Below are 144179 nucleotides of genomic sequence, written 5' to 3' on the forward strand. Positions count from 1 at the left end.
TAGCCGCCATAAGTGTGGCAGGGTATGCTCAGACGTGAGTCCCTTGCTCACTTTGCCACTGGATTCAAGCAAGCCGGGCTGAAGACGTCTGGAATGCCAGAAACCGGTCCTCGGAAGCTTGTTTCCGGTCCAGGGAAGACATGGCTTGGCAGTTCGGGCTGGACTGTTCCCATGAGGCACAGGGTCAGACTGATTTGCATATAGCCATGTCTGAACTGGGGTGGCAGAGTGGGCTAAAGAACGATGATGGATTAAACCCAGATCTTTTGACTGGGTGTGAGTGTTTGATTGATTCAGATGCTCCGTCCATCACCACCCCCTTTTGTACCGCTTTTGGCTGCCATAAGTGTGGCAGGGTATGCTCAGACGTGAGTCCCTTGCTCACTTTGCCTCTGGATTCAAGCAAGCCGGGCTGAAGGCGGCTGGAATGCCAGAAACCGGTCCTCGGAAGCTTGTTTCCGGTCCAGGGAAGACATGGCTTGGCAGTTCAGGCTGGACTGTTCTCATGAGGCACAGGGTCAGACTGATTTGCATATAGCCATGTCTGAACTGGGGTGGAAGAGTGGGCTAAAGAACGGTGATGGATTAAACCCAGATCTTTTGACTGGTGTGAGTGTTTGATTGATTCAGATGCTCCGTCCATCACCACCCCCTTTTGTACCGCTTTTGGCCGCCATAAGTGTGGCAGGGTATGCTCAGACGTGAGTCCCTTGCTCACTTTGCCACTGGATTCAAGCAAGCCGGGCTGAAGACGTCTGGAATGCCAGAAACCGGTCCACGGAAGCTTGTTTCCGGTCCAGGGAAGACATGGCTTGGCAGTTCGGGCTGGACTGTTCCCATGAGGCACAGGGTCAGACTAATTTGCATATAGCCATGTCTGAACTGGGGTGGCAGAGTGGGCTAAGGAACGGTGATGGATTAAACCCAAATCTTTTGACTGGATGTGAGTGTTTGATTGATTCAGATGCTCTGTCCATCACCACCCCCTTTTGTAATGCTTTTGGCCGCCATAAGTGTGGCAGGGTATGCTCAGACGTGAGTCCCTTGCTCACTTTGCCACTGGATTCAAGCAAGCCGGGCTGAATACAGCTGGAATGCCAGAAACCGGTCCTCGGAAGCTTGTTTCCGGTCCAGGGAAGACATGGCTTGGCAGTTCGGGCTGGACTGTTTCCATGAGGCACAGGGTCAGACTGATTTGCATATAGCCATGTCTGAACTGGGGTGGCAGAGTGGGCTAAAGAACGGTGATGGATTAAACCCAGATCTTTTGACTGGGTGTGAGTGTTTGATTGATTCAGATGCTCCGTCCATCACCACCGCCTTTTGTACCGCTTTTGGCCGCCATAAGTGTGGCAGGGTATGCTCAGACGTGAATCCCTTGCTCACTTTGCCACTGGATTCAAGCAAGCCGGGCTGAAGACGGCTGGAATGCCAGAAACAGGTACTCGGAAGCTTGTTTCCGGTCCAGGGAAGACATGGCTTGGCAGTTCGGGCTGGACTGTTCCCATGAGGCACAGGGTCAGACTGATTTGCATATAGCCATGTCTGAACTGGGGTGGCAGAGTGGGCTAAAGAACGGTGATGGATTAAACCCAGATCTTTTGACTGGGTGTGAGTGTTTGATTGATTCAGATGCTCCGTCCATCACCACCCCCTATTGTACCGCTTTTGCCGCCATAAGTGTGGCAGGGTATGCTCAGACGTGAGTCCCTTGCTCACTTTGCCACTGGATTCAAGCAAGCCGGGCTGAAGACGGTTGGAATGCCAGAAACCGGTCCCCGGAAGCTTGTTTCCGGTCCAGGGAAGACATGGCTGGGCAGTTCGGGCTGGACTGTTCCCATGAGGCACAGGGTCAGACTGATTTGCATATAGCCATATCTGAACTGCGGTGGCAGAGTGGGCTAAAGAACGGTGATGGATTAAACCCATATCTTTTGACTGGGTGTGAGTGTTTGATTGATTCAGATGCTCCGTCCATCACCACCCCCTTTTGTACCGCGAGAGGGCTGGTTGAAGCATATCTAACAGTGTGGCGTGCTAGAAATGTCTGCACGGTGAATACTTACAAACGATGTTTGTCACAGTAGGCAAGGCTACATTTTCAATGAGCACACAGTTATGATTAAAAAACATGTTATTGTTTCTTGGTCTGGGAACAGAATAGAAAAGTGAAAGCTATTTTTCTACTTGTTATTAATAACGAATTTATTGGTGAAAGTAGTTTTTTTTAAATATTTCTTTTTATTATCAAATAAACATATACAAACATGGCAATAAAAGTCAGTACAGCTGGATAAGCGCTCAGCGAGGAAGGAAGTGCATTACAATTTGATACAAATCATCAGTGCAAGACGGGGGGAGCAGGGGGGAAATTCAGAGTCATAAAACTTTAAAGCTAAAACATCATTAGGAATGTCAGGTCAGGGGGAAGACGAAACATCCGGAGGATCCGCGAGGGGAGGTGTGCATATATCATCCCGGTAGGAGTTCCAATGGCCCCAGATTTTACCCCACTTTTTAGGTCTGCCGCGCGCCACATACACCGTCTTCTCTCTAAACATACACCAGTCCATATTCTCCTTCCATGCCAGGACCGAGGGCGGTCTCTGGGAGCCCCACAACTGCGCAATATCTCTCTTGGCAATCATATTCCCAAGGGTCCCCCACTGAGTCTGCGCCACATCATAATCAGTCGGCTCCCAAACATTCAGCAAACAACGCCTTGCTTCAGGCAACAGTGCGATACCCGTGACCTCTTCCATCACAGCATGGAATGTAGATTTTTAATAACCAATATGTATACCTGGAGCCAGCGTTTAAAAGGGGGACTTCTTATACTACCCTCAAATCTGATTCTGGAAAGTTCTTCACTTCCCCTGTCAAAGCTCCAAGAAGTCTGGGGTGACGAAGGACCAGTGTTAGGTTCCTTTTTTTCTTTGATTTGATTTTACAATTTGTATAGCGCACGAATGCCTGAGGGCGTCTAGGCGCTAGTGCCAGCGGGACCCAGCAAGGTTGCAAATGAGAAAGTAGTAAACATGACTCTAGTTGGCAAAGAGCCAGGTTTTTAGAGATTTTCTGAAAGATAGCAGCGTTTTGCTGTCTTTTTTTATATCACCTGGGAGCAGGTTCCATGTTCTAACTGTTCCCAAGATGAGACTTCTTCAACCCCAGCGTGCTTTCTTGAATATAGGGATCTGTAGAAGTTTGCTCTGTGATGATCTTAAATTTTTAGAGGGTACATACCAGAACAGATGCTGCTACAGGTATTGAGGACCAACTCCGTGTAAGTGCCTGAAATGCTAAGCATTGGAATTAAAATCCCTTTTTTCGACTGGGAGCCAATGCAGCATTCTTAGTCCATGGGAGACTGTCTGAAATCTAGGAATATCCAGCAGCAATCTGGCTGCCACATTTTGATGATCCTGCAGCTTAGGTAAATGCTGCTTTTGGATGCACATATAAAGGGCATTGCCATAATCCAGCAGTAAGAGTGCTGATCTGATGTTCGAAGGTCAGATTGTCATCAAATATAAAACCTAGGTTCTTCACCTTCTTGACTGGGACTGGAAGATCTCCCAGATTAGAGGGCAACCATCCAGGTGACCAATAGGAGGTATTGGTACCCAGCAGGTGGACCTCTGTCTTTCCGCCGTTCAATTTTAGGTAGTTGGAACTCATCCACCGGTTCATACAGCGGTTGAATTGATCTGCAGTCTCTTCCATGTCACTTGAGATTGACACCACTAACTGGGTATCATCCGTGTCATCCGTTTAAGAGACAACTGAGAAACCAAACTGCCTGATAATTTTCGCCAGGGGGGTAACATAAAGGTTGAACAGTGTAGGGGTTAAAGAAGAGCCCTGTGGCACCCCACAAGGAGGCATGAATTACCTGGATGAAAAAGCTCTAGTCTGTAATGATTGCACCCTATTGGACCGAAATGATTCAAACAGTTTGAGGGCGGTGCCTCTTAACCCTAATCTGATACTCTCTTGATCAGTATGTCGAAAGCCACAGATAATTCTAATAGAATCAGGGCGGCCTTATCACCAGTGTCCATGATTGATCTAAGTTCTTTGGCCGCCATGACCCAGGCTGTCTCAGTGCTATGCTCCTCCCGGAATCCATACTGAGATGGATTTAAAAGTTCAGTGGATAGCGCCATGAAACCGCGTGGTAAAAGCGCGCTATATAAATGTTTTTAAATTCAAATTCAAATTCAAAATAAATGCCTAAAGTTGAATATTTAGCCATTTTTCCAATACCTTTGCCGGGAAGTGTAATCTAGAGATGGGTCTGTAGCTACTGTGATCGGCAGGATCCAAATTGAGTTTCTTCAAACGTGGGAGGATCGAGGTTATTTTCCAAGCATCAGGGAAAGTACCTGAGCTGATAATCTCTTTGAATACAACCCCCAGTTGTTCACTGATAATTTCAGGAGCAAGATGCAGTATTTATGGGGGGCATGGATCAGATGGAGCCCCAGATTTTGATATCCTAACCCCCTGGGAGATCTGTTCCACATTTGCTGGAGAAAATGACATAGCCAGGTTTCATGGGGAAGGAGTTGTGACTGCTGAGATGAAGAATTCGACAAAGCTGTCATAACTTGGGGGGGCTCCAGTAATTTAGCTAGGCTTTTGACTGTCCTGAAGAGTTCTTTACTTGAATTTTTCGCCTGCAAAATTTTTGTTGCAAAATACTTGGGGCCCCATTTATGAGAAATGACGCATCGCTGCGTGAAAGCTGCGATGCGTTACTTCTCAGTGCGCACTCCTTGCGACATTCCTGATGCGCCATATTTATTGTATGACGCATCATGTCAGTATTTCTGATGTATCTGTAAGCGCAAAAGTGCCGCATTGCTGGAGTGTGACACAAAAGTGACGCAACTCCAGCAATGCGTCCTTTCACATGGGGCAAGCCCCATGTGAAAGGGCATGCGTCAGTCTTACGCCTGCTGTGAGGCCGGCGCAAGATTTTGACGCAACGGCGTCCTAAAAGTGATGCAGTGAAATCTCATAGATTTCACTGCGTCACTTCTACAACCCTTCCTTGCGTCAATACGCCCCCCTTTAATACATTATACCTGGCGCAGGTATAATGTGGCGCAGGGGTTTACAAAGTGACGCGTCACTTTGTAAATATGGCGCAATAAGGCACATTTTTTACGCCACTGGTGCGTCACAAAAAGTGACGCACCGGCGGCGTAAAAGTGACGCACAGCCTCATAAATGAGGCCCTTGCTTTTCTCTTCCCATCTCAGTTTCGCATAGTCAGACATCGCTTGTGCATATTTTGTTTTTCCCAATAGGCCGTAGTTTACTCTCCACTGCCTCTCCAACTTTCTGCAAGTGTTTTTCTGGGTTCTCAGTTTATCATAGAACCAGGGTTCTGATGTTTTTTTCCACGTAGTGTAAAAAGTTTTTTCCGGAGCTAGAGGGTTAAATGGGCTTTAATCCAGGTAGAGAACCTGAGGGCTGCAGTATTTGCATTAGTAGTCAGGTCGGGCATTGAACTGGTAAGGGACACTTGTAGTGCAAGGGGGTCAATGTTCCTCAAGTCACGGCCTTTAGAAACTGTGCTGGGGTTATGAAGTTGCTGCAAAGTACTCACTGAGAACAGTATTGCTTTATGGTCTGGCCATAAAATATCAAAACAAGAAGGTATGCAATTCCTAAAGTTGATTCCGGCAGCGAGTGGGTAGGTATGATGGCGCACTTGCCGCTGAGCAACCAACACTAGGTAATTCCAAGTGTCCTTCCTGCAATGAGTTGTTGACGACTGACACCAACCCCAATGTGGTCGGTCATTGAATTTCAGGTACCACACTTTGGGTTTTAGGTTTGGTTTATCAGGGTCACTTTACCAGCCAAATCAACCACGGTGTAGACAGCTTTTTACTTCGGTCCTGATGAATTGCCACTAGATCTGAGGACTATTCCGTCAAGAAACATGTGGACCACTTGATAGTGCGCCATCCCTGAAACATTATTTCAGTACTGCACCATCCTGTTTTTAATCAGGTTGGAAGACTTGCTGATTAGAATATTTCTCTGCAGTACTTCCATATCCTGTTTTATTACTCACTCTAAACACTCACCTGCACTACATTCATCTACACACCTAAGCCCCTCACCCCCATGGCAGCCAACATCACTTTGGAATAAAAGAGCTCGGGCAAAGAGCCCCTCATAGGAAGCCCGTCAAGTATTGCAGCACCGACCTGACGAGTAGAATGCCCTATGATAAAGTACGACACCCTGCCGGGTATGTGAGACTCTAATTCCAACAGGAGGAATCCCTCATCCTTCCTGTAACTCTTGCGACTATACAACCACCTAGTTCAGCTGTCCTCTCTCTCTCGTTCGACTATAGGAACTGCATACCTTCTTGTATTGATAATTATTGGGACGCATATGCTGGACCTTAAAATAGCCCCTAGTCCCTCCTTTTTGAGTTATTTCTGGCCATAAAATAGGCAGAACCTCTGAGACCTTCATTGATGGATTTGATGTAAAAATGCCATCTAAGGTATGGTCTGATGCGAGTGGTCAGTGCTAAACTATCTGTCTTAAAGAAAAGCTGGTCATGGTATCCACTAGAGAGGTTGTATCGTGGTCCTCCAGGTTTTCTAATTAACAGTTGAAATCCCCCAAGACTGAAAAGTCAGCTGCGTCAATGCTGGATTCAATGAAGGGGCTATTAGAGTTCACAAAAGTCTTTCTTGTACCAGGGGGCCCATATACCAGAAGGCCTTTAAAAGTATAGTATTTACTTAGTGCAATCCTAAATGATAAGACTTTGCAGTATGGGCTGCTTCTCGTTGTGGAGCCAGTGATTGACAAGTTGGCTCTGTAGATAATGGCTTGACCCCCACCCCTCTTGTCAGCACGATCTGCTCTGACAATTAAGTAGGTGGCCGGTACGGCTAGTGCCAAATCCGGGTCAGATGATTCATCTGCCCAAGGTTTGGTAACAAACGTCATGTCACGCTTATGTGTGTTAAGCATTTCTGCAAATGCAATTTTGTGTTTTATTAGGGACTGTGCGTTGATGAGCATCCAATAAAACACCTCAAGTGCTCCTGGTTGAGGAAATCCCTCCAGGGGTGCGGAGTAGCAAGCCCTGATTTTTGCAAAGCTCAGGTGCATCTTGCACTGGTTACATTGCTTAGGCTCCCTATGCAAGCCTAGTAAGGAGCAATTGGGATTTTTGGATGCCATGTTTAGACTCAGAAGTTTTTCCCTGGAGTATTTAATAATGGACCTACCACCTGGGATTAAATGGACAGAGGTTCTGGCTCTGGGCGCGGTCCAGGTGCGGACAGGCACAGACAGGCTAGCCTTTGGCGTGACAGCAGTGCACCCGCTGTGCACGTCTGCTGCGTGTCTGCTCGGGCATCTGGTTAGGTGGTTGTGACGGAAGACTAGACCACAACTACCCAGAACTGCCTTTGTTACCCTGAAGGTAAGCACAGGTTTATCTGGTGTATAACACCCCCACACAAATGGCACCCAAGCCGCGACGGAACAGGGCTGAGACCGAGGCACAAGAAGCAGGTACGTAAGTTTTAAAATAAATGCAACGTGCATTTTATATCCCGTCTATAGTGCAGAGACTATCTAACGTGCAAAAGTGTCAAAGTAAGTCTGGCACCTTCGTTCTGAGGTCGAAATAAACGTGATGAATTTGTCAGGAAGGTAAAAAAGTTAAAAGGTTATATTATCGACGTTAAAAATTAGCTCAGGGGGTGCAACTTAGCATAGAAGCGAGGCTCAGACGCCGCAACCTTACCGTGTGTGTGCTGATGGCAGCCCTTTGGAGCAGGTGAGGAAGGTTTAAAAGTTAAAAGGTTAAAAACAGTATATTCTCAACGTAAAAAATTATCTCAGAGATGCAACTTATCATAAAAGCGGAGCGCAGATGCTGCACCCTTACCACCAGTCGCGGTGCGTCCGCTTGGGCAACTGGTATGTAGGTGGTTGCGGCGGAAGACTAAACCACAATGAACCGGAAGTGAGGCACGTGTGTATGCCGTCTATGACGCCCTCAGCACAAATGGCACCCAAGCCGCGACGGAACTGGGCGGAGACCGGAGCACAAGAAGCAGGTAAGTTTTAAAATAAATGCAAGGTGCGTTTAATATCCTGTCTATAGTGCAAAGTGCTGAGACTATTTAGCGTGCATAAGTGCCAAAGTAAGTCAGGCACCTTCGTACTGAGGTAGGAATAAACGTAATAAATTTGTTAGGAAGGTAAAAAAGTTAAAAGGTTATATCATCAACGTTAAAAATTAGCTCAGGAGGTGCAATTTAGCATAGTAGCGAGGCTCAGACGCCGCAACCTTACCGTGTGTGTGCTGATGGCAGCTCTTTGGGGCAGGGAAAAGCTCCGCCCCAACCATCCTGTCAACTCAAAGTGCCCCTTTGTCTCACTGTCTGTAAGGAATACACAAAGGCCAACTGCTAAGCTATTCACAGTCATTTGCACCCAGGACACAGGCAGCAGGCAGCAAATGGTTAGGACAAGAAAATGGCAACTTTCTAAAGGTAGAATTTTCAGAATTGTGACTTCCAATCTTTACTTTACGATTAAAGAGGAGTTTAAATGACAATTCATTTAAGTGTAAATATTTTTTTGTTATCTGCCTCAAAATTCAAGTTGTCACTCATTAATTGTAATAAGGTAACCCATGTTATCCTATTGGGAAGATAGGCCTTGCAATAATGAAAAATGAAATGAAAATGAAATGAAAAACATATTTATAAAGCGCTAGCAGTTGCCCTGAGGCGTCCAGGCGCTAAGAATTACCATCAGTGCTCAACAGAAAAGGGAGGGGAATCAGCGACTAATTAAACAGAAAAGTTTTAAGTTTCTTACGAAAACTCAGGAGGTTAGGTTCTGATCTGAGATAAAGTGGCAGAGTGTTCCAACAACTTTAGAAGCTTTTCACTACCAGGACATGTAAACATAAACAAACATGTACCAGTTTTTAAATATAATGCACCCTGCCCGATGAGCTTTTAAGGCCTACCTTAGGGTTGACTTATATGTATTAAAAAGGAAGTTTTAGGCCTGGCAAAAGGTTTCTTTTGCCAGGTTGAAAAGGCAGTTTAAAACTGCACAATAGGCTGCAGTGTCAGGCCTGAGACACATTTTAAAATGCTAATTAGTGGGTGGCACAATGAGTGCTGTAGGCCCATTAGTAGCATTTCATTTACAGGCCCTGTGTACATTGAGAATCATTTACTAGGGACTTACTAGTTAAATAAATATTTTTAGGTAATTAACTGTAGGCCAATTGTACCATGTTTTAGAGAGAGAGAGAGCGCACACGCACTTGAGCACTGGTTACCAGTCCTACAACCAACAATAATTAATTCAGCAAAACAGAAGAGGTGAAGGCAAAAAGTTTGAGGGAATGCTACCTAAGGGAATCAAATCTAACAGGGGCAAAAAAGGGAGAAAGGATTCATGACCCCAAGAAGTCACAGGTGACCACTGAAGACTTGTCCATTGAAGACTTGTCCCTGAAGAATTTCTAGCTAACGAGTGACCTGGTACCTAGATTGCCAGCCCTTATGACCTGGAGGAGTTAGTAGGAGTGCTTTTCCGAGAACTGAGAACTGTTTGGGACTTTTTTTCTGAGCTCCATTGATTGGGGTTCTGAGTCCTCCCCAGGGTGGGCTCACTGTTGCCAGGCAAGATATGCAGGTTCACCCGCCTGAAGCTTTTCGCTGTGGAGAAAAAGACCTCTAGAGAAAGTTTCTAGTGACCTCTGAGCTAGCTGGCACTCACAATTAAGTTTAATATATTCGGTAGAGACCTTGTCGACCTCAGTCCTACGTCTAAACTGCAGGATATATTATTTCAATGCGCAGAGCCTATTGGGAATATAGGAACTACACTTAATGGTGACCAAATGTTGGGCGCCATGTAGTGTAGTTCCTATATTCCCATCCTGCTCGAAGGACCACGCCATGTAGTGTAGTTCCTAGGTCTCTACCGAATATATGAAACTTAATTGGGAGTGCCAGCTAGCTCAGAGGTCACTAGAAACATTCTCGAATTAACAAGAAGGGATTAGTTTCTGACAACCGCATAAACATGACAACTTTGTTTCCCAAGAATAAAAAATCAATCTCTAGAGGCACGGAAACAATAGATAGCTATTTTACTCAGTCAATCGTGCATGCTTCATTTCACCAGAGGTGCTGAGAAATAGAGAGACGGGCATTTTTAATAAAAGGTATTTATTGAATAGTCTTCTTTCTCGAGCATAAGAAATGTACTGCTACAATTGTAATACTGGTTATAAAGTACAAGGCATATAATATGATGAGTATTATAAAGTAGTACTGTAACAGCATGATATGGTTTCTAAGCCATAAAATACATAAAATACATAAAAGCCATACAATGATAAAATAATGACTAAAAGTACTCAACTGGTGCTTCTAAAATACGCCTATCCCGGACCTAACCTAAGTCTAGTACAAGGGAAGAAGTAAGTGAGGAGTAACTTAAGTTTAGTATTCTTTGCCAAGAATCTATTCCAAGAATTCTCTTAAGGGTCTAATGAGCTACGTACCTTGGTTTTACAATGAAGGAGGTCTTGTATCTCTCTCTCGGGACTCGATTTCCCAGGAACCCGCAAGGGTAGCCTGGAAACACTGGAGCTGGATTTCTCGGCAGGAGAAAAGACAGCGTCTCTCAGTGCGTCAGCTGGAGGGTCGGCTTCTTTCGGCACTTGCTGCTGCAGGGCGTCGGGCAAGTAGTTAGTCGATCTGCTCCAAACCACCGTGTGTTTGTCTGGGCAAATGTAGGCATATTTATACCTTGAAGGTGCCGAGTTTGACGTATGATTGGACATAATAACGTCACTCAAAGACTCAGTTCTTTGAAAACTCCATGATTTCCTAGATAAATTAGTATTCAGGCGAGGGAAAGTCCCTAGCTGCTGAAGGCGGGTTTTTCAAAGAAATCGTTGTTGATTCTCAGAACTTAGTGGAAGTAGCCATGCTGTATTTGGGCTGCATAGGCTCAGTCTAAATATGGTAATGATTTATATGCCTACATAAGGATCGGGTAATTTATACCTATATATGGGCATGAATCGGGAAAATTATACTAGGGTCCTAGATTCCTACACAACACTCTTCTGAGTATTTATCTTTAGATGCAGGGATTTTATCTGCTGTGTCCTGCAGGTGCTTTCGATTTCCTTCATATTAAACTCCAGTTTATTAATGTCTGTGCTAATTTATTCAGCTGGATGCAGAATCTGAATGGTGTTTTTTTTCAATCTTTCAGATTATTTCTATGAATATATTTTCAGACTCAACAGTTGTTCTGGGGTAGAGTGAGTTGGAAACCCTCTCGCTTTGAGAGACCCTCCTTGGTTAGAAAAAAAACCTCCTATCTTCTGCCCTCAATTTTCTTTGAACAGAAGACATATTAAAAAAATCTGAGTTTCATATTCTGTGGTTCAAGATGACTAAGTCCATTCCAGTAGCTCCTTTTTAGGTCTCCTTCACACTACACAATGTGCTGTGAATTTCCTATTGACTTCTTGCTTTCAGTCATATTGATTCATACGGTCTGGTCTGACAGTTCTGCTGTCTGCATGACGTATTGTTGCTATTTATTTAAAATATTCATCGAGTGGCTTTTGGTGTTACCCAAAAGTATTACTTCACACCTTATGCTGTGGGCTAATTGGTGTATCATTCTGTCTTACAAGCAGTGTTTCCATTCGGAAAGCAAGCATGCCTATTCTAGATCTAAAAATTATGCTATTTGTCACATTAGTTTTTTATTTCTTATATACATACTGTACATTTTTGTTACTTTCTTTTTCCCAGCACTAGCAAAGCCAATAAGGAAGGCTTGAAAGTAATAAATAGCATTTGTGCATGCAATGCAGGTAAAGAGCATTTGTGAATGCATGAGTTTGTGTGCGCAACACTGACGTTTTGACTTGCCAGGGCTTCTTTATGGTAAGCCTCCTTACCAAAAATGGATGCACTGCCTATTTAAGAAATCCTGTCCTGCAGAAATATATGCACTGCCTCTGTAAGAAATCAGCGTTGTCTTTTGTCTGTGGCTGTGGCCAAACTGCATAATGTATTTCCTACTGCCTTAATTCAATAGGGCATCCCTACTCTTGGAGAGCTGTTCTCCCCACTCTTTGAGAGTGATGCTCCCAAAAAACACCATAGGCCCTAAGTTCCATTTATCATGATCTTGTGCCTCCTTGCTCTGAAAGAACTTGTGCCAATTGTCTTATCCCCATACCTTTCAGCAGTGACACCTGTCCTGAGAGTCTCACACTGCACTCACCTATGCTCCCAGCCTCCCTTCTTCACCCACCATTGTTGTTGGTAGCAGCTTTTAACAATCTGCCTATAATTATAATTTGTATGGTCTATATAACTTTATCTTATGATTTCCCAACTTACCGACCTTCTGGCGAACAGAAGGTGAGTGAGTATAGCCCGGAATTGAGTGCACGACCAATTAAGATTTCAACTTATTGAGATATTTTCTTCAGCAACGGATCATAGTCTCACAGCTGGGAGAAGAGTGAAGGATGACAGGCCAACTAATAAAATTAACATTATTTTGATAATGTTGGCAGCACTCATATTTCTCCAGAATATTTTAAACATAGGAATTCAAATGTGTGGATGACATATAAAAAAATTGTTACAGCAAACAAATGATGGACGGAATGCTGACAATGCAAACATTCTTCCCCAGCAAAAGATCTGGGTTAAATCCATTGTTCTTTTGCCCACTACGCCACCCCAGTTTGGACCCAGCCATATGCAAATCAGTCTTGACCCTGTGCCCCATGGGAATAGTCTAGACCGAACTACCAGGCCAGGTCCTCCCTGGACCAGAAACAAGCATTCTGGGACCAGTTTCATGGTATGTCACCCTTCTTCAACTAGGCTAGCTTGAATCCAGTGGCACAGTGAGCAAGGGACCCACGTCTGGGCATACCCATCTCACTGAGGGTGAAAAGTGTTACAGCAAACAAATGATGGACGGAATGCTGACAATGCAAACATTCTCCCCCAGTCAAAAGATCTGGGTTACATCCATTGTTCTCAGATAACACCTCACCCTTTCCTTTTCCCATAGAAGCTCCAGCAAGTAAGCTGCCCCAGATTGGCACTCTGGCCAACCAGTGGCCTCGAGGGGGTTGTTGACTTTTAACCTAAGTCAGCTATTCACTGAGAACGTGTGGGTACGGCCATGCAGGAGGGAGGGCGAAAGCCCCAAGCAGACATAAAAACTGTAGCTGAACTCACTGAGGCAGACATTTGCAATGTGTGAGAAATGAACGATGTACCAGAAATTCTGCCTACTACATGTCACAATAAATCTCACGTATTTTACCTGTGCCTCAACTAAGATGACAAGTAGACTGTTTTGCATGTAAAAAAGGTTTACCCTTGACTTGATGGATGAAGCTAGGTGCCAACTGGGTAGGATGCAAGGGTAGGCCTGAGGCCTTTCATGTGTTCAGCGCAGATCATACATCGGACCTTTATGATTTTGATTTTAAAATGTATATAGCGCACAAATGCCCAAGGGCGTCTAGGCACTGTGCGGAAAGCTTTGCTGGAAATAATCACTATGCCACTAGCTCATTTTGCTGTGCCATTATACTTAAACCTTATTTGAAATTTAGATATTTCAAGCCTAATCAGCCATTCAACAGTTTACCAGTGCCCATGGTCTAAATTACCAGCCAGCTTAGTGGGGGATTCTTACATACCTACATCTGAAATTATAGAACAGAAGAGGAAAAACATCAGGGTAGTCCTGGAGGTACATTTCACATTTCTGCATATGCTCAAAATCTTTTAAAGCCATAATATGCAGTTTATTGCATCTGTAGCAAAATACCAGACAGTCACCTTCAGGCTTTAGAAAAGTGACTATCTTCTGCTTTTCACTTTACCAGGTAACCAGATGATCCTTTAACAACCTAATGCATTCTGGAAGTTGTAGTTCTTGCTGCCCTTAATTGAATTAACATTTTAAATAGCATGTTTCTAGAAGGTAAATTGGTCTGAAATGTGGTGTATCTGATGGTGTAGAATCATCTGTGTGTGACTTCTCATACAAGAAAGCAATGGAACACAACATTCAGGTAGGAAGTGCACACTAGCATCTCAATCTTTGGAGCTTGTGTCTGATGGTTGCAGCAGCAATAAATAACCCCCGCTAAGTGCGATAGTCATTCCTAATGTATTGTCAACCCAGGCATGCTGATAGATTCCATACAGAAACCAGAGCAAAAGGTGGAATTCATGAGTAGACCCAGGGGTGAGGTGTAGACCATCTTCCTACCACGCCACATCTCTCAACCATTTCAGACTAAGGAATGAGGATTTTATCAATCCATCACAGACATTAAAAAACTAAGTCCTGTGGTGGGGAGCAACATGGCGCCCGTACAGGACCTTAGCCTTCATGTCGCTCCTCTGTCCTGAGTCTCCTGTATTAGGAGGAGCCCATGGAAGTATGCGGTCCTGTTGTTGTGTCAGTGGTTGGCGCAAATGTGTGTAGCAGACAAGGCTGGCTGCTTCAGGCTCGGGTGGCTGCAGCATTAAGGATGTTTTTCGTGCCCTCTGGGACTCGCCGCTGGCTGCTACGTCTTTGGGTCATCTTTGGAATGCCTGGCTGAGGGGTAAAGAAAACGGTATCTCCAGGGTCACTGCAGGACCCCCTGCCCCTTCCACTATTCTCCATGATCCCGTTAAGGCACTGAAGAAGGGGAGGAAACCAGAAGGAAGCTCTGGCAGGTGCAAACTAAAGCCTTGTGGAATGGATGGTGGACTAAAGGAAGGCAAACGACCAGGAAAGGCTGGCTTACCTGGAGATGTCTTGGTGATCCAACCATTAATCTCCGCATTATTTTCAGTTGGTAATAAATCCCCAGCAGTGGTTACCGGAGGGCTGGACCTTAAATCTGGATCTGGTAGTAAGGCGGGGGTCTGGCTGATTCACTGATGAATGGGGGTTATTCTGTATCACCTCCCCGTAAGCACACAAGCAAAGTTGATGGCCATAATAGTGATCCTTCCCAATCCTCAGAAATCTGACCCCAAAGCAGAAAATCCAGCAAAAGTCCAAAGCCTGGGGAGGACACATTATGCCAGATATTTGTATGCACGCTGACTTCAGTCATACCAAACAGTACAGACTTGGCAATGGGGGACAGAGATCTCATGTTGGATATCAGAGACCAGCTGAGACACACTTCCAGGTCGATTCCCAGACTGCGGGTCGAACTCCAACTGCTGGCAATATGGTAGCACAGGCAACCGGAATCACTGCGACAGGAGCTCTGAACTGGAATTCTGTGGGGAATGAGCCAATAGTAACAGCTAAATCCCTTGATATGGGAGAGAAATATTTATCCCTGACCAATGACTCTGATCTCCTTAATCTGGGGAACTACTCGTCTTCCGCTAGTGATGATTTGCCCTCCTATTCCTCTTCCAGTGATGCCCTCGATAATACTGCATGTATAACACAGACACAGTGTAAACTGACAGGCAGGGGTGAGAAGAAAAAAAGGAAATAAAGGAGTGATTGTGCTGAGGACTCCAATAGTAGTAGGAGGTGGCCTCCGCAGAGAACCTATGGTGGGATTACTCTGCAACCCAGTTGGTATTCTTGGCAGATGAATCTGGGGAAACACCTAAGGATGCTAACGAACCATTAGGGGTTACGTCTTCAGAGCCTTCCACAGTAGAAGCGCCGCTCGCCATAATCCTCCAAACTATAGAGCAGGAAGAAACACAGAGCTCGAGTCATTGTGCACGAATAACCACAAAACAATTGCACGGAACTATAAAGAAAATATATTAAACATGCTAAGACATTGCTGGAAGAATAGCGATGGTTGAGGAACGGACAGAGTCCCTCGAGTTTGAAGTTAATACACTCAAAACTCAGAAGTCCTCTCAGGAGACGATTATGGCAGACGTTTTCTGGAAGCTGGAAGATCAAGAAAACTGGCAGCAACAGAATACCTTGAGATTTTTGGGGATTTCTGAGGGGGTGGAGGGCATTGAAGCAAGATCTTGCATAGTTAAATTATTGAGAGACGCCTTTCCTGAAAGAAACAAGTGGGACTGGGATGTAAAAATCCAACTTGCGCATAGATTCCCGCTGATGGTGAAGAAATCTCGCACCAATGAACCAGAGAGACCCAGGGCTATAAGAGTGTACTTTGGGAACTTTCTGCTCCGTTAAGCAATATTCGATTTAGCCCGCCCCAATTAAAAAAGGGAGTTTTAGGTTGTCACATTTTCTGTTAGGCCCGATTTGGCACACCCCACAGTAGAGAGGCGATGGCGGCTGTGACAACTTTTTAACCCGTTTCAGAAAATTGGTGCAGAGGTATTCCTTCAAAACCTTGCTTTGCTGAAAGTGGTGTATAAGGGTCGCAGTTGTAGTTTTACCTCTGAAATTCTGGACCAGGAATACCTTAAAGAGATTAGCGGAGGCTGGGTCCTGCTCCTGGAGAGAAAAACAGTAAGATGTCTTCAGTGGGTGATGCCTGTGTGAAGTCGAGGTCTAACTAGTTTTGCTGATTAACTAGGTCGCTCTTTCCTAAGGGTTATGCCGCATTGTATATATTGGGCTCCTGTTCCGGGGGATTTAGGCAGTGGAGTGATGGGGCCTGCTGGCTCTCACGGGTGTCTTCACTCAGGCATGTCGCCTGTTTACTCGTATGGGGGTGGGGGAGGTTGGCTGCGTGGGGTGATGTTCGGAGAGGTCCTGGAGGGGGATTTGGGAGGCCACAGGAGGGGGCCTTGGGAGGCCGCAAGAGGGGTGGGTACTACACAGTTAATAAGAAATGTGAAGAGATTTGCCAAGAAGAGGGGACAGTGGAAGTCATTCGTTGACCAGTATTTTGAGAGAATGAGTGGTGATTCTAAGATGAATTTAAAAGCAGGGGGAGATGAGTAAACTGAGAATTGCAAATGTGAATATTTGTGGGCTCAATGCTAAAAAGTAGAGGGCCAGTGTAGCTTTTGAGTTACAAGCGCTAGAGGCTGATATTATCTGTCTACAGGAGACTCATATCAAAGGGTTTCAACTGTCATTGCTAGACACTCTGGGGTACAAAGTGGTTGGTGGTACTCTGCAAGGGACACGTACCTGTAGGGTCGCAATCTTAGAGCGATGTGCATTAGGGCCTTTCACACAAGTGCGCTCAGACTGGCGAGGGAGGTGGCTTATCACTTCCTTTTATTCTACTACAAGAAGATTCACCCTGTGCACTGCACAGGGGTTCATCTCAGATAAGCCTAATCTATTTGACTGGCTCGCCAACGAATTAGTACAGTGGCCGTTACCTATAATTCTCTGTGGGGACCTAAATATTAATTTGCCAACAAGCTGGTCTTGTAAGGAGCAGTGTGGAAGGAAACCAAATGTATTTTATTCCCTTAGTGGGCTCTATAAAGATCATGGGTTGACAGATGTTTGGCAGTTAAAGAGGCCAGGTTTACACCCTTTTCTGCTTGCCGCATCAGACACATGCATGACTAGATTTTTTCCTTGTCTCTCATTCTGTTGTACAGGAATGTGACAGTGAGCTTTACCCCCGGGACTTGTCTGACCATAACCCCCTTGTGTTGGAGTTCCAAGAAGGGAACTCAATGGACCTTTGAGCGGGTGTTATAAATTAATGATGATTATCTATCCCACTTGAGCGAAAGGATATCTACATTCCTTAGGGAACATCTGGGAAGTGCTCTGATCGAAATTGTCTGGGACACTTTGAAAGCAGGGATCCGGGTAGAGACTCTCCAATTTATGCTAAGTTGGAGGAAAAAAGAAAAGTAAAGAATCAAAGATCTTTATACCACTTTAGCTAAGGAAGAAAGGAAATTAATAATCGCCACACAACAGAAGAACAATATTCGAGAGGCGCAATTAGGGGTAGCTTTAGCGAAAGCTGCTATCAATGAGTAAACTACAACAAAAGTAGCGGGTAAGTACACAGTGTAGAGGGAGAAATCCTACGAATGTAGTGAGCAAATTGGACGTCACTTAGCCACTAGGGTGAGGCAGAAGGGTGGCTAAAGTGAAGTCCAAGAAATGAAGAATCCTGCATTGGGTTTGATCTCTGATACTGCAGGAATAAGGATGGCATTCAAAAGATACTACCAATCCTTGTATTTGGAAACCTTCAAGGATGAGGTCCCGCTTACCCGATTTAGTGAAGAAGTATAGGAGAGTTTAGAGGGGGCCCTGCATGGGAAGACATTTTAGCTGCTGTTTTCAATCTCGCTGCAGGTAAAGCGGCTGGCATCAGGGGTATCCCGGTGAAATTCTAAACGGTATTTGCACCAGAGCTAAAAGATGTTCTCACCAGCCTGTTTGTGCAAATTTTCCCTCCTGGTTGCATGCAAAGATTGTTATCTTCCCCAAGACAAATAAGCTGGCAGCGGAACTTGGGTCTTATAGACCAATCACTTTGATCAACGGGGACTCTAAAGTATATTCGAAGGTTCTGGCCTCTTGCTTATCTCCAATCATCAGCAGGGTAGTATCTGGACAGCAGCACAGTCTGTTCAAGAGATTAATGATGATTTTAGATATTAGTCAGAAAAGACTTCTTTAAGTACCTGCAGGTAAGGGTCTTCCCACCCATAAGGGAGGAGGGCGGCAGGGTTCCAAAGGTGTAACTTGGTGGAAATATTAGTAGATAGTTGTATACCCCCTACTGGCGTTATATACACCCTCCTCAATAAAATGATGAAAGACGGCCTTGTCAAATGCTCTCAGAGATGGCAGGAGAAATTGGCTATTTCTGAGAGTAGCTTTCTAGAATCCTATTCATTGGCTCAAACTATCTTACTATACTCAAAGCTGCAAGTACAGTAAAATAAAACGTGTTTTAACCTTTATTACACTCCCTGTAGAATTATCAAATGGGAGAGGGTAAGGGATCACGTTGTCCAGATGTTAACTCAGGGGAGTCGATAGTATTCATATTTTTGCCACCTGTCACGCATTAACAATGATTAAGGCAGAAATCACTGAATCTTTTAATGAGAAATTAAATATGAGGGTTCCCCTGACACCGGTAGTGATACCACTGGGAGTACCAGAGGGGGAGAGGTGTGACAGAGGTGGAGAGCTTTTATTTATAACTATGACTATTTTTCAACTATGTATTGTGTCGGCTTGGCTGGACATTAACACACCCGTTTTCAGGCAGTGGGTGCTTGCAGTATGTAATTTGGAAAATGCAATTATTTTGAGCACAGGGGCCCGGGGTAAAAATAAGGGACTGCGGAGGTGGGCGCTACTCCTGGACTGGATGGATTTGAGGTGATGAGATCACCCGAGGGTGATAGAGGGTGGTACACAAGATTATATTAGGAGGTATACAAGATTTGCACCTTGCACTTTAGTAATGTGATAGTACTCTATTTATGGATTCTGTGCTTGTTTTGTTATCCCCTTCTTCTGTAACCACTCATCTATTGACAATTTGTATTGATGTTATTTTTATGTGATACTGATTAATTGTGTAGGAGGGTGGGTTACGGCTTCTTGGGGGTCAAATGTTGTTTATTTCTGTATGGATCACTTTAATGAAATTGAAATTGATAAAATAAAAAAATAAAAAGACTGAGGGGCATATTACCAAGATTAAGCGATATTTATCGCTTAACACTGTTAGCGGCAATATTATTATCGCCGAGCTCCGCCGATTTTTATCGCAGATTAACCTCGCTATTATCAAGGTTTATCTCAAAAGCGATTAAAATCGGCCGTAATGCATGAATATCGCTGAAAAGTCCGCGATATTCATGCATTACCGAGCTAATGCTCTTAGCCATGTTATCCACCTCCCATTGGATAACATGGCTAAGAACTGCTCTGGGCAGGCGTTAGCTTTTGGAGATATTTGCGCTTAGCGCAAATATTTCCAAAAGTACGCCTTTGTAGGTAATAGGAGATAGCAATGTTAGCGACTGTTTCCAGTCGCTAACATCTTGGCACGCCCACTTTGCATATCATTAGCGATAAATATCGCTGACATGCAAAGTGGGCCCCAAGCTGATCGCCATCTCCTACTAGCTGTCGCTAACTGGTGTTAGCGACAGCTAGGTAATAGGGCGATAAAATTATCGCCGCATTAGCGGGAAAAAGTCCCGCTAAAGCGGCGATTATGGCCCTTGGTAATATGCCCCTGAGTCCAGTCTGGAGACACTAACTTGGGTGAGTCCTTTCTGGAGCGCAGGGACTAATGTTCTTCTCCTGGTTGTTTTCGCAGATGGAGTTCAATGAGATCTTGCACTGGCGCCGCGCGGTGTTGGCGGTGGTGCTGAATCTCCTGTCCTTGACCCTGTCTGCCATAGCCCTCCTCAGCAGCTACTGGTGTGAAGGAACACAGAAAGTCCCCAAGCCCTTGTGTGGGAAAGGCAAGACCACCAAGTGCATCGTGGTTCCAGTTACAGTCGAAAGCACCAACGCGTCAGGGCACGAGGTGGTGCATTACAGCTGGGAAACTGGCGACGACCGCTTCGCATTCCGATACTTCCACACTGGAATATGGTTTTCCTGTGAGGAGAACATTCTTGGTGCAGGTAATGGTGGTACCTTGACAAGTCATTCTGTAGCTGGTTTCTTCCTCCTGGTTCCCTGAGTGTGATCTCAGGCCCCATTCCCTGTGCTGTCATGAGGAATGTTATTCTGTAATTTACTTTGGGAAGGAGAGCCGAGCATCTTTGGATAATGTCAGTTGTTTATTGTGGCCCTGCAGGAGGACCTACTGCTAATGTCTTTCAACACCAGGTGGTCTATGTAGTGGATGCTTCAGAAAACCTTCTAAAACCTGATTTTCACTTTAACAGTGCGAAAGCTCAGGCTGTTATCAAGCACACTATGGTGCTAGACACTACTTTTTTCTTGCACAATGGGGCAATTTAGAACTTAGTGAAGCACACTATGGGGCAGATTAACTTATATTTAATGTAAAATAACACAGCAACCGGTGTAGCTGCACTGCGTTGCAGAAGGTTGGTAGAGCAGTTCAGAGCCATATGAACTAATACAAAGGGCCTGATGCGGCTGTCATCCCTTGCTCTGGGGCAAACAGCCTGCTTAGGGTGAAATAAACCTTTTGCGCCGGAAAGTAAATACCCTTTCAAAACTTTGTACAGCTTTGCACTGGCAGAAAATATTGATAAACGTGACCTATATCTCTAGAAACTTCTTTTCCCCTGAACAGTGCACAGTTTAGATTTTCATCTAGGAAAAGGTTTATGCTATGTAAGTATTGAGGTCAGAGCCCATTCCTCATTTAACCCCTAATATTCAGTGCAAATGTACACCATTTCTACTACTGGCCACAAAATATTCCTCTTGTGCAATGTTTACCAATCTCTGCTTTTTGGCAAAAAAGGATCCTCACCAGATGGCAGCTTTTATAAGTTGGAATCCATTTTTAGGTCTCGCATAGACAGCATATGCGCTGTCTCTTCAAAATATTTTGATTACAGTTAGTGGGCTGGAACCCTCCCACTGGCATACCATTGGTTAGCATAAGCACAGCTGACATTTGCTTCTCTTCTATTTGGCAGGCATTCATGCGTCACATTGTCTCTGAAGTTTGTACCTCATTTGGAGCATGGACTAAGTACTTGTGTCCTTCCACTGCTCCCTTTTTGGGGGCTTCTTTCTTTTACTTTTCAAGCACTTCACATGAGTACTTGTGTTTTCAGGCACTCCCTTATCTCCGTTCATATTGCTTCTTTTGCCACTCACATGCCGCTACCAAGTTATCTAACATATTTTTCACAAAACATCTGAAATGAAACACTATGTTTTGTAATCTGAATTACGGTTATTTACTTACTTTTGAAATTGACTCAAAGCTCATCCATTTGGTTTTTTAATTTTTCCAAATTTGCATTTTTTAAGACCTTATGTACATGAAAGAAAAATAAACACAATCACATTCCTATTTACAAAATCAATAATACATTCCAAATTTCCTCATTCGAACCCTCAATCATCACTCTTTCATACCATCACAAATGAAACAGACAGTGCACAAATATATGAATTAAGTGAATGTCGGAATAAAAGTATTCACAACAAAGCCATAGACATTTATTGTTCTCAACAGAACACCTATTCTAAAAAAATTCTGTGACTTTATCTCTATTTCAGGCTTTTTAGAAGCAGTCTACGCGTTTCGAACTCATGTCAGTTTTGAGTTCTCATCAGGACCATAGTCTGTAATAAAGGAAAAACAACCTAGATTTAGAGTATGAATTCCAGTTGAATATATGCTACCTCTACCATTACTGCTAGCCTCCTTATCTTACCTCTCGCTCATCAGAGATCAGAGGAAGGTGAATTATCCCCGTCGCCAACACAAATCTGATATGAAGAAAAATCATAGATACCAACCGCTTTACGCTTTATGTACACAACGTGTCAACCAGACCCCTTTCCTCACTTACTTATGATTGTCTGTTAGTGTCCCAATTTTCAATGTGAACTGCCTGGCTCTCGCACCCCTAGGAGAAGGGGGAGAGAGAGAGAGAGGAAGGGACCAGTAAATGCCCATTGTTTTTTTAGATGCAAAATTGACAAGAATGGAAGCCATGTTGATAGTGAAATTCAACACAGCAATATTGGGATTAAATGAGATGTCAGAACTGTTCAAGCTATAACACTGTGGTCTCATATAAAATCCAAAACAGTCAATGTCTCCATTAAAAAAAACCCTGCCAAAGACTTGAAAACAACACTTTATACCTTGGCATTTTTGGCCCAGAACCACAAAAGGCCATGGCCACATTAATGTAAATGACAAATAAATACAATCTTTTGCGACCAGTCGCAAAAACCCACTAACACACTTTTTAATACCATCATCGTCCCATGAATTTTTTTAACATAAGTTTCATGTATTTCAAGCGTCATCAAAGAATATTGATACAGTGGTAAAGAGTTCCACAAGAATTTCGGTAGTTTCTAACCACACGTTGAAACTACAGTTTCCAGGTGACTTGGAAAACACACAGCTTGGAGGCACCTACATTCTGGAAATGATTTAAATTGATAGACATAGAGATGTCTAATCGAAAGCCTGCCAAGAATCATAGCACTGGCAGAATACAGTATGGAGACTCCCCCCTAAAATCTAAAATGAGGATGTACATGAAACTTCATTTCACGAATGGCACCTCCGTAAATATCAGGAGTAGAATCATGGACATGCAAAGAATAACTCTGATACATTACTCAATTACGATTTAGACAATGTACGGGACCACGCTAAACTACATAAAAAGCGTGACGCCGATCAAACTACACTTCCCATGATCCTTTGCGGACCCGGAAGCGAACGCGACTGAGACGCGGCGTTTGCAAACACCGAAGAAGACCTTGTTGTACAGCACTGTGCCCCGTTTGTCGAAGGTAAGGGTACATAGAGACATATATATCCACCAAATCAAGCAGGCATCCTGCCGTTAGAACATTGAGGGTCGAACAAGCAAATTGACCTCGACTCGATGTTGTTGCAGGTTTTCCAGGCGGAGGCACAAGATTCGTGTTCCCAGCTGCCCGTGCCCCACCCCAAGGTAAGAACCTTGGTGCAGTTCCCACATATCAAATACACAGGTGCCCCCAAAAACTTTTTTTTTTTTTTTTTTTAAACAATGGGCATTTACTTGTCCCTTCCTCTATATCTCTCTCCCCCTTTTCCTAGGGGTGCGAGAGCCAGGCAGTTCACATTGAAAATTGGGACACTAACAGACATTCATAAGTAAGTGAAGAAAGGGGTCTGGTTGACACGTTGTGTACATAAAGTGTAAAGCGGTTGGTAACTATGATTTTTCTTCATATCAGATTTGTGTTGGCGACAGGGATAATTCACCTTCCTCCGATCTCTGATGAGCGAGAGGTAAGATAAGGAGGCTAGCAGTAATGGTAGAGGTAGCATATATTCAACTGGAATTCATACTCTAAATCTAGGTTGGTTTTCCTTTATTACAGACTATGGTCCTAATGAGAACTCAAAACTGACATGAGTTCGAAACGCGTAGACTGCTTCTAAAAAGCCTGAAATAGAGATAAAGTCACAGAATTCTTTTATAATAGGTGTTCTGTTGAGAACAAGAAATGTCTATGGTTTTGTTGTGAATACTTTTATTCCGACATTCACTTAATTCATATATTTGTGCACTGTCTGTTTCATTTGTAATGGTATGAAAGAGTGATGATTGAGGGTTCGAATGAGGAAATTTGGAATGTATTATTGATTTTGTAAATAGGAATGTGATTGTGTTTGGTTTTCTTTCATGTATATAAGGTCTTAAAAAATGCAAATTTGGAAAAATTAAAATACCAAATGGATGAGCTTTGAGTCAATTTCAAAAGTAAATAAATAACCGTAATTCAGATTACAAAACATAGTGTTTTATTTCAGATGTTTTGTGAAAAATATGTTAGATAACTTGGTAGTGGCACGTGCACTTCTTTTTGTTTATTACTAGCTTGTGGCAAGCTGTGCTGTTGGGAGCCCGGACCCAGTGGTGGTTTTTCTCTTTTGCCACTCAGCATTTGAGAACATTGCACACACTTGAGCACACTGCACGCTGGAGCAGACACCACACACTGCAAGCAGAGTTCACATGCTATGAGCAGCTCGAGCACACAGCATGTCAGAACATTGCAGACATTATGATCACACTACAAGCCGTAGCACACAACACACACAGCAAGCACACTTTATGTGCTCTGAGCAGCGCACATGCAGTGGGCACACTGGCAGCCAGGATCACCAGAGTCTTCTGAGTTGATTATTTAATGGTGTGGTTTTCATTTTGTGGCTTGTGAGGATGTTCTCGTCAATGACTTCTGAGCCTCGTGCGCAGGGCTTCTGTCCTTTCGTGTTAAGCTTAGAGAAAGGTCACACAGAGGGGCAAAGAGGGGCAGCATTAGGCACTTATTGCCACCAACATATGCAGGCCATGGCATCCCGCCTGGATGCACAGACCTGCTTTTTAGGTTTCACTTGCACAAAATCTATTGTATTAAATATATCTTAAAAGTAGCTAACATCCTGCCTTCAATTTTTCTTCACTACTTATTGGTCCTTGTGCTTGTCATTTTACTTTTGTTAGTTTCTATTGGTTGTAGGCATTCTATTTCCTGTTCTTCCGTGTGTGTTTCTCTTATCAGTTTCCCATCCGCAAAGTACTGTGTTCATCCGCTTTGGTGGAACTTTTATTAAGCGTCTCAAGCTACACCATTGCTTTAAAGTTATGTCACCAGTGTGTCCATGGAAAAATCTTTTGCAGTGGCTCAGACCGCTTCGTGCGCTAAATCTACACAAAGTGAAGATCATTAAGCAAAGGTTTTCCATCAAACCAAGCTCCTTAGCACACAATGTAAAAGCACCTTTTGAAACTACCTCTATACAATGTGTCTATTAAATTAATTGCTTTATAGGGTAAGTCTAGGAGTAAGTGATTTGTCACCCCTACTCCTGCACCTCATTGCCTCAACGTCCTCCTTCGCACTGCCTGCGTCCCCACCGGTGAACTTTGTCCCACGTAACACTCATTCCCCCTACTTAACTCACACCAACTCCACCTCACAACCCTCTGCCTCCCCTTCAGAGCTGCTCCTGGCCTCAGAGAGAAGCTCGCCTTCTCGACAGACGTACCCCACTCTGTGCCCAGAGCTGGAAAGCTCATGGAAGAGGCAGCGACTGCACCTTGGCACAGCACGGCTGGAAACAATCAGCTCACTGTCCCAGGACAACCCCCCAATAACCTGGTTTATATAGCGCTTTAACCACATCATTATAGTCTCTAAGCACTAAAAATAACATCACATCACAGCAGAGCGCTGCCTTCTTTTACTGCCCACACTTCCCACACACTAGAGCCCCTTGCTTGGATGCGAATTTCTGCGATTAATGCCCACAATTAGGGAGCTTGTTTGATGGCTAGAAGGTAACCTTAGGGCTGGAGCTTGGAGTCTTATGACACCAGAAGCAAATATAGGTGTTGCCACCCCTCTACAACCATACAGAGTACTACCCCATTTAACTAATCTCCCCACCTTATAATACCACCATTAACAGCACAATATATTCCCTTTCTTAAAAATGAAGTCATAACATTTGTACGGAGTTTCTGTAACCTATATTGCACAACAATCCACCAAGCTACAACTTTCAACAATAAACTGCTTATTTCTACTTACCCCATTCCTGGGGGCTACCTCTGTTTTGGTAGATAGTCTTTTCAGCCACCATACACCAGTCCATGCCTCTCTTCCAATCGTTTAGGGACTGTGTTTGTATCAGATCCACAAGTACGTGCAATGTTTCTTTTTGCAATCACCAGCACTAGAGTTACCCCGATCTGTGCCCCCTCCCCAGGTCCGTCACCTCCCACAAATTAAGCAGGCACGACGTTGCTGACACTTGGAGATCAACCCCATATACCTCGCACAAACACTGTGTTATTGAGACCTGGTAGGATTGGATTTTGAGGCAGGCCCATAGTATATGAAAGAATGTACCTCTTATCCGCAAACAGGGCCGGACTGGGAACCAAAACCGGCCCTGGCAAAGTGCTCGACCGCCCCTCCCCTACCCCCTTCGGGGGTTGGAGGTGCCGCCGAGCTCTTTGCCAGGGCCGGTTTTCAGCCGATTTTGTTACAGGGCCGATTTTGCAGCTATGCTGTAAACACGGCCCTGTAACAAAATCGTCCCTCAGGGGCCTAAAACCGGCCGCCACCCTTGCGGCGCACTGGGGAATTGCCCGGTGCCCGCTACGGCCAGTCCGGGCCTGTCCGCAACCTCTATGACATAGTGCGTCGGGTCGCCTACCCATCTTTACCAATATGGTGCATGAGATATAAGCTCTGTGAAGTATTTTGAGTTGTATCAGGCGAAATCGGGACCTATTATCAACCTCCCTAGGGGAAGCGAGTGCCTGCACCCAGTCGTCTTCCTGTATGTCTGTAATGTCTTTCTCCCAGTTCTCACGCAGTTGAATTAACATATCTAGCACATTATTCATGAGCTTCTTATATGTTAGTGAGATTGCCTTTTGTGTGATATGTTCCTCCAGTAGTCTACTCTCAAGGAGCAAGGATTCTGGCAGGGTTTCCCCCATCGGTATTACCGCTGGCAGGGTGTGCTGAATTTCTAGGTAACGAAACGCCTCGGTGGAGGCTAGGTTGTGTGATTTCTGTAGGTCTGCAAAAGGTATTCCCCTTGCCGAATATATGTCTCCCACTGTCGAGAAGCCCAATAGGTCTCATTTATCAAATCCCTGCCTTTTACCCATGTTACCTAGGAGGTCAGAATCCCACAAGGGTGTTTCCAAGGTGATCTTGTTTCTCCATCCCAACTTGTAGAGTGTAGAGTGCCAAATATGGACCGTCAGTGCAGTCGGTCCTGTCAGGGAGCTGTTTATCGGTGGGATATAAAGAGCGTACAGATATCCCCTTGGTTGTAGGAACAAGCTGTCCATACGATAAGCTGCTTCTGTTATAGGTTGGTGAGGCCATTGGTTGATCACTGTCAATTGTGCTGCATGGTAGTACGCCTGGATACCTGGGGTATGTTCCATTTTTATTTTTCCTAAATTTCTTACCAGTTGTCTGCATATGTGTTTGTCCTCTATTTCTTCAATAGTAAAACCTCTCCTTGGGAGTGGGGGAGAAGAAGAGGAATCTTCTTTATAATTTCTTTAGGTGGTCTTCTCATTCCCTGAAATGTTATAATTGCACTGGGTTTGGTTCTTGTGGGGTTCACTTTTTAATATACTATTTTCTAGATTATTCTTCATCTTATTTGTTTTTAATCCCTTTTAGGTCTTACATAAACAGCACATGTGCTGTCTCTTCGAGACATTTGGTTTGCAACATAGCTAAAAGACATTGGCAAAAGCAAATAGCTCTTGTATAGGCAAGTCCTATTGGCTTTGCCAGTGCTTGTTAATAGGAGGGTGCAGTGTGTTTCAGAATACAACGGCCTTTATTTTGTGTGATCTGCTAAATTAATACTATCTGCCAATGCAGTAAATATTTTAACCCACATATAAAAGGTTAAATCCATATGACTCCTTCATTTGATCAGTCATACTTGTCAACCTCTTGACTCAAAAATGAGCGTGAAGTATGTCTTTTAAGAGGGTGCTCCTATTAAGGTGGATCAAGAATTAACGCTTTTTTTGGAGTGCTATATAGATTTAAAAAACTGGTGACCCCAGGTCTATGGATGGATCTTGTTTATCAGGTGGGTGAGTAGAAATAAAAGAAGATACCCACAAAAGGAATGCAGCTTGCTCCCAGGCCATCTTGCTTCTCCTTCTGTGGCCTGGGCACCATATGGTTGGTGGTCAGCAAGGCCACTCAATCCCTTTTTTTGCATGTGTTCACAGTGGCTGGAGCTCCCTGTAGTGGAGTTTAAAGAGCGACCACATTGTTGCATGCTGGCTACCACACCCATTCTGATGATTTCCACATGCTCAGGGTGGGTGTGGAGAGGCTCGGGCGTTGTGGGGCCAGGTTGGCAAAGGGCAGACAATTCCTTTTTAGGTCTGGTTGGACAGCAGAGGTGTCTAGACTTTATGTGATTACCTGTTAGAGAGGAGAGGGACTTAGGCTCTACCCCACATGTTGATCTTCTCTTCAGGCTTTTGATTGGACAGTGGGGGGATGCACCTCAGCTTGTCAAAAAGTTCCACTGAAGTTTATGCACATTGAAATTCGCAAACTCCAATAAGGGTTGGATGTTATAAAAAATACTGATTTCAATTAAAAAATATATATCGCTGCTGGTTTCATGTTATGTGAGCCAGCAGCAATATAGCCGTCTAGATGCAGCATCATTTGCTAGAGAATTGCTCAATGAAACAAGGCTGTATGTGTAAGAGTTTACCTGTTTGAAAGATAATGGTGTTTCTCTCATCCAAGCTGGCTGCCGTCTGCAGTGTGATGACACTGCAGCCTGAGCCTGTGTGTTTTCATCTGAGCTGCCACCACAGCAGCAGTGTTGGAGATGTAGCCATCAATTCCACACCCCCTCTGAGGGTTCAGCCTACTCTTTCCTTCCACACCCTCAGCTGTATTCTCTCCCTTCATACAGCAGCAGCCTTGCAAAGGACCCTCACAATGACGACCAAGGGGGTCCTTGGTCCTGGGGTCTTGTTCCTGGTCCCTGCTTGTCCAGGGTGCCCCAGTATTTGCACGGCCTGACCTTGAGTGTCTTTTGAGTTCTGAGTCTTCTGACCCACTAAGCCAGCCTGCCAGCAGTGCTCAGACCACTCTCTGGACCTCTGTGTTCTGATCTGAGTGACCACCAGATTTTCTAGGACAGTCTGCTGCCATCCCGTGTAGTAGAGGCCGTGGGCGACTAGTGCGGGGCAGGCTCAGGAACCAACTGGATGAGGGAGGGCTACTGCCCACTATCCTCCAAGTCGAGACTTAGTCTGAGTTGGACTTTTCTCTCTCTTGGTGTGACACAGGGACCGCAGGCAAGCAGCGACTGCACTGCAGCCACTATTCAGGTAGTGAGGTGCATGCAACATCCTATCCCGGGCTTTGCCACTGGCAATGGAGGATTGCACAGAATTGGATGTAAATGAGCAGATCTGAAAGTATATTCCCTGTATGTGACGCTGTGATACTTTTGAGTTTTCACTAGACAGCCCATGCACTGTCTCTGCAAGGCATGTTTACACTCAGTGGGCTTACAGCCCACCCATAGCCTACAGTTTGTAAGCTACAGCATCATTTCCTTCTTCCCCATTTGTCAGGGCATGGGGGCGTCATGTACTCTTCTTGTTTGTGTCCTTGCCAAGGAGCATGGACCAAGTACTTGTGTCAGGCCACTGCTCCCGTTTTTGGAGCTACTTTATTCTTTGCTTTCAAGCGTTCCATGTGAGTGCTTGTGTTTTCAGTCTGTCTCCCTTATCCTGGTCCATGTAGATTCTATTCCCTCCCACCTGCTCCCCCTTCCATGTGGCTTCTTTTTCCTCCCATCCCCATCCCCCTACCTCGTACTCTACACTCCATACCACTGCACTCTAAGCCACTGCACTCTACACTACTGCACTTTTCTTTGCACCACTATACACCACTGACTCAACAGTCTGCCCTATTCTTCTCTATGCCACTGCACTTTACTCTGCACCACGCCACTGCACTCTACACTAATCTACTCCACACCACCCTACTCTATGCTACTGCCCTCTATGCGACTCTGAACTACCCCAGTATACACCACTGCACTCTTTGCCACTTGGCTCTTCTATGCACCAAGAGTCAGAGGGCCTAAGACAAAAAAGAGGTCCCTACTCCACCTCTGTAAATAACTATCTTGGGGTGTCCTCCTCCTTGAATAATTGTGGTTTTGTGAATTAGATCATTAAAATGTGGGATGAAATTCTCCAAATTGTTTAAGTGGTCATTTCTCATGGCACTATTAGCTACTTTTTAGGTGGAAGGTTACATGAAGCGACCTGTGGATTTTATTTTGGGTGATAAGGATCCACCATGTCTTTCCTTTCTTTTCCTTTGTACTAAACCCTTGGTTATGAAAATCACAAGGACCATCTAGAGAAGGTGATCACAGATCCTAGTAGAAATGCAGCTCATTTACTGGTGTTGCAGAACTCATTTTAAGAACTGGGGTGAGCTCTCAGGCGATTTCATTATGTGAACAATGCCGACCCCCTGCTTTTTTTGATGAGCAATCTTTGGGATAAAGTTTTCTCTCATGATTTTCTCATTGATATTATGGTTGGTGAAGAAGCTAAAATGAGGACACATTACACATTTTTGTAAGTTCCACTTCCAAATATCTTCCTCATCTGTATGAGATAACAACTCTGACATGCTGGAGGAGACATGGACTTCCAACACTTATCTGTCATTTGATTCCTTAATGTTCTTTATAGCTTCGCCACTCTAATAAACAAATATTATACAAACGTTCTATATTCCTGACTAAAGTGGGGCTCTCCTTGTTTGGGAAGAGAGGCTGTTGAACTTTTCTTTACCTTTCCGGTGAATTGATAAGGCCTATAACAGTTGCCCTTATAAATGGAACATTAATCAGAAAAACAGCGCTCTCTTGGTCTTTTTTTACAAACTTAAAACGCATCCCATGCATAAACGTGTTGGAACAGAATATTGCTAAAAAATAAAATGTATTTAATGAAACATAAAGTAATGGCGAAGAAAGGACATGGTATAGCAGCAAACGTTAAATCTGGCAGGTTAGATGCCGTTCCTAAAAAATGGGAGACTAAAGCAGTTTTTTTTCTCTGACTGTTGCAAATGAGATTGATCTCTTTTTGTTTGATATTTAAGACTATTCCATGTTAATGCGTTCATAAAGTGCTCCATCCACCAGCCATGGACATCCTGGCACTGAGGAAAGAAACTGCAGATGAGCCGAAAAAACAAAACAGAGGGGCTGAATCTAAAAAGCCATAATGAACAAACAGCGGCGGCCCCTCCATTAGGGCGGCGGAGTGCCCCCCTGCCACCACCCTCAAATAAAAGAATAATAAAACGTGTTTTAACCTGTTTTATTATCGTTTTATTTTAATCCACCTGGATCCGCCCCGAGGACTATGACGAGTCTTGTGAGCGGGTCGAGGGGATGACACTTCTGGTGGAAGAGTGGTAGGCACTGTTACAGAGCGGATGACAGTATGGTTGGCCGTCTCAGGCCGGGAAAACCGTCATGCGCCCTGAAGCTCTCTCCAGTTTCAGCTGCATTGCAGGGGCTGGAGAGAGCAAGCACAGGCTCCCAGTATGCCTGAGAGCGCAAGTTGACAGCGCTCAGACCACATGGTCTGGGACTACCGACCACGCCCCCCCCTTATCATGTCAAGAATTAACAATCAACGTAGTAATCAGTCATGCGAGAGAGTTCTTTGAAAGGCAGGGGGTCTCACGACCCCCCGGCCGTATTTATTAAAATATGAAAACAAATTAAAATGAGTAAAATAAACATTATTTACACAACTATAAAATGCAAAATTCAGACATTAGATTTACAGCAAGGTAGACAGGTATGAAGGGCTAACCTTAACAAATGTCAAATACAGCGTGTTTCCTAACCGAATCTAACATCCTACATATCAATTTTGCATTCTAATAATTTCTGGGCCTATGGCAAGGTCGTTAACCGGTGTCAGATCCTTTTCCAGCTACGCCCTCACGCCTGAGTGTGCATGCGCAACAAGGGCCCGGTTACCGGGAGAGTTCGTCCCTCTCCTGTTTACCCTCGTACGCTCCGTGAACTCCATTTAACCAAAAAGGAGGGCCCTTACACTCGCGCCATTTGCTGACGTCATAGTGTATGTGCGGGGTGGCTACCAGCCAAAGGAAAGCGTGACTCCCTCCCCCGCACCCTTCCAAGCAAGCGGATATCCTGGCCCTGAAGTTCAAGGAGCGATCAGTGGCCCCTCCCCCTGGGCAACCCATTCGATAATGGTGCCGCCCCCTAAGGACCTTAAATTGCTGCTCACCGATTATGACCTTACCGCCTGACCAATTCAATAAATACGACAACTAAGAAACCTATGAAGGGAAAAAGGCCTAAGGAGAAAACAAGTGAATAAGCATCACACGATAAGCACATTTAAAATAACATTGCCTGCACACGGGAAAAAGGCCTAAGGAAGAAAATCACATCCATAACTACGACGTTCCAAAGCATCACCGTTGATACCTACCAGCATCCCAATAGAATTCTGCTAACAGGGATGAAGGGTGGGGAAAATTAACAGCCCCACAGCGGTGCTAGGAGCGAGCCTGGGAAGCGCGGGCACAAAGAGGATGCTTCCCGCGCGCCCCAGGCTCTTAAACCCCCGTTTTTGGTCCCGCCCCTTGACCAGGAAGCACTTAGACCGCTTCCGGGTCAAGGGCGGGACCACCCAATCCAGAAGGGGCAAGGGGGGGCCGGGCCCAGCCATGCGTGCGTGGGGGCCGAGCAGCCCCCCTTTCCTCATGGTCTGGGACTACCGACCAACCCCCCTTATGTCAAGAATTAACAATCAACGTAGTAATCAGTCGTGCAAGAGAGTTCTTTGGAAGGCAGGGGGTCTCACGACCCCCCGGCCGTATTTATTAAAATATGAAAACAAATTAAAATGAGTAAAATAAACATTATTTACACAACTATAAAATGCAAAATTCAGACATTAGATTTACAGCAAGGCAGACAGGTATGAAGGGCTAACCCTAACAAATGTCTAATACAGTGTGTTTCCTAACCGAATCTAACATCCTACATATCAATTTTGCATTCTAATAATTTCTGGGCCTACGGCAAGGTCGTTAACCGGTGTCAGATCCTTTTCCAGCTACGCCCTCACGCCTGAGCGATAATTTTTACGCCGTTCCTTGATAATATGCCCCTCTATTCATCATACAATATTTACCGAGACCACAATAATGGACTCGTTTAGAGCATAACTTGCTCAAGAATGCTGATTGTGGCAGGGATCACCTAGACGTAAAACAGTGCCATAGGAGCAGTCTGCACAGCTTCAAAGAACAGATTGTTTGTTTATTTGAAAAGATTTATAGAGTGCGAACAAGACCCAGAAGGGTATTAGAGTGCTGTTCAAATGAAGCAAACTGGTTCATTTAGGAGAACATAATAGATAGCTAAGCTTATTCAGTAGAATCACAATGGAGACAAAGTAGACATGTAAACAGTTAACAAGATGAAGATTGCACAGTAGACAAGAGAAGGCAAGGTTGTAAGGTCAATACCATGAGTATTGTATTGTAAGGCTACAGTACTATTGTCACATGTAACTATTCAGAAGTAAACCATTGACTTCTTTTTTAAATGCATAGGTCGAGGGGTTCATTCTGATTTCTGGCGGGAGAGTGTTCCAAATTCTTGGAGCAAGTCCTGAGAAGACATGGCTGTAGGTTGTCTTCTTTTTGACCTTTGGTGGTTTCAGCAGTAGAGTGTATGAACTAGTGGGCTATTCCCACCCGATAGTTCAACTCTATTTGCCATGTATGTAAGCATGTTCTGATGGAACCCTTTGTGCGTCAAGCAATCTATCTTATTCCCGATACTTGTATCAATGGAAAGCCAGTTGAGTTGTATTAGGTCTGGTGTGATGTGGTCACGCTTTCTTGAGCTCGTGATGAGTCTGGCAGCAGAGTTAAGAGTGGCCCTTGAAGGGGTCAGTTTAGCCATGGGTAAACCTGCCGGAGTTGCAATTCCGTAGTTTAAACTAGAGATAGCTAGGAATTGGACTGCTTGTTTCAGGTCAGTAGGCGGCAGGAATGGTATGATTTTCCTTAATGTGCATACTTTGAGTTTGGCTCCTCCTGTTGTCATACTGATGTGATCTTGCATATTCAGGCATTTGTTCAGGATTGGTGATCTAGTGGAGCACACAACATGTGGGGTGCAATTGAGGGCTGCTAGTTGTTTGAGCCAGTCCTAACTGAGTGCAGTATGATTGTGTGGGATAAGCAGGAGGAATTCTGTTTTGAGTGTATTTAACATAAGGTGTTTGTGAGATAACCACAGTGGAGTTTTCAGAATAGCATGGTTGAGAGTAGTGAGGTCGTCCAGTTAAGAGATTTTCAAATACAGTTGAGTATCAGCCACTTACATGTGGTATTTTATGTCAGACCGTTTCAGAATTTCAGTAAGAGGTTCCAAGAAGAGGTTGAAGAGAGTGGGTGAGAGTGCGGATCCTTGCGGAACTCCAATAGGGACCGGCTTACTGTTAGAAAGGTCATCGTTGACTTTTATTCTATGCGATCTATTTTGAAGGAACTAGGCAAACCAATTTAGATTAGAGAAATAAAGGCAAATGTATTGGTATTAGGTATCAAATTTGAGCATTTCTCCTGTTATTGCAATGTTTTCAAAGAAAAGCCAACGTTTGCACTTGTGAGGTTAGTGAAAAAAAATCTGCAAAATTGAGTGAAATTATACACAATTATACAAAATGCAAATCTGCCATTCAGCTATATATTTTAGTACAAAATGCATTCTCACGCCAATTTTTTATATGAGGACACATTTCATGCTAACAAAGTAGAAAAATAAGAGCTCTGAGAACAACAGACGTTCTCATTTTGCTCTTCCTGTACAATTGTGGTACATTTTTATCACAAATGGTGCATTAGCTATACATTTTGTACCATGAATGGTTCTTAATTTCAGGTCTTTCGCATATCAAGCATAACATTAAATTCACAAATTTACATGAATTGCATCAGTTTAATTTACATTTTGCCCAGGCCTAATTAAGACTTATCTCCAAAAGATGGTCCCTGTAGATATTGAGATAGGGGCCAAAAGTAATGCAGTGAAATGCCCATCAGCATAATTGGTTGTATGTAAAATATCAGCTACAATAAAGCTGAGTTGAAATTGTCTAGACAGTATACAGTGTAAGCTTCCTATCACAACTCTAAAATTGTTGATTTTTAAAAGTTGTTTTTATTATATACATTTCTTAATGTATCGAACTGTAACGTAATAAGCTGTGAGGATTTGGGTGCATTATAGGGTATGGTAGAGCGACTTTCCCGTGTAATACACTTGCAAAAACTGTCATGGGTCCAGTCAGGCTCATTTGCAAAACCTTTCACTCAACCCTAGGTAGATGTGGCTGCATGCAGTATGGCTTAAATAAAGGAACTATTGTAAAACATTTAGAAGCACCAAACAACAAAATAAGAAAGTCTCACAACACAAAAGAAACCCAAAACCAATTTATAAAAGTAGATTATATTTTTATGAATCTTTGGAGACCAAGATGAGCAACTACAGATTTTTTATAAAAACGTAAATATCAGTTCAACTGCAAACAAGCATTGGTGACCGTAAAGTTTGTGAACTTTTGAAGGATTGTGAGAGTTGTGTTGAAATACTCTAGCCCAATTCGGGCAAACAAATCAGACAGGTAGTAGGTCAGGAGGGCTACTAAGTAGTATTTGGACAGTTACTTCGCCACCAAAGTGTTCTCCAGTTCTGAACTTTACTGCACTACCATCATTGACTTCACTGGAGTGGTCCTGATTTGTGGATGCAGAAGATGGAGGATGCTCAGGGATGCTGTGGGTGCTGTGCAGTCAAAGGGGATGTCCTTGTGGTTATTGCTCAGTCCACAGGTCAGGTTGGGTGATTTTGGCTGCAGAGGTCAGGATCCCTCAAAGTCCTTCCGAAGCCTGTAGAAGGCCAGCTGCTGCTGAGCTACTGGTTTCAGTCCACAGTGGCCTCAGTGGTATATTTTGGTTGAGGCTTGTATCCCTCTTGGGCGACCACACTGGACTCAGATGAATCTCCCGGGTCCTACAGGCTCAGGTGCAATTTTGAGCTTTGATGGCCCTGGTGCTGTTTCCAGGGTATCGCCTGACTGACCCTGAAGAATCTAACTTCTTCATTCTCAGGGGTACTTACTAATAGAAAGAAGAACTTGGCACAGAAGCTGAAATATGAAAAGACATCTTTATTAAACTTATGAGTGAGGCCACGTCACACAGAAGCCGTAGCAACTGAATGAGGCGGTCTGCAGAGTACAGAACACAGAGGCCTTTTATATGCTTAGGGTTACAAATTCAGCATAAAAGAAAGGGGCAGTCCTAGCTTTTGCAAGCATGCAAAATACCTAATATGGTCATACAAGATCTGCCAAATATTAGCGAATAGGCAAACGTTAAAAACAAGGCATCATGTAACCAGAACATCCCCCTTGAGTCGTGCTCTTGCCCAACCCGATAAGTCAATCTATGACAGCACCTATAGGTCAATCGGTAATGGCAGAACATGTTTGCATGCTTCAAAGGAAAAGGTTGTGGAATAGGAAAACACAGGGAGAGAATAGCGAAGGCTAAAGATAAGATACAGCACGAGAAGAATGCTAAAGGCTAACAGATAGTTGATACAGGGATTAGGTGGTCCAGACAAGAATTAGTTATGGCAGCTGGTGTCTGAGATGAGTTACAAAATAAGGACAGAGGGGGTTTTCAACACGTTGCAGTCCAAAAGGGCAGAGACACTTCGTGAATCATGCAGCCTGTGTAAAGGCAACACAAAATGGAGTTTGAATGTAAAATGGAATCAAAATTAAGGAACCTCAAACCTTGGAGTCATTTCTTTGTCTGGGGCTTGCGAATGACTTTTCCACAAGCCAGGAGCCACAGGCACAGTCCTTTGCTAGCGCAGGTTCAGCAGGTGCAGTCCAGCAGACGGCGCAGCCTCTCTTTGCTAAGTCCAGGGGTCAGCAGGGCAGTGCTTATTCGGTCCTTTTTCCAGTTCCATCCTTATCTGAGGTTCAGGGTGCCAGGGCTGCAATATATATGCCCAGAAAGCATCCTAGCGGGGAGGATGTGGTAACTAGCCAATGAATTACCAGAATCCCTCCCGCCCTCTGACAACTTCTGGCTATCTGTAGCATAGAAATCCCAGAGTACACTATTCTGCCTACTCTCAAGATGTCTGAACCCTTCCTCAGATGTTAGGAGCTTGGTAGGCCAACTTAGAGGTGTAGCTACCTCTGGGCTTCATGTCCTCTGGAAACCCAGTGTGTGCACTGGTCTCCCCTCTCGGTTTCTGCTGCCAGCCTGTCTCCCTGAACAAAGAGGCAACCCTTTAGGAGTGTGATCTTCATTTACCCACCACAGGCAGCTTCGCCTTTGAAGCTAGCCTTTTAAGCCAATACCCTGAAAGGTTTCCTGCAAGGGGGAGGTAACACCTCTCACCGTAGCAGGCTGCTGTTGTTCGTGATCCGGGAAGTCATTCACACTTCTCCACAGGAGCACAGAAAGCTGTCCGGTGGCCAGTGAATGTGTGAGTTAAAAGTGATGTTTCTATAAACGTGACATTAAATTCAACTTAGGCATCAGGTTGGCTTTAATGCTACAATTAATTTGATACCATGAAGTACCTATTTTAGTAATCCCATTCAGAAGTTAGCCAGGCTGCGTGGCCATCCGGTAACTCTCATTTAGCCAATTGAGCTAATAACTCTTCCACAACGAAAATGATAATTTGGAAGCTTTGCTGTAAGGACATATAAAAAAAATACATTCCCCACATAATAATATACCGCTTCCTGCCTTAGGGCTTCGGTAGGCCTTCCTTAGGGGAGACATATATATTTTTAAGGGCAGTGAGGGCTTTGCCATTTGGTTAAATGGCAAAGTTGAACTAGTAGCTTTAATACTGCCCTTCCAGTCTTTAGTGGCAGGCTCTGAACCATTTTGTACATTGTCACACACAGATTGGCACAATCAGTGCTGCAACCCTGCATAGACACTCTGCCTTACATGCCTTGGGTACCATATACTAGGGACTTACAAGTAAGTCAGTCTCTGCTAACTGGGGCAGCCATTTCAACATACACTTTGTACTGGGTTAGAACACTCAACCTGAGGTCTGTCCATTCGCTGCACACTCCTAACCTCTCACTACCCCTTTAAAATACTTGTAAGAATTGGGGTTTTCAGTGGTGCATCCTGTGCAAACAATAAGTCTACAAATGTCTTTTTACTGAAAACCAAGTACCCTATTATAGCACTTAACTCTTTCAGGGTATTGAAGCAAAGCAGTCCTAGGCCTACTGAGACAAACCCCTTGTGCATTGAACCCAGAGGTCTGGGCTCCACCTTTGCTCCAAAGGGCATGGGCTGTCCCAGCCCAGGTGCAGTCTGAGTAGCTAATTATCAGATGCAGATTTTTCCCACACCCCTTTCCGTTTCCAGGAACTGGGCCAATCACTACTAATTGCTCCTCTTGTGTGGGGAGGAGTTTGTTCCCACTGTTTGGTAGCTGAGTATATAACTTGGCGCTGTAGGCTGGTACAAAGGCCTGGAATCTCATTATGAGTTGAGCCATTTAAATATGACAACTCCTGAAGTCACATGAGATGTATAATGTAGTGTCTTCGGAACTGCAAAATCAAAGTTGGTGTGCATGTTTTACCCTGGTTTGACACCTTGCTGGACTATGTGGCCTAAGTGGCACAAAACTGCACTTTAGAGCAGATGTTGGCTACATGTATAATAAAGGGATGTACTACATTACAACGCATGCTTTTACCATGCATGCTTTTACCTCGCAAGTTTTACAACGCATGCCTTTACAACGCATAGCGCTTTGGGGTGCTGGATAGTGAATAGTTTAATTTACTATTCCAACTCCAGTCCCCGTGGATAGTAGGGAAGGTGTTGGATAGTAAATTAAATCTATTCCCTATCCTAGAGCGCCCCCCAGTGCAATACGTTGTAATGGTTTGCGTTGTAAAAGTTGCGATGTAAAAGCATTGCGTGGTAAAAGTTGCGTTGTAAGTGATGTTTCCCATAATAAAGAGAGAGCACTCAGATTTGCCAGTTAGCCCTACATGACCTATCTATGACTGCCTACCCCAGGTCAGCACCTATCTTCTATATTATCCCTTCTGCATCAGGGGACCTGTGCACATATACAGGGTTGTGCACAACTGTTGTCTCACATGTGTCCAGGTGAAACCAGCCCAGGTCCTCTTACTTTTGCTGTGCTGCAGAGGCCTTCTCTTAAAAGGCAGACACTGGCGGTAAACACACTCAATCCAATTACAGTGAAATTATTGTCGGTGAGACTCAGGCAGTGAGACTCACCCACAGTAAAGGTCCAAAAACCATGTAGTCAAAACCAAAAAATCCTGGTGGACTAGATGGTGGAATCAATTTGGTACATACCCCACCATCAGCTGAAAGTAGGAGAATAAGCTAGCCATTGCTCATGGATACTCTTTCCTGGTCAGCAGTAACAAGTGACAATAGGCTTACACCAGACAACATATTTGCCAGTTGTCCGTTACCACAGATCTCTTATGCTGGCCTTCCTTTACTAAGATCACACACCTAATTCAAGGGTTTACATCGCATGCGCTACAATAAATGCAATTACAATGCGGTCGTTGTAACGACCACATTGTTACAATGAAAACCATTTCATTGCAAGTCGTTTCTGCGACTTGCTATAGAGGATGTGCTAATCTAAGGAATAGTATAATTTACTATTCCAACACCTTCCCTACTGTTGCACACACTGGAGTTGGAATAGTAAATTATACTATTCCTAAGTCCAGACGCCCCCTACAGCAAGTTGTAGAAATGGCTTGCAATATAATGGTTATGCATTGTAACAATGCGGTCGTTGTAACGACCGCGTTAGAATCGCATGTGATATAATGCATGCAATGTAACATTGCATATTCCTAATTCAACCACTAGTTCACCTCTCCCCACAGGGAACCTAGACTGGCACTTCTATCCACAGGTAACCTAGAATCATATGTACGAAAAAAATCGTTGCAATTTCCAAATAGCAAATATTCATACAGGCCGGAGAGGGTCTTGGATCCAATGACTCCCGTGCTGGCCAGGAAGCTATTTCTCCAATGGAGATATGGCACACTGCCTCTGCGATCCTACACTAGCTCCTGGTCAACACCGCCCTCTACCAAGCAATGCCCGGCATGCACTTGTGCTGAGGAAAGCGACTTACATGTGGTCTTGTTTTGTCCAACTTACAAGGCCGCCAGGAAATATTGGCTCCTACCACTCATCAGAAACTTTGGTTGTAGGGAGTACCTCCCGATGTACAGAATTTTAAAAACTGATGTCTCGGGACCAACGGTGTTTGCACTAGCTAAATTTCTTACAAATGTCTGGCATACTCGCACCCGTATTCTAAAGTCGCAGTCCCCCACCTAATTTTAAGATTAATAATTTTAAATGTATAGTCTTTTATCTGGTTTCACTCTAGCAGTATTTATTTCCTAGGATCTTATATTGTACAAAATGTGTTTGCTGCCTATTCTCGATGGTTTTATAATGTTTTATATGTGTTTCTTTTTGCATATCTTTGATGGCCAAATCGGCCGAAATAAAGATTGAAATTGAAATAGCAAATTTGTAGAAATCGCTATTAGGGAATCACAAAATGAGATGCACATTTGCAATCGCTATGAGGAAATCACTGATTTGGAAATCACTGATTTGGAAATCACAAAATTGTGATTTCCAAATAAATCGCAATTTAAGAAAAGTCATACTCTGGATTTAGAATGATGATGTAAGAACCAGGAAGTTTAGATATACAGAGTGTGGCCACAAACCCAGAAGAAAGGTGCTGGGCGGAAGAAGTGCATTACTGACAGTGGAATCCTAATACCTGGAGAACACTGTGTCCTAATACTCGGAGAACACTGTGTCCAAGGAAAATGTGCACAAGGACTCTAGCAGCAGGAAGCACAAAGTAAACCATTCCGAAAAGGAGTTGGAGCTTCTAACTGAAAAATGTGTGGCGCACATGCACCAGCTTTGGGAAGGCATCATTTACTGTTCCTGAGGGTTATAAAAACAAAATATGGACCAGCATCCTGGAGAAAGTCAACTTCCTTGATGTCACCCAGAGGGCCACACCAGATAATGGGAAATTCTGATATAACTTAATATCCTGCACGAAAGAGAAGGCAGCCAGCAGGATGGCTGTAGCTCGTGGCACAGGTGGCCGACCCTCCAAACACACTCCCATGGAATTACTGATTGAGGGGACACTTGAACCTGAAAGTGTGGTGGGAGTGTCAGACATTGACACCTCCAATCCTGCAGGCTCCAGCCAGGGTAAGTCACTTAATGTTAATTACTTAACAAAACATAACAGATTGTTTGTAATTCCTCAAGTACAGCATATATAAGCTAATATAAATCAAGTCATATATTTGCTGTACTTTAGAAATGTATTATGGATTTTGTAGTACATCTTAGTTACATAGTGTTCCATGTGCTGATACAACCACTACACATATATGTACATTATATAAATGTCACAAACACATAAATCACAGTTTTCAACAATTTTGTAAAGAAACATTAACTATTTATTTACAATAACTTTATCCATACAATTCCACAGACCACACCCAGGACATGTCAGAAACACTTGAGCCTGATGAGATATTGACTCGCAGATGGAAATAGAAGACAGCACAATTGCAACTCCTATGCCTGTTACTCCAATTCCAAATACTAGGAGTGGAAACATGGCACCACTACCAGACTGTGAGGATGGTTGTGAGGAGCTATCCCAAAGCAGGAACACAACTGCATCTGTTTGCAGAACACACAAACCCTGTTGAGTCCAACACGCAATAATCCCCAATGATAATGTTTCTGATGACTTGGCAGATAGTACTCTTTTATTTGGTGGCCTGCAGAAATCCATCATCTCAGTACAGCGCCTGCAAGACAAATCAGATCAGAACTGTTAATAGGCATATGTAAAGCATGTCAAGGTCAATACTGCAATTGCAGAAAGTACAAGACTATTGGCTTGCAGCCATGGAAGAGTAATGTTTGCAAAGACGCAGGCACAGGCAGCACATGGCACGCTATGATGGCTTTACTCGGTCAATCAATTGAATGACAGTAGCCACGCCCACTCTTGTCTGTCAGTATACAAAATTACATGGGGCACTGCTGGCAAGCTGTTGTACGTGGGTTGCTGCAAGTGACCACAGCCCTTGAATTGAAAACAAACAGACACACAATCTTTCTGTCTTTAATATTTTGCCGCCCCCTGAGAGTTACAACAGCTCTAGCCTCAGTGCAGAAAAAAAGAGAGGGACCCCTTCGTCTGACCAAAGAAAATAGGGTACTCTTAACAAGTAAAAACTAAGTTTTTCCTTGGCTTTCTAAACACACAATTTCACAATCCTCAATCTCATTATCATATCAGTCACCCAACAGACATAGAAAGTAAACAATTATTAAAGCCCAAACAATAAGTCAAAAGACAATGTCCAAAGTAGAAATCAATACAACATGTATTTAAAAAAGATACAATTAAAGGTTTAAAATATGCTATCATAAAATCCAAATCATTGATGTATAATACATCTGATCAATATTATTTAAAAAAATCAAACAAAGAAAACAATTTCATACACTGGTGGTCTCCTATGTTTTTGATGGGGGACAATCAAGACTCTATTAACAGAACTAAAATCAAACCTCGAGAGAGAAATAACAGACAGTAAAATTTATCATAAGCTTCTAGTCTCATTGCCACATCTTAGTTATGATGCACAAGGCATCACACACAACCTCTACATTGTGCAAATGGGGGCCTTTTCTATTTCTAAAGATGAATTCATGTGCAGAGGGGGACATATGGCAATATGTGGGCCATCAACACAGCCAGTTACACTGGAAGACTGTGCTACCCTGTAAAACATTTAATTTGGTATGTTGAAAATTTGAGGAAGTATTTGGAAATATAATATTGGTTAACTTTGCTAACCATGATGTCCAGAAACCTATGACAAAACTTGGAAAGTGCACATTGTGACACTTCCCCTTCCACTGTTATGTCTCCCTGGTACCGGCCAGTAGCCAAAAGGTGTGGACAACACAATACCTGCACATGTGGTGGGATTGCATTGCTTCTGACTGTTGGGGGTGTAACTCAGCAATTAAATCAAGAATTACCTCAGTTCTTAGTCTGTGCTACTCCTATATCTCCTCCTGAGTCTGTTCAAAAAGAGTAATCCTCAGGGCCGGACTGGCAGTAGCGGGCTTTTTTAAATTTTTTTAAATTTTTTATTTTTATTTAATTTTATAGAGCGCGTAGTCACCCGTAGGTATCCCAGCGCTAGGATCAGTACGACTGGGGGGTCAGCGAGAGCAGGGAAGGGCAGTTTAAGGAAAGAGGTGGGTTTTCAATTGCTTCCTGAACCTTAAGTAGTTGGGTTCAGTTCTCAGGTAGCGAGGTAGGGCGTTCCAAAGGCATGCGGTATGGACCGAGAAGCGCCTACCTCCTGTTCGGGCCTTCTTGACTCTGGGAGTGATGATGAGATGTTCATGGTCGGAGCGGAGGGGTCTAGGGGCTTTGTATGGTTTGATACATTTTTTTAGGCTTGGGGGGCCATTGTTTTGGAGCAATCTGTGTGCCAGACAGAGGGCCTTGAACATCACCCGTTCTCTCACCGGAAGCCAATAAAGGCGCTTCAGAGCTGGTTTGGCCGAGGCTCTGGCAGGGGTATTAGTGAGGATCCGGGCAGCTGTGTTTTGAACCCTTTGTAATTTGTTCAAGGTTGCCTCTGGGGCTCCTAAGTAGATGGAATTACTAAAGTCAAGCCTAGAGAGAATCAGGCCTTGAATCAGCAGTTTTTGGGAGTTGTGGGGGAGCAGGGGCAGGATCTTTCGAATTGACCTGATTAGCCCAAAGCACATCCCGGCTACCTTATTTGCCTGTGTTGTAAATGATAGTTCCTTATCGAGCCACACGCCCAGGCTTTTTACCTCCGGTTTCGGATCTGGGAGCAAGCCTAAACAAGGAGGCCAGATGTTATGAAGTGAAGTGGGCCCCTTCTGACCAAGGAGGAGAATGTCAGTCTTTGACCCATTTAGTTTCAGAGACGATCTATTCATCCACCTATGTATCTGTGTCAGACAGTTGTAAAGGTCCGCAGGTTGTTGTTTAGGATGAGAGAGGGACACCACTAACTGTGTGTCGTCGGCATAGCTAACGATGCTCACTCCGAACGGGATAACAACCTCCTCCAATGGGGACATGTAGATGTTAAATAATGTGGGGCTCAGGGAGGAGCCCTGAGGCACGCCACATTGGAGGGGAGTGTCGGAGGAGCAGGTGTTATTCTCCCAGATTTGAAAGGAGCGTTGACTCAGAAAGGAAGATATCCAGGACAGAGCGGTTCCTCTAACACCGACACTCCTAAGTCGTTGGATGAGGAGCTGGTGGTTGACGGTGTCGAAGGCCGCACTGAGGTCGAGGAGGATCACTGCCACCGACCCTCCTTCATCTAAGAGTGCTCTGGCCTCCTCCACCGCCATGAGAAGGGCGATGTCGGTGCCTTGCCCGGGGCAGAATCCCGTCTGCGAGCTTTTTAGACGGTTGTTGTTCTCCAAGAATTGTGAAAGTTTTCTGTTCACAAGTTTTTCCGCGATTTTGCTGGTTCCCGGGAGGAGGGAGATAGGTCTATAGTTTGCCAGGTCGGCAGGGTCGAGGGAAGGTTTTTTTAGTAGTGCCTTGACAACTGCCGCCTTCCAACTGGGGGGGACGACTCCTTGTTGGAGAGAGGCGTTGATAAGGTGGGTGAGGAGGGGAGCGATCGTGGGTGCTACCCTTTTGAGAAAACGTAAAGGGGCAGGATCCCTAGGAGATCTGCTTTTAATAACTAGCAGCGTGTCTTCGACCTCTTCTGCCGTCACTTGTTCCCAGGAAGTGAGACATGGGGGGGTAGAAGAGTTGCTGGATTCTTTTTCCTCACTCGCACTCGTAGATGGGATGGAGTCGAGGATTTTTTGGATTTTCTCCTTGAAGAAATTGGCTAACTTGTAGCACTTTTCCTCAACAGCTTTGGGGTCTGGGGGTCTCTCGATCCCGGGTCAGGGATTTTGAGGAGTTCTTTTAAAATGCTGAAAGATTCCTTACTGGAACTAGTGGAGTGTTCTATTCTTTCTTGGAAGAATAGACTTTTGGTTTTGCGGAGGGCAGTTTTATAGTTATGTGATGCAGTATGATAGACTTCCTTGTTTTCGTTGGATTTGTCCCTCCTCCAAGAGCGTTCAGTTCTCTTGCATTCCTGACGCATAGATTTGAGCGCCGGAGTGTACCAGGGAGCAGGAGACACTCTTTTCGTATGTTTAAGAGTGGTGGTATTGGGGAGGAGTTTATCCAGTGAGGATGTGACCCAGGAGTTGAACTGTTCGTCGGCCGTGGCCGGGTCCGTGGAGAGGACAGGTGTGGAGTCTGAGAGCAAGCTGGCCCATTCAACCGGTTCAAGCTTGTGCCAACGTCGGCCCGTCACTCGGATTTTGGGGGGTTGGGGGAGTGCATGGCACGGTGCCAGGAGAAGGGAACCAGGAAGTGATCTGACCACGGGAGAGGAATGGGAGGATCTGAGGTAATATCCCCGATGTTGGTCAGGACAGGGTCCAGGAGGTGCCCCTTATCATGGGTGGGTTCGTTGTTGACCAGTCGGATGTTGAATGACCTTAGGTCCTGAAGGAGATCCGAAGCTGAGGAGTCTGTGGGGTCATTAAGGTGAAGGTTGAGATCACCCACGAGGAGAAAGTTCGAAGCGGAGGAGGCTAATTGTGACACCAAGTCAGTGAGGGCGTTGAGGAAATTCCCTGGTGTCCCCGGAGGGCGGTAAATCAACAGTCCTGAGATGGAGTGTGCCGGGGAGATTTGAAGGGTGAAATGACAGCTTTCGCAATCAGTGATGTTGGCATTGCTAGTCCGGCAGGCAAGGTGTTCTCTGTGGATGATTGCCAGCCCCCCTCCTCTCCCTTTAGGTCTATGTAAGGTTTGAATAAAATAGCCTGGGGGAAGGGCATTGACAATATCCGAGTCCGTGCTAGCAGAAAGCCAAGTTTCTGTAAGGAACAGAACGTCCAGGCCATGGTCCCGTATCAGCAAGTCGATTTCATGTGCATGTTTAGGGAGGGAGCGGCAGTTAAGGAGGCCAATCTGTAGTCCCAGCTTTCCCGAGCAGTGTTCGGCTGGGTTACAGCGAGCGCAGATGACAAAGGGTTTACCTACTGCGTGGACGTAGCGACAGTCCTGAATCCTTTTCTGGTAAAGGGCCCAAAGCATGTCACTTGTGTACACCACACGATCCTGCGGCAAATCCGGCAGAGTTCCTGGGCCTGGGTCCGGCTGGGCCCGGACGGGCTTGCCTTAGGCGCGCCTTCGGCGCGCTGACGGTGCGCCCGCTGCGCCCGTCCGCTGCGCGTCCGGGTGTTGCACATAGTTATATACGGGAAAAGGGCGTGGGGGGCGTGGCCTTGGAAGTGGGCGTGGCCTGTGAGCAGGCTCGCTCGCAGATGGCGGTGCTTGCGATTTCCTACCCCGTGGCAGCGTTCAGATCAGCTGCACGGGTAATTATTTACAGGGTGAATGCCCCAACCAGCCTAGCAGGTGAGGGAGAGGTGCGTAATTCTTAAAATCAATTCACACAAAGTTTTAAAAAATGGTACAATTTTGAGCGGAGCTCCCGGCTGTGCCTCAGGAGTACAGATTCCAGCTTCCAGCGTGGGGCCAGTTTTAGACCCCTGGGGGCCCGTTTTGGTTACCGGGGGCAGGTTTTGCAACACAGCTGCAATTTTGGCCCTTACAACAAAAGCCCCAACCCGGGGCCGGCCGAGTTCGTTGCCAGGGTCGGTTTTGGTTCCCAGTCCAGTAACCTTTACCCTAAATATCCTCTCCTGTGTCCTCCTCCTTCTCTGCCTACCAGCTAAAATCCTCATCCTCATCGCCAAAACCTACAGAGCCTCCATTCTGAAAGAGACAGATGCATTTTGGGTGCTTTTTATAGTTTGCACCTGGTAACCACCTCATTGATGGTATTTGCATTTCCTAAAAGGCCATTTCGCAATTAGAAAATCCTTCGAACATATTGTTAGCGATTCACTATTTGGAAATCCCAATTTGTGATTCCTTAATACGTGGATCCCAAAATGTGATTTCTACATGTTGGAAATCACATTTTGAACCACCGAAAATGCCTTCTGTACATACCGAAATGGTATTTTGCATTTCCTAATGGCCTGAAATGGTGTTTCGCACAGTGAGGAAATGCAAATTTACTTCGTGCAGCTGGCCCCTAGACTTCATTAAACCCCTCCTGGTTCTATGTTGGGTGCATCCAAGACCCTTAGAACCTACATGGCCTGATAAGGTATATGCCTACCATTGCACTGGGTCACACAACTCTGAGCTCAACACACTCTTCCTGGCAAAGGCTCAGCATCTCAGTACTAATGTCATCACAAAAGATAAGTCACAACCTGTCCCCTGGGTCACTGCCTATTCTCCCTTTGGAGAGTACACAACCCAGTAGCCTCACTCATCTGGGACACTCCAGCCTAAAGATGCAAAAGCAGGCCCCTCACAGGACCACTAACCCTCACTCACATCATTTATGCTGGGGTCTATAGCTGCCACCACGCTTGGAGGATTACTGACTTTCCTAAGGAAAGAATAGCCTACTCACAACAGAGTACTCCCATGACAGACAGTATCTCCATGCGCACTCAGGAACCACTGCTGGAATCCTGCCCCTACCCCCCCCCCCATCTTCCTTGAGAACAGGGTACATATCCCTGCTGTGGACTCTCAAGCCCCACTGGGCCACCTGAAAATGACACTGGACACTGGGCACTGGGCACTGTGCAAGCCATGCTTCACCCATGCCCACCTCAGACCACTCTCTGGCCTTCAAGTGGTCAAACCGGAGACTAAATAGGCCCCCCTGTGAAATTTGACAGCTCAGTCTGTAGGCACACACTGCCGCCTTCCACCACACTCAGCAGAAGGGCCGCCTACACCTACTGTCTCCATGCTTGGCAAACCAGGACTTCCGAGTTGCCTTTGGGCTATACCCCAAGGCTGGTACATCTAAAGTGCACCAGGCATGTGTCTGCTAAAGCAGAGCCTATCCTTTCCGAAAAAGCTTCAATCTCTAATAGACTGATGATCCAGGTCCTCTCCCTCTGGAGCAGGTCCCATGGGCCACATTGCTATGCCACTGCAGGCACACCGCCTTCAACACTACCTCCTTCTGATGGGAATCAGCCCCCCAAACCGGGCCAGTCACCTAAAGGGCAAACACCTAAACTGCAACCAGCAGAAATCTGTCTTGCAAAGTACTTGGCTGCCTGCCCTTCTGACAGGTCAGAGCAACAGTCCCAAATAGAAGTGCGTAGCACCAAATCAGCCTGATATACAAGATCCCCGCCCTTGAAGCAGGCATCATCTGGTCATCTGCTTTGGCCACTGAAGGTGCCCCCCTCCACTACACCTTGACACTGAGGGCCACCAGCCAAACCAATGCCTGGCAGTCAAAAACCTCAAGGGGCCTCAGGATTGCACCCCAAATGCTGGTATCCCTAAAGTGCACCTGGCAGAAACTTACCTAGGCAGTCACGATGGGCTCACCCACCTCCTGCACACTTTCCAACTACAGGGCATCTGCCCCTTGTCCTATGTCTAGTTCCATTAGAGCTATTTAATTGGACACCGGGGTGGGCATCGCCGCAGTCGCCTGCTCAGGTTCTGCGTAACCATCTCTAGGATGACATCATTCATTATACTGGAGCAGCTGCCTTCCGTACCTTTACATCTTAGTGTCCACCACTAACCCATCCTGGGCAATCTAGGGACCTCACCAACCCTCTCATATCTTCTCAGATTCAGTCACTAACTTGCCTGGAGAAACTAGGACACTCACTACTTATGCTCTATTTCTTCAGGGGCTAACACATCACCTCCTACCTCAGAAATCATCCCCTTACTGGGCCACCCACCACCCTTGGCCTGCCTTGGGAAACTTATGGGGTCCATGGAAACCCTAACTTTTTCTCTGCTCCTCCCTCTCCTACCATGGCAGAATTTCTCATGTACCACTCCACCATCCTGGCGAGAACCCCTAGAGATGCAGCTAACTTCTGGGTACTCTCCTGCCACACGCTTCCAGTGGTTTTTGGCTTGCGCCAATGACAGGAAAATCTCTGCATAAAGCAATGACTCAACGTGGACTTCCAGATGTGAAATCTGCCTTTACCATGATAAGAGCAAGAATTTCCTGAAATCCCATCCAATCACCTCTCACAATCTAAGAAGCAAGGCCCAACCCTTCCCCAAATCAATGGTGTGAGTACCTGTCGCAATCCCTAAACCCTGTAGCATGTTTTTTTTTCTTTCTAATATGGCATAAGGGAAAGGTGTGCTGTGCTGGGATGCCATTTTCCCTGCTGTTAAGTTTTCATGAAGAACTAGTATTAAATTAAAAAAACAATCTTTTTTTACCAACTTTTATGTCTTTTTCTAAGAGATGGTCCATGTTCCCTAATTTCTGTGGTTTCAGCCTACTTGCAGATTGTGCTGGAAACTGGTGTAGAATCCACTGGTGATCCGGGAAAAATATACATTTCTGAAAAATAGATACAATTCTGAATTCAGCAAGGGATCATATGTGCAGACACTAACTATTGTAATAAAAAAATAATGAAATAATGAAAATAAGTAGCAAAAAAAGTCATTTGCAACAAAGGTTTCATCTGTAACTTCTTGTCATGATGGATGATTTACAACAGCAATACATCATTATGGTCGACAAACCCGTCTTGTTACACAGATATATAGTGTTCGCAGGTTCTTGAAAAACACATGCTACCCAGAGTCAACAACTGAGCTGCACATTAGAATGATTTTTGATTGTGTGCCAACTATACAGCAATTCATTTGCTAAAATAAAAAGAATTGTATCAACAAAAGAAAATATGACACGCACTGCCAAAATATCCCAATGTTGTAATCAATGTTGCTTGCTCCTGAGGAATCACTACCCAATCCTTCAAGTGTTATTAATGAAAATCTCAAAGTAGCATCTCCTGATTAGGGGATGTTCCTCAGTGCACAGCTGTGTGGCCCTTCTGGGCCTGTATTTTTAGAACAATAAGTAAGATTGCCGAAGAATTCGGTTGTAGATTAACATTTGTTTCATGTTATTTTCACATAAATTGTATCGTCAAGAATCTTAAATTCAGATATTCCATCAGCATTTTTCAATCATGTACATCAATCCCGATACATTTTGGGCAACCTGGTGCCCTTCTTCAGGGGATCCATCTGTAAATGAAACCAAACATATGTGAGCCTTGGGGACTATGGAATAAATAAGTCAGTTGGGCCAGGGATATTGGGCCAGATGTAGGAAAAGCGTATTTACGATTCATAAATACCGAATTTTACCGATTCGGTATTTATGAATCGGTAAATATGAAGGAGTGAGATTTAGGAAGATTCGGTAATTGAATTACCGAATCTGTAAAAATCGGTATTTACCGAATCGGTAAATACCGATTCGGTATTGCCCATTAATTCCTATGGGCCTTGAAGCCCATAGGAATCAATGGGCAATACCGAATCGGTATTTACCGATTCGGTAAATACCGATTTTTGCAAGGGTGCAGGGGGTGTCACTTTGACACCCTCTAGCACACCGAATACAGGCATGTGTGCCATGTGGCATACAGACATGCCCTTAGGGCATGTCTGTAAAAGTGACACCCCCTGACACCCCCTGCACCCTTGCAGGGGATGTCTGTCACATGGCATAGGTGTGCATGCACACATGTGCATGCACACCTGGAATCGGTGTTTTACCACCCAATTGGATTGGGTGGTAAAATACCGATTCTGTAAGGCCTGTGGGACACAGAAGAGTCCCACCTACATCTTGCAGTTACCGAATCAGTAAAAATACCGATTCGGTATTTTACCAATTCGGTAAATTTACCGATTCGGTAAATTTACCGAATCTGTAAAATATGCCCCCTACATGCCAATTCTTAAATATCGGTCGGTAACGGCCGATTTCGGCCGTTACCGACCGGTATTTTGGCTCCTACATCTGGCCCTTAATGAAGGAGTAGAACCAGAGCTTGAATGAGAGACGGAGAAGGGAATTAATAAGCCAGAGGAATTGGGGATTTAATGAACGAGTAGAACCAGAGCTTGAATGAGTGGAGAGGATGCAGCCTTATGGTTAGAGCGGTCGACATTGAAGCTGGGGAACCGGGTTCGAGTCTCGGCAATGACGCTCAGCATCCTGTGATTCTGGGAAAATTACTTAATCTCCCCTGCCTAACAAAAACGAATGTGTTTTTCTGTAAAGAAACTAATGCTCATGTAAAGCGCTCTGATACCCGATGTCTCGGGTCTTGTTCACGCTATATAAAACTCTAAAAAAATAATAATAATGAACCCGTTTACCGCGGCGAAATATCAGGCGTTCGACGGAGTGGGCGGGGCTGCGTCGGTGGTTGGTCGTGCGCAGCACCATGGAGGTAGTGCTCACATCGGCCAACGGCCGACGACAGCACGGAAGTCAAGTCAAGTCAAGTCAAAAAGATTTGTATAGCGCGCTACATACCCATAGGGTCTCAAGGCGCTTGAGGAGGGGTGGGGAATTACTTGTCGAATATCCAGGTTTTAAGTTGCTTTCTGAATGCTAGGTGGTTCTGAGTGAGGCGAAGGTGAGTAGGAAGGGAGTTCCAAGTTTTAGCTGCCAGGTAGGAGAAGGATCTGCCTCCCATGGTGGTTTTGTTGATGCGAGGTACAGTGGCAAGAGCTTGATTGGAGGATCGTAGCTGACGGGGGGGGGGTGTAGAAGGACAGTCGTGTGTTGAGGCATTCAGGTCCAAGTTCGTTAAGTGCTTTGTGTGCATGGGTTAGGAGGCGGAAAGTAATCCTCTTATTTACGGGGAGCCAGTGGAGGGTTTTCAGATGATCAGAGATGTGTTCTTTACGCGGGATGTCTAGTATGAGCCTGGCTGAGGCGTTCTGGATGCGTTGAAGTTTTTTCTGGAGTTTTGCGGTGGTACCGGCGTAGAGGGTGTTTCCGTAGTCCAGGCGGCTAGTGACCAGTGCGTGGGTGACCGTTTTACGAGTTTCGGTGGGGATCCAGCGAAATGTTTTTTTGAGCATGCGAAGAATGTTGAAACAAGATGAGACGGCGTTGACTTGTCTGTTCATCGAGAGTGAGGAGTCCAGGATGATGCCCAGGTTCCGTGCGTGGTCTGTCGGGATGGGAGCTTTTCCAAGGGCCTCTGGCCACCAAGAGTCATCCCAGGCGGAGGGAGAGGTGCCTAAGATGAGGACTTCTGTTTTGTCGGAGTTCAGTTTCAGACGGCTGTGCTTCATCCACTCGGCTACTTCTTTCATTCCTTCGTGTAAGTTGGTTTTGGCGGTGTTAGGGTCTTTGGTGAGTGAGAGGATCAGTTGGGTGTCGTCGGCGTAGGAGATGATGTTGAGGTTGTGTTGGCGAGCGATGGTCGCAAGGGGGCTCATGTATACGTTGAAGAGGGTGGGGCTGAGTGAGGATCCCTGTGGTACGCCGCAGATGACTTCAGTGGCCTCTGACTTGAATGGTGGAAGGCGGACTCTCTGGGTTCTTCCGGTGAGGAACGAGGTGATCCATTCCAGTGCTTTTCCTTGGATTCCGACGTTTCTGAGGCGTTGTAGGCGGGTGCTATGACAGACTGTGTCGAAGGCTGCGGAGAGGTCGAGGAGGATGAGGGCAACTGTGTCTCCGTTGTCCAGTAGAGATCGAATGTCGTCAGTTGCAGCGATGAGCGCGGTCTCAGCGCTGTGTTTGGCTCGAAAGCCGGATTGTGAGGAGTCGAGGGATTTGTTGGTTTCGAGGAAGGCGGCGAGTTGATTGTTGACAGCTTTCTCGATGACTTTGGCAGGGAATGGAAGAAGTGGGATAGGGCGGTAGTTTTTGAGTTCGGTGGGGTCAGCTGTGGGTTTCTTCAGGAGGGCGCTGAGTTCGGCATGTTTCCAGCTTTCCGGGAAGGTTGCGGAGTTGAAGGAGCAGTTGATGACGTCTCGGAGGTGCGGTGCTATAATGGAGTCTGCTTTGTTAAAGATGTGGTGAGGGCATGGGTCTGTGGGGGATCCTGAGTGGATAGAGTTCATCAGACGGATGGTGTCCTCAGTGGAGATTGGCTTCCAGTCGTTGAGTATGTCCGGGGGGGTGGGGGTCCTGCAGGGGGTTGGGTGGGTTGGTCTTCGGGTCGGTTGTCGAAGCTGTTGTGAATGTTTGCAATTTTGTTGTGGAAGAATGAGGCTAGGGAGTCGCAGAGGGCTTGAGAGGGGGTGATGTCGTTGGAGTTGGCCGAGGGGTTGGTGAATTCCTTGACGATGTTGAATAATTCCTTGCTGTTTTGGGCGTTGTTATCTAGTCGGTCCTTGAAAGCGGCTTTTTTGGCGGTCCGGATCAGTTGGTGGTGTGTGAGGGTGGCGTTTTTGAAGGCGTCCTTGGTGCTGGTGGTTGGGTCTTTTTTCCAGGCCTTCTCAAGGGAGCGGCAGAGTTTCTTGGATTTCTTAAGATCATCGTTGAACCAGGAGGTCTTCTTGCTGCCTAGTTTGATTTGTCGTTTTTTCAGTGGTGCTAAGATGTCAGCGCTGTTGGATAACCATTGGGTGAGGTTGGTGGCTGCTTGGTCTGGGTTTGAGGAGTGGGCTGGGGGGTTTAGAAGAAGCGATGAGGAGATCTGGTCGATGGTGATTTTGTTCCAGTTTCTTTGCAGAGTGGGTAGGGGGTGGATGTTGGAAGTGGGCTTGTTGTAGGTGAAGTGAACGCAGCTGTGGTCAGTCCAAAAGAGAGCTGTGGTGTGGCTGAAGGAGACATGTTTGCTGGAGGTGAAGATAGGGTCGAGTGTGTGACCTGCGATGTGGGTGGAGGTGGTGACAAGTTGTTTAAGTCCGAGGTTGTCCAAAAGGGTGGTGGTGTTGCGGTCGTTGTTCTTTTCAAGGTGAAAGTTGAGGTCACCTAAAAGGATGTAATCCTCGGAGGGGAGCGCGTGTGGAGTGATGAAGTCCGTGATGTCTTCACTAAACTGTGTGCGGGGTCCTGGTGGCCTGTAAAGGAGGGTGCCTCTGAGTGTGGTTTTGGGGTCGATGTGGATCTGGAAGTGAAGGTGTTCAGAGTTGGCGAGATTGGCGTCTGAGCTGGTTGAGATGCGGATGGATTTCTTATGGACGATAGCGATGCCTCCTCCTGTGTTGCCGGTACGGTCCTTGCGAATGATCTTATAGCCTTCCGGGATGGCAATGGTGATGTCTGGGGCTGATGTGGCGTTCATCCATGTTTCTGTTAGGAAGGCGACGTCCGGAGAGATGGTGTCTAGTAGATTCCAGAGGTCAATGGCGTGCCTGTGGACCGATCGGGTGTTGAGCAGGATGCATTGTAGGTGGTTGGGGTCGGATGTCTGTTGTGTGATCGTAGATGATGAGTTGTTCTTGGTGCCGTCGAATTTGCAGGAGTTGCAAGAGAAGGGTCCGTGGGTGTGTCCAGGAGCGGCTTGGACGCAGTTGGGGGAACGGCCGGGGTTAAGGGCTAGGAGGGTGGTGGCATCATAATTAAAGCGGGGAGGGAGGGTAATACGAGGACCAGGGGGTCTGGCGCTGGGCGCGGTCCAGGCGCGGACGGGCGTAGACGGGCTTACCTTTGGCGCACCTTCGGCGCGGCCGAAGCGCGTGGACGCTGCGCGTTGGGACATTGGCCATAAATGGATAGTGGGGGGGGCGGAGCGTGGGAGGGGCAGCAGCTGGGAGGCGGTGACGGGAGGAGGGGCGGACCAGGGGAAACAAACAACAAAATGGAGGGTCAAAGGCTAATAGAGACAGGGGCAGCAAATTCGTAACAGCGCTGAGTGTGCAGGCTAATTGTAGGTAAACACACCAGCCTCAGTGTAGCAAAAAGAATTCAGCCGGCCTCAGTAAGGTCGCGCTAATAATTAATTAATTAAATTAAATTAAATCGTGCGGCGCTGCGCGAGCAACGCGCTTCTAGGCTGCGAGGGTCAGTAAAACACAGCTGAGAATGCTTATGGAGATAACGATACCGCCAGGAGACAGAGCGAGGCAGCAGCAGATCAGCAGGAGCGTGGGGGAGCGGCCGATCTGGATGAGGGTCCAGGCGGGGGTTAATGAAGGTATGGAGGCTCTTTCTTGATGCTGGAAGTGAAGGAGTTCCATGCAGTACTGGTTGCACCAGTAAAACATGTCTTCTGGAACAGTAATGATCTGAATCTGCTGGCCTCATCATGTCTGCTAGATAAGGGCAGAAATTCAGATACTGAAGGAGAGTTGTTTTGACAAAGATCGTTGTATGCGAGACAGCACAGTTTGAATTTCATCCTTAGGTTGAGAGACAGCTAGGGGAAATGGCATAGTATGGGCTTGTTGTGGTCACCTTTTTTTAAAGTTGTCATCAGTCTGACTGCTGAGTAGAGTATTGCTTTTAGTGGTGAGATTATGAGTTACCAGCTGAGATGAGTGCCTGAAGTCTGTTCTGGTGACGTCCCCTGGAGCCACATTGATATGAAAGAGCAGCGTCCTAGACTGATGGTGCTGGATCCAAGCAAGAGTCAGTGGTTCTTCTTATTCCTGCAGGTAGCATTTTTGGAAATAAGTCTTGATGTCCCATAGAACACAGCTACTCATGGACTCTGATGGCTGCCCGAACTGGCCAAAGGAAGCGTCTTGAACATTTGCATGGAGAGAAGCTAGTTTAGATTTTAAGGATCCAGAATAGAGCACAGTCACTTGCCCTTCTCATTTACATGAAACAGTGGGAGCAATAATCTACCCCCATTTCAGAGCCTCTTGGTGTCCTGCAGAAGTTTAGCATGGTTGTTAAGGAGCAGGTGTCTGGCATGAGGGCGCCTATTGAAGCTGTAAAACATGGATGCAAGAGTTGGTAAAGTGACATCTAACAGCCTTTTACCTTAACTTCTTCACAGGACCTTAACTGCTTTACAGGAAGTGACATCATATGACTTTTGATTTTGAAATTTCCAAGGATGCATGGTCTTATCCCTGATGACATCAGAATAAATTACATCTATGAAGTTTCATTTTAACTATATGGTTAATATAACAACACAGCACAGACACATCATGGGTAGTATCTATACTAGGATGCTGAGATTTCATCGTACCATTACTGCTTTCTGTTCGTAGTACATGAAAAATGTTGTGTTTGGAGAGAATATAGTGCAACAAAACACCGAACAGTACTAGGAATCTACATTATTTACAGACACCAAACAGTACTAGGAATCTACATTATTTACAGTACAAACTGTCAAGTTTAATAGTTCCCTGGGTGTCAACAGCAATCAGAAATGCACAGATAATTCATAGAGAGAGAAAATAAACTGAGATAAAAAAAAATAGTAATTATGTCAAGATGTTTTAATATAGACAGTATAATCAATATGAACTATATTACTGGCTTAAATTATACCTTATTGTTAACTTTTTGACTCATGGTCATTTCCAAGGCACTATTACTAGTGTGAAGCACACAGGTGAAGTTTATGTCCAAACACATACATTTTCACATGTACACAATAAGGAAATATGGCTACAACTTTTTTAAATGCAGTTCTTTTTAAAAAAAATTTCATGTAAGCAGAAGAGTGCACATTGCACTGCTGAAGTTATTAATTTTTCAAAACCAAAAGCATAATGTCCTGGTTCTCGTGGAAGCTGGAGAATGCAGCATCTCATCAAAAAACTGTCTACCTTCTGTTCTTACAGTGCCATTTGCTTGGGGTGGGGGGGTCGGGGGGGGAGATAGTGTCCATGAATCATAGCCAGCGAGGAAAATGATTAAGCACAACCTCTTTAGGGAGAATTTGTGGGGTGGATTCTCCCTCGAGAAAATGTTGAAAAAAAGGGTGTCACTCGGCTGAGGAGTTTTGGGTGGATTGGCGGCCTTGTAAGGTATGCGAGGCGCAGGGCCTGACATATTCATGCCCTGGAGATTTTGAGTGACTATCAGATCACGTCATTGGAATTGGAATTCTCAAATGCCCTGAAGAAGTTCTTCTTACAGAACGAAACACGTTGGCTGTTGTTTTTCAAAAAGAAAGAGAAAATAAAAATAATAAAAGAAGACATCCGTACCACCTCGTGAAAATGGACTGGTTGTGATTTAAGTTGGCTGTATATGGTTTGGAATCTGGTGCTATTGATGGAGCGAGATAGAAAACAGGATTTTGTTTAAACTCGTGAAGTCACATTTCCATAACATGAATAATAATATTAATGATTTGTGATTTGTCATGCTAATACAACTTAGATTAAACTTTACACATGGGGGGAATAACATGTGTGCTCATAAACGTGCATAATTGTTGCATCTTTTTGTTCGTGCAAAATAATGAAATAATTTATTGTTTTCGTTTTTGTCATTACTAACTGCTGCAAACTTAAAAGAAGCATGTGCTTGTTTTGCTTTTCCTTGTTTGTGTGATGTCATTTCTACTATTCTAGGTGCATATAAGTCTCATGGAATAACGGAGACTGGTAGATATAAACGCTGCTTTATTTGTTTGCAATGGCTAGATAACATTTTGATTAATCGGGTGGGTTAATTAATTAGTAAATCTTGGGGTGGATACAGAATCTACATTATTTCTCACATTAATACTTTTCTTGTGTTTGTTTTATATTAGAAAACTTAAGTTGTCTGCTTTTGGGCCTTGTCTGCCCGAACTACAAAATGCTGAATTTTACTTCTGCAAAAGTGCTGAGACGCCCATTCTGAAATAAATTATTCGTCAAAAGCTGCGTTCACAAAGCAAAAACTAACGTGCTATCGTCATTCTGTCGGACATGGCCAAGGTCGAAAAAGAACATTTTGTCAGTCCTTAACTTGGCATCCGCGGAAATCAATTGGAAGTCAATGGACGCTGCGAGAATGACTTTATACAATTGTTGCAATACAAGGAAGCTCCTGGTTGCACTCGGAAGGGACAATGGTCTCTAAGAAATGTGACTTAATGGAAGTTTTGAAAAGTGGGTGACATGTCACTTGTCACTCTCAGCCAATGGGACGTCGAAGATTTCTGAAAACTTTCCTTTGCGTAGTTTAGTTAGCGTAGAAAGGTATAAAAAGTCATGCCCCTAGGGATGGGCTGGCTGCTGTTTTCTGACTTTCCGATGAGGGTGAAGTGCTGACGGACTTTGCGTGGAGCACGTAAGAATCCTCAAAGAACTTTACTTTAAATTCTATCTATTTAGCTCAGTTAGGGAATTAGGTTTTAGAAATGTTAAACTTTATATATTTACTTTAAATTTGATTCACTTACTTAAATTGTATTTTCTCACATTTCTTTACAATCATGCTTGCTTTATTGCAAATAAAATTCATTTATAAAACTATCAACTTATATACCATAATTTAGTAAATAAAATCTTACTTTTGACAAACAAGCTGGTCTTGGTTATTCAGGAGTGTAGGTTACTATTAGCTAGATCACGTCGCCAATGGTGGTCATTTAAATAGTTAAGTTTTATTCTAATGACAATATTCCTTTCGCAGATGTATAAAAATGTATATAGTTTGTAGATAATGTGTATATAGATTTAATCTGACCACCTGATTCAGTAGGCCCAAAATATGTCAGGTTTATAAATGGGTCCATATTTAGTATAGAATTTTGTTTATAGGTTATGAAGTTGGGTAGCGTTGTTTATGTTATATTTTCTATAGGCCGCTGGATCACTATCTCGATACAAGTGACAGATACAATTGACCGTGAGGGATAAGGGTGGTGCCTTGGGGCAGAGGGCGCTTTCGAAGTCTGCACACAATACTATCTCTCTGTTAAAAATATTTGGTATACCTTCTGAGTTGGTGCATATGGTAGGCTAATTGTTCCATTGTCCGGCTTTTGTGACAAACACTGTTGTACCATAGATGATGCATTTTTGGTCTGCTTTTCCTCATTGCAAACTTTGCCTCCCTAATGATAGTCAGCTCATGCTATTGATATATTCGCTATCAGTATTGCCACCGGTTGCCATATTGATGCTCTTTTCTTGTGTTTGTTTTCAGACGAAAAATGCAGAAGTTTCTTGGAGCTCACTCCACCCACAGAACGAGGTAAGATCATCCTTGCACGTGACGTCACTCATAACAACTAACATCTCAAATGACATCATTGATGGATCACTGATGAGCTCACAAAGGGTGTCACCAATGATCAATGACACTGCTTGGAAAACACCTAATGTTAGAAGTGCACTTTTAAGAATTTCAGACAGGTTTCTTCTGGGATGTGAGTGCTGCAGTCAGGGCTGCCATGGCAGTTATGAAGTCATCATCTGAAGTCACTCTGGTGGGCAATCTGAATGAACTGCAGCTCGTTAGTACACTTTCTGCATCAATGCGCAGTGGCAATGCATAGTCAGCTATGACAGCTGGTTTTAGCCCTCCGAGTATCAGGTTTATGGGTCAGAGCACATTGTTGTGGGGGTGGGGGAGGGTGTAGTAGGCTTGTGCCCAGGTTTCAGAAATTATGTTAGAACCAGTCAAGCAGGAGAGGGTCACACAAAAAGATAAACCCACCCTCTTTGCAACCAACACCCGCAGCACACAGCCTTGCGCCATGCTCTGGTGTAATAAGGTAAGATGGTAATATAGGAATATATTGCATGTTACCCATTATTTGTTTGTTACAGTATATATATCTGTTTGTGCCAATAACATGAAAATAGTGCTTATTGGGAAATTAAGTGAAATACTGAAGTTGATTGAAAGACATGAAAATGATTTGATTATATCAGAAATATAGGGTTTTTATAAAAACAGGCTTTGCTTTGTTTAATAGCTCATTCTGTCTTTAGAGTTTTTTTTGCCTGCCTTCAGCAAGGTACAGCCAACTATGGGTCTTATTAGCAATTGGAATGCTCATGTTTAGCTTAGCTTTCATGACTAGACTGCTGATTAGCCACTAGTTGAGCTCAGGGATTTTTTTAGACTCCTCCTGTAATGTTCAGCTTATATTTGGGCTTGACTGCAAATAGGAGGTTTATGGCTTGCTTGGTTATCATGAAGTAGTTTATCATCAAACAATGGATGATGGCGAAGAGTGGCTTTGAGCAGAGATTTCTAAATCCACTCCTATGCCTAATTAGATAATAAGATTAATTAGTGAAGGCCTCTGTTTGGATGAAATCAAGATAATTGTATGTTCGAGGCATGTGGGCTGCTAAATTCATATCTAGTGCATAGATCGCCGCCTAGTGTTGGGTCCGGATGATTGCACATTGTTGTCCTGGAAGAGTTTTCGAAGTATTACGAGATAGGTGGCTCCTCCCCTGGACTACAGTGCGCATGGGCATCGACTCCATCCCCAGATTGTTTTTTTCCGCCATTGGGTTCGGATGTGGTTTTCGACGTCTCCGTGTCGGAACCGATAAACTTTGTTCTTAAGGCCAAAATGCCTTCGTTACCTGCGTCGGTATTTTTGCGCACGGTCTCGAGCGTCGTCCGACTCTCTGAGCCTGAAATCTACGGAGTCAAGTTACTCTTCGGACATCGAGGCCCTCTCGTCACAGCAAGACCCGACGAACTTAACATGGAGCGGAGCCCGTTTAAGTTCTGCCCCGTCTGTGGATCCAAATATCCACACATCGATGTGCATCCGGTCTGTAATAAATGCCTGTCACCGGACCACAACGAAGAAAACTGCATGGCCTGCTCTAAATTCAGGTCAAAGAAGACGCTCAAGCATCGGCGCGCGGCGCGCCTCGAGGCCCAGCGAGCGACACCGGCACCCGACAACATATTCGACGACCCCGCGGAGGACGGCGGTAGCCATCATCTCCAGATTTCACCCCCGTCGACGGAGGTCCAGGCCGATCCCGAGGAACACGTCGAAGGACAGGGCCAGGACATTGAATACGTCGAGGAGGTAGGGGACAACGAAGAAGTTTATGGGGCCGCGGAAGATAGCTCAGAGGAAGAGCTATGCCCCGAAGTCTATATTACTCAGGCTCAGGTCACGGGATCGCCACTCGGCCTTACCCACGACCCTGCACCGCTATCCCCGGCCCCGCCTTCTAGCCTGGCCATGGACACTCAAGCGGAGCCGCCATTGCACGTATCGAAACCGATACCGAAACCTTCGGGTCCTACAGCTCCCAAAATGGCCGACGTCCAGCCGAAATCGAAACCGAAACCTACGGATTCGACAACACCTAAGATGGCCGACGTCCAGGCAAAATCGAAACCAAAACTAACGGAATCGACAACGCCTAAAATATCAAAGCCTGCTCCTTCATCGACTCCGTCCACCTCCGGCCCACAGAAGTCGAAGAAGGCTGTCGAGTCAACAGCGCCGCAGAAGATGCACAAGGATCCGTCCTCCACGAAGGCCGTCCATCAAGAGTCGACCTCTGTTGCTCCGGCACGGACGTCGAAGTCTGTTCACACGCCTTCGGACGCTCCTACGGCGCCGTCAACTAAACGCCCAGTCGAGCAGAAATCGACTACAAGCCACGACCCGAAGGCCGCAGGCACTACGCATCGGCACAAAGATCCCGGATCTGCAGCATCGGCGTCGGCGCCAAAGCCTACAACGGCACCGCGCCACGTTGCAGCTGAAGATTCGTCGACGTAAATACCGTCGACACCGAGGGACTCCGACGCCACCGGACACCGGCCGTCGGCTACAACACCCTCCGCCTCCTTCACTAAGCAGGTCACCGACTCCCTGAAACGGATTCGGGAAAAGACTTTGTTGGCGACAGCTTCCACGCCATCGGCTCCAAAAGCGGTGGACACACCTCAGAAGTCATCAACCAAGCTTCTTTACACTCTTCCACCAAAGGTGGCACCAAAGGCATTTGCACCTAGATCGGTGCCAAACATTTCGGATCCTTCAGCGCATCAAGCCTCAGAAGAACAATCTGAGCATTACATCAATGCCCAAACGGGGAAACTGACCCTTTACAAAAGGAAGATCACTTCCCAACCACTGGAACCCTATGTTATTCCACTGAAGAAAAAAAGGCCAGCACAGGACATTCCTGTCCTTATTGAGCCTATTCTACCACCACCAAGAAGGAGTCCATCGCCTTCCCCCAACCAATCAGGGGGAGAGGATGATGAGGAAGACGACCAATACAATTTCCCAGTGGACAATGACCCTGATGTTCAGCAGGACACATATGACGACACTGGGGACCAAGGTGTACAGCAGGTGGTACAAGATCCACAAGGTTTTGGGGCACGTACATCTCCAACAGAGGATTCTGCAGCATTTAATGCTTTAATCGAACGGGCAGCAGCAAATCATGATGTGGACATGCATGCTGACCCGGTTGAGGAAGATTTTTTGTTTGACACTTTCTCTGTCTCAGACAGAACAGTTAAAATACTTCCTATGCTCAAAGGTGTCCTTAAACATGCCCCAGAGATCTTTAAAGAAACTACCAGGGCACGAGTGGTCAACCCACGTATCGAGAAGAAATACAGGACAGCTCCTGGAGATCCTGCATATATTCGAGGACAGTTGCCTCTAGACTCGTTGGTGGTCGCCAATGCCCGCAAGAGGGCAAACTCCCAAACTACGGGTGAAGCTCCTCCCCCTGACAAGGAGTCGAAAGTGCTTGAGGCATCCGGCAAGAGGGTGGCTGCGCAGGCTGCCAATGTATGGCGTATAGCAAACACACAGGCACTATTGGCGCGTTACGATAGGGCGCATTACGACACCCTAGAACAGCTCCTTCAACATCTACCTGATGAGTATAAGGAAGCAGCCGAAATGCTCATACAAGAGGGAAAGCTTATATCAAACGCTGCAATAAAGTGTGCACTTGATGTGGCAGACACAGCGGCTAGGGGAATTAACACTAGCGTCATGCTGAGACGACAAGCTTGGCTTCGTATATCTGGATTTCAGCCTGACATCCAAACTACAATCCTCAACCAGCCCGTCAATCCTGACAGACTGTTTGGCCCAGATGTAGACACCACACTTGAAAAGATTAAGAAGGACAACGAGACTGCTAAGTCCATGGGGGCACTTCAGTCACAACAATTCAGGGGAAACACTTTTCGTCGCTCAGGAGCGCGTGGTGTTACCAGAGGACACTTGGGTCACCAATCACAATTTACAAAGGGTGGTGCACAATCCTCCTACCCCAAGCAGGGTAGAGGGGGATACAGAGGTAACAGTGCCAAGGGCAGAGGCAGAGGGAACAACAACTCCCGTTCCTCTGCCGCCAATAAACAGTGACTCTCTGTCACTGCCCCCCGACCATCCAACACCTGTCGGGGGGAGACTCCAGCAGTTCCTGCCAGTCTGGACATCCATCACCACAGACAGGTGGGTGAGAAAACTTATCCAATACGGTTATTGTTTGGAGTTAACATCCACTCCTCCCAACATTCCCCCAAGACACCGTCCTATGTCGGCAGAGCACTTGCACTTATTGCAGCAGGAAGTCTTGGTAATGCTGCAAATAGGCGCAATAGAGCTCGTACCAGTAGAAGAGGAAGGCACAGGGGTCTATTCCCTGTACTTCCTCATCCCAAAAAAGGACGGATCCCTCAGACCTATTCTGGATCTACGCCCCCTCAACATGTATATACTGTCAGAACACTTTCACATGCTAACACTGCAACAAATTCTTCCCCTGCTAAACCAAGGGGACTTCCTAGCAACCTTAGACCTCAAGGATGCTTATTTCCACATCCCACTCCCCCCATCCCACAGAAAATACCTCAGGTTCACCATTCAGAACAGGCACTATCAGTTCAAAGTCCTACCCTTCGGGGTGACTACTACCCCCAGAGTGTTTACAAAGTGTCTGGCGACAGTAGCGGCGCACCTCAGAAGGCAGAACATACATGTCTACCCGTACCTAGACGACTGGCTTGTTCAAGCAAAGTCGGAACAACAGTGCGCCGCGGACATGTCCCACACTATTCAACTCCTTCACAGTCTGGGATTCTTGCTAAACTACCCAAAGTCGCACCTTCAACCAGCCCATATGCGGCAGTATCTAGGCGCGACAATAAACACCCTGACTGCTATGGCTCAGCCAAACCCAGCCAGGATCAACAGCATTCAGTCACTGATCCAAAGGTTCAGACCGCAACACTCCCTGCCAGCGAGAGTGTTCATGCAGTTGATTGGCATGATGGCCTCCTGCATTTTCATAGTCCCGCACGCGAGGTTGCACATGCGTCCTCTCCAAGAATGCTTGGCAAATCAGTGGACACAGGCTCGGGGACGACTGACGGACCTAGTGTTGGTGACCGGTCGGGCATACAACTCTCTGCATTGGTGGAATCCACACAACCTTTGCAAGGGACGACCGTTCCAAGAGCCTGTGCCACAGATTATCCTGACGACGGACGCATCTCTCCAAGGATGGGGAGCTCATGTGCTCCACTACACTGTGCAGGGACTGTGGTCCACTCAACAACAGAAGTTGCACATCAACTACCTGGAATTGATGGCAATCTTCATGGCGATGAAGTCCTTCAAGGTACATTTGTGCAACAAAGTCGTGTTGATCCGGACGGACAACATGACAGCCATGTACTACATCCAAAAGCAGGGAGGTACTCACTCACCACAGCTGTCTCATCTGGCTCAGAGCATGTGGAAGTGGGCCATTCAGAGGAACATTTTCCTCATGGCGGAACACCTCCCCGGCAAGGACAATCAGATGGCGGATCTGCTCAGCAGGTACAGCCATCAAATGCACGAGTGGGAGATACATCCATCAGTGCTCCACCCGTACTTCCAGCAGTGGGGTCATCCAGAGATAGACCTGTTTGCCACAAGGGGGGAAAACGCAAAATGCCAAAGCTTTGCCGCCAGGTTCCCTCATCCGGAATCGCAGGGGAATGCGATATGGATGAACTGGTCAGGCAAATTTGCGTACGCTTTTCCCCCAGCGCCTCTCATTCCGCTGGTGGCAAGAAAGCTAAAGCAACACTCGATGACTCTCATCCTGGTTGCTCCAACATGGGCACGCCAACCATGGTACACCACGTTTCTAGAACTTTCCGTGGTACCGCATCAAAGGCTGCATCTCACACCCAGCCTCTTGACGCAGAGCCATGGTGACATTCAGCATCCAGATCCGCAACAGCTCAATCTGGCGATCTGGCTCCTGAGGTCTTAGAATTTGGCTACCTCAACCTGCCTCCTGAATGCATGGACATCATCCGGGAGGCAAGGAAGCCCACGACCAGAGCTTGCTATGCTGCAAAATGGAAGCGGTTTGTCATTTACTGACCAGACAACAATATCAACCCGCTAGATGCATCCATTCCTAACATCATCTGCTATTTGTTACATCTTTACAAATGCAATCTAGCGTACGCTTCCATTCGGATACATTTATCCGCCATAGCGGCTTATCTCCAGAATAGGCAGCACCTCTCTGTTTTCAGCTTGCCTGCCATTAAAGCCTTCCTAGAGGGACTGAAACGAGTCATTCCTCCTAGAACTCCACCAGCTCCTGTGTGGAACCTTAATGTGGTCCTCACTAGGCTGATGGGCCCACCTTTCGAGCCACTGCACTCCTGCGAACTTCAGTTTCTAACGTGGAAAGTGGCTTTTCTCATTGCTATCACGTCGCTCAGACGTGTTAGTGAGCTGCAAGCACTCACAATCCAAGAGCCATTCATCCAAATACACTCTAACAGGGTAGTGCTCCGCACTAACCCCAAATTCCTTCCAAAGGTGGTGTCACAGTTTCATATCAACCAAACTATTGACCTGCCTGCATTTTTCCAAAACCCGCAAACGGTAGCAGAAAGAATGCTTCATACATTAGACGTTCGGAGGGCGCTAATGTACTACATTGACAGAACACAACCCTTTAGGAAGACACAACAACTTTTTGTTGCCTTCTCAGCACAACACAAAGGCAACCCCATTTCCAAAGCAGGAATAGCCAGATGGATTGTTAAATGCATTCAAATCTGTTATCAAAAGGCTAAACGCACTTCAACAATACCCCAAAGGGCGCACTTCACACGCAAATTGGGGGCCTCCATGGCTTTCCTGGGGAACATTTCTTTAGAAGACATTTGTAGAGCAGCCACATGGTCTACACCACACACATTTACCAAGCATTATTGCGTAGATGTGCATTCCAAACAGCAAGCAGCTGTAGGACAGGCTGTTCTCAAGACACTTTTTCAAGCTTCTGCAGCTGGCACGGGCAACCGCCCTTAATGGAGGGACTGCTGTGTATTCTATGCACTAGATATGAATTTAGCAGCCCACATGCCTCGAACTGAATATGCTACTTACCAGTATGCATCTGTTCTTGGCATGTAGGGCTGCTAACATTCATATCGCCCGCCCTCCTCCCCGGTGCCCGTAGCGGCTGCAGACACTCTCTTGCATTCATCATTAGCATGGACATCCTGTACACTGTTTCACTCCATCTCTGCCACAATGGCTAAAAACAATCTGGGGATGGAGTCGATGCCCATGCGCACTGTAGTCCAGGGGAGGAGCCACCTATCTCGTGATACTTCGAAAACTCTTCCAGGACAACAATGTACAATCATCCGGACCCAACACTAGGCGGCGATCTATGCACTAGATATGAATGTTAGCAGCCCTACATGCCAAGAACAGATGCATACTGGTAAGTAGCATATTCATTCATATAAATTAGGTAGTATGTGTGAAATATAAACATGTACCAGTGAAATCTGGGTTTATACCAGTACTTCTGTGCAATAAAAGCACATGTAATATCTAATTTTATATATATATATATATATATATATATATATATATATATATATATATATATATATATATATATATACATATATCTCTTCTATAAATTTATTTTTCAGGTCTGTGGCCACAATATTTTCCCCCCTATTTTGGGCACCCATTCAGAGCTCTCAGTCCTGTGGGAACAGCCAATTAAGAATGCTCTATTTTCAATTCCAGTCCAGGATTCCTGTGGCACTATATATAGCTATATATCGCGTCCCCTGTCTTATGTAAGGGGAATGGGGCCTGTGGCCCCCTTCTAAGTCTTATTAGGCTCTAGGACTCCATTCCCCAGGCCCTTTTAAAGGAGAGGGGTCCGTGGCGCCCGTCATGAGCCTTATTAAACCCAGGGACCCCAATCCCAAAGGTCCACTACTTAAAATAAAGGGGAGGGGGGCCTCAAACACTCTAAGCCTTGTTAGGCCCTTGGGACACCATCCCCCAGGACCCACACCAATAAAGGTGGGAGCCATGGTGCCTCCCCCAGTGCACCCGTCATGTATACCTTGCACTGCTGTGATGCACTGCTTATGACCTCATATATTGCATGTTGGATGACATATGAAATCTATAGTCATGAAGCTTTTCATCTGCACATGTCATAGACGTCTTACAGCGGGCTGCGTTGGGGAAATCATTCCGCTGAATACATCACTCTAATCATTTGGCTGGAATTGTCAATGTTTTTCACCCTCGTGTGTAGTCTTTCAGATGTGGGTGTGAATTTAATATCTCTGCTGCAAGTGCTAATAAGATATTTCACCTGCAGGCATCAGTAAAATATTTGAGTGGCTTGTGTCACTGACGTATTTCAGCTGCAGCTGTTAGTGACATTCTACAGCTGCAGATGTGATTCTACAGCTGCAGATGTGATTCTACAGCTGCAGATGTGATTCTACAGCTACAGATGTGATTCTACAGCTGCAGATGTGATTCTACAGATACAGATGTGATGGAAGTCTTAGCAGCAGGCGCTGGAGACATTTTTCTGATGCATGTTTCAGTGAAGTTGTCGCTGAGGTGATTCTGCTGCAGGTGCCGACTGGTCCTAAAGCCGGAAGTGACATAAAGTAGTTTTACTTATCAACAGGGGTTGCCACTGGGGTGTTTCAGCTGCATGTGTCACAGAAGGCTTTCAACTGTTGGTGAGGCATTTTAGTTGTAGATGTCAGGCAGAGTTTCCAGCTGCAATTGTGAGCGAAGGGGTTTTGCATTCTGTGTTGCTCAGTGAAGTATTTAAGTTGAAGCTGTCGCTGAAGGTTTGCAGCTGCAGTTGTAACTAGAGTGTTTCGGGTGCAGCTGTCAGTGGTGTTTCAACTGTGTGTGTCAATAGAGCTTTGCAGCTGCTTTGAAGCTGTCGCTGAGGTTTGCAGCTGCAAGTGTGAGTGAAGAGTGTGTTGCTAGAGCTTCAGCTACAAGAGTCAGTGAAGTATTTACATTTTTTTTGTTTAACTTTGTTTATTAAGATTTTCACATTTCCTGGTACAAGTTGTTGTTGCATCATTGCAATGTTATGTCATATAATTACAGGTATGTAGTTAACAATTTGCTTTTCCAATGTATCTAGTGGTCTTATCGTACAGCAACTTGGGTAGGGTGACTTACATCTGCCCGGGAGTCGTCCTCCAGCCTGGCCTTACATGTTTGAGTATGTCATGCGGTGTCTTGTTGGGCTTATATCCTGGGGGTGTGGGTTGATGTTTCACCCTCACCTTTACCCATGTATGTCGTCCCTAAATCAGGATTCGGGAATGTATTCCCTGATGGATAACTTTTCAGTGAAGTATTTAAGTGGTCGTTGTAACTAAAGTGTTTCAGCTGCATGTCTCAATAGAGCTTTGCAGCTGGATTGGAGTATTTCATGTGAAGTTGTCGCTGAGGTTTGCAGCTGCAGCTCTCGGGGAAGTATTGCAGTTGTTAGAGCAGTATTTCAGCTGCAAGTGCGGGTGACGTCTTCCAGCTGTATGTGATGATTGACGGTGCCACTCAAGTATTGTAGTCGTGTTAGTGACATATTTCATCTCCATGTGTAGGTGCAGTGGAGTGCTGCTCCTGCAGCTGGAGGTGTCGGTGTCTTCAATGCCAGCCCTCTATCATCGAGTCGGGCCCTTACAGTCTGTGCATGATGTGTCCATGGTTTCTGCTTGCAGGCATCCTCTGGCTGTCCCTGGGCTCGGAGATGGCCTACATGACTCTACTGGTGGCCAGCTTCGGGCTGCTGCTCCTCGAGATGTTCTACACGGGGAACCCGGTCTGCAAACTCAAGGTCAACGCCTTCGCTGCAATGTCCTCGGTGCTCTCAGGTGAGACCCTCTGCTTTACTCAATACACCTCAACCTCGGCTACTGACCACTGCTCCTTCCAAGGCACAGACACCTCAAGGATCTACTCTGGGTGTTATCTTTTCACCATCACCACTGCTTGATTCTATTTTATGCACCAATCTCAGGTCGCATTACATAGATTGTTCCAGTGCAGCTGACATTTTGCACCAACATTCCTAACTCACAAAGAGTGCAACTGTTCTGTTGCGATTTTACACTGACCTTCGTGACAGCCATCCAGTGCAGGAGGGTCGTTTTGTAAGATATGTTAGGTCCAAAGGTCTGAGGAAATACTGATGCAAGATCAGCAACAGTCCATCTATGCAATCTAGAAACGAGTGTGCAGAATTGTAACCCAGCTCCAGGAACGTAATCTGATGTTCGTTTCTTCATGAAGCCACAAGGGCCACCAATGTTTTGCTCTACTTTGTTGAGCTTTCATGAACATTGCAGACATGACCTGTCCCTGCTCTCCTGCAGACACAGAGTTTTCAATCTCATGCCGAAATCTTTTAAATAAGTTAGTACAAAAAGTGTAATTTCTTTAACATTCTAGTAAGGCATCACACATTTTGAATAGGGAATGTTTGCAGTGATTTATATATGTAACCTGTAGCCTGTCATGTACATGTGAACTGTGTGTGGCCTTTGAGTACCGCCCTTTTCTTACACTCGACCACCCTTCCATCACCTCTGCCCTTCTCTGAGGGCTTCCTGTTTTAGGACTGTCCTCTCTCAGCTCTGTATCTCTCTACCTATTACTGCTTTTTCAATACTGCCCTTTCTGAAGTCTGCCCATTCTTTCTATTGTGTTCAGCTGAGTTCTCAATGCTGGAGGGGGTTGATCCAGGACAGTCACATGAGTAAAATGCACCTTTAATTACTCTAAAGGGAACTCAAAACCTGGCTGTTTGACAAGTAGCGAGCACCCCCCCCTCAAGTGCCTTGAGACCCCCTGGGTGAGTAGTGCGCTATACAAATTTTAACTTGACTTGACTTGACTTGACTCATAGTTAGAGGAATTCCATTTTTCTGGTGTGTTTCCTCAAACTATTTTTGCTCTGGAGATCAGGTTAAGATTCAGCCCATTGTTATCCTTTTAAATGATAGACCTATTTATTTGAAGAATTACAGTAACTGTCCCTCTTGAAATACCTCCCTGTGTTCAGGTTCCCCGGAGTATAGATATGGGAAGCAGTGAAGGGTGGAATTGTCCTACTCGAATTATTTCATTCATACTGTGAGATTTTATTCTGCTTGCTTTCTTAGGAGCCACTTCTAAATTAAGTCTGGGTGAACAGGGTTGAAAAGACCACTGCTGTATTAAGTTTCTATTATATTTTACCCAATCTAACAATATTCTACCTATATTCATCTGTCTTTCAATCCAGTGAAGGGCACATTTCTGTGTGGAAGCACTTACAATTCATATCTCATGATTACTCTGCTCTTCTGTCGTCTATAAATGTGCTCTCCCACAAACGTTGATTATGGGCTGTCAAGAAATTCTTGCTTTTCTATATAATCTATCCAATGCATGGGTGCCTGAAATACGTGCCTAAAAACCCATGTCTAATTTCCTCCTAACAGGCGACTTGTGACATCTCTAGTTGCCTGTAATTAAGAAATTACATAGCGGCCCGACTGTGATCCTTATTACCTATGCGTTCTGGCATCATAATTCCTGCTGCCCGAGCCAGCAGCAAAGGAAAAGGGCTGGACACAGAGCATAATTAAAGCTGCAGTTTAAACAACGAAAACAAAACCTGGCTTTTTCTTCTCGAGTTCCATTACCTTATAAAGGAACTTGGCCATCTGCTCAGTGGTGGCTGGTGTCATTTGAAAGTGGTGGGGTATAAAAGTTCGCAATGAGTGCCTGGTGGCAAGCGAGCGTGCGTGACTGTCATAACAGGGTCTCAGGATGGGGTTCTCACCCTGAGAAAATCTTTACAAAGAGTGAGCAAGTAGTGCATTTTCAAGCAGGTTAATCAGGGCTTTAAGTGGGAAAAAAAACCTGGTGGTGCTCTAAAAGGGGCGTGGCAAATTTCTTAAAGGGGTGTGACATATCCGATTAGGGGCATGATCTAAATCAAGATAACTAGCATTGTGTGCTTAAGAAAATCATGAAGTCGCATCCAGCAAAGGATAATGAAATAGGCAAAAAAGAACATAAGTTACTTACCTGTAAACTGTGGTTCTCCAGTATTGGTGTCTTTCATAGATTCACATGCTTGAATATTCCCCGTCGTCGAAGTGGGAGTCCCACTGTACATAAAATAGCAGTAATATATGCCTATATAGATGAAAAAATTACATAGTCATACATATATACATATAGAGCAATTAGATATAGAGATATCATACAGTTAAGAAAGTACCATAGAACAGAATAGGCCCATAGCAGCCTAAGGGAGAATTCACTTTAGTAACATATCAGTGTCATTTTAATGGTCCACATTCCAGCCAATCAGGCTGCTGCACCCTCTAGAACCTTCTCCTCAGAAGCTCAAGTCCTCAGATTTTCGTAGCACAAAGTGACCAAGAGTGCATGAGGAGAAGAGAGCCTCTGAGGGGAGGAAGGGTGGGTTGCATGTGAATCTATGAAAGACACCAATACTGGAGAACCACAGTTTACAGGTAAGTAACTTATGTTCTTCTCCAGTATTAGGGGTGTCTTTCATAGATTCACATGCTTGAATACGAATAGAAAGCAGTAAAGCACAACATGAGTCATAAAGGTAGCATAAAACAAAGTACATAACACAATTCTACGTAAAACTGTGCATACTATGATTCAAGAGAAAATACCTTTATGACTGGAGGCGGGAAGCAACAGAGGCTCACCTTATTGGAAAAGATTCCGTAGCACCGCTTGTCCCACAGCTGCGTCTGCGGCGTCTGCTGATCCGAGACATTAGTGCTTCGTAAAAGTGTCTGTTCGACCACGTGGCAGCTCTACAGATGTGGCGTAGAGGCACTCCCGCAAAGAGGGCTGTGGAAGTTGACACCGCCCTTGTGGAGTGAGCTCGTACAGGAGTAGAGAGGGGATTTCCTGCCCGTTGGTGGCAAAAAGCAATGACAGAGGAGATCCACTTAATGATGGATTCTTTGGTAACTGGCTGTCCTTTGCAGATTGGGCCGTGGCCACGAAGAGCTGGTCTGGTTTTCGAAAAGGCGCAGTGCGTTGAATGTAGAATTTCAAACAACGGTTTAAGTCCAAAGAATGCAGGGAACGTTCTGCAGGAGACTCAGGATTAGGGAAAAATGTCTTAAGGATGACAGGTTCATTAAGGTGGAAATCGCTTGGAACCGTAGGAATACATTTTTGATTGGTGCGTAGTGTAACCGCATCTTTAGAAAACTGAAGAAAAGGAGGTTGGATCGTAAATGCTTGAATGTCACTTACTCGCCTGGAGAATATTAATGCAAGTAGAAGAGCACCTTTCCACGTGAGGAATTTTAAGCCCGCTGAATGAATGGGCTCGAAAGGAGGTAGGACCAAATTTAAGCACCAAACAGGCGGAGGGCGACGAATGGGCGGAAACATCCGAAAGAGGCCCTTGAAAAACTGTTGGATAATTCGAGAGGAATATAATGATGTGGAACCATCATGACGGAAGCGGGAGATTGCTGCCAAGAAGACTTTAAGAGTGGAATGAGAAAGTCCTGATTTTGCAAGGGACAGGAAAAAAGGCAGAATCTGTTCAGGCTTGGCGGTCATTGGATCCAAGGCTTTAGTGTGGCACCAGACACAGAAACGCTTCCACTTCAGTTGATAGGTTTTAATGGTGGATGGAGCGCGAGCGTGAGCCAGTACTTCTCTGCAATCTGTGTCGATGTTCAGACATGCAAACTCATTGTGTTCAGGTTCCAGGCATGTAGCTGGAGATACGCTGGATTTGGATGGCAGATTTGCCCCTGCTTCATTGTCAGGAGGTGAGGCAGAGGATGGAGCGGAATTGGATCGCTCTGAGAAAACAGGAGGAGATCCGAGAACCATGGGCGCCGTGGCCACCTGGGTGCTATTAGGATGACATGACAGGGTTGAAGCCTCATCCTGTGTAACAGGCGCGGAACTAGAGGGAGTGGAGGGAAAGCGTAGATGAATTCGTTCGACCAATTGATCGAAAATGCATTTCCCCTCGACTCTCTGTGGGGATGACGACTTGCAAAGCGTTGGCATTTCCTGTTGGTGGCAGTCGCAAAAAGATCCATCTGTGGCTGACCCCACTGAAGGAAGATGAATTCTAGAGTTGGTTGATTGAGTTCCCACTCGTGATTGTCGGTGATAGACCTGCTGAGTGAGTCCGCTAGGACATTGGAGACACCCGGCACATGGATCGCTGAGAGATGGACTTGATGGTGAATCGCCCAGTCCCATATTTCTTGTGCTTGTCTGGAGAGCAGAAGAGACCTCGTGCCACCCTGTTTGTTGAGGTAGTGCATGCTGGTGGTGTTGTCTGTCCGCACCAGCAGCGATTGGCCCTGCACTACCCTCTGGAAAGATTTTAGGGCAAGGAAAATTGCCAGAAGTTCTAGGCGATTTATGTGCCATGTGCGTTGGAGCGCAGTCCTCTTTCCTTTGACGGACATTCCTTCGAGGTGTGCTCCCCAACCCTCCAATGACGCGTCTGTCGTGAGCGTCAGTGTCGGAGTTGTCTCTTGAAAAGGTCGTCCGATGGAGATGTTTGGAGGGTGAGCCCACCACTCCAGTGCAGATTGAATGTGGGGCGTGAGGTGAATCTTGTCGTTGAACGACCCCGAGATCTGTTTCCACTGCTTGTCTAGTTCCTCTTGTACGACTTTCATATGTAGTCGGCAATGTGGAATCAGATGTATGCAAGAGGAAGCCATGCCCAGGAATGATTTTAACATCCGGACAGAAACGTACTGTTTTGACTGCAGGGAAAGTACCATCTTGAGTATGCGGTCCTGTCGTTCCTGGGAGACAAACACCTTTGCCAGTTGAGAATCTAGCAAGGCTCCTATAAAATCTCGCTGCTGTGATGGGCGAAAGTGTGACTTTTGGCGATTGACTGAAAGGCCCAAGGTGCGAAAAAGCGAGATGCAGACCTGAGTGTGCTGATTCACCACCTGGTATGACGGAGCCTTTATAAGACAGTCGTCTAGGTAAGGGTAAAATTGAATGCCTTGCAGGCGCAGAAAAGCAGCTACCGGAGCCATGATCTTTGTAAAGACCCTCGGTGCTGAGCGAAGGCCGAATGGTAGGACTTTGAACTGGAAGTGCAGGTGTCCGACTGTGAAATGAAGATATCTTCTGTGTTTGTGGTGAATCGGCACATGAAAATGCCTGGAGGTCGATAGTGGAGAAGAATTCTCCGGGATTGAGGTAATTTGAAATTTGAAGTAGTGTTAACATTTGAAATGTTTTTGCTGTAATGAATTTGTTCAGGGCCCGCAAGTTCAAAATAGGATTGATTAAAAAGAAGCGGGAGTAAAAGCCCTTGCCCTGCTGCCCCTGCGGTACCACTTCGACAGCCCCTTTTTTGATCATCAATTTAACTTGAGCCAATAGTTCTCTGTAATGAGGTGGGGACGGACCAGTAGGTGGGCGATTGGGAGGAATGTCCCTTTGTGATCACATCCAGGACCCAATGATCGGAGGTGATGTTTGACCAATTTAAGATGGACTTGGAGATCCAACCTCCAATTTTCACAGTCGGTGTGTACTTTACGCTGGGGTTGTCACTGTTTCTTAGCATTGGAACCACCTCTGTACGTGGTTTTTCTCTGGTATGGTCTTGAATTGGTCTGGCGATTTTGAGACTGGTAGTTATTTCGTTGTCTATTGTCATTATAGGAACGATATTGGTTGGAGCCACGAAAAGGGGAAGAGCTGCCGCCCCTAACACATGCTCCTCGAAACGGTCGTTTCTTATATTGGAGGGTTGCTAAAGCCCGGGCCGTATCCGTATCCTTTTTAATGGATTCGAGAGCGTCATCGACATGTTTGCCGAAGAGCGAATCGCCATCATAGGGTAGATCAAGAACTCGTGCTTGAACCTCTGGACGAAATGCAGTTGACTTTAGCCATCCTTGGCGTCGCAACACAGCGGCCCCAGCCAGTTGCCTGAATCCCGTAGATGAGATGTCGATGGCACAGTCGATGATCTCTGAAGAGATCTTCTCTCCCTCCTGGACAATGGCTTGCACTTCCGCGCGGATGGCATCCGGAAATTGTGGAATTAATGCTGCCATTTCGGACCACATCTGGCGGTCATACCGTCCAAGAATTGCTAGGGAATTAGCCGCCCAAACTGTTGTGGCCGCCATAGTGGTAAACTTTTTCCCGATGGAATCCAATTTGCGTCCTTCTTGATCAGGGGGAGATGTGAGAGGTGTGGCAGGATTGCGAGACCTTTTCTGAGCCGCCTGTGTGATGACGGAATCCGCCTTCGGCTGAGAAACGAGGCATGCTGGAGAATTTGCAGGCGCTTTATACTTTTTATCAAGTCTAGGTAAAACGGCCGGGATTGAATTAGGCCGCTCCATTAATTTGAGACCTTCCTCCCAAATGTGATTGATGATCGGGATAGTGTGGGCTTGTCTCTGAGGAAGATCCTTGAAATCATATAAAAAACAGTCTGTCTGCTGGACCTCTAAAGTCAGGTGAAACCTTTTGACAGCACGGACCATCAAGTTGTGAAAGCTGCCAATGTCCACTGGCGGCGAAGCTCTTGGCGATGTTGGTGGAGTAGAAGGTGTTTGAGCCCTGTAGTCATCCCAATCAGTGAGGACGTTGTCATCTTGATCTGTGTTTTGAGGGTCCTGGTCCTCATTATCAGTATCCTGCTGAAGGCGTACAGGTGATCTGTGTGTTACTGTAGGTACAGAAACTAGTGTTTGTGGAGGAGGTTGCGGAGCTGGAGAAACAGGCCTAGATGGGGGAAACCTACGATTATAATCATCCAGCTTGTGCTGCAAATTAGACACTAAAGACAGTGGTATTTGTGTCATCTGTTCCGCTATGGGTGTTTCAGAGTGCTCTATGGGGAAAAGATCTGCCCCATCTTCAGTTTCCTCTTCCTCCTCCTTGTCATAGTCCTGGCACTTGATATTAAGTTCAGAGGGGCTAGACGCAGGCCGAAAAACATCATCGACATATGAGCCATCATTAGAGTCCTCCTCCGCGGACTGAAACAATTGTTCAGGAAGAACAGAGCCACTCTTTACAGGACTTAAATGCAGAAGAGGTACCCGTCTTTTAACCATTGAAGCAGTGACCACTGTGAAGGTGGTGGCTGTGGCCACTGGATGGTTTGAAGTTGACAAGCTTGTTAACGAAGCGGCAGAAGATTCAGAAGGAGGCTGAATTGCCAGCGCTGGGTCTGCTGATGAAGAATCCGTAGCCATTGACGGATGTGACTTCCCTTTATTCTTCGTCGACAAAGGTTTTTTCGCCGTCGACGACGCCGCCGACGAAGAGGGTAGCGTCGACGCAGAAGTCACCGTCGACGAGGATGTCGTAGTCGGAATTTTACTCGTCGACGAAGGTCGGACCGTCGACGAGGATGCAACCGTCGACGGCGTTGTCACCGTCGACGAAGAGGTTCCCGTCGACGGGCCGGGTCCTGTCGACGGTGGTGTTGCTTTAGTCGACGAAGATAGACGCATCGACGAAGATGGACACGTCGACGGAAGCTTTTTTGTCGACGATGAGGTCTTGGCAGTCGTCGATGAGATCTTAATGATAGAAGTAATGGGTCTCACCTCATGGGTCGTCGTCGTAGTCCTTGAAGACATTGAACATGTCGCCGTCGACGTAGAGACAGCATCAACTGATTTCGTCGTCGTCGATGTCGTCGACGGACGCATCGACGAGCCTGTCGACGAGCCAGTACCTGTGTTTTAAGGTGATGGCACGGCTTTGGACTGTGACGCCAGAGAACCAGGTCCAGTAGGCGTTGGAGGCAAGTCCTGTGGGGAGACATTCTTAGAGACTTCATCAAGTCTTCTTTTCTTGAGGAATGGAGAGGGCATCTCCGTCTATGACCCACGCTTCTGAGAGGACTTGGAATGAAAAGAAGAGACACTCTCAACCTCCGAGACTACTGACTCAGATGTCTTCAACTTCTGTAGCCACAGAAGGAGACGAGCCTCTCTGTCTCTTCAAGTTTTAGCAGAAAAAGTACGGCAGTACTTACAGTTAAAAGTACGGCAGTACTTACAGTTCTTGACTTCATGGTCCGGGTAGAGACAGTAAATGCATTTACTGTGTGGATCTTCATGAAACAGTCTCAGTTTGCCACAGGATGAACATTGTCTAAATAAAGATTTCCTTGAGGAAGACATTTGTCAAGTAGAAAAGAGCTATGAAGTAGAAAAACTGAGCAGAGCTCAGGGAGACTCCCTTCACACGACGTGCGGTAGAAAATCTGAGGACTTGAGCCTCTGAGGAGAAGGTTCTAGAGGGTGCAGCAGCCTGATTGGCTGGAATGTGGACCATTAAAATGACACTGATATGTTACTAAAGTGAATTCTCCCTTAGGCTGCTATGGGCCTATTCTGTTCTATGGTACTTTCTTAACTGTATGATATCTTTATATCTAATTGCTCTATATGTATATATGTATGATTATGTAATTATTTCATCTATATAAGCATATATTACTGCTATTTTATGTACCGTGGGACTCCCATTCCGACGACGGGGAATATTCAAGCATGTGAATCTATGAAAGACACCCCTAATACTGGAGAAGTATATTTATTAAGATTAAGCCATAAAATACAAAACACTTTTAAAAAAAGTACAAATTATTTACATTACTTAGAAATCTATTGCAGGATTTCCCAAAACCCTTGAAGATATTCACTCTGTCTATTTTGCTGGGGTTTCTCACAATAATTTTCTTCGGCAGACCTTCTACCTTTTGTCAGCCAACTCTTTACATACAGCTTTGCCTCAAATATTTCAAATGGAGGACCACTGATTTTTACACATAAGCATGAAGAAATGGTCTCTACAAGAAGAGAAGCCCTTGTTGGACAAGCAATTAAGTTCATTGCGCTGAAACCTCTCTCGCAATCTGCATTACTTGCAAACAACTAACTTTTTAATGCTTCAGGGGTTTTCTTTCCACCAAAATTTTTAAAAAGTCTAAAAGCTTGGATTGTATCTCTTGCTGGCAGCTGAAACTCTGAACACAGTTTCTTGATCTCTGTTTCACCATAAACAATGCATTCATCACCAGAAGGCAAGTTGCCTGCATCTATCACACTTAAGCTGGCTATTAGTTCTTTCTCAGAATCTGGGGCACATCGTTTATTGATATTTACCTTGCTGTTATGGGAAAGTATGCAGGTAAACATGTTGCACAGCATTCCTCATGTTATCCTATGGGCAAGATAGCATTTCAATAGTGAAAAACGAAATTGGCAGTATTTCCCTATCAAGGCATGTTACCCACACTAGTAACACCAAACAAAAACTGGGATGTCTGGTCACCCTACCTTTGACCTTTGAGGCCCGAAAATAGAACCCCCTAGGGCCACCTTTCGAGCCCCCCCCCAAAACTGGGGGGGCTCAGACCCCCACAGACCCCTCCCCCCCACTTAAAGCCCTGAGGTTAATAAAGGACAGAAAATGTTATGACATCCACAACGAGATTTCAGGAAGCTCCATGCGAGTCCATCAATTAAAGCCGGCTTCCAAGCACCATTTACATTTGCAGATTGACTAGTTGTGCACATCACATTTCTTTCTGGGAAGCACGCACACTGCCAAGAAGGCTTGTTTACATGTCTACCCCTCCCTCAGTTTTACAGCACAGGAGATTCATGCCGTACACTTCAATTGACGCATTATAACTATCAGAGCGGGTGTGTTTTCATGTCGTACCCTTCAGGTCCCCCCATTTGACCACTGGATCACATACGTGACACCAAGACCTGACCTCGGAGTTAAGACAAATGCGGCTTGAGCCTCGCCACAGCCGAGGGCACAAGGTGTGGTCTCTATCTGCCCTCGTCTTTCCTTTGTAACTTTGGGCAAGCAATGTTTGGCGGCCATTGGGAATACGAAGAGGGGAGGTGGAGACAAAACTGCTGCGCTTGATTGCTTGCAGAGTCCTCACTCGCATTTGGCCTGCACACAATTTCACAGAATGAAGCAAAAGTAGTAACACCAACTTTGGAACAAAATGTCCATTTACAGAAGACACAGAATATTGAGTACAGAGGTACTTTGCTTGACTTTTCATGATACATATCCTGGTTTCACCTTTATTTACAATGAAGCCATCCTACCTTTATTTAGCAACCCACTCACAGCAATAGTTAAACTGTTAAAGGGTAACTCATGATAGATAAACAAATAACAACTGCAGCGGTGGTCCATGCTGGTAACAGCGGTGGGGCGATGGGGCCGGGTAAGGGGGATTTCGAGGGACGATGCAGAGGGAAAATGAAATAAATAATTAATTTTCCCTCGGCATCGTCCTTTGAAAATCCCCCCTTACCTGGCCGCACCGCTGTTACACGCAAGGACCGCGGCTGAACAACTGACATGCTTGCCTTTGGTCAGAAGTGTGCCCTATTTCAATCAATGAAATGGAATATGATGGCATTAAATCAAACTGGAGGACACAAAATACATTTTGTTGAGCTGCTATGTGTTTCAAGGAAGCATAACGGAAAAAGGGAACTCTAGCATGGGCATTTGTTCCTTCAGGCATAGGGTTTCTCCACAACATTTTCCTCATATTCATTATGGTAGAGGATTGAAATTGATACAGCTCTGCAATGAAACGGGCTAGGGAGTGATTGATTTCATTCTGTGTAAGGGTTTTCTTGCACACGAACTTCTTAAGCAATGGCAGCATTTCCATAGCCATCACGGTGCCCTTACAGCGCCCTTCACCGCTTGGCCATTCTTCAGCTAACTTATTTATTTATTTATTTATTTATATAATTTATAGAGCGCCTGAATCACCCCAACCGGGGTATCTCCACGCTATGAACTGCCTTAGCTTACACGGGAAAAGAGCATTAAAACAGTGTGGTTTTTAGCAGCTTTCTGAAAACTAGATAATTAATGCTCTAGTCTATTACACTGACTATATTTGAAGTTATTACGGCTCTATCAATCTCTCCCTGTCTAGCGAGTGTGTGCATTTGCAACACGATTTCCCAATGGGTGAGGCCCCCTCTTGGTGAGATAAACCATCAGCCCTCTGACAAGAAGCCTAAAATCTAAGGCCAGACCCTCACAATAGATGAGCTGGGCTCATCCCGCGTCGCTAATGATGACGGAGCAGCCGCTCGTTGTGTTTGTGATGAAAGCCATCATTGCATTCGCCGCACAATAACACACAGATAAATAGCTCCTGTTTATCTCCACGACAGACATGACATGCCCCATTTACTACGTTAAATTAATAAATGATAGGCTTTGCCTGACGGTGGGAGAATTATTGATGGCGCATAAATGAGAGAATAATGTCCTCTGTTACAGAGCTTAATTTGTAAAATATTAAGTACCGGGCTATGACCAGGAGGCCCCTGCAGCCTGCCCCACCCATCGCCCCTGTCCTCGCTGCCAACACAACTGCTAACCATCTCTCTGGCATGTAAATGCAACAGTTCAGATAATTCCAGGTCCCCAAACCTAAAGGAATGGCTGGGGAGGCAGGTATTAGCAATTTTAAAGTATATTGTATTCCTAAACAACCGTTGTTCTGCTCATCCCTAAATTAGATAAGCAGCGCCACCATGTGGTAGTCTGTTCTATGTATGGTGTTGACAATTAGGTGCCGGTGCTGAGCACCGGAAAGCCCCGGCTCAAATTAAGCACTGCAGTATTCTTCCACCTGTGCATACCCCCCCCAGCCCACCTCCATCATAGCCCCCTCCCCACGCCAGCATAAATGTGTTTTTTTCTGCTCACCTTATGGAAAATCCTTACCATTTGATTAAAATGTGGCCAAAGCTTGACCTCCCGGTGATACAGCTTGACTCATTATTTTTTAGATGAATACAGAGATATTTTAACCAGAACGGAGCAGGCACACAACACACTTCAACAACCGCCTTCCACCCTTATTTATTACTGGATGAAACTTGCCAAAAGCCAAAATGCACTACACTTTAGCAATCCTCTGAAAATTAAGCACGTCAGTTACAACGCATGGGGTCTCTCGCGACTAAGCCAAGAGATGATCTCAAAATACATACCGCCCAGAGACCTTTCAAGGCATGGCAAAGTGAGCCCAGCCTTTCAGAGGCCCCCTGATAAAGCCATCTCTGTTCTGCAGAGAGTCTTGCCCTGCTGACCTTGAATAATTCTTTTAAAACCTATTTTTTTAAATACTATTTTCCTATATTTAATTTTAATGTGGGTAATGTGTGAGAGTCTATTACAGACATTTTGCAGAGAAATGTTGTGTTTATGTTTTATGCAAAACCCATGAAAAAGTTTATTTTAGATAACAACAGGACGTCACATGTGAGAAATGAGAGGGTGCCACAAAGATTATTTGCAGTGATATTAGGGAGCTGCTGCTGTATTACAATATTGTCACTATCCCTGAATATGAGATGTAATACATTTAGAATTTGGACAAGGGTGTCTGTGGACTGTCATTGACCTGGCTAAATAGAGCATGAAAGAGCTGCAATTGGATTATAATTTCAAAGCTGTTCCTAACAGGGGCCCCAAGTTACGTTTGGCCGAGGGCCCCCAAAATCTTTAAGATGTCCCTTATACCGCCATGACTTGTTTGGACTCGGCAGCATACACACTTCTGCCACACACCATCTCAAAGGACAACATGGCACTGCAGCACTTTACTTTTGTTAGTTTTTAACTTGGCCCCCCTTTTTTAGCCTACCAGGATGTTTTTGAACTTTTTTTTCTGCTTTTTTAATGAAGTTGTACAACTCACGATGCATGTAATGTATACCTTTTCAGAGTCTGCGTTTTCGTCCGTTGGTGTCTTAGATATGGTTTCACAGCATCCCTCGTAGACTTTGCGACAGCCAGTCCAGATGCTGCCATCTTGCTGTTACAAAGCATGAGAGTAGCTCCAGGATTGGCTTGAGCAGGCAAACTCACCACTCATTAGGAGACCAGGGGTTGACAAACCCCCACTCTCCAAATGTGAAGATGGAGAGATGCCTCTATTGCTCATGTTGAGCTGGCTGTAGAAAGGCAGCTGGTCAACCCAACATGTGGACTTTTCAGTCCAGGTGCCTCGCGCTCACTCGCTTTAGAGTACTACTGGTGTGTGCTGTCCGTCAAAATTGAAAGCCCACCCACTTCACAGCGGCTGATGCCCGCGATTGAAGGCTAACTGCTGCAGACACATGAAAATGAATGCATACAAAGGGTTTTTGAAATAAAAGTTAATTTAAATCTGCAGTTAAAAGAGGGGTTAGAGGGTCCAAAATACGAATGGGGCAACACCCCAACTCTCAAAGGCAGGAACAACCCCTGCTTGTGCCTCGTTCCTCTAAATGATCACGGAACTCTCCAGTGACTTCATATTGCACTGTAATTTAGGGCAGTGGATACTTTATTAAATATATGCATAACACCTTTTTCCTTTCAGAGAGCCCCGAAGCGGTCTTGGTTATGGACAGGGATGTGGGTCCTCTCAAATTATATTTTAAAACATGGCACACAGTAGAAAAAGTTTAAAGAGCACAGCATATTTTGCTATATATTTTAAAATATTAGTATTTATTTATTTATTCAATTTATAAAGCACACTATCACCTAGCAGGCATCCTGGTGCCAACGTAGCTCAAGGGGGGAGCGAGTAAAAAACAGGGACCGGCCACTAAGTCTTGGGGAACAGCCAGGTTTTTACACTTTTTCTGAAGGGGAGGAGCTCCCTGAGTTGCCTGATTTCCCAAGGGAGACTGTTCCACAATTTAGCCGCTGCCACCATGCCAGTATAGTTGTACCTTTGAAACTAAATCATTGCAGAAAATAACCCATTCACCATTTTAAAGGCTTCAGAAGGTACTATACTGTTGGCATCGTTGACCACTCCTACAATGTTTTAATATTCAGGAAGGAGGAGGTAATGACCCGCCAACTGTGTCCAGGAATGTATTTATTAAAACGTTTTACTATAGCACTCTTGTTTTTAAATCCATTAATAGCCCTGTAAACCAGGCAAAGTCCTAACAGAGCGAATGTGAGAGAGGGTAATGAGATTTGCGTGTGAATGTGAGTGAGAGAGCAATACACAGACTTATATGCTTAAAACAGTCTAACATAATCCCTTTGGACACGCTGCCAATGAGAAGACACTATATACCCTGCATTACTTCCCCTTTACATTAAATATGCGCTTTACAATAATCAGATTAAAAAAACAAAATGTTTTGTAAACCCTGGAAAACATTGTTTTTGTTTATCTTGGGGGTTCAGTAGCCGAATAAACATTGGTAATCACTGAATTCAAAAGGTTTGGAAAACACTGAGAAAACACCACTGAAATCCACAAAACCCCAACAGAAAACAGGACAGCCTAGGAACGTTTCCTTAGTGTCCTACTAGACAATGTTGTGGGCAAAGCAAATAATTCACCTACATTAATTGGGAAACAGACATGTCTTCAGCTGTTTGTTAGAAATAATACAATGTAGTTGCTTGTCTAGTGCAAATGGAATTGAATACTCACCCAGCGCCTCAAAGCTACACTCTCCAGTATGAGATTTATAGACAGGCCAGGACTGGAGGAAACCAAATCAGTCCTGGGAAAAATGTTCAAACTATCAGCACTCTGCAGGAGGCCAAAATTAGAATGGGCCATGAGGGCATGGTTGACTCATGGCAGCCCATCCTACTCTAAAGCCAGCCTCCATACCAGCAGATGACCGGTAAAAATTCAGAATAGCCAGTCCAGTCGTGTCTATGGAATTTACATACCTTTAAGAGTTCCTCATTTAACCCCTCCCATGCTCGTGACGGAACCGTTCCGTCACGAGCCTCGGGTGGGCTGTGCTGGTGACGGAACAGTTCCGTCACGGCCCCTTCGCCGCGCCGAATTCCGCACCTGCGCTGATGTTCTAATGGGCGGGCAGGGCCGTGACGCAACCGTTCCGTCAAAAGCACAGCTCACCCGCGGGCCGTGACGGAGCGGTTCCGTCACGAGCACGGGACCGCCGCGCGGCCCCGCCTCCCCCTTAGCGCTGCGGCGGAATAGCCGCCACAGCGAAGGGGTTAAAGATTGGACAACATGAGGGGGACTGTGGCCCCCAAAGAGGGCAAGTATAAACTCTGGCCAAGTTCCATTAAGATCTTTGTATAGTAAAGAAAGGGACTTAAACTTCACTCTGTGTCCTTCTAGTAGTAATTGAAGCTGACCAAGGATTAGCCATATGTTTTATTGCCAACAATGTGCTCAATTGAGTCGCTCCATTCTTAAGACTAGGGGGAGAACTTACTAATATTAGGCACAATGCAACAAGACAATTGTACTCCATCAAATGGAGAGGGCAGAAATGTGCCACATCTACTAAGATGTGGCGCATTCCTGCTCTCCCTCTGCGATATCGCAAGCTGGGGCCAATGTAGGTACCCTTGCAGCATGGTGCAAGCGTGCCTGCATTACACTTTCTATGTATGCTGCATAATGCAGCACATGTTGAAAGAGGAAAAAATGAGGAGAAATAAAAATACTTTTTGTTCCACTTCCACTGGGAAGGCGTACCATTCTGACGCATTCCCAGGTGTACTTGTGTTAGCAAATCTGGGATTGCACCAAAAACCATTGGTGGATGTGTGGGAACACTCATGCTCCACTGATGGGACGCCTTGTCAGGGTGCTTCTGTGCTTCTCCAGATTTACCATACCACGCAGAGATATGCAAGGTGGCTCTGCGTGCATAGTAAATCTGACTTAAAGTCTTGAGTTGCCTTGCATGACTCAACGGTGGCACAAACCCATAGTAAATCTGGCTTCAGAATCTTGGAAATCTGGTACCTCAGTAGGCCAAAGGTTGAAATTTTAGAAAAGTGAAAGCAGGTGGACCAAATAACTTTTTTCTCATGCAGATAAGAGAGCATTGTTTTAGGATGCAAAGCTGGAGAAGACAGACGGCAAGATTGACATCCAGGTGGACGCCTAGACTTCTTTTATTTTAATATTTAATTTTACATTTTTTGTTTTTAATGTCTACATACCAAAAGGCTGTGCGTCATAATGGTAAACATTATCACAATCATTGCATAATTAAACTTGAGGGAGCCCCCCTGCAAGGTACATGGAGGGGCCCTCGCTCTGGATTTTATCCGAAGCTGTCAGGCCAGAGTACTGTGCAGAAGGGGCCCCCTGCAGCTCGTGGCCACCCCTCCCCCCCGCACTGCTGGGTCTGCGGGGGCCTCTGTTACGCCACTGCATCCCATATTTATTTTTTAACCCTTTATCATACACACAGCTCTTTCTAGTAGGAAGCAACTAACTCATAGCATATAACACAATATGAACAAGTTTCTCAGTCAGCTGAAATTTCCCGTGCCACATGTCCATATTTCCTATATGGAACCATTAGTCAGGATCCTCAGAGATGTGATCCTGTTCCTCTAGGCACAGTTTAACCTGGTTTCAGACACCTTTGGGTCTTGATATACTCTGTAGGACTGTTCCTATATTGCTACGTTATTGTTGCACAGTGTTAGATCCATGAGCCAGTCTAAAAGTTTAGGTGACTTGCCTCTTCCTGATGTCATGGTGACCATATGCTTTGTCAATAATAGTGCTATAACAGTATACAGTAAAATGGCTCAGGATTAATAAAGGCTGGTATAGCCCATCTGCTCCAAAATTCCAATGCTTTTCTTTCTGTTTCTCCTTATTTAATTTACAATATTCTACCCTCACAATATTCTACCCTAGTTATAGGCCTTCGCCGGCGGCTCGGCCTATAACTCCGGTTCAGGGCCATCAACAACAGGTATAGTCATTAGGAGTGGGCTATAAGCCAATGTTAAATCAGAAACAATGCTTAAATTCGGAATTTGATGATTCTATGCCAAACCTTACCAAACTGGAAATTAATTTTCAATGAATGTCTATGTCTCTACTTAGGGGAAATATATTTACTCTGTTGACAACAGTATGACCACTGATTGTCTGTAATGTCTTGTTTTAGATCTTTACCCATTTAACACTTTAATTATTGTTATCCATGTTTATACCATTCAGAATGGTAGTATACTTATTTGCGTGTCTTTTGCATTCTTGCCCTAAGTGCGCCGGGTATGCCCAGATGTGGGTCCCTTGCTCACTGTGCCACTGGATTCAAGCTAGCCTGGCTGATCAGGGGTGGTGCCTTGAAACTGGTTCCAGGATGCTTGTTTCCGGTCCAGGGAGGACCTGGCCTGGCAGTTCGGTCTGGTCTGTTCCCATGAGGTGCAGGGTCAAGACTGATTTGCATATGGCTGGCTCTAAACTGGGGTAGCATGGTGAGCAAAAGAACAATGGATTTAATCCAGATCTATTGACTGGGGGTGAATGTTTGATTTGCTTTGCATTCCATCCATCATCTGTGTGTCTTTTATTACACTTATTTGCACTCAGGTTGGCTTGTATTGTATTGAAGCTGACCATGGAAAGAAGTTTCCAAGCTTCTGACTCAATTGGTGATATTGGGAATATCTCATTAATGACATTGCATAGTCTATGGTATAGTAGTATAGCCAGATGTCTAGTCGGTCATTTGCCTTTACAGGTTTGTAAGATAATGTATTTCCTGTCTTCATATATACCTCTAATTTTAAATGTTTTTCTGTGGTGCTGTTGTTTAATAGCTTTGTCTTCCATTGTTAGTGCATAGCTATTTTTTCTTTTTTAATTTCTTTTCTGGCTCTCTGCACCTTTTTTATTACTACTGTTTGCAGAGTGAATGGGTTGGCCAAACTTCACTCTATCTCATAGTGTGAGCATGTCTAATACTGTGATAGCAGGAATGCACATTTTGTGCCTGTTAGAAACTGCGTTTTTTGACATGGTTAGCCCCCACTTTTTGCCTGATGTAATTTCAAACTGTAAGCGCACTTGGTTCCTGCTTATCAGGTTCCCACTGCCTGATCTCTTTCCAAAAAACGGTACCACGATTGGCACAGCTTGAGTTACCTCTGTAAGTCCCTAATAACTGGTTCCCCTGGTTCCTAGGGCATGGGTACTGAAGACGTCATCTTGGGCCGCAGCACTGGTTGTGCCACCCCAGGGACCCCTCACCAAGGCTATGCACTCTGCCATTGCTGGCTGCATGTCTTGGTGCAGAGAAATCCTAAGCGTCGCCATGGCACACATCCCTGAGGCAGAGTGCACTATATCCTATGTGTGGGCATATGAGCATGTGCAAATATGCTGCTACAATGTCCAGGCCATTCTGAGATGTTGTAAGTGAACAGGAAAGCCATAAAGAGTAGATTGACTGGATACTTGTCAACATGGGTTTCCTAGCTCCATTATGGCTTCACTGATTTCTAAGGTGTTTGGTACCAAACATCTTTTCTTAATAAATCCTCACTGATGCCAGTGTTGAATTTATTAATACATTGACACAGAAGACCCTTTTCAGGGTCCTCTGAAACCCTACCAAGCACTTTGGTATGGTTCCAAAGTTGTTTTTGCCACTACCAAACATGTTTTTGACAGCATGGGGTGCGAGGCGCACTCTCAGAGGACAGAGACAAAGCCTGCTCTGGGCAGAGGTGCTTCACACCTCCCCCAGGACAGGATGGCCTTCCTGGGTGGGAAACTTCCAAGGCGGCAACACTGCTTTTTGAAATCCAACCCAGTAACCTCCAGATAGCGGGGTAGGCCAGGCCTCCTTTCCTGCTCCCCTTTTGGTGAGAGGAAAGACGAGAAAATTAGTCAGATAAGGAGGAGGGGAGTGACATCAAATAGCCTACACCAGGGTTGGGGAGGTGAACCCCTCTCCTTGACACCATAAAGGTAAGTAGCCCACTGTTCAATTCAAGTTCAATTAGTCTTTATTTCGAATAATAAGAATTCATAAAAGACAATATACAACCATATACAATATAAAAATCCGCTGGATATTCCCTGGAAGTAAAAGCACAATACACAAACAGGTATACAAAAAATACATCTAAATAGGACAATCAGTGCAAAGGTGTACTCAGTCTCTTGGTTCGAATCAGCCAGGACCATCCCAGAAATTTAGCAACACAAACCACCACTGTTTCAGATCTTACAACTTGTAATTTTGTGAGTGCCTCACGATAACCACTACAATTCAGGGATACACATATGGGTTTTAGCCATTTGTTTCTAGGTGCTCGATAGACAGGACAACCAAAAAAAAGATGACCAATACTTTCTTCCTGGTCAGGACACCAGGGGCATTTGCTTCCTGTCTTCATATCCCATTTAGTAGTAAAGGAATTGACAGGCAAGGTGCCGGTACGGAACTGATGATAAAGTTTACGATCTAACACCTTGGATATCAGGTCCCAATACTGCTCAAGTGAGGGAGTAACCTTGTGCAGTAAAAATAATCCTGTTAAATTAGTATCCAGAGATTGAGTTACTAAAATAGATTTTTTCCATGCCCAGAAGAGCGCCTTAAACTCCGGTTTTGATGGAAAAATAGTCCCCCCTGGATTTGACCAAAGCTCCGGAAGGCCCATCATATGTAGGATGTTTCTAACTTCCCTAAACCAGGGTATTTTTTGTGCACCCCATAGTGATTTTACCTCGTCTAGTTCCCGGGCAAAGAGGCTAAGCTCGGGGGTGGACCAAAGGCGACGCCAGAGTGCCACTAGGCGATACTGGGCCAATTCATTAATTGGTCTGCAACCTAGGTCGAGTAACAAGGGTTTTATAGGTGCAGACTGCGGAAGACCTACCAGGTTCCGTAGGAACCTATTTTGTGCCACAGCCAAGCATGAGAGGTCTTTGTGGCCCCAGACTTCGGCTCCATATAGGGTTGCAGAAAGGACCTTAGCCTCATAGATCTTTAGGGCTGGGGTAATACGTTTTGTAAAAGAGTTCTTTTGCTCAAGAACCAGACAACCAGCCAACCTATTAAACTTCAGTTTAGACGTCTCCAATTGGGAGTTCCAGTTGAGATGGTGATCAAGAGTCACACCAAGATATGTCATGACCTTGACCTGCTCAAGTAGAACCCCATTTAGGGACACAGAGCAAATCGGAGGGGTTTTCTTACAAAAAACCATAAATTTGGTCTTTTCAACATTTATTTGTAAGTCGTTTGTTTTACAAAACTCAGAAAATCTATTCAGGGCAACCTGGAGCCCACCTCTTGTTTTCGAAAGGAGGAGGGTATCGTCTGCAAAAATAAGCATAGGATATTTACGACCACCCAGCATTGGAGAATCTGACTGTGTATTATTAAAATATTGGGCCACCTGATTAATAAACAAAAGGAACAAAGTGGGGGCCAGGACACAGCCTTGACGCACCCCACGCTGTACAGGGAAGCATTTGGTCACCTGCCCCTGGCTACCCCATCTTACCTGAGCGAAATTATCCTCATGTAAGCGCTGAACAAGGCTCAAAAGTTCTAAAGGAAGGCCCATTAATCTAAGAACTTCCTATAGCTTCTTCCTTGGGACTAAATCAAAAGCCGACTTAAGGTCGACAAACGCGGCGTATATTACGCCGCCACCCAAGAAGACCACCTTCCAAAAGAGTAGTGAAAACCGGAGAACCTGGTCAATAGTACTGGTGCCAAACCTAAACCCTGCCTGCATGGGGGAAAGTATGTTATTAGTATCGATCCATCCCTGGATTTTTACTAGAATCATCCTAGACACAATTTTCTGAATCGCATCGATCAGACTAATTGGCCGATAATTGTTTGGGATGGAGCGGTCACCCTTCTTATATACAGGCAGGATTTCCGCACCTTTCCAAGATTTCGGAATCTCTGCCCCTGCAGCTATATTATTTGCCAATAGCGTGATATAAGGAGCCCATAAGTCAGGATTAAGCTTGAAGAGGTCCGCAGGGATAGCATCCAGGCCAGGAGCTTTACCCGACTGGACTGACTCAAGAGCTTGTATAGTATCAGTTTCCAGAAAGGTAAGTCTATCTCCTATTAGTGGGAGGGAACTCGGAAGCAAGGTAGCTGATGTTTGGTCCAGTGCTGTACTTGGATCGTTAAATTGTGCCGAAAAAAATTCCACCCAAGATTGTGCAGACACGTGATTGTCGGGTGTTTGGGCTACTGAAGCCCTTCCCCTCCTGACGATCAGCCAAAATTCAGTTAAATTGGAGGACTCACAGGCTCTAAGGAGGGCGAGCCAATAGGAGTCATCCCAGTCCCGCTTGGCCGCCCAGAGAGTATGTTTGTAACACTGCCTAGCAACCCTAATGTCTACAATGTTCCTGGCCTTAACAGTGGCAACTAAGCTGCTGTGAGCATCTCTGCAACTCTTGTTGTACCATTTTTTGTACACCTTAGTGGTGTCAGGCTTTGAGGGCTTGGTAAGGAGGTTTTTAAGACTCGAAAAACACTCCTCGTGGAGATTGGTGATTATTGAATCAGCGACACCAGAGGGGGATAGTGGTGGCATCCTACTCCACACGCTCCGAACCTTCTCCTCAATCTTGGCGATAAGCGCCAAATCATCTAGGACTCTGGCCCATTTTACACGACGTCTATTGTCGCACAAAACTACATCTGACGTCAGGCAGTTTGTTCCCCTGACTGGGGCACCCAGGCCGGAGACCAAAATCCCAAGTGAAAGAGGATTATGATCGCTCTCTGGTCGGGGCTCTACCACCATATCTCGCACAATAGACCAACATTCAATATTGATCAGTATGTAGTCGATGCGGGTGGAGCTTAGACCATTGTCAAAGGTATTTGTCCCTAATCTGTCGGAGCGTGTACGCCCGTTAACAGCCCGAAAGCCCCATTCCAAACAAAAACCCAGCCAATGTAAGGCTGCCTCAGTACCCCTAACTCCCCTAGAGATGGTTAGCGGGGGAATGTTCCATGCTGTATCCTCCTCCGCTCCCACATCCTCTGCCAAGGTAAGTATGGGCTCAAAGGATGTGTTCATATCGCCCGCTACGATAACAATCTGGTCGGCTGTAGAATTCTTCAGTACTCGATCAAGGTCATTCAAGACGGTTTGCTTTCTCCCACCCTGGCAGCCACGGGCATAGACATCAACCAAAAAAAGATCAGTGGCGTTAGCTTTACTCAGGATAATGCACAAAAGATCCACACTCTCTACCAATATTTCCTTGCCATGAAAGCCCAGATTATTTTTTGATCCAGATGGTTAAGCCACCTGAGGCCCTACCCTTAAGACTCTGGGTGGCGGGTTTTGAGAAATTAAGATAACCCACCCTGTATAAAGGGACTGTTGACCATGTTTCCTGGAAAACAATGATGTTATATAGGTCAATAAAGTTGGTCCAATCGACATTGTCCAGGCGTCCCCGTAGCCCTGCAATGTTCCAGGATGCCACTCTCAGTGGATGATCCGTACCATTGGCTCTGGGAGTCAGTGCCAGGCCCGACTCATCTAACCTAGACTTAACCAGAATATCATTAGGGTCTGGAATTGGGCTCAGATTTCCAGGCGAAGTTAGGCCAATACAAGGCGATATTAAGGTAGTAAGTGGGACTGTCTCCCTGGAGTAAGGAGAGTTCATCAGATTTCTAGGCGGAGTTAAGTCGATACTAGGCAAAATTAAGGTAGTAAATGGAACTGTCTCCCTAGAGTGAAGAGAGTTCCTTAATGGCAATATGTCACCGGACCCCCATGTCAGTCGACATCCTCCAGACAGCCAAACATATTCGATGTCGGTGCCCCCTGCCACCAATTGTGCTGAGTGTGTCCATCAACCATATGTATTGGCCGTCTGGCGTGCTGGACATTTGACCATACGCCCTCCTGCGTAGGTTGGTGTCTAGGAGGGTAGAAAAAAGTAAGTGGCCTCACAACTATAGTAGAATTAACTTCGTAAGATGGCCATGCACAGAGATGCTGGGCTGTGTGGGGGTCAGCAAATGATAACACAACACAGTCACCAGCTATAGACTTGTGCGTGGGGCCTATCCAGGGCACTCTCCGTACCATTAAAACACTACTTCTATAGTGACCGGGGAGCTGTTTATTAGAATTAAGCCAATGAATGACCTTGTTTTTTAAGGAAAGATGATTCTCCTGAGAATGCGAGTCCAATTCTGGGACACCAGCTAATATAATAACATAGGACCCAGCTTCAGGAGGGAGATCAATGAACCCTCCGCGAAAGTTGGGACGGCTAGCCTGTCGTAGAGGGTAGTTCATGCGTTCAGGCCTTGAGGCATGGTGGACTGCTGCTCTTGGGATAAAGTTCTGTCTATTAGCAGGTTTTTGCGAGGAAAGAGATTTTGGTACATCTAGGCTAGGGGTAGGTGCTATAAGGTTGGCAGTAGTGGTGCGAGGCTTTGGTATTGGTTTAGGTGCAGACAAAGTCACAGGGATACTTTCAGATACGTGCGGGGGAGATAGAATAGGAACAGGTGCCTTAAGTTGAGGAATAGAATCAGTTACACATGGGAGCTTGGCTTCCATTTCTTTTAAACTCAGACTAGCCAGGGTGACTATAGTCCTATCCATTTCCAGCAAATTGTTCTCTATGCGGGAAAGTCTTAATTCCAAAGGGGATAGTAATTGCTTAAGCGTACCCCAAACTATCTTAAGGAATTCTTCGTCCCCCTCCCTTTCATTCACAGGTCTACTCTGCCGACCCTCTGGATTGATCGCACTATTAGAATGTTGTCTTCCACCAGGCTAAGTAAGCCGGGAGCGGCTTCCCCACCCAAAACGCTGGGAGTGGTTTTAGAGCTATCATCTTTCGCCCCAAGGGAACCCATGGCCCGTCTACTATTAAAAAACTGAGATCTAGCAATTCTAGCTTTTTTCCGAGCATAAATAGATCTCGCAAGACATTTCTTTTTATAGGTTGCTACTTTCTTGGCACTGCACGATCTCGTGATTGGATTAATTTTGGGAAAAGAGATGGAGCCTATACCACTAGTTAGCGGGACGGGGACTTTGTTTTGTTGCACTAGAGTTGGAATGGGGATAGGAGGGGAATTTAAAAAAGTAGTTAACGGTGCGGGATGGATAGCTGCCGTTGTTATCAAAGGCCGGGGAGCTACTGTACGATCGGGCGTACGGGCAGATGCAATATTCCCCAGTGAGGATTTTTTTGTACTAGCTATGTGCTCTGACAGCCTTCTTGCAGCATCAAGTTCTAAGGAAACCTTGTGCTGCATTTTACTGATTTCCTCGTCAATAGCCAAATTAGTTTTGACTAGGAAATCATCCAGGGTTCTATTGGAATTGCTAGCAGCCATGAGGGTTTTGCTCCGACTACCCCGTGAGCACATTTTACAGAATACAAGTGAATAAATAACAATACAAACAACAATAAAACTGTATAATGTACCAACAAGGGGGGGTGGCCCAGCCCAGCCCTCTTAGTCCTCGAACGGCCTCAAACGGCCCGCTCTTAGCCCGGTCTTGCCCCAGGCTGCGTCCCGCGCTGCGGGAGTGCTGAGACAATAAGTAAGAGGTCGTGTAAGACAGGGGGGCGTGGCAGCAGGGAGAGCGGACCGGAAGTTAGCAAATGGTCTTGCAGGGACTCCTGGGCAATGGAGTCCCCTGCACGCTCGTAGCCCCGCTGACCGCACTCACCCGGTAGCCTGCTTGCAGTCCGTCACCAAATGCCCCGGTGTCCAATGGGGCGAGTTGTGCTGCAAAGTCCAGGAAATGCCGCTGTAATTAAAAGGTCAACGACCAGAGTGCCTCCGTGCTCAGTAATGCGACCCGCAGATGAAGGGATGGGAAAGGTTTTTAAGACCGCTGAGGGGCGGGGGGCGGCAGCAGGGAGAGCGGACCGGAAGTTAGCAAATGGTCTTGCAGGGACTCCTGGGCAATGGAGTCCCCTGCACGCTCGCAGCCCCGCTGACCGCACTCACCCGGTAGCCTGCTTGCAGTCCGTCACCAAATGCCCCGGTGTCCAATGGGGCGAGTTGTGCTGCAAAGTCCAGGAAATGCCGCTGTAATTAAAAGGTCAACGACCAGAGTGCCTCCGTGCTCAGTAATGCGTCCCGCTGGCTTTTACCTGTCTCCCCTTATAATGCCCCTAAATTCAGTATTTAGGTAGCACCCTGAGACCTGAACATCAGATTCGATGGACAAGGAGCAGACCAGGACAAAGAAGACCAGCTGGTCGAGAACTGAAGCCCTGCTGTAGAAGTAAAAGGTGCCAAACCCTGCCTGCTGCTCTCAGGACTCGACAGTCACTGCCTCGGTGTCATCCTGAAAACTGAAAGGACTCCAAGAAACCCGGAGCACCTCCGACCTTCAGGAAATCACCATGAAGCACCCTCGGAGTGAGAGCACCACTCCCCTGCACACCGCAGGCACCGATCCCGTGAAGTCTGGTTTGTTGACGTGCTGCCCCTCGGCCACCTTGATACAGCACCAAAACGAATGGAGGTACAATAGCTCTGGAGGATCAAATCTGTCTCCCCACCAAGTCTGAAGACACCATAACCTACCGGAGCCAGGCCATACCAATAGCTGAGGTACTGGACCCCGACATCAAACACCGAGAGGAAGAGCCCACTCCCGAAGCACCACAAGCAAACACCCATCAAGGGACATCAAGACACCCAAGACCCGCTACCTGAGTGGCCCAGCTGTCCCGCAATCACCTCTCCAAGTTGCCTGCTCCTTACCGCGAGGACCTCAAGCTACATGTCACCCAGCCGACCTGTTTGTTTTGTACCCAGCCCAGCACCGACCAGTCGGCTCTACTTCCATGGTTCCCTGGCCCTTGCAACCGCCTTCCTTTAAGGAGAACCACCGGACTTACCTGCAAGTCCCTCTGTGTAGGTCTTATTCAAGTGGCCCTTTCGTCCTTGAGCACCAGCTTCCAAGAACTTTGGACCTTATCCCAACATCGACCTGAAACGAGAAGGTGAACTTTGTGTAAGCATTTCTTGAATTCCTGTGCATTTTTCAGCTTTTTTTTACATTGTTTCCTATGGTGCTTAACTGCGCGTAGAAGTGATATATTTATCGAACTTTGCAAATCTTATCTCCAAAAGTACTTACCTTAGAACTGTGTTTATGATCTTAAAAACTATATAAAAATCAACATTCGTTTTACAAATTGGTCTAACTGCTCTCCCACATTACCACAAAAAGAGAGTTAGTCTAATCTACTTTAACCTCTATGTGCCTTTTGGGGATTTCTTGTCCTCTCTACACAGTGTACTCCATTTTAGCACACTGTACAGGAAAGGTGTTTCCCACATTGCCTGTGAGATCAAATAGAATACCTAGAAATTCAGCTCTGCAAAGATACCCTCCTTCTATGATAATTTTACTGTTTGCCAACCTACACTAAGTTGCATCCCTGTCCACGCTCGTTTGACTACAAGTGTCCTCAGTTGACCAAAAAGCCTGTGATGCAATGGGATCTGAATGTTTAGGAGCACATTTAACAGCCTGGGCAAATTACAGCCATTTCAACAGAGCAAAACACAGCCCCGTTGATAGCTGCATTCTGTTACAGCGCTCTACCAGTCTCTCTATAGAGTCCATGTTTTTTCGTAATTCTCTTTCATTACACATTCTGTGTCCCATTGGTATTATTGATGCCTAGATTTCTGAATGCCTGTGCGGAGAACTGAGGAAGGGCCTATTGCCTCTGTTCATGAGTCCAGGAAACATCCCATACTGTCTCCTATCTGTGGCACCTCTATCTTGTTTCCATTTAGCCTCACTCAATTACTTCCATTACTGAAACTCTACTAGAGAGGACCTGGTGATGGAAGACGCTGCAGTGCTGGAGGCGCCAAGCTACCGAACAAGCTGGCATTAGATCACTTTTTAAATAGTTTTTATAGGATGTCACATTTTACAATTGACTGCAAAAAGGTTGAAGTTAAATTATATTCCTGGTCAATGGGCTAGTTCTCATTCACCTGACACATGTATGAATTCCTATGCAGATTATTTGAATATTTGTTGAGCACTCTGTATTGCAGGTAAAGTGAAATAAGTATATAGGAGGTTCTTATCTCAGTGATGGCTAGATTCCATGTGTCGTGATATTACCACCCACCATTGCTTTGTTAATGTGATCTATTAATTAATGAGAGTATTTTAGTAATTAATAATACAGTCATAAGATAGTAGCTCATCAAGTCTGTATTGAACGTCACCTAGTTGTAAACTTCTATTACTGATTTATGAAGCTTTAATTATAGTTGTAGTGACATGAAATGTGTTTTGATTCTAATTTATTATTTATATAATGGTGCCCCGGGCTAGAAAATAACCTTGAAACATGTGAAATATCTGCCCTTCGTGTCCATCCTTAGTCCTTCCTATCAGTGCTAGACCACTCATTGGCCCAATTCACAAAGAGCCTCAGCACTCGCGGCGGGGGTTCCGCAGTCGTGGTGGGATCTCTGCACTCACTGCGAGATGTGGAAGAGGTGTGGCGCAGCGGCCAGGGCAACTGACACCGGAACCCAGGTACTCAGGGTTCAATCCCCGGTGCCGGCGGCAGATCAGCCCAGCACCATGTGACTCTGGGCAATAGCTCACTTAATCTTCCAGAGGGCCTCCAGTGCCTTGACACCTTTGGGTAATTGTTTGTGCTTTACAAATACTGGACATCTTAGCAATGAAAAACTAAAGTCCAGAGATCTTGCAGAGATCCTACCATGAGTGCAGAGATCCCGGGACGGTTCAGAGATCCCGCTACAACTGTGGAGCCTCCGCCATGAGTGCAGAGGCTCTTTGTGAATCTGTGAAGCCTCTGCCACGAGTACAAGGCTCACTAAAACTGGGGAGGGCACTAGTAACATATGTATGGGAACAGGAAACCACAAGAACACTGTAAGGTTTTCCATTGCTTTGAGAAGTTGCTCCATTGCATGATCTTCCCTGTTTGTGTCCTCAGGCCTTCTTGGGATGGTGGCTCACATGATGTACACACAGGTCTTCCAGGCCACGGTCAGCCTTGGGCCCGAAGACTGGAGGCCGCACTCCTGGGACTACGGATGGGCTTTCTAGTAAGTATTGTCAAAGTCACAGAAACTTAGTCAAAGTCACAGAAACTTATTGAGCACGCAAATCACCGTAAAGTCTCATGGCGCTTGTGAACTCCAGTGGGAGAATGGGCTGAGACTGAACCTTGTTGATTTTGGTGGAATAGCCATGTTTTTAATTCCTTCCGGTAGCGCTTATGTTCAGTTATGGAGATAAGATGGAACGGAAGCTTGTTCCAGAGGTAGGGGGCGAGAAAGGAGAAGGAACGTCCTCCACTTCGTACAGTTCGGACACGGAGTGGGGTAAGGAGAGATTTAGTGCTCTTTCTTAACAGTCTACCTGGCTGGTACCTGCAGAGCTTTTTCATTAGGTAACTGACCACCCGCATTCCCTAATGTTCTGAGCAAAAACCTTCTGACAAGATAACCGTCAGGAAAAGTGTCAGCAAAATGCTAATACTTATACAATTATTGTTGGCAAAACATTATATAAATCCTCTTAAGAAGGCATAACAAAGATTATCAGTCCATATCTTCTTGAGTTTAACTGAGGGGGTAGCCAAGACCAAAGCCCTTTTTGTTAAGGTAATTGTTGAGCTCCCATGTAACAAAACAGTAGTCTACAACTTTCAGCACAGTGTAATAAAAACCCACCCGTAAATCCTATCGTCTTTTACAAATACATTTCACAGTAGGTATGCGGGACCTCCTACCTTTGTCGTAAACAATCAAGCCTATATCCTTCATAGCTGCCTTGTCTCAATAAGCAACAAAGGTTTCCTGCATTGCACATAACCTGGCACCCTCAGGCATAGACATACAATTACAAATATATACAAAATTAAATTGTCTAAACAATATACAACCCCTCTGAAAAACGGTTTACAAAGGATTATCAAATTGCAAATCTTCAGCTCCAGGTGTTTGAGAGGGGAGGTGGCATAACGAACTTCAAAACCTAGCATAAGAAGGTAATCTGTGTGATTCCATGTAACAAAATATCTGTCTACATCCTTTAACACAGTGTATTGACAATCCACCCGTAAAGGTCTATAAGGTTTAACAAATGTGTTTTAGAGTGAATCAGCCAGGCTCACACCCTTTTTTGTAACTATAATAATAATAATAATAGGGGGTTTTGTAGAGCGCATGGTGACGCCATACGGCGTGTCCCCGCGCTAAGATGCAAACACTAGCAGAAAAGGTGCTGAGTTGGGAAACCACTACCGGGCATAAAGAAATGTTTTTAGCTTAGCTCTGAAAATGGGCTCTGAGGGTTCCAGGCGTAACGCCACAGGGAGTTTGTTCCAGCTAGATGCCGCCAGATACCTGACGGACCTGCCGCCCATCCTTGCTTTGGACACCTTAGGAATGGACAGGCGTCCCGAGCCAGAGGATCTAAGGGAACGAGCAGGCTCGTATTGTGTCAGGAGGCCCTGTAGGGGGAGAGGTGCCCTGCCATTGATGATCCGATGACAGGTGCATAGTGCTTTAAATTCCACCCTGCTTCTCACCTAACAACTATTCATAATAATCATATCAGACCTATGACATTTGATATAAATGTCCTCTAATAACCAATTATGCCTACTGTCATCCTTTATTGTTGGCTTGTCACTGTAACCGTCTCAGGTTTACTGGATTCTGCATTAGCTTTCCCACAATGCAGCCTCAGTCTTACAGTCAGGAAATAATAAATGTATACAAAATTTCAGTTGGCAAAACAGTGGTCAGGCCACATAATAGAGTTAATAACGATTATAAAAGTGCAAATCTGCTACCTGCAGACGAGGAAACTAACATCAAAACCCGTGCCTATTACAGTAAGCTGTGAGGAACCAAGTATTACAACCTATATACAGGCATTAACACAGTGTGACTATAATCCACTCTTAAACGCCTATTGGCTTTAACATATAATATTGACAATAAATAACTCAGGTTTACTTCGTTTCTCATATATTTTCATAATACAAAATATTAGACCTTTGATCTTTGACAAAACCTTTCCAATAAACCAATCAGGCCTACAGCTTTTATCACTGGTTTGTCACCATCACCAGCATAGGCCCACTGCGTCCCGCACAGATTTCTCACCTGGCATCTATCACTATAAAGTCATAAAATTACAAATATGTACAAAATTAAAGTTGGCAGAACAAATTGCAATGCATCCTAAAATGGAATGAAAACGATTCTCAGAGCACATATCTTCTCCCATGAAGTTTGCCTCAGGGGATAACTAACATTTAAACCCTTGAACTCAGACTGTTGTGTGGAGCATACACTCTCTCACAGGGCATTTAGTGGAATACATGCACTCTTTTCCAGTGTAATAGCACAACTTCTGCCCAATCAAAAACTGCACTCAAGTAAATCAGTGATTGAGTCCAGACTAAGGGCCAGATGTAGCTCGCCAATTACCGGTCGGTAACGGCCGATTTCGGCCGTTACCGACCGGTATTTGGGAATTGTAATGTAGAGGGCCATTGATTTACAGAATCGGTAATTTTACCGATTCGGTAAATATACAGAGTCGGTAAAATACCGAATCGGTAATTTTACCGATTCTGTAAATCAATATGTAGGTGGCACTGTAATCAGTGCCACAGGCCCTTACCGAATCGTTATTTACCATGGAATACTATTCCATGGTAAATAACAAATTCCAGTGTACATGCACATCTGTGCATGTACACCTGTGCCATGTGACACACAGACATGCCCTTAGGGCATGTCTGTGTGCCACATGGCACACAAGCCCGAAACAGAGGTGCAACAGGGTGTCAAAGTGACAGCCTGTCCCCCTTGTAAAATCGGTAATTTTACCGCAAATACCGAATCGGTATTTGCTATTGAATCCTATGGGCTTCAAGGCCCATAGGAATCAATGGCAGATACCGATTCGGTAACTACCGAATCAGTAATTACCGAATCTTAAAGATTCGGTATTTTTACCGAATTATTTACCTACATAGCAATTACCGAATTGTAAATACCGAATCGGTAAAATTCGGTATTTACCATTCGGTAAATTGCTATTACCTACATCTGGGCCTTAGCCCCTTTCTCAGTAAGGCTTCTTAAAGCTCTTTTTCTGTTGATCACATAAGGTCTAGTATTGCTGCACTGTCAAGCCAGACATAAAAATTAAAACCCCCGCCCAGAAAACTACTTGACCTAAGAAAAATGTATGTAACAAGATATTGATCATAATAAAGACCTCTCTAAAGGCTTCAGATTGACTGATGGAGTCATGGTGAAAATGTCTCTGTAAAAGTTGACATTGCGTCACCTTCATAGAACCTCCAAAGAGATCCTGACGCAGATCCTCTTACTCTCTGTCAGCAGTTTTTTTGCTGTCTTGGGTTGAAGGTGATCTGAGCTGATCTATCCTCTCCTGAAGGAAATAGCTAGTCAGACCTGCACGTTCAGCATCAGCTCTGATGATGTGAAGCCGAATGGGGCGGCCTCAGTCAGGACATGAATCGCTGGAGTTATAGCGGCATGCCTACTTCGCGGGTGCTCTTCTTTGGAAGTTGCATCCTCGGAGCAAGTTTGAGAGGGGGGGTTATCTTTACTACCTGTAACCTCTGATCAGGTTTCAGACAGCTGCAAATCCTTGGGACTTACGGCCAGCTTGCCGATAACATTGCTTCTGCTTCAGCAGAGATGATAGATCTCTCACCAGGTCGACCAACTTGGGGCAACAACTGCACCAGTTGTCTGGGTATGCTGCAGGGCTGGCGTAGAGCACAATGTTGCTTTTGGCCTTGATTTTTAAGTGATTCACTATTGCCTTATAGCCCGCCGTAGAGGGCTATACCGGCTATTAAAGGCCCTCTCCAGCGTCGGCTCAGGCCTTTAACGAGGGAGAGGGACTTTAACAGCCGGGATAGCCCAGCTACGAAGGGCTATGAGGCTATTAGAACATTCTGCCACTAGAGGGCAGAATGTTCTAACAAAAAAAACAAAGCCTTAAGGGAGCGCGAGGGGATTGGAATCCCCTCAGGCTCCCTGAAGCCTTTTTTCACAGCCAGAGCTGTGAACAAAGAAACATTGGAATGTTGGAGCCCTGGGCTTATACCAGCCATTATAAGACCGGAGCACTCCATTGTTTTCAATGGAGCTCCCAACATTCCAATGTTCTAATATTGGAACCAAATAAACAAAAACAGAGAGGTCAGATCAATTTCTGAAAACCACAAAAACGGAGTCATATAAAGTTCACACACCCACTTTGGGTGGGAAAGAAAGCCCTCACACACCGACCTAGTCAGTGTCATGCTTCATCATCGGGCCCCACCAAAGAGGCCGAGTGCCTCTTTGGTGTGCTACGACGCCAGAAAGACTGCGGAGCTGGTTGTGTGAGAAGGGCGTGCTGTGAGGTAATAATTAATGATAAAAGTGCCTAAAAAAGGTATCAAAAAGTAAATTTTAATAAGTGATCCCTAAGGCACAGAACACAGAGTATTATGTGTCTGAATTTTGCTGCCAAGGTATTAGGATTGGTAAAATTCAGAAATACTTATATTAGTTATATCAGTCAACATGTTTCTGCCATATGGGTGGTTTAAATTTACCAAGGCAGGGGGGAGGAGCTTCGCGCGATTCCAAGATGGACGCGTGAGCTAAGGGCTCCCGAGACCCCTTCCGCCTCCCGCGACTATCCTGTTGCTGATCCTGATTATGACGACGGGTACTTTTTATTGATGCCCTGCTGATGCCAGCGATCCTTTCCAAAATCGATTTGGCCGTCGGATACCGGACTTACTGCACCCTGAACTTTGAGGCCTACATCGTACGCCAGCCGGGGGCTTGAGTCTCCGAGGTACCCAGGTGGCAATTGAACAACAACGGCTGATAAGCCACGCCCTTTGCCCCTGGTGTACTTTCGGTTTCGTTTCTGCTCCTTGTTGAGAACGCCCAATTCCCGATCGGAGTTCCGATTCTGCTATCGCTGCCAGCCTTTTACTAGTGCTGTGTCCCTGTCTACTCGCAGTTCCGAGCCTGCCACGACGAAGATCATTTTGACTGGATTCTGCAATTCCAGTTGGGGCTCCTTACACGTCATGACGGGCAGAACAGTCGTTGAGAGACGCGGCGCCAGAGGTTTGTCCCGAGGGGGGGTCACCCAGTCTCAGACCATTGATCGATTTACTCGACCAAGGGGATCCCCGGGCGGATCGAGTGGTGCCCTGGAGGAAGCTGGGGACGGTACTCCTGATGACGAGGAGCCAACACTGAAAGACGTTATGGGTGCTATTGCGAGTGTCCGATCCACTATGGGCCAGCAATATGAAACCCTGGCAGCTAAGATAGATACGGTGGCGATCGATGTCACCCTCATCAGAGCAGACCTTGGGAAAACCAACGAGCGTGTCAAATCTCTCGACCTCAAGACCTCTAGTTTGACCACGGATGTCTCGGAACTCCAGACCACGGTCCGCCATCTTCGGACTACCTGTGACCTGTTTGCCAATCGGTTGGAAGATTTTGAGGGCCGTGCCAGGCGCAATAACGTTCGCATTGTGGGTGTCCCGGAGAATTCTGCCGATATGCCTGTTGATATCCTGGTGGAGGACCTTGTGCTCAAGCATCTGATACCGAAAGGCCTAAGTAAATTCTTCGCTGTGATAGCGGGCCCACCGTGTCCCGGGTGGCAAGCCAAAGACGGGAGCCGCTCCGCGGCCCATAATTGCTAGACTCTTCAATTTTCGCGACAGAGACGCTATCCTGCAAGCTTCCCGAACCAATGGGCCCACTAAATTTGAGAACGCTTCAATTAGTTTTTACCCGGACTTCACCCAGGCAGTGCAGAAGCAAAGGATGGGCTTTACGGGTGTGAAACGGCGCCTCAGGGACCTGGGACTAAAATATGCCATGCTCTTCCCGGCCCGTCTGAGAATCGAACATTCTGATCGTGCGCTTTTCTTTGACCGCCCTGAGGTGGTTAGTGACTGGTTGGACACTCTATCGACGCGACATGAAGGCCCGGAGGACACGAGAGGCGCTGAGGGCGGCGTGGAGGACCAGGAGCAGTGAGTCTACATCGGCGAACCAGGATCCGCTGCAGTGGCTTAGAGACTATGTTTTAAGCATTGTGTGAATGCCCGGGGGTGGGGGGCGGGGGTTCCGGGGATCTTCCTCCTCTGGGGACTTTTCTCGCTTTTTGTAGCTTAGTTTAATGGGGCGACAGGCACACTGCAAGTAGGGGTGGCTCTTCGGTCTACCGCAGGGGTGCAGGGAGGGGGGTTTGCGTTTGATGGGTTCACTGGGGGTGGTGGGGGGGTTCTTTTCTATTTGTTTGTGTCGAGGCTGTGCTTTGCTTTACATTTACTGTCATGTGACTGTTTCGAGATGGGGGGGCGGTCGGTCTTCTTTCGGGATGGGGGGTAGGGGGCTTAGGGTGTTGAGCTGGAATGTTAATGGTCTTGGGGACAGGGTTAAACGTGGGATTCTGCTGCAATACTTGAAGAGGTGTTCCCCGGATGTGGTCCTGCTCCAAGAGACCCATTTGGTGGGCAATACATGTCACGCATTGAATAGAAGAGGCTATCGTTTGGTGGCGCATTCCGGCTTCACTACGGGGTCGAGAGGGGCTGGCATCCTGGTAAGGAATTCCCTTCCCCTGGAGATAGATGGCACGGTTTTGGATGACAGGGGCCGCTATGCGGGCATTACGGGGAGATGGGAGGGGAAATTGATTTCCATACTGTCGATCTATGTTCCGCCTGGGCTGCAATCCACTACGTTTGCCGATTTGGGTGAGGTAATTCTGGGTTTGCCTGATGGTTTGCTGGTGTTGGGTGGTGACTTTAACTCTGTGGTGAATGGAGAGAGTGATCGTAGCCCCCCCAGAATCCTCCCAACATCACAGTTATGGTTGGGAAAATTCTTGGATGCCTTCGGGCTGGCCGACTGTTGGAGACAACTGCACCCTGGCCGGCTTCAGTATACTTTCCACTCGGGAGCCCATGGAAGTCTCTCGAGACTTGACTATATCCTCGTGCCGATGGTGCAGTTGTTCTCTGTGCGTGAAATTAAACACCTGGCTAGAGGGATCTCAGACCACTCCCCGCTATGGCTCCACTTAGATATCTGTTTGGGGACTGGGGGCCGAATTGCCCCAATCAATCCATGGCACTTTCAGAATCCCATCATCAGATCCGAGGTGGTCAAATGTATGAATTTTTATTTTGCCGAAAATGAGGGATCGGTGTCTTCCCCGGTCTCCCTATGGGAGGCTTATAAGACTGTGATCCGTGGTCAGACTTTGTCCCTGGTTGCTGCTGAGAAGCGGCGTAAACAAGAAGAGGTGGTGAGCTTGGAGTCTGAGATTACTGGGTTGGAGGAACGGTTGGAGGCTGGGGTTACGCCTGAGATATTGCATGTTTTGGCTCTTAAGCAATTTGATTACAGGGCTTTGGTGACTGCCTCGGCTGAGGCGATGCATCGTATGCAGCAGGGGCGTCTATATGATGTGGGTGATAAAGCGGGGAAGTTGATTGCTTGGCTGGATAGGCGTGATAGAATGAATCGTGTTGTGCCTGTGGTTGAGAGAGTCGATGGGGCGCGGGTCGTAGACCCGGTTGAGATAGTTGAGGTGTTTGCCCAGCACTTTCGGGTCGTGTACGCGCCGGTTTCGGGCTTGCCGGAGGAGGACTCGCGCTTGCTACTTCGTGATCTTGAGTTGCCCGGTCTCTCGGAGTCAGACGGGGCGTTAATGGAGACTGATTTCTCCGTCGATGAGGTTGCGCTCGCTATTCGCTCTCTTCGTTCGGGGAAGGCTACGGGCCCCAACGGTATTCCGGTTGAGCTGTACAAGCTCTGCCCAGACAAAATGTCGCCGTATTTGCTGCGTATGTTTGCGGCGTCGCGTGACCTTGGATCTCTTCCCAGAGACCAACGGCTGGCCTCTATTGTGGTCATTCATAAAGACGGCAAACCCCGCGAGTGCTGCTCATCGTATCGCCCTATTTCACTTCTAAATGCTGAACCCAAGATATTGGCGAAAATACTGGCAAATCGACTGGCGACGGTGATTAGCGGACTGGTTCACCCGGACCAGTCCGGTTTTATCCCCCAACGCAACACTGCCCTCAATCTTCGTCGTCTGCATGGCGTCATCGCGAGGGCGGGATCTCTTAGTGAACCGGCCATCTTGGTCTCTCTTGATGCCTCGATGGCCTTTGATACAGTCGAGTGGCCATATTTGTGGGCCACTCTCGCCAAGTTCGGCTTTGGTCCGAAATTTATTGCATGGCGCAGGTGGTGGTTAATGGTAGAGCTTCGGAGCCCTTCGCTCTTGGGCGAGGCACGAGGCAGGGATGTCCTTTGTCTCCGCTGTTGTTTGCACTTGCGCTTGAGCCTCTGGCCTCCTGGCTCAGATGGGAACCTTCCCTAAAGGGTATTCGGTGGTCCCCTGGCTTCGAGGACCGTGTATCATTGTATGCTGACGACATCTTGTTGTATTTGATGTCCCCTCGTAAGTCACTGGGAGTCCTCTTTGATGTTCTATGCTCCTTTGGACGTAACTCTGGGCTGGTTATTAATTGGTCCAAGTCCTGTATCTTCCCGCTTACCGGTGATCCTCTTTCTTTGCCCCGAGTATGCCCGATCCCGGTTTGTACTGATGGTTTTAAGTATTTGGGGATTTTTATTTCTCTTGACCCTGCATTACGGTATGACCGGAATTTGTTGCCTCCGCTCGCCCGGCTTCGGTCGGACGTCGCGGCTTGGTGTGGTCTGCCCTTATCCCCCTTGGGACGGGCAGCTTTCTTTAAAATGATGTATCTTCCCCGGTTCCTGTATGCTGTGCAAAACACACTTGATCTAGTTCCGGCTGGCTACTTTCGCGAAATTGAGTGCCTCCAGAGGAAGCTAGTGTGGGCTGGCCGCACCCGTATTGCGTTGGCTAAGCTTACGCTACCCTGGTACGATGGGGGCATTGCGTTACCTGATATACGACGGTATTACTGGGCATCTCAATTGAGTGCCGTAAATCATGCCATGTATGGTCCAGTTCCCAATCCGGCTTTCGAAATGGACCGGTGGCTCTTGCCCGGGGGGGATTACTACAGGGCATTTTATTCTCGAGGTGCTAGGAAGAATTTGACGGGACCCACTGGAGTGGCGGTACGGGTATGGGGCAGCGCGACTGCGGCTACTGGATGGACAGATAGGCTGACCAGAGCGACCCCTCTGTTTGCCGCGGAGAGGCTGGGTGAACTATGGACTTCAAAAGGGTTTGATAGATGGGACCTCATCGGGATCAGTAAGTTGGGTGATCTCTGGGTTAGGGGTAGAGTGAAGACCTTTGCCGAGCTACAGGAGGAATATGGTTTGAATGCTTCGGAATTTTTTCGATACCTTCAGGTTCGTCATGCCATTGGGTCGGTTTTTCCGGCTGGTTCTGATATCCCGGAGAGCTGCCCCCTGGAAGACAGGGTGCTGGACGGACATGTTCCGGACAGCACTATCTCCCTTTCTCCCTTATTTATAAGAAACTTATTAATACTCGATCGGACTTGCTTGTTCACCTACGTAGTACCTGGACTAACGATGGGCTAGAATTGGATGATGAGGATTGGCAAGCCGCGATATCCTCTCCTAAAGAGGTAGCGATTCCGGCTCGTCTGCGACTCGTTCAGCTGAAAATTCTGCACCGGGTCTATGTCACGGGTCCCCGATTGATGCATATGGGTTTCTCTGAGGATGGACTGTGTCGGCGGGGCTGTGGTATGCTTGCTACCTTCCTCCACATTGTGTGGGAGTGCCCGGAGGTTGTGTCTTTTTGGAATGGAGTACATGCGGTGATGGGTGAGGTCACGAATGTTCAGCTGCTACCTGAAGCCAGGCGCTGTCTATTGAATGTATGGGAACCGAATGATTGTAATGTTGCTCAGACTCTATGGGTGACGCTTGGGGAACATGGTTGCGAAAAGGGACATTGCACAATTGTGGGGTTCCCAGAGGGCTCCGTCGGTCTCCAGGTGGGAAGACAACATGGATTGGTGCATGTTCAGGGAGAAGATTGTTTATATCTCTCGTGGCAGGCCCAAAAAATGGGGTAGGATATGGGACCAATGGAACTCATTCCGTGGGGATATATGCGACCCCCCTTTCATTGATCCCCCTGACGTGCCTTGTTCCCCTTGACTATGCGTTTCGGCTCCTTCCTGTATTGTGTTATCGATAGCTTACTGGCTCTGGGTCCCTGTTCTCCCCCCCTCCCCCCTTTATTTGTTCTCCTGAGGGCTCTCCTGTCTTTTCATAATGTCTTTGGACTGTCTCTCCCCGCATCCTATGGAACAGACAACGTAACTAGGGCATAGCCTTGTTTTTCTCCTCTTCGTTTTTTCTTGTTTGGTTGTTTTAAAAATGAAACCTTTCCATATCCTGTCGTTCAGGAATTGACTGATATCGTGCACCATGGCTGCCGGACCCCTGGTTGTCGGCTGATGAGCTGTGTAATTTTACGTTGATTTGTGATATTGTGCTAGCCGGCCCAGTGGGTTGTAGGCGTATACCTGTTTTATATTTTTTGCTAATAAAGGTTTTTAAAAACAAAACAAATTTTTTTTTTACCAAGGCATTCATCAGGACTAAACCCCGGCGGTATGGACTCTCTAATCGTCCACCCTGACCTGGGGACGTGAAAGTGAAAATTAAAAAAGGTGAAAAAGTGCTTAAAAGAAGAGCGGGTTGCTCATTCAAAAATACTCCCAATTGTGGAGTGTATCAGCACTTTAAAACAGGGCGCTACTTGCACCATGGGTCTCAGGAGGGGGGTTAGAGCGAACCTGGCACATCGCCCTCAGCGCTCTCAACCCGCTGAAAACCTAGCTGCTCCCTCGATACCGGACCCCGAATCTTCCCTCGATACCGGACCCCGAATCTTCGGGGTCCGGTATCGAGGGAGCAGCTAGGTTTTCAGCGGGTTGAGAGCGCTGAGGGCGATGTGCCAGGTTCGCTCTAACCCCCCTCCTGAGACCCATGGTGCAAGTAGCGCCCTGTTTTAAAGTGCACAATTGGGAGTATTTTTGAATGAGCAACCCGCTCTTCTTTTAAGCACTTTTTCACCTTTTTTAATTTTCACTTTCACGTCCCCAGGTCAGGGTGGACGATTAGAGAGTCCATACCGCCGGGGTTTAGTCCTGATGAATGCCTTGGTAAATTTAAACCACCCATATGGCAGAAACATGTTGACTGATATAACTAATATAAGTATTTCTGAATTTTACCAATCCTAATACCTTGGCAGCAAAATTCAGACACATAATACTCTGTGTTCTGTGCCTTAGGGATCACTTATTAAAATTTACTTTTTGATACCTTTTTTAGGCACTTTTATCATTAATTATTACCTCACAGCACGCCTTTCTCACACAACCAGCTCCGCAGTCTTTCTGGCGTCGTAGCACACCAAAGAGGCACTCGGCCTCTTTGGTGGGGCCCGATGATGAAGCATGACACTGACTAGGTCGGTGTGTGAGGGCTTTCTTTCCCACCCAAAGTGGGTGTGTGAACTTTATATGACTCCGTTTTTGTGGTTTTAAGAAATTGATCTGACCTCTCTGTTTTTGTTTATTTGCATCTATCTGGGGATCGAGAGAGTGTCCTTGATTTTCCCTACCTCTCCTATTGTTGTTGTGTGTCTAATATTGGAACCACAATGGGAGAATCCCATCACCTGGGTCAGCTCCGGCTGTTTTCCTGATGTCAGCCGCTGCATGTGGATATTACTCTCACTGGGAACACAGCCGGACTTCTCTACCTGGACAGTTCTCATCCTCCTGGGCAAGGCACTCTTCTTCCTTCTCTGGGCAGGCAGGCTACTAGTCACTTGGAAGACCGTTAGTTTCTTCAGGTAGTAGCATACACTTATGTTCCCTTACCTCTGGGAGACTGCCAACTATCCCACTCAGCCCTGGTTACATACCAGCTCTCTGTGTACTCTGTGGACCCACTTATTTATTGTTCAAGAAGAACTTGAAAGTGGAACAAAGGTGGATGCTTTGGGTCGCATATTTATGCTCATTTTCTAGACAGGGGATTGAGATCCATTATCTAAGAGTTTGAAAACACTTAGGAGTGGTTCTTTTGCAAATGTCATTTTCAGGTTGTAGTGCAAATATAGCTTTCTTTTAAGGTGATGGACTTCACAGCAGGTGGTGATGAGTCTGTTTTCAAGCAGGAATATCCAAAACAAGGGCACAATGAAGTGGGGGAAATATCTACGCCTGATAGTCACCAATCTTCCTGAAACAGTAGTCAGCAAAAGGCAAAAGGGCCTACCCTGCCTAATAATTTCCCTTTCTTTAAGAACAGGAACTACTTACCCATTCCTCACCCCTACAATCCATCATATGGCAGTGCTCAGGAAGAATTATTCAGCCCATTGCTACAGGACCTCATTGAATATTAATGGTAGCCCTGTCTCTATCCTACCTCACTTCAGTGTCTGGGACGCCACCCTCTAGGCACATGAATGTGGTGAATACACTTTAATTGTCTGTATACAACCTTAATTTCCACATTAGGTAGAGTGTCTTTAATGACCAGCATAACCTTTGGTGGTGGGCTATAACACTGTATTACTACATAGGGGTGTTGAGAGCGGCATTGGCAGACAGTGGAGTGGCAAAGGGACAATAATGACAGGCAAAGGCCTTCTGCTCCTAACTTCAAAGGCATGCTTTTATGCTTCTCTGTGTTTAATTTAGAATAATCTACCCTCAGCGGGATGAATGTTCTATTAGTATTGCAACCCTACTTCGAGCAACAATAGTTGGTAAAGCCCCTCTCACTCATTATCGGCCCTCACGCGGCCTACGCCTATAACTTGTGAGAGAGCCTTTGTCATGGTTCTAACTTAATTTAGGTACATCTGTCCCTTTCAGGCATCTGAATAAATCTTTTAAAGTGTAACCCATTTTCCAAACTGCTTGTCCCCACTGGCTCCTCTCCTTTAATGGCCTTTTGTAGAGGATTGCATTGTGCCTTCTTCTGATCTCAATAGGCAAGCATCTGGAGTCTTTGGGCAAGATTAATTTTGCTATTTCCATTTTCCCAATCTGCTGAATAGGTTTATGTAAAACTGAGAGTGCCCTTAATTTGCAAAAAGCAGTCTTCCATCACTACATCACCTCTTGCTTGTAGGAGACTGATGCCAGAAGTAGGAGTTCACTGAATCTCTATAGCAATGACTCATGAAGATAGGTGGAAGTGCATGTGAATAATATCTCTCCTGTGGCCTGTACTCTAGTGGTCGGCTGTGTGTTTGTGGCTGAGCAGATACATAGGGTGCCAGGTTGCCTTCAGCATTGGAGCCTGAGGATATGAAAGGGAAAGCCCACTCCTTGAACCTTGAGGCCTCTCTGAACAGTCAACTGCATGCCCATAGGATCAACTGGTCATGTTAACCTACAGGGCAGGCATTGCAAATGTGGCAATGTCTTACCTGAAGTGAAAGCACATACCTAGGCAGTGGAGGTGTGCTGTCATCTACAACTGGGCTGCAAATTAGTCTATAAAAGAAGAGCATAACATGAGACTTTAATTTAGAAACTGTCTCTTGAAATGTCTACCTCAGTTTCAGTATTTTCACTCTGATATATAGGATGTCTTCTGCAGGACACACAAATGAACACCAATGTGGTTTAGTGGGGAACAGCTGTTAGAAAAATGCAACTGTATCACTGTCTAAATAGGAATTTCTATGAATGAAGGCAGCAATGAGGAAAAGGGGGGACTACAATATGCCAATAGTGATCGGTTCGTATATTGATAAATGCAATATGTGTCGAGGAGTTGTGATCTTGATACGCGTCTGTGTTAGAGTAACATGTACGCACAAGTCACATAGAGTGACTTGTAGATACAAATGTCCTGTGTAATGCTTGCATAAAGTTCTGCATATATATTGTTATTGCAAGTATTGTCATTACTCATGTTGCCAACACATCTTGTTTCCAGCACTGCCTGGGCATCCTTCACCTGCTGCATGGCTTCCGCCGTCACCACCCTCAACACATACACCAAGACTGTGCTGGAGTTCAAACGCAACCAGAAGATCTATGACCAGACAGCTTCTGACCCACAGGGCTTCCCAGAGTCCACCGAGATGGGATTCTATCGGGATCAGCCCATCCGCTCTGTGTCGGATAGTGTTGATTTCTATTCAGAGTTACAGAAGAAGGTTCTCCTCCGGGACCGCACGGTGAACCGCACGATGGACCGCACAGTGAACCGCACAATGGACCGCAGCATGGACCGTAACATGGACCGCTGCATGGACCGCAGCATGGATCGCAGCATGGACCGCAACATGGACCGCAGCATGGACCGCAACATGGACCGCTGCATGGACCGCAGCATGGATCGCAGCATGGATCGCAGCATGGACCGCAGCATGGACCGCAACATGGACCGCAACATGGACCGCAACATGGACCGCAACATGGACCGCACCATGGACCGCACCATGGACCGCAACATGGACCGCCCCCGGAACCTGCAGGATGCAGATGAGTCACTTGCGGATGAACGGTGTTAATCCCGCGTGAAAACGCATGAAGATGTCCAGACCTCTCTATGGCACCTTATGGCATTGTGGACCTGAAGAAGGAGCCCCTTGGTTTGAAGGGGTACAAATGAACTATGCTTTCTGGGCACTGTAGGTGCAATGCCAATCCCAGGTGCAGACTGTCCTACAAGTTCCCAAAAGGTGTGGTCCTTGCATTCTTGAGGGTCTCTCGTGACATACCCAGGCCCAGTAACCATGCCATTGCTTCATCTGTATCCTAGGACAGGAGAATCTTATTATATATGAGAATGGCCAGTGGACTGCAGTTTGAAGAAGCCTGAGTGTCTCTGGACTTGGTGATAAGGCCATGCACATCTCCCATCGGATGTGTTGTTTTAACATGTTTACTTATGAAATAATGTGGGGCCCTTTTCTAAGAAGCATTGACAAAGCCAATGGGTCTGATTTTTCTAACTTGCACCCCCTCACCAATAAGTCTGCAGACCCAAAGCTTGACTGAGAGCACCAGACCTCCAGACACCCATTCACACCTGCCAACAAATACTGAAACTTCACTGTGCACAACCAATAGTCATACATTTCCCATTGCAGCACGGTGCATAAGGCGATATTCATCAGTGGAACACATAATGGGGTGCAGCCGGGGCTGTACGGCAGAAGAGCAGAGTGGTGGCATCCATGAGGAAGAGTACCTGGGGTGCACTTTTAGGGAGCACAGAGTAATGCACGTCCTGGAAGCCCTGTTTGATGTTTGTTATGGGTGCACTGGCTGATACACCTTTTGATCTCAGTGGGTGTTGTGCATCGTGGTAGCACTGGGTCCTTTCAATGAGGTAGCACTGAGTATTGTGCATCAGAGGAGCACTGTGCAATGTCGAGTAAGAAGCACCGAGCTAGGTGTAGAGGGTGGAGCACAGGGAGTGCACAGTAAGTGCCTACCCTGGATATGTGACATTTAAGCAAAGGGTGATGACAGAGAGGTCTCGAGTTGTCCCTCGTGGACCACTAATGCAGTACTTTTATTTTCTTTGCATTTTAGAGGTTGAAGTATTTTCCTATTCTAAATGCACATCTGCATATTTCTATTATAACTGCATAGCCACGGATACCAAGAACTAGAAAACAATGAGACAATATGGGTGACTGGATAAGCTGATCACCTCTTTTAGTTTGGAAGAAAATTAGGGCATTTTCAGCCTTTCTGATGCATCTGATTTGTTTACAAATGTTGGAAGCTGTTTGTTTGCACAGGTGCCCAGGGGCACAGCTGAGGTAGCGCGAAGAGGCACACGAGGCACAAACAACTCATTTGCAGACACACATGAAGACCTATGAAGCTGGAGGGGGGCCCATGTCATGCGTGACTCCCATGTCACACGCGTGACTCCCTCCAGCCAGACCTAGGTCTTTAAGCAGCAGCACTTGAGAGGTTGGGATTTTACTCGATGCTTCCAATTGTGACGGCTAGACATCGAAGTCCCAGAATGCAATGTGCTAAAAGGCCAGAAGCAGCTGATTGGCTCACATATGGCATGGGCCACTTGACAATACATTTCCTTATCTTACTTGTAGAACTAAAAATCGTTTTCAGAAGCATATTGATGTACTTTTATTTACCCTACTGCAGAGCTGTTTTCCTAGGCAGTGCTTGTGCATCTATGCATTTCTGTATGTATGTGAATGAGTGGGTATAAACCACAAACCTAGCTAGGAAGCAACAGAGCGCTGCACGAGCACCAATCCCAGGGTTCAGTCCAGGTTGTTTACAGAGAGGCAGGTAACAGGAGGCCCCTGTTGTGTGAGGTGCATCACTTGAGGAGATGAGCATAAACTTTTCTTCCTGATTTGCAGCAAGGTTAGCATTCCTTTTATGGGTGTATCCTGTTCCATATGCTGGGCCCAGGATAGATGGAAGAGACCTGCCTCGGGTGCATCCCTTCTTGCTCATGTCCGCCTCCAGGCTGGCCTCTGGTCTGCCACAGGCCACTGGAGGTGAATAGGTTCTGCTAAGGTAGTCCAGGGAGTTGGTACCTGTGACCCGGGTGATGAGGCTGGCCTTGAAGTTCATCTGGGTCTGGAGAAGGAACCTGTGAAGTTCCTTTAGAGGGGGGGGGGGGGGCGTGATCCAATTTCCTTAGACCTCTGATAAGTGTAACGCGATGTGTACGATGCCTTTCAGGGGTGCCAGAGGAACTCGAATCCTCCCAGACCCTAAATCCGTGCGATGGGATGTCCAGGGCACAATGGTCTTTCTGCACCTTTGCCAGGCAAGGTAGTACCTGATTCAAATGAATTGCCTTTTTACCAACACAGAAACAATGAACGTGTGTAATTAATAGAATGCTGGTGTCATGTCGTCCCTGCCTGACCCGGATATTGAGACAGGGCAGGCGGAGGCGGAAGGGGCGGGGCCAGGAGGTGGAAGGGAAAAGGCAGTAGAGATTAGGGCAGGATAGAATAAAGTTAGTTAGCCCAGAGCTCCGGTGTCCGAGTCTTCTGTGGGGGGCATTAAACAACGTTACAGCTGTGAGGCAAGAGGGCTCCCTTCCTGAATCATGGCACCGGTGTTCAGCTATTCCCAGAGTCAGCAAGGCAACATGTCACAGCATGGCCCCTCTTACCTCTATAGGGTGGCGTTACAATGCCTGCAGGATTTATATAGCCAAACTTTCAAATAAACATGTGTGGAACTTACACGAGGCCACCCTACATAGGTACTACAGATACTAGCGGGTGTTGACACATAATTAATGTACTTCTTTTATACATCAAAATGCTCCAATGAAGGCAATAAACATGATGTCGAACCCAATGTATTTGTGGTTTCTGCTCTTTACAAGATTAATAAAACCTGCAAACAAATTTAGGAAAATCTTAAACATTAAAAAAAAGACATGGGATTAACTTGAGTCAAGAGAACCATGGAGAAGGAAAGAGCTGATTAGGGAAATAGGGCTGATTATGGGATGATAGAATGACAGGCATGATAATGTTGTTTTTATATAGCACTCCATGCCACATTTCTGCCTATTCCACGAGCTGTAAGTACTAGGGGTTACTACTATGGTACTCAGTTACAGACTCCATAAGCATTTAACAAACAAAGACTCAGCAAATGTTGAATGCCTTTTTTTCTGCTCTTTTTATACAAATTCAACGTATTGTGGCAGTTTATTTGGATCTTTTATTCATATTCTTAACTTTCTTTTATTGTTTTTAACTGCTTTTTGTAAAATTTTTGATTATGTATCTCTTCTAGTTTCTTTTACAAAGAGTAATTGCAAAGATTTTCATTAATCATGCAATAAATAAATAAACAATAAACAATAAAACATAAGCATAGAAGGCTGAGCTGGCATTCTGGGATTCAGATGCGGATCCTGCAGTTTACAGTAGCGTTTAATTTATAGAGCCACCTGTGGCAGAGGAATACAGCAGATTAAGGCATGAATAGATGACAGAGATTAGTAAATGGCAGCATGGTGCCCTCTATCATATGGGGCAGCCGTGTCATTGCATGCTGACAGGATTGGTTAGATTCAGATTTAATAGAAGGATAGAGGAGGTTGAGGCACAGAGGACAGAATGGATTCAGGAAGGGTGGAGGATGAGCTACATTGAAAAATCACAAGAAGATGGGGTGGATTCAGGAATATTTGGTGGACAGGATGGGTTCAGATAAGATAAAATAAAAAGAAGGGGTGCAACATTTACGCCAGAAACGATATGGCATCAGACATGCGTAAAGAGTGCTTTGAGTCTGACACATGATCAAAAGAGATATCATCCTAGCAAAAATGCGTGGATTCAGACGTGATACCGAGCTTTTCTATTTTATCGTTCAGTGCATGAGTAGTCCATCCAGTCCAGTTTTTTCTTTGCACTCTGATACTTGTAGTCCTGTATATCCAATTATCTTATCATGCCTACTAGCACCACAATGAAAATCTAAAACGTGGAGCTGATAAGGTACTCATGCCATGAGCTGGGAATAGGATGATAAGGTGGATTTAGACCAGCGAGGAGGAGGACAGGGTAGATTGATGATGGTAAGATACAGAAGACTCAACTATGATATGAAGAAGATGTGGATTCGGATTGGCTGATTCAGATCTGAGAGTAGGAAAGGGAAGACTGAGATGGCAGGCTTAGATTGATTACACTGGCTGGATTCAGGCATGATAGGAGGATAGGGTGGCAGAAGATAACCGTAGATTGTGACTGATGGGAGTATAGGGTGGATAAAGACCTAATTTTAGAATAAGAGTGGATTCAAATTGATTTGAGGATAGGGTGTGCCCCGACCTGATAGTATAGAGTAGGCTTAGACATGATAGTAGGATATGGTGGATTCTCACTGACAAGATCAGGTAAATTCAGACATGTAAGGTGAATGAAAAGAAGTGTAGACATCTTGTACAAAGAAATAGGTAACTTTATTTACCCAAAATAAACTGCACCCAATAGTGTGTAAGGTCACCTTTCTTCAAATCACATTCAGAATAATAAAAATCAAAATAATGATGCACACAATACAGTAAGTATTTGATATGCCCAACACATTTCCCCCTTACAATATGAACAAAAGGCAATAAAAAAAACTGAGCAGGGAGAAATTTTAGTTACGCCTGTGTAATTGGCATATTTTGTTAATTTTGAAGAACAAAATGTACCCAAAACTACAGAGATTATGCCATTATGCCACATCACATCATTTTTTAATATGAGCGGCATTTTAGATAGATTCTTTACCAGATGGGACCCTTCTGGTAATTTTTTAGCACAAAACTACAAAGACAAATACGAGGGGCAGTGTTTTGAATGCAAGCAGCAGTTTCTTTAACTTGGGCCCCAATCAATATTTCAGAACATGGGCAGCAGTGTGTTGAACCTGAGTGATTGGACATCAATTATTTTTTTGTTTAATTTTCACGTCAACGGGCCATTTAGGTAATTTTAGTTGTGCAAGATGCACTTTGTGGTAACCTATGCAAATTAGGCAAATTTTGCGCATCCCTAAATACAAGCAAAAAATATACTTTCAATAAATACCCAGGATTTTACCAACAACCAAACATCACTGGTTACACAAAATCTTTAAAACTCTCAGCTAGAACAAACCTCCTCTGGGATCTTCTGGCATTCAACAGACCAGATTGAGATGAACGGGTCCTACTATCCTGGGATAGATCACCCCTAACACCACGGACACCCTCTTCATTTCCCACAGAGTTCTCAAAATGCGATATACACAACCAGGTACTACTGACATTCTTTCTTCGTTCCACTGTTTGCCATCCTCCAATTTCACTGTACTAGTTTTCACATCTACAACTCTCTTAGGAGTGATGAACCTTCTGTGAGTCTTTGATTGAACACACAGTATTTTCACACTTTTATTATATCACCAACAAACATATGAAGATTGTGACCAGTAGAATCAGCATACTTTGATTCAGTTGTCCTCTTTTTAATCACCTCACGTTTTCTCTCGCCTGGCACCACCTATTGCCCATCCACACTCTTTGGAGTTTTTCCCCAGGATCTCTTCCTCTTAAAAGGACAAAATGCAACACACCAGTGTTCGAGTTAGGACTGGTGCGGATAACCTACAACACTTTCTGAAACTCTATGGAGCAGTTTAAACCACTGGCATGAGTAAGCGGAATATTCTATTTAACTACTCTATTCATCCTTTCTACTAAACCATTGCTATGGGGATGATACAACAACATGGTTACATGACTGATGCCCAGGTCAGTTAGAATTCTCACTAAAGGGACAGATATGAACTGAGAACCATTGCATGTTAAAATCTCATCAGGTATACCCTTCCTTAACAAACGAAGAAACCAGGAATTTTCTGACATTATTGCTGAGTGCATAGGAAACAAATTTGACCTCGAGCCAACATGAATAGTAATACACAACTACAATTCCAAATCTAGTGGTTTCTTTCATAATCCCAAGTGGACCAATAATATTTAGGTCAATTACACAGAAGGCGATGGGAGTAACGTGTGCAAATAGTTTAACCACTGGCAATCGCTTGGGCAGCATTCCAACCCATTGTTTTTGCCCAGGGTGTCACTCTAAATAACGGACTACCTTATGCAAATCAACACCGCCCCTGCCCTTATGGGAATAGTGCATTCCCAACTTTTCGGTGAGGCTTCTTTCAGAAGGGACCACAAGCAACACCAGACTGGTTTTTGCCTTGTTTAGGCATTATTAGTGAGGTAAAAATTATGGGTTGGAATGCTACCCCAGGCGATTGCCACTGGTTAGACCATTTGTAAGCATTCCTCCCGTAATATGTGTGTGTTTTATCTAACGCCCTAAGTGGCCACGGGTATGCCTAGAATTGGGTCCCCTTCTCACTGTGTCACTGGAACCATGCTGCACCAGACTGAAGAGGTGCAACATAGCTGAAACCAGTCATGGTTGGCTGTGTTCAGGTACAGAGAGGGCCTGACTTGGCAGTTTGGGCTGGACTGTTCCTATTGCAGCAGGATTGAGGCTGGTTTATATACGGATGGGTGTAATCTCAGGTGGCACGGTGAGCAAAAAAACGAACAATTGCTAGTGGTTAGGCTATATACAAGTATTCCTCCCATCAGTTTTTGAGTGTTCAATGATATCTAGGCCCTACTTAGACCACATCAAATCAGGAATTGGAACAATACTGGTAGGACCTGGCACAGTGCATTATGACTTGTCACTGATGGTACAAGGTAAGCATTGCCTAAACATCCTCATCACCAGATGAAAAGAAGTGTGGACATTTTGTAAGAATAAAGAGGTGACATTGTTTACCCAAGATAAACCACATCAAAGAGGCTGACAGGGCAAGGAGCAACTAGCACATAATGCTCCTAAATTCTAGAAGTCCTTTCTTCAAATTATATTCATTACGTTACCATCAAAATAATGACGCACACAATACTGTAAGTATTTGATTCAGAATTAAAGGGTGGAGTCAGACATGATTGGAGCATAAGGATGATTGACAGCAGGAAAAGGTAGAGTGTACTTTGTACTTTGTAGCATTGCTGGACAATCTTCTCTTAATTATCTGACCATGTGGAAACAATACACTTGATATGTAGAAGTCTTCAAGAGATGTCAACAGATAGAGTGAGGGCCTTCTTGTATGTAGCAGATTTTTCACAGTAATTCAGAGATGGTGGGAACACTTCATCTCATATTGTGACTAAAATGGCTAGGAGCTTGAACAAAACAGCTTTTATCAGATGGTCGTAAGATCATTGAGGTCTGATAGTTAGGATGTATTTCTGTTTCAAAATGTTTTGGTACTGACATTTACTCCAAAGGAAGACAATGCTGGTCTTTTGGCCATCAGATACATGGTCACTCCTTTTAGCACACCTCTCAAATGCACTCCTATGCTTTGTACTCACAGATCTTGTTGATGTTGTCAATTCTTCAACTTCCTTTACAGCAAGGGAGTCCATCGTAGGTTCAAAGGTGCTTGATTTGTGTCTGGTTGTGCAGGAAAACAACTGAACATGCAATTGTGTTTGAATTACATTTACTGTATGAACTTTTTTATGAGGCTGTCCCAAAAAATGTAGCTTAGATCCATCCCTCCTGGACCTACAGTGGATACAGTGGATCCCAGCCATCCAGGATACGCCATATGATAGTAGATTACAATGGACCATGTGAGTCACTGTCTTGAGGAGAGGCAGCTCACAGATGATATTGTGGCTGCATCCTTGGACTACAGAATTAATAAAAGTGTTTCATCAAAATTACATTTTTCATTCTCCTACTTTAAGTGGTGTAGTCTGTTTTTGTATGAAGAAATTAAGAATCTGAGATGTAAACTTTTAACCAGTCTTTCATGCCTACCAAAACAAATAAACCTTCACCTGAGCAATGTTAAGCTTAAATTAGCATTTCCTCAATAAAAACAACCAGTTTGTACTGTTGATCAATAACTTCAAGGACAATTTGGGCATTGTTAAGATAAACTTAATATGAAGAATATGGTGTCTGCTAAGGTCGATAAGAGATTTCATATATAAATTGACTATACAGAGAGCAACAGCAAGTCATGAGGAATCTCAGGAGTCAAGGATGTGGGAATCTATATGAAAAAGCCTCAGTTGTAGCATGTGGGATCACAGCACTAGAGTGAACTAGAACCAAACCAAGTTGGTATTTTCTTATTCTAGTTACATGCTTCAGAGACAGCTGAGTCGTGAGAGAAGGTTTGGAACTAGCATCGCATAATAAAATAGTGTGGAATCACGGATAGTATGAAATTTTACTTGGGATATAAGAGGAAGGTGGGGTAGATGTAAGCTTGATAAAAACATAGAGTAAATAAAGGCACAATAGGAAACTGGGGCACGTTATGATATGCTGGGAGAATAAAGAAGATGGAGACCTCACACAAAAATTGGGTTGATGAGATATGGTAGGGTAAATGGTGGATTTGGGTTCCGACATGATAGTAGGGTTGGGTGAATTGAGGTTTTTGGAGAATATGGGGCTTACTTAAGCATGGTATATGGTGACTTTAGGTAGGCATGATAGAGGATTAGGGTGGGTGGGACTTTTTTAGCATAGGGTTTCATTAAGCATGATATGAGGATAGGGTGGAGTCAGGCAAATCATGAGAGCAGAGTGGATTCAAGCGAGATAGCAAAGAATTGAGGCATGACAGCAGACATAGCAGACTGTTATATTATATGTGGACAAAGATGGCACAGTCTTGAACTGTGACTTAACTCTCCGAAAACCTCCAAAATCTATTTTCTGCTAAGCAGATTAGTTCCTATGTGGAATATGTGTAATCCATAATAACTGACTCAAGCAGGAAGGCTTTCCTCAGCGAAATCTTTGCGATGCATGTACAGCAACTGATCCAAACAACAATACATTGTGGAAAATGTCACAAAAATGTAAAGTATTTGACGTAGAGATAAGAGGTTATAGCAAGAATTCTCTGTAATGATTATTGATAAAAGGTTGCTTTGAAAAGGAGAAGAAAATGGTGAATGTCTGGAAAAGAGCCATAACTGTGTGAGGCACTGAAAGAAAACAACACCCTTCAGCAGACACCAGCACATGGCTTTCAGGTGCAAAGTGCTTCCCACCACTCCGTTTGAGGCCCTGGACCAGCTCCAATGTTCATCACCAATATCCAGCTCCAACTGGTACTCTTGATCTCTCTTGTAGATGTATTGATGCTTCTTCCCTTTTGCTTTGGCCCCAGCTGCTCAGCCAGTGTGAATACACTGCGTGGAATGTTGGTGTGGTGATGATGAATGGCATGTTTTGGTGCCTGTGAGGTGAGGTGTGACGGTGGAGTATGGGCTGAGCAGCAGGCAGGCTGCTCCTGGTGGGACTTCCCTACATACATTTACCAACTTGCAACAAAGACTGAATAAATGAGTTAAAGCAACACTTTGGCTACTTGATCTTCATTACTACACTTTTTCCTCAGGTCAGCAGAAGGACACCACAGGACAGCAGATCTCTCTGCGGCAGCACCAGCTTAGCTTTGTCCCAGGTGCAGTGAGATGGTTCTATAGACTGTCCAGCTTTGCAGTCATTATCCATTGCCTATCCTTAGTTATCTGATGCAGCTTCCTTTTGCATGATGCACTCAAAAAAAAACATGCATAGAAATGTCCACGTTCAGCTGGTGAATTGTTTGTCTCCCAGGCAGGCACTGCTCCCTCTGTCTCGAGGGCATTCTGCTCTCTCCTGCCGCAGGAGAGATGTTCCATGGGAGGAAAACTGGGCATACTGCAGGCCCCAGGCCCCATGTCCTCGGAGGTCAATAATAGTCTGACATCACTAGACATTGAGAAGTGTCCTTGATCCAGAGATTAAAGTCCAAAGCAGGAAGCACTTCACTCCTGTATGAGGATAAGCAAGAATCCTTCATGTGAAGCACCTCATCTTCATCTGTTCCTTTTTTAGGTCTCGCCTACGCAGCGCGCATGCGCTGAAAGGCAAAAAGACCTTTTGCGATCGCTTGGGCTTTTCAGCCCAAAACGTGCACGTGTTCCATTGCCTTTAATGGCAACGCGTGCACGTGAGGCGATCTACTTGCGGCAGTGCGTGCTAAATGGCAGCAATTATCGCTCCCACAAGTGAATCGCGCAGGCCCCCTTCCTCCCTCCTACTACTGCGCGAGCCGTGCGCCTCCCCCTGCTGCCGCTCGCCTCCCCCTGCTGCCGCGTCACACTTGTTAGACATTCTTATGTGAAAACTCTTGAGTACAGCAGAGCTCTAACTGGCAGAGGACATATCACGCCTCGAAGGTGAAATATTGACTTGTGTTTGACTTTGCCTCACGCCGTAAAAGTAGACACCCTCTCTAAAATGTGATTCATTCAATCCGAGTCTGATTGTTGTGTTACATTATTAACAAAAGGTGCCACTTATGTTAAACATGAACACCACAGCATGGAGCCAGGCGCCAGCCTGCTGGTGCCCTATGCGGCCACTGGGTAGCAGCAGATGCCGCCAGATAACCCCTCCGGGGGCAGTGTTGAAGGTCGCTCTCCTCCACAGCCGTAAACTCTGCAGCAGGCGGCATTTCCTGTTTCCAGAGAAGCCACAACAGAGGGGGAGGTCCAGGGACCCTCGAACTGCCCTTCAGCCATGGCCGATTCCCGGCAAGCTTGTGCTGGAGCTCTTCTATGGCTTGGTGTTTGTCTACTCCTGGCTGAGTTTCGAGGTGAGGGGAAGTCGCACTATGTTCATTGCCTCCGTATACCTCTTGGACACTGTCATGTAGAAAACAATGCGGAATTATTTACTTTTTGTCGTGTTTTGGGGTGGCGGAGTGTTTTCTTTACGCAGGAAATACTCTATGTTGAAGGCTACAAGACCATCAACGCTGCTTAATTGCACCCCTTGTTGTTCTTTACACCCTCCCAACGTGCTTCCTACAGACCCCCTATTTAGAGTACCTGTTGGGTCCTGAGAAGAGCCTGAACTCTCCCTTTAAATGTACAGCAGCAGTGCCGAGTAGTGAAGATACTCCCGCCCAAATATATAAAGTGCGGCTACTTAGTCCCGGAAGTACCTGCCCATTTAAAGCACTGGTCCCCCACTCGCTACATTGTCCTCATTCTAACACGTGCATTGGCTGCAGTGGGGATACTCACCCCAATACTCGATTTCACCCTCTTTAGGCACTTGTTTTTATGGGCGCAACTAATAGTTCCAACCTGGAGTGCTAACAAGCTAAAGAACATGCCAATAGTAGGCGCCATGAACAGCTGGGACAGTCTTCAATTGTATTTCCAGCCTTCTGAAATTTCAGATTCTCCTAGCCAGATCATAGCTGCCAAGTTCCTCGGGTACGTGTGATGTGCTGCTCCAGTCCATGTTGTTTTTAATTCTGGGACCTGTAGTAGTCCTGTATTATGCTTGTTAAACAAAGCTACTAGCTCCAGAATTATAAGAAAACCCCTGGACTTGAGCAGCACATCAGGCACGGATCTGGGAAACTTGTCAGGATTGCCACTTGTGATGGGGAGGGGGGGTCCTGATTTTTTTAAAGACTACGGAGGCGAGTATTATGCGGTCTCTTTTCTTACTGTTTTATTATTCACAGCACTTGAAAACACTAGCAGCATAGCAGGATGTGACAAAACAACCAATTAGAGTCACAGTATAACTAGCACCAGTCCCCACGAGTTCCTCTTTTGAGGATGAAACTATAATAATGTTTTACAGCCCATGCTTGTAAAGGAAAAAACATAAATAATAATACAAATTCCAATGGCAGCCACATGTATTCCAATTGGTCCTTGTAGATTCCTTCTCGCCTCATGAACTCAAGAGTCCAGCTGGTCCGCTCCTTCAGCACTATCCCTGCCCCAGTCTTCAGACGGCGGCCTGAGGAGCAAACATTAATTTCGAACAATGTGTTTGAAAATGCACGCTTTCTAATATGAATAAATACATTCGAATTATCTACACTTCGCAAAGGACTGTTTATCTTCGTTCAGATATTTGAGGAGCAGCATCCCTGGAAACAATTGTTTTACTTTTAAACTGAGGGCCATATTATCAAGAAAGGGCGATACATTATCGCCGCTTTTATCGGCAGGAAACTGCCGCTAAGGCGACGATAATGGGCTTGATAATATGCCCTTGTGAATTCCCATAGAAGCCCTGGTTCTGGTGTTAACCTGGGCTTCTATGGGAATTCACAAGGGCATATTATCAAGCCCATTATCGCCGCTTTAGCGGCAGTTTCCTGCCGATAAAGGCGGCGATAATGAATCGCCCTTTCTTGATAATATGGCCCTCAGTTCCATGCTGCGTGTTTGTTTCCTCTGCGGCAACTTGCCTGACAACTTGTGTCCGTTTCTGAGTTGTAGTATAAACTTCCCCCCCGTTCGTGCCGCACTTTCTGTGTATCCGTCCTTTTCTCAAATGTCTTGACAATTTAGAAGTAAGGTAGACACAGACTGGAAGGTTGAACAGGAACACATACAACGGCTATGCGAATCTGCGATTTAGTGGCAGAGGAATAACTTGTTAAGTAGCATTTTGCCACCATTCACCCATGAGGCACTAATAGACGGGCAGGCAGCTCTATCCGGAGTTTTAACCTTGCGAGTCACAACTACTAAGTGCCATAGGCCACGTGTTACACTTTCTGCCCTACAGCGTGTAGCGTTCTGGAACTCGGAGTTTCGCTTTTAATATGGTGGTGCAAATATGACCATGAATCTTGTTGAAAAATACTTTAGTCCTTAAGTCATTGCATCAGGAGGATGCTGAGAAGTGTGAGGTTGGACACTCGCGCATGTATTCTTGAAAAGAAACATTTAAGATCATGTTGTGTGTTTTTTTCACCACACTGCAAAGTAATAAGGCTTAGTACGCAGGGCATTTTTTTGATTAATGGATAATAGAGGTTTATTTGTTATATTTATCTAAATAACAATGCCTTTAATGTATCTCATATGGTCCCAAAGGCGAGACCTATTGGCTATGCCAATGCTTGTCTAAAGAGGGGGCCGTGGTGGTATTTAGAGAGGGAACCCAGGCTGACTGGCAAAGACTACTGAGCGGATCAAACTAAAATGATCGCACTATCTCCACCCAATATTTTCAGAATTGTGACCCAATTTTTACGTCAAGGAAATGCTTAGTTGTAAAAACTACCACATAGCTCCCCTCACTACAGACCAGAAGCTTGACAGCTGTTTGGCTACTTCTTCTCTTTTTCTCCCTCTTTTCCCAAATAACTCTAAAGACTGGCCCAGCTGCCCCCTTGAAGACTGAAGGAACATCTCCATCTCCCAGGCCGTATGTCCGTCCTTCCCCATAGCGAATGGCTACATTGGGCAGATGCCCATTTCTGGAGACCACACTGGTGTTGGTTTTATTCCACAGATATATGTGGCCTGTTCTACCTATTTTCCTATGTTTTCTGTGGGCTTTAAAGCTAGGCAGCTGGCCTCCTTTGCCTCAAGGGAGAGTAGGTATGAACAATGCCAGTGATATGTGAGCACCAGAAGGCCAGCCAAGGAATGCGAATTACATTTTGATACACACCGTTTGAGGTAGGAAATCTTACAAAACTTGAAAAAATGGATACATAGTGCATGTAATTAAATACTAATGGTCCCATTGTTTTATTATACTGTTTTATCTATAATCTGCAATACTTGAAGTGTGTAACATATTCATAATAAATATTAGCCAACTCGTGTTTCAGTACTTTTACAGACTTCTGCAGAAACATGGACTGTTTCAGCAAGTTATATTTTAGGTACAACTGGGAAAATATTTCCTTCACTCATTTATTTAAATGAACTCTGCACAGATGCTCAAAGCCTTTGCACACAAATACAGCTGGATTTCCAATTAATCCTGGCAACTCTCTTAGCAGAAGCATTTTTCCTTCTCAGAGAGGCAGCTGAAGTCTTTATCAGCAGGTATTGCTGCTGCAAAGGTAAAACACTGAGTGAAATTAAAGGGGGGAAACAGCAATGTATTTTTGCCCTGCCATGTATTATAGGCCTTATAGAACAACTGAATAAATACATAAATATCCGAATAGGGCAAATCAATACATGAAGGTTTAATATGGCTGGTTAAGACATTGGCAGATTAAGATATTTTTGAGGGATGAATGAGGTAATTATGAAAAAGGAGAAAAATGCTGATGATAGCTTTATATAAAGTAATGGTGGGAAAAAATATTAGGCTACATAAGAACTGATACCAAGAGATGATCGGACTGAGGTATGACAGCTGGCTAGCTCGAGGATATCACAGAATTTAACCGGGGAGGCATAATTCGTATAATTCCGTGTAACGTAATCAAGCAGAATTTCCTAAGAATTTCACAAGATTATACGGAATTAAGCGAGAAGAGTAATTCTGTGTTCTGTGCTACTCCTTACTTCAAAATCCTCCCTTGCGTTATGTGAGCAGGAGTAATTGCGTAATTATCGGTAATTCTGCATCAAAAGAGTAACACAGAATTACCAAAATTAATCTGATTACTCCTGCATAATTCCACCCAAGCCGAATTTTAACTTTGTAGTGAATAGACTGCAGTGAATAGACTTTCCAAATGGGATTAGTTTATTACATCCAATTAAGTGGCGGTAGCACGACAGTTGAGAATAAGGTACAACAGAGGAGACGACAGGAAGATATGAAGAGGTGCCCCTTGGTGAAGTGAAATTGGACCCTTTTTGGAGGAAACATATATTTTAGCTTTACCCTAAATTCGGAGTGGTCTTCCCTTTTGTTTCTGATATTCTCCTGTGAAACTGGTCCCAGGAAGTATGATGTCCCCGAGCTGGCAGGTCGAGGCACACAAGGCTGCAGTGACCTCTGGGACCTCTGGGAAGGGTGTGGCACAGCGGCCAGGGCCACTGATGCCGGACGCTGGGGATCACGGTTCGATCCCCGGCACCAGCGGCAGGTCAGCTCAGCACCATGTGACTCCCCCCAGCGCCGGGATTCCTACGGGTAGCTGTGCGCTTTACAAATACTGGATTTACATTTACCATTCAGTCTTTGCTCAGAAAGCTACTGTTAGGTCAAGGGACCAGGGCCGGACTGGCTGTAGCGGGCACCCTGGTGGGCCAGAGGGATGGGGCCCGGTTTTCTGGCCGTGGGTGTCGGATTTGTCACTGGGCGTTGGTTTTGCAGCAGTGATGCAAAACCAGCCCCCTGTAACAAAAGTGGGAGTAGTGCTTTATACTAGCTCCCCTGCACCCCTGCTCCCATGGCTGGCCGAGCTGCAATCAGCCAGGACTGGTTGCTTTTCCCAGTCCAGCTTTGGACCAGACTAAGGGGCCGATTATGATGGCGGACGGACCTGAGTTCGTCCGCCACCATAGAGTAGGAGGGAACCTCCGCATTGCCTGCGGAGTTCCCTCCTGTGCAATTAGGATGTGACCGCCACCCTGGCGGTCACATCCTCAATCTTTAACATCGCGGCGGGTGCAGCTTCAATGTTAAAAATGCATGCACGGCATTTGCGTGCACAAAGCAGCAGGCACCGCGCGGTGCCTGCCGCTTTGTCCACGCAAATGCAGTGGGGTACCATAGGTACCCCCCATGTGCATCCCCCACCCCCCCCTTAACCCAGGGGGCCCGCAACGGGCCCCCGAAGTTAAGATCCGTATGCTTTTCATACTTTGTACTCCATCCTAATATGGATGGCGGTGTCTGATAGACACCGCCAACCATGTTAATGCTTTTCCGCCGCGGTCGGATGGTGACCGCAGCGGAAAAGAGGCGGACAGATTCAAAGACCCACCAGCCATCCTAATTTGGCGGTGGGTCTTTTAAGCATCCGCGGCGGATTTCCCGCATCCTCCGGGCCAGCAGTGGCTTCCGCTGGCCCGGAGGATGTGGGAAATCCGCCATCATAATCGGCCCCTAAGTGTCAGGAATGCTCACGAGGATTCTCATTTACGTAACCAGAGCTTTTTTTTACTTGTTTTTTGCTAGTTGTATGTATTACAGTGGCCAAGGAGGCTCTTAGTGGTGCAAGTGAGGGAACTAAAACTACTCCTAATAGTGCCACAGGAAAGTGGACTGCTAGTAGTGAAATGAGTGCCAACGCTTGGGAGACCATGTAGTACCTCTTTGTCCACAGTCCCAAATCTTGGAGCAGAGTCCCACTCATTGGGTGTGAGGAACACACTTTAGAGCGCACGGGGTTTAGAAATGCAATGTAAGGTCTGTGAAGATGGTGATGGTAGTTCGGGATCTGGTGAGGAGAGGCAAACAGAGGGGTTACAGGAAACATCTTGCGAGCACTGTCACAACTTGGTATCTTCATAAATAACAAGAGAAGGGGCATCTCACAGGCTGTAAAATGGAAATAGTGGTGAGGTCTGGGACTGTGGTGTCTCCAGTACACCAATTATCATGCCAATAATCTCTACGGAAAGCTAAGCCACAGAGTAGTAGAAACGGGACCAGGGGTAGTCACCATACGAGGCATTTGCCTGTGAAGGGAAGCAAAGCTACCCTGCTCCAGCTCCTGGCCTTTTATATGAAGCTCTTTGTGCTGTAAAATCTATTCCTGGTGCTCTGGAGTTCTGTCGCTGGAAGCAGACGTCTGCCTGAGGCTAAATCTACAGCATCCATGCAGAAGGGGAGTTAATAGGACTGAGCCAGAGGGCAAGTGAGCACAGAGCAAACCATAAGGCACCGGCAACAAGCATAGCTTTTAAACTGTGTGTTTTTACTGGTCTGCAACGGTCCCTAGAGAAGTATGAGATAGGAAACCAGAAGAATGAATATAGACTCAATCGGTGCTATATTAGGTTGACAGTCGGACATAGGTCTAATATTTTGTGATGTATTCCTATAGGTTCTGTATCGATCCCCCTATTCCTGACCCTATTCTGGTTAGCAAACTAACAAGTTAACTAGCAGCCATCCCATGAGGCAGAAAACCCCCATGATGCAGGAACCGTTATCTGATAAAGCCACACTACGGCACAGGAATGTGTTATCTGATTAGGTCATAACGCTTGCCATCTAATTAGACAAGCGATATTCCTCCAGCCCCTGATAAGGCATACGGAGTTCTCAAAACAAATCAAACCTATGACAGACCTGGGAAAAACCCTGCGGCCATTGTTTTAATTTCACCGAGAACTTCAGCAAAAGAATGTGCTAACGACCTGGTCGTATGACATCCTTATTGACGTATCTATGTCCATCCTTACGTCAATCTCGGCACCTTAAAGGTATAAATATTACCGATATTGCCCTATGCAAACACACGCGGTGGTGACGAGGACGGAGCAGCCAGACTTGCCGAAGCCCAGAGCAGAGCAGACCCCGCTGGCGCAGCCCCGCCTTCCTGACGCGCTGAGAACGAGCAGCTGCCTATTTCTCCTGCCGAGAAATCCAGCTCCGGCGCTTCCGGGTAGCCCTCGCAGGCAGCCTGGAATATCGAGACCAGAGACGAGAGATACCATCCCTCATCCATCCTAGATTCCAGGTACAGAACTGAATAACCCCTCGCAGAGAATTCTTTAGTCAGTCACTTGGCAAAAACAAACTTAACTTAAACCGTAACTTTCTATTCCCGCCCACGTATTAGGCTTAGGTCAGGTACACGGGGTAGGCGTAGTTAGAAACACCAGTTGAGTACGATTAGTCAAATGTATATGTGCATGTAATATATTTTATTCATTTTAAACCTTCATATGGCTTAGAAACCATATCAATGTTTTTACAGTATTATTTTATACTTCTGCTTTTAATGTATGCACTTTACTTAACTATAAGTATTGCAATAATATCGATCCATTTCTCTTGTACGAGAAAAGAGACTGATCAATAAATAACATCTTTTATTGAACACGCCCGTCTCTTCCTTTTCTCTACAATCTGATGAGACTAAGAATGCACGTACTGACTGAGTAAAATAAATTGCCTTTTGTTCACACGACTCTCGAGATACACTCTTGATTAGGGGAGAGCAAAGTTGTCATGTTCTATGGCTGTCAGAAACTAAATCCCTTCTTGTCTATCCAGGGAGGTTCAGCTCCTCCTTGCCTATTCGAGAAAGTTTCTAGTGAACTCTGAGCTAGCTGGCAAACCCAAAACTTTAAGTCTAATATCGACAGTAGTAGACCTAGTTAACGTCTGGTCTAGGCCTATACTATTGAAGGTATTATTCCAATGCGCAGAGCCTATTGGGATAATAGGAACTACACTACATGGCGCCCAACTCGTTTGGAAGGGCGATAAAACTAACGTAAGACATTTAGAGTAACTCAGTCGTGCTTTCTCACTCAGACCCCCTTTTCCCATAATACTCCAAAGACGTCTGGAGTGGGTGAAAGGTAATATCCTCCAAAACCTCGCAGGAGGAAACTCCTATGTATGGTTCTTGGTTTAGTCAACGTTGAAGGATATACCGTTCCAAAATATTGTGCATCTAATTTTTGTTTCCATAAGAAACCTGATCTGCAATCAAAAGAAATAAGCTTCCTGTCGGTACAATGTCAGACAGTGAAGGAGAAAGAGAGGCAGTTAGATTAGCAGCAGAAATAGCAGCAGCTGATACTGCGCTGCAAGAAGCAGACCCGGGTATAATACTCATCCCGGTCATCAAAAGGAAATCTATAACCTTAAAACTTATAGAAAACGGACTGACACCTAGAGGTGGTACAGTCATATTCGTAATTGAGGCACACGAATATCGGCAGACAGAGGTATACTATTCATGGATACATTTTCCAGCAGCAAATGCTGTAACAAAGTACTTCCACTATTACAAAATAGAGGAACCTCCTGAAACGTACACTCCTTTCGAGGAGGTGGAAGTACCACTTAAATTTCAAGAGCATTTGCTCTTATTTAATGGCGCCCTAAAACACAATAATCACATCACCAGGCTCGGTCCCTTAGGTAGACCAGGAGCAACGTGGCCGGTCCTAGCCGGATACACACCACATACAGACATCAATGGGATGTCTGCAGCAGATCTTTTAGTACAACTAAAACAATTAATAAAAATACATAGACAATTAGTCCAATATGTGATGCGGACTTCAACAATTCAACCAGCAATTAAAATTCCACAGCTGACCCCTCACCAGGGGAACACAAATAAAATTACACCACAGAACATACAATCCTGCCTAGGTAAAGTACCGGCTAAACGGGAACAAATACCATTCTGGTTGGCACAGAAAATCACCCAAATAGAGGCGGTGTTTCCAGACACCACCCCGTTAGAAAAACACAGGATTCTGACTATCTGTCTTCCAATGGGAATCGCACCACACATTGAGGACTGTGACACTTGGGGTACAGTCTTTGCTTCCATCTACACAAAAACGCACGGTGTTCCATCCATTTTGGTAATACCAGATGTGCTAAAACAAATTCAAGACGAATACGGTCCAGAACCCGCTTTAACTCTTGGTATGAAATTACTAAAAGACTTCAAGCAGGTCTCGGCTATATTGTTAGCCAACATAAAGGGTGAAGCAGCGAACGTGGCGATCCGCCAGAGGTTAAAAGAGACAGATATAGCAGACCAACCAGCTGAAATTGCCAGAATCATAGAAAAATCCTATGAGGAACTAGGTAGAGATAGTTTAGGTGGAATACCAGTAAAACCACAACTGACTGAAAGTCCTGAAAAAATATTTTTTAATAATAACTCAACATCACAAAAAAAGAGCTGGGATGGAAACAAACAATCCAATCCTAAAGAAAAGAAATTCCAGTCCAGAGGAAGGTCTCCTAGGCGAAGAGAAAAATCTCCGAACCAAAGACACAGGTCACCCCAGAGTGACCCCTCTGGGAAAAGATATAACCTTAGAAATAGGGATAATATAAAGAAGCCTGATAGATATCAAGACATTGATACACGTCCCTCTCAATCTTTTCAGACTTCCTCGCAGAAATCGGAAAGAAGAGGACGATCAGAACAAAGAGAAGAGCACGCCAAGTCCAAAGACAAGGAACCTGCTCAGCTAAAAAAGAAATTACAATTTCCAAAAAAGAAGGTAGCCAGTATCAAGGTAGTTAACAATGCCGAGAATACTGAGGACACAACTGAAAAACGGAGAATGGGCTCAGACAATGCTAGACAGCGCAGCAGAAGTGAGCTTAGCTCGCAAAGTCCTTATGAATCATCTGGAGACAGTGGACACGAATGAATATCTTCAAGTGGAAACTGCAGACACCAGAGTTAGCAAACCTCACAAAATATATGAAATAACATTACGTATAGAGGGGGATAAGACTAGAAAAATAAGGGGACTATTTTGGGATAATCTCTCCAAGGGCTATGACATCCTTCTAGCTGAAAAAGACTGGCCACCAGAGTTTGTCAGCGAGTGCCCTCATGGCGAAGAAGTAATTATGCCTGCCTTCTCAAATCACATCCCAATTCATAAAAAATATACACTTGCTAGAAAGTGGGCAGTAGCTCTAGCTCCTGCTTTATATAAAAATCACGTAGGATGGGATGAGGACTCTCCTCCTCACAAAATCCAGTTAAAATCACAACCTACTGCACAGAGACAGTACCCAATTAAGCAAGAAGCTAAAAAACAGGTAAAAGAAATCCTAGATCAGCTAGAATACCAGGGGGTGATTGAAACTTGCACCTCACAAATGAACAACCCTTTGTTTCCGGTCTCCAAACCAGACAATTCATATCGTCTAGTTTTGGATTACCGACACCTTAACTCATGTTGCAAAACTTTTGCAGTGCAAAACTCGCACAGTGCTGCACTAATGAATAACATAGTGCGCAAAAAATACAAAACAACATTAGACATCTCTAATGGATTCTTTTGTCAAAACATAGCACCAGAGTGCAGATATTTGTCTGCATTCTCAATAAATGGCACTCAAAAACAATTCTGTCAGTTAGCCCAGGGGTACAAGAACAGCCCGGGAGTATTCTCAGCGAGAGTAACAGAATTACTACAAACATATGATGACGAAGCATTATCGTATGTCGACGACATATACTTAACAGATGATGACTTGGAGACTCACTTGAAGAGAGTGAACACCATAATACTTGGGTTCGCATCAGAGGGTTACAAATTCAACTTTAAAAAATCCAGAATTGCCCATCTGACAGTCCTGTTCTTAGGATATGAATTATCAAGTGTAGCCTGGCTGACAATTTTCTAGAGAAATGTGCCGTACTCCAAGCACCTAGAACACTAAAAAACCTACAGTCAATTCTAGGCTTCCTAAATTTCGTAAGAACATACATTGCAAATTACGCAGAAAGGGTCAAACCCCTTTATGATCTAATAAAACCAGATTTTAAAAGAACCAATTGGACTCAAATACACACAGAAATTCTGAGATCCTTACAAACAGACATGCTAATTAAAACAAAATTAGAAACACGTGATAACACACGCAATCTTGTGATTCGAGTCATCCCAGGGAGATGCGGATTCACATACCTGACCTCTAATGAAGGAGAAAAGGTACCAATTGCATTCAAATCACACTTGTACACAGAAGCTGAACAGAAATTCAGCATTAAAGAAAAAATTGTTCATGCAGTTCAAAACGCAATAGCTAGAGAAAAAGATCAAGCTGACGGTAGACATATCACAGTCAGAACAGCAGAACCAGCCTTTGAGGCATTAACAACACCATGTAATTTACCAACAACAACATTGAATCCGGAATGGATACAATGGGTGAATTCAATCACAACGGACAAAGTATACTACTACTTTGATCCAGAACTAGAGGAATTAAAAAATCTAGAATATGAAAGAACATTCCCTCTGCCAATCGACATTCTGCCCTTACGACACTACGCTTGTGTAATCTATACAGACGGACATGCTCAACCCTCCGTTTGGGGAGAACAAGCATACAACCCCACATGTGAGATTACAAAAGAAGTGTGGCGCGGAGGTAAACTAAAACCTCTATTAACAAAAACACACTCAGTAGAAACTAATTCAGAACAACAGACTGAAATAATAGCATTGAAAATGGCGCTAGATAATGCGGATCGCGAATTCCCGATACTTATAGTGTCAGATTCATATTACTGCGTCAAATCATATAACAACGATTTGCAGACATGGATTCAAAACGGTTACAAAGATGACACAGATGCAACAATAAAGCAGAAACTGCTCTGGGAACAAATAGCTCTCTTACAAAAAGAACTACCAAAGACTCACGTGACACACTCACTGAGTCATCAGCGTGATGGCGTTCACGTTGCAGGGAATTCATTGGCTGAGACAGCCACAGCGGTAGCAACTAAATCGGCTTCCGTAGTTCGAAAAAAGCATACAGTGAAGTATATTGACGGTGAAACAGTGCTGGCGGTGAAAACGTCATCAAAAGGCGACTGCTCAGCGCTACCGATCAACTATCCACTCAATTATACATACATAATCGATGCAAACTCCGTCCCTTTTGCTCGATTCCCTGGAGTGGGGGATAGAGTGATTCCAAACATGGACAGGAGAAACTTGTTAATCGCAGACGCATATATGGGCGAGGGTCTCAGACACCTCAAACTAAAAGATTCTCTGGAAGAACTACAATCAAGGTACTGGTGGCCAGGCATGAGCCTGCATCATGCCATGTTTGTAAAAAACTGCCCAAACTGCAACAGGAATCGCAGTGGTGAGAGAAACGGTGTAATATCGTGTCGTTTCACTCCAGAAAAAATCAAGAGTAAAAAGCAAGGCTTGCGATTAACATATACAGGCTAGTTTCCACTTATAATGTAGATCACCAGCACTCGGCTGACGTCTGGACTGTTATACAAAGATTTGCGAGTCTAAATGGCATATACGCTAAGAGCATGCTACGTTTGACCATTGTTTTCACTCTAGCCCTCCAGCCTGAGGGGAAACATGGCCAAATGAGCATAGCACAGCGGGAATCTTCTCACTTCCTTCCTGAGGGATACGGGATGGTGTAAAGAAAAAACCAAGGCATAAAGCTATCTATAACAGAAAGGATATTAGGTACGGGAGCTGGGTGGGTCAAACATCTAATAAGTGTCCAACGTAGTCTAAATAACTCGCCAAGAAATTCTCTGAAGAGATTCAGTCCGTACGAATTATTATTTGGAACTAGGATGTTAATCTCTGACCTTGACAGTCAAACTTCAGTGGTGAAGGAAAAAAGCTTTGATATCAAAGACCGTTTGGCTATTTTGCAGGACTTAAATGAAACAAGAAAAGACCTGAGCAACATAAAGTTGAAACAACAGCCAACAACCACTGAAGAACCACCACCTGTCCCAGCAAGACCTGTCTGGATTCCAAAAGTCGGGGATCTAGTCAGAGAAAAGATCGCGGTAAAGAAGGAATTTGGGCCTTCTTACAGAAAAGCAGTTCCTGTCTTGTCTGTCAACGGGACAAGATCAGTTGTACTACCGCCGCTTGCTGGTAAAAAGGAGAACCGAGTTGTATCCATCGACCTGGTAAAACCACAATCATGTGGCCGATAACAAATAGTAGGCCAAGTGGACTCCCCATAAGTAGCAGAACACCAAGGGTTGCTACCAGTACAGAGGTCCTAACAAAGAGACTAATCACATTCGAAACGCCTACAGAAGAACAACAAGGACTATGCAACAATGCAATGGAACTTAGACCTCTGAAAACCCAAATAAAAACATTTAGCAGAGACACACCAATCTACAATGAAGTACCAAATGATAATGCAAGGAACATTAATCCTGAAGCAATTGGAACAATTGACAGAACTGCATCCGGCTACTTCATAAACTTCGATGATTCCTCTGAAGGTTTCACTGAATCAAAGACACAGCCATCATCAAAAACCTTTAAAGATAAAGCTAAAGAACTTTTGAAACAACTGAAAGAAACATATCTGATTTCTCCATGGATCGAATTTTGGGTGGGTTTTGGTGCATTTATCCTCATACTTTGGCTCATCATGATACTAACATTGGGACGCTTCATTGAGGGAAAATATGCTAAAATGGACACAGCAAGTCAGAAAATCAACTTGATCCTCAAACCACACACATCTTCACACGTCGAGAAAAGAGAACTTTCTTCAGTCAACTTCACAGCCAATCCTATACCGGGTGGGGTAGCATGGGACAACACTGACTACGAAATCTATGGTCCGGTTGAAATCCTGAAATATCCACACCCAATTAAGATCTCATTGAGTGACTTTGTAAAACCAAGCTCATTTGCTGATGATTGGGACTTCGAAAGCATTAATAATATGATGTCTGACTTAGTAATGTCTGCTAAATTTACCAAACATGATTATTTGCAGGGTTCTACAAATTATGATAGTATGTATTGCTACAACCACTATGGTAACCATTTTTTACATAGATCTGCACAACCTAGAAATGTTTTAAATTATAATCAATGGGAACATTGTGCAACCCCTCCAAAAGGAAGCTCAAGAACCGTTTACGACAAATATTCATACTTTTCAGGTTTTAACATAAGTAATGCTGAAACATTTTATTTCAAATTGTCAAACAAGACAGGGACGAAGACCAGGATAACAAACACAAAATTGATATATTCAGACTCATTCTTTGAACAAATGAATACTTTTGGTTTTGATTATTGGGACAAAAATGTTGAATTGAAAAGTGTTTGGGGCACAAAAGAATGGCAAGTACAGGGTATAGAATCTTTGTTTAGAGCCTGCATGATCCCAGAACAAATTATATTTTTAAATGACACTGTTCAACAAACTACCTGTCTTGGCCTAGCCAAAATCAAAGACTTAAATAAACCGTCTATTCCAAAACCAACAATGAACAGCAATAGCTCTACGGATGAAGAGATAGACGTAAATTATGTATTAAACCAAAACAGAACACATCCAGATTGGAAAAAGTGGTTGATCTGGCCCACAGATACTAATAACTGTCAAAACAGATTCCTGAACAAGACACAGGGGTTCAAAATGACCAGGCCAGACCCTAGATATTCTCAAAGACATCACCCAGGGATAATAACCACCTACAGTGTGGGCAAATTATGCCTTCAATGGCTACAAACTTCCACACTGGCAGAAATTAAGCAACACCTAACTTTACTTACTGATGGTGCTGACTTGCGTGATTTCATTATGGGACCGCGCAAACAGCGTCAGAAACGTTTCATAGCAGCCTCAGTATATGCAGCATACAACGAGGCCTGGAAGGTTACTCAAATTGAGACAGCAGAAAGGATACGGGAAATTGACCGTATTAATTTGGAAAAATCACTTTCTGTAGTGGACAATGGGTTAATGACTCTGTCCTCCAGAATTTTTTCTCTGGACAGCATTGTGTCTTCAGCAATCGACATATTATCGCAAGACTTACTGTTATTACAACACGGTCAGTCCCAATTGCGTTCTATTGTACAGCTTGGCTGGACGTTACAAAATCTGCGTTCAGGCTATGTGCCTTGGCGTTTAATCAACACAACGTCACTATTCCATATCTTTAACTTTACTGATAGACAAATCAGTATGGCACAAAAGGGTGCTGATTATACAATCCTGAGCATTGAGAAACTTGAGAGATTACCAGTGACAATGTCAGAACGACCTGTCAGTGAATGGATAATACATGGGATAATTAATATTCCAATATCAACCTTCAGGTTTCAATACTGCCAAAAATATATACAGGCTGGCATGTACGAAAAATTGGGAAAAGGGTACATTAAAACAACATGGAACTTGCCCTATTCACATGCATGTGTCAGTAATAAAGGACAGAAAGTGTTTCTTAGTGGCAATAATTGTGCAATGTCACTAAGCGGTACACTTCTGTGTAACGGAATTAGTTTGCATGGAGCCTGTGAAGGGAACTCAAATAACCTTTCATGTCACCAGCAAGGCGCACCTGCAACAGAGATTGAACCATTCTTTCAAAGACTCTATAATGGGAGTTACATTCTAATTGTAGATCGCAGATGTTGTAGTCTTATGCCCGGGACTCCTTATCTCGTAACTACGACTGCGAAGGTCAAGTGCTGTGGACACTCATTGTTCCCCAGCTCCTTTCCAGACAGGGAGGCAAGGGCATGGCCCGACTTGAAAATTACTTCTATTCGAATAGATACTTTAAGCAGAATGAAAACAGTGCTTCTTCAGACGCCGACAAGGCTCACGTCATCAAAAGAAACGTATGATCTCCAAGTCGCAAGGACGACTGCAGAGATACATTCATTGTTATCAACTAATTCCCCCATCCATTTCGCAGAAATCCTGAATGAAATCTTAAATATTTCTGATACCAGTGGAGTCTCAAAGGTATTTAAGACAGTATTTTCGATGGCATTAACACCATTCAAAGCCATACTGGGTATTTTTCCAGATTTCGTCCACTCGATTTTTGGCGGACTTCCCCTCATTTTAGGACTGATTGCAGGAATCCTATTCCTAGTCCTTATATTTCGTTATGGCAAACCATGTCACAGACAGAACACCTGCGACAAGGGAAGAAACAATCCTAGCCATTGGATACCGGGACCGGATATCAAAAATCCTGGGACTATCCCGGCTTAGAGACCTGAACATGACTTGGTTTCTATCATTTCGACCAATGTGGCAACGATGTGTTTTACCTGTATTAAGGTGCCTGCTATGCGGAGAAGAATGCGTGTTAGACACCTGTCTGACGCTACAATCGGATGCGCCAATGGATACAGAAACATTGTTGAGTCCAACAAAGGCTCATGCTTTGTGCTGCCCTCAACGGCTACCAATCCTGATGACGGCATTCGTGGAAGCTTCACCACTACGATTAAGGGGTAGTGAAGTTCAAGATGAAAGCAGCATCGATCAGGTACGACCTTCTGTCAGCAATCCAAATCAAAATGTCAATGGAGACAATCATGCACACGAATGCATGGTTACACCTATTTCCGAGTTAGTGGAACTCTCCCAGGAAGCTGTTGACAACTTTTTCGAAAGCCTAAATGATATGATGTTCTCACCAGAGCAGAAATAGAGACTTTTGAGCAAGCTCGTACACGGCTTTCCCTGAATTTGGCCTTCAACTTTAATAATAAAGTCACATGAACAATTATCCCTCCAGTTCACGGACAGCAATTTTTTCAGCAGCCCCAAAATATTTTTGCATATTTTTCGGGACACTATCTTCTGCTTAAAGTAAGAACTATTCTTAGAGAACTAAAATTTCTAATTTTAGATAGCTTATGGACATTAGCTGCCCGCTGGTATGTTCATAATTATTTTATGCTGTGATGGAATGGTCTCGAACTTTTTTTTCTGTATTAAGAGCCATTTCATGTGTAAATTTTCATATACCAAATAGCAATAATGTAAACAAATGCGTGCTTACTTTAGAAATATTCTACAGCTTGAGTGCATACTATACATATGACTGCATTTTTCCGTATATTTGATAATTTCAAAATGCATTGATGTATTTTGGGGTGGTAAGGTATACACAATACTCTACAGTATGTTTTACTATGCATAGATTAGTAAATATGTCCATAGTTAGCGTGGAGTGGGTGTGATGTATTCCTATAGATTCTGTATCGATCCCCCTATTCCTGACCCTATTCTGGTTAGCAAACTAACAAGTTAACTAGCAGCCATCCCATGAGGCAGAAAACCCCCATGATGCAGGAACCGTTATCTGATAAAGCCACACTACGGCACAGGAACGTGTTATCTGATTAGGTCATAACGCTTGCCATCTAATTAGACAAGCGATATTCCTCCAGCCCCTGATAAGGCATACGGAGTTCTCAAAACAAATCAAACCTATGACAGACCTGGGAAAAACCCTGCGGCCATTGTTTTGATTTCACCGAGAACTTCAGCAAAAGAATGTGCTAACGACCTGGTCGTATGACATCCTTATTGATGTATCTATGTCCATCCTTACGTCAATCTCGGCACCTTAAAGGTATAAATATTACCGATATTGCCCTATGCAAACACACGCGGTGGTGACGAGGACGGAGCAGCCAGACTTGCCGAAGCCCAGAGCAGAGCAGACCCCGCTGGCGCAGCCCCGCCTTCCTGACGCGCTGAGAACGAGCAGCTGCCTATTTCTCCTGCCGAGAAATCCAGCTCCGGCGCTTCCGGGTAGCCCTTGCAGGCAGCCTGGAATATCGAGACCAGAGACGAGAGATACCATCCCTCATCCATCCTAGATTCCAGGTACAGAACTGAATAACCCCTCGCAGAGAATTCTTTAGTCAGTCACTTGGCAAAAACAAACTTAACTTAAACTGTAACTTTCTATTCCCGCCCACGTATTAGGCTTAGGTCAGGTACACGGGGTAGGCGTAGTTAGAAACACCAGTTGAGTACGATTAGTCAAATGTATATGTGTATGTAATATATTTTATTCATTTTAAACCTTCATATGGCTTAGAAACCATATCAATGTTTTTACAGTATTATTTTATACTTCTGCTTTTAATGTATGCACTTTACTTAACTATAAGTATTGCAATAATATCGATCCATTTCTCTTGTACGAGAAAAGAGACTGATCAATAAATAACATCTTTTATTGAACACGCCCGTCTCTTCCTTTTCTCTACAATCTGATGAGACTAAGAATGCACGTACTGACTGAGTAAAATAAATTGCCTTTTGTTCACACGACTCTCGAGATACACTCTTGATTAGGGGAGAGCAAAGTTGTCATGTTCTATGGTTGTCAGAAACTAAATCCCTTCTTGTCTATCCAGGGAGGTTCAACTCCTCCTTGCCTATTCTAGTGAACTCTGAGCTAGCTGGCAAACCCAAAACTTTAAGTCTAATATCGACAGTAGTAGACCTAGTTAACGTCTGGTCTAGGCCTATACTATTGAAGGTATTATTCCAATGCGCAGAGCCTATTGGGATAATAGGAACTACACTACAATTTACTTATAAGTAGATAAGCAGTAGTTAAACATTAATACATAAAATGGGACACAAGCCTGTGTCCTACTTAACCCATAAATTACAAAACAAAACAACACAACAAGGGGCTCAGGCAAAGCTCGTGGTTTGTAACATGGAAACAATTAACAGTGTCAGAGAACAAATCACGAAGAACACCTCAACAATATTAAATGCAGAATTTTGTGCGTATAAGGTGTTTTAGAGTGTCAACGGCGTTTCGATCCATTGGGGTAATGTACGGATCATCATCAGGACATGGAATATTTAAGCCTGTTGTTTAGAGCCTTATTAACTGGTAATTCCGGGGGAGGGAATAGAACTGGGGCGGCGTCAATGGCGGCTTCTACGGGGATTACAGGGTGAGTCAGTCACTGTGGACTTGAGGGAGAGGGAGCCGCGTGTGCGTGCCTCGGCGGCACAGTGGACGAATTAAGGGATGTAGCAGGCTGAATACCGGGGTTCTGTGTCCGACAGTGCGGGACTAGTGCACGGTGAGGACAGTGAGATGCAAGGTGGGAAGGAAGAGGGGGAACGGTTAGCAGGAGTGAGAAAAATGACCCACTTTAGAAAGGAGTAATAAGGTTTGCACCCTTGCAATCATGCGATAGCGCTAAACATATTATAAAACAACAAGGGCACCCAAGTAAAGTCAAACAGGGACCTTGGGAATCAATTATTTTAAACAACAACGGTCCCTAGAGAAGTATGAGATAGGAAACCAGAAGAATTAATATAGACTCAATCGGTGCTATATTAGGTCGACATGTCCAGCCGGACAGAGGTCTAATATTTACTTATAAGTAGATAAGCAGTAGTTAAACAATAATACACAAAATGGGACAGAAGCCTGTGTCCTACTTAACCAATAAATTACAAAACAAAACAACACAACAGGGGGCTCAGGCAAAGCTTGTGGTTTATGCATCAGCACTGAAGACACCAGGCTATATCTGGTCACCAAGGCAGACATGGGCAGGGCAGAAGTAGCTGAGCAATGGTAAATATATCTTGGAGGGTGCAGTATAGAGATGGAGAAGGGGCAGGGTGTGGGTTCCCTCCCGTCCTGCCCCCCCCCCCCCCCCATCAAAATCAGTACCCCGCAACTACTGAATGGGGCTACAGTAAATAAATAACACTTAACCATACATCATAGCGACAGATGAAGAGAGTTGGCGTTCCAACATGGAGGATGCAATGTGCATGACAATGCATGTGGAGCATGTGAGGTGGTGCAGGGCAGACGAGCAGGGGCGAAGGGACAGAGGCACAGATAAAAAACACAATAGCAGTAACACAATATGGCAGTAGAGGTATGAAAGAAGGGGTACAGAGAGCTTATGAAGTTGGTGCTGGTTTACTGGGACAAATGAGGACAGGCAGAGGATAGGGAAGACACCTAAACTTCATGACTGCCAACATGACACCAATAACAACAGCAAACAAGCATTGGCCATGCTTTGAGATGTAAGCCAGACCTATTAACCTTGTTCCAAGGCTCTGAGGGGTGTGAGAGCGCTGTCGGGAGTGTGTGAGGGTTAGTCTCTGAGGCGATGAGAATACTGTTGGTAGTGTGTGACTGCTACTGTGTGAGGGCTGTCAATATCTGTCAGTGTGTGACTGCTAGTCTCTAAGGGGTGTGAGAGTGATGTTAGAAGAGAAGGGGCTAGATGTAGGTAATTCATATTTACCGACTCTTAAATACCGAATTTTACCGATTCGGTATTTAAGAGTCGGTAAATATGAAGGGGGGAGATGTAGGTATTTCCAAATGTTGAAATACCGATTAGTTAATGTTAGAAACGGGATCGCTGGCTGGCCAAGGCTTGCGCCAGAGTCAGTCAGAGACCACCACTTCCACGTCAGGGCAAGGGAGTCACACACCAAGATAACCCCTGCTCACCCTCTAGGTAACGTGACGCGAGCAGCCAGGCTAAACTTGGAGGCTATGTAGGTTAAGTGTTTGCGCGCGCACCCAGCAACAACTCCCCAGGCCCACCACAAAGGAAACTCCACACAAGGGTATATAAAAAATAGCCTTTGTATTATACCAAAACACATTAGATAAGACCACACATTTTACAATGTGCCAACAGGCACGGGCAGAATTTACAGGGGATATGTACAAGACAGGGCCACATGGACCACTGTCAGGAATCATCACTTTTTAGGAATAGTAATAAGCACACCACCACACTTTGTAGAACCAAAATCGAAAATGTAGCACAAATTAGCACACCACCAGTAATTACTGGTAAAGGGTAAGTACCTCCTACGCAACCCTAACCACCTTAGGAAAATATTGTGCAGGGAACCAAGACCTCACTATTAACACCTGTACAAGGAGAAAAACAACCACCTAAGTATCACCAACATTTAGGGGTATAAGCATAGGCACATTACACATGATGCATTAACATTCAGCGGTGTAGGGAAATAAAACACATGATGTATCAACATTCAGCGGTGTAGGGAAATAAAACACATGATGTATCAAAACACATTCAGCGGTGTAGAAACAAGGCACATGACGCATAAAAACACATTCAGAGGTGCAACCACAAGTAATTGCGCAAAACTCACATGAGCCACAACCTGTGGCAGTCCCTAGGCACTCTGGCCTTGTTGGGGCTAGGACGCCCTGTGTCCCAGTGTCAGGGCCTAAACGTAGCAGCTGCCCACGAAGTGCTAGGCAGCTGAATCATCACTGATGGGCCAACGCAGATGGGGGAGCCTCACAGGCTCTGGACAACTGATTGTCCCCTCTTAGAGCCTCGCTGGGCTCTCAACACAAATAACTGCCCCTGAGCCTCTCTGGGCTCTAAAACAACTGTGTGGGCCCTGGAGCCTCGGGGCTCCTAATTAACCAATGCCCCCAGAGCCTTCTCAGGACTCTTCACAAAAAAATGCCGCCTTTTGGAGCCTCGGGGCTCGAAGACCAACTTGCCCCGTCGTTGGAGCCTCTTTTAGGCTCGAATTGAAAATGCCTTCACGAGCCTCTCTGGCTCGTCAAACAGGAAATGCGCCCGTCGTTGGAGCCTAAATGGGCTCAGAACATGCAATGCCCACGAGCCTTTCTGGGGCTCTAA

At 45.2% G+C, this 144179-nt stretch overlaps 1 protein-coding gene across 1 annotated transcript; it reads left to right on the forward strand.

The window, feature by feature from the left end:
- Nucleotides 1-20335: 20335 nt before the first annotated feature.
- On the forward strand, nt 20336-112197 carry GSG1 (germ cell associated 1). Its single transcript, XM_078683528.1, has 6 exons — nt 20336-20648; nt 59547-59594; nt 69411-69563; nt 97550-97661; nt 111618-111873; nt 112138-112197. The coding sequence occupies exons 1-6, from the start codon at nt 20336-20338 to the stop codon at nt 112195-112197; spliced, it is 942 nt and encodes a 313-aa protein (XP_078539654.1).
- The last annotated feature ends 31982 nt before the right edge of the window (nt 112198-144179 follow it).

The sequence above is a fragment of the Lissotriton helveticus genome, chromosome 3_1, assembly GCF_964261635.1.
Source record: "Lissotriton helveticus chromosome 3_1, aLisHel1.1, whole genome shotgun sequence".
Classification (NCBI taxonomy): domain Eukaryota; kingdom Metazoa; phylum Chordata; class Amphibia; order Caudata; family Salamandridae; genus Lissotriton; species Lissotriton helveticus.

What these genes read in the sequence shown, in the direction of transcription:
- GSG1 (XM_078683528.1), top strand. Translation starts at nt 20,336, where the DNA reads ATGGAGTTCAATGAGATCTTGCACTGGCGCCGCGCGGTGTTGGCGGTG. An exon ending in GGAGAACATTCTTGGTGCAG is followed by an intron (nt 20,649 to 59,546) that starts GTAATGGTGGTA and finishes GTTTGTTTTCAG; the next exon opens with ACGAAAAATGCAGAAGTTTC. An exon ending in AATGTCCTCGGTGCTCTCAG is followed by an intron (nt 69,564 to 97,549) that starts GTGAGACCCTCT and finishes TTGTGTCCTCAG; the next exon opens with GCCTTCTTGGGATGGTGGCT.